At 51.3% G+C, this 134,146-nt stretch overlaps 42 protein-coding genes across 42 annotated transcripts; 18 read left to right on the forward strand and 24 right to left on the reverse strand.

The window, feature by feature from the left end:
• Window positions 1-1,294: 1,294 nt before the first annotated feature.
• Window positions 1,295-2,030, forward strand: POX_a00400 (uncharacterized protein; the record flags this gene model as incomplete). Its single annotated transcript, XM_050109342.1, has 3 exons — window positions 1,295-1,482; window positions 1,663-1,897; window positions 1,932-2,030. 3 exons carry the CDS (start codon window positions 1,295-1,297, stop codon window positions 2,028-2,030), a joined length of 522 nt encoding a protein of 173 aa, XP_049973110.1.
• A 991-nt stretch (window positions 2,031-3,021) lies between these two features.
• POX_a00401 (uncharacterized protein) lies at window positions 3,022-4,475 on the forward strand (the record flags this gene model as incomplete). Its single annotated transcript, XM_050109343.1, has 4 exons — window positions 3,022-3,346; window positions 3,409-3,836; window positions 3,899-4,068; window positions 4,163-4,475. 4 exons carry the CDS (start codon window positions 3,022-3,024, stop codon window positions 4,473-4,475), a joined length of 1,236 nt encoding a protein of 411 aa, XP_049973111.1.
• Window positions 4,476-4,705: 230 nt separating this feature from the next.
• POX_a00402 (uncharacterized protein) lies at window positions 4,706-5,977 on the reverse strand (the record flags this gene model as incomplete). The annotated part of the gene is made up of 1 exon (XM_050109344.1): window positions 4,706-5,977. One exon carries the CDS (start codon window positions 5,975-5,977, stop codon window positions 4,706-4,708), a length of 1,272 nt encoding a protein of 423 aa, XP_049973112.1.
• A 1,271-nt stretch (window positions 5,978-7,248) lies between these two features.
• POX_a00403 (putative Xaa-Pro aminopeptidase P) lies at window positions 7,249-9,687 on the forward strand (the record flags this gene model as incomplete). The annotated part of the gene is made up of 10 exons (XM_050109345.1): window positions 7,249-7,324; window positions 7,399-7,458; window positions 7,548-7,713; window positions 7,774-7,835; window positions 7,913-8,134; window positions 8,191-8,236; window positions 8,300-9,134; window positions 9,191-9,275; window positions 9,343-9,387; window positions 9,440-9,687. 10 exons carry the CDS (start codon window positions 7,249-7,251, stop codon window positions 9,685-9,687), a joined length of 1,845 nt encoding a protein of 614 aa, XP_049973113.1.
• Window positions 9,688-10,400: 713 nt separating this feature from the next.
• Window positions 10,401-14,322, forward strand: POX_a00404 (uncharacterized protein; the record flags this gene model as incomplete). Its single annotated transcript, XM_050109346.1, has 6 exons — window positions 10,401-10,863; window positions 10,958-12,672; window positions 12,738-12,873; window positions 12,946-13,094; window positions 13,148-13,255; window positions 13,354-14,322. The coding sequence occupies 6 exons, from the start codon at window positions 10,401-10,403 to the stop codon at window positions 14,320-14,322; spliced, it is 3,540 nt and encodes a 1,179-aa protein (XP_049973114.1).
• A 1,018-nt stretch (window positions 14,323-15,340) lies between these two features.
• POX_a00405 (uncharacterized protein) lies at window positions 15,341-16,435 on the forward strand (the record flags this gene model as incomplete). The annotated part of the gene is made up of 1 exon (XM_050109347.1): window positions 15,341-16,435. One exon carries the CDS (start codon window positions 15,341-15,343, stop codon window positions 16,433-16,435), a length of 1,095 nt encoding a protein of 364 aa, XP_049973115.1.
• A 1,067-nt stretch (window positions 16,436-17,502) lies between these two features.
• POX_a00406 (putative bHLH domain-containing protein) lies at window positions 17,503-18,514 on the reverse strand (the record flags this gene model as incomplete). Its single annotated transcript, XM_050109348.1, has 2 exons — window positions 17,503-17,846; window positions 17,947-18,514. The coding sequence occupies 2 exons, from the start codon at window positions 18,512-18,514 to the stop codon at window positions 17,503-17,505; spliced, it is 912 nt and encodes a 303-aa protein (XP_049973116.1).
• Window positions 18,515-18,943: 429 nt separating this feature from the next.
• On the forward strand, window positions 18,944-19,787 carry POX_a00407 (uncharacterized protein; the record flags this gene model as incomplete). Its single annotated transcript, XM_050109349.1, has 3 exons — window positions 18,944-19,062; window positions 19,147-19,562; window positions 19,618-19,787. The coding sequence occupies 3 exons, from the start codon at window positions 18,944-18,946 to the stop codon at window positions 19,785-19,787; spliced, it is 705 nt and encodes a 234-aa protein (XP_049973117.1).
• A 3,413-nt stretch (window positions 19,788-23,200) lies between these two features.
• On the reverse strand, window positions 23,201-24,548 carry POX_a00408 (uncharacterized protein; the record flags this gene model as incomplete). The annotated part of the gene is made up of 2 exons (XM_050109350.1): window positions 23,201-24,240; window positions 24,365-24,548. 2 exons carry the CDS (start codon window positions 24,546-24,548, stop codon window positions 23,201-23,203), a joined length of 1,224 nt encoding a protein of 407 aa, XP_049973118.1.
• Window positions 24,549-25,292: 744 nt separating this feature from the next.
• Window positions 25,293-29,852, reverse strand: POX_a00409 (uncharacterized protein; the record flags this gene model as incomplete). The annotated part of the gene is made up of 4 exons (XM_050109351.1): window positions 25,293-27,958; window positions 28,068-29,028; window positions 29,095-29,274; window positions 29,358-29,852. 4 exons carry the CDS (start codon window positions 29,850-29,852, stop codon window positions 25,293-25,295), a joined length of 4,302 nt encoding a protein of 1,433 aa, XP_049973119.1.
• Window positions 29,853-31,098: 1,246 nt separating this feature from the next.
• Window positions 31,099-32,900, reverse strand: POX_a00410 (uncharacterized protein; the record flags this gene model as incomplete). Its single annotated transcript, XM_050109352.1, has 5 exons — window positions 31,099-31,775; window positions 31,834-32,013; window positions 32,077-32,469; window positions 32,538-32,745; window positions 32,808-32,900. The coding sequence occupies 5 exons, from the start codon at window positions 32,898-32,900 to the stop codon at window positions 31,099-31,101; spliced, it is 1,551 nt and encodes a 516-aa protein (XP_049973120.1).
• Window positions 32,901-36,089: 3,189 nt separating this feature from the next.
• On the forward strand, window positions 36,090-36,401 carry POX_a00411 (uncharacterized protein; the record flags this gene model as incomplete). The annotated part of the gene is made up of 1 exon (XM_050109353.1): window positions 36,090-36,401. The coding sequence occupies one exon, from the start codon at window positions 36,090-36,092 to the stop codon at window positions 36,399-36,401; it is 312 nt and encodes a 103-aa protein (XP_049973121.1).
• Window positions 36,402-38,203: 1,802 nt separating this feature from the next.
• POX_a00412 (uncharacterized protein) lies at window positions 38,204-38,472 on the reverse strand (the record flags this gene model as incomplete). The annotated part of the gene is made up of 2 exons (XM_050109354.1): window positions 38,204-38,259; window positions 38,334-38,472. The coding sequence occupies 2 exons, from the start codon at window positions 38,470-38,472 to the stop codon at window positions 38,204-38,206; spliced, it is 195 nt and encodes a 64-aa protein (XP_049973122.1).
• A 5,663-nt stretch (window positions 38,473-44,135) lies between these two features.
• On the reverse strand, window positions 44,136-44,357 carry POX_a00413 (uncharacterized protein; the record flags this gene model as incomplete). The annotated part of the gene is made up of 1 exon (XM_050109355.1): window positions 44,136-44,357. The coding sequence occupies one exon, from the start codon at window positions 44,355-44,357 to the stop codon at window positions 44,136-44,138; it is 222 nt and encodes a 73-aa protein (XP_049973123.1).
• Window positions 44,358-53,686: 9,329 nt separating this feature from the next.
• Window positions 53,687-58,667, reverse strand: POX_a00414 (Metal resistance protein YCF1; the record flags this gene model as incomplete). The annotated part of the gene is made up of 6 exons (XM_050109356.1): window positions 53,687-53,953; window positions 54,027-54,118; window positions 54,182-54,250; window positions 54,327-54,481; window positions 54,551-58,302; window positions 58,374-58,667. 6 exons carry the CDS (start codon window positions 58,665-58,667, stop codon window positions 53,687-53,689), a joined length of 4,629 nt encoding a protein of 1,542 aa, XP_049973124.1.
• A 1,468-nt stretch (window positions 58,668-60,135) lies between these two features.
• On the forward strand, window positions 60,136-64,954 carry POX_a00415 (uncharacterized protein; the record flags this gene model as incomplete). The annotated part of the gene is made up of 8 exons (XM_050109357.1): window positions 60,136-60,184; window positions 60,239-62,041; window positions 62,530-62,689; window positions 62,759-63,044; window positions 63,106-63,414; window positions 63,477-63,523; window positions 63,587-63,880; window positions 63,940-64,954. The coding sequence occupies 8 exons, from the start codon at window positions 60,136-60,138 to the stop codon at window positions 64,952-64,954; spliced, it is 3,963 nt and encodes a 1,320-aa protein (XP_049973125.1).
• Window positions 64,955-69,911: 4,957 nt separating this feature from the next.
• Window positions 69,912-70,745, forward strand: POX_a00416 (uncharacterized protein; the record flags this gene model as incomplete). The annotated part of the gene is made up of 1 exon (XM_050109358.1): window positions 69,912-70,745. The coding sequence occupies one exon, from the start codon at window positions 69,912-69,914 to the stop codon at window positions 70,743-70,745; it is 834 nt and encodes a 277-aa protein (XP_049973126.1).
• Window positions 70,746-71,405: 660 nt separating this feature from the next.
• On the reverse strand, window positions 71,406-73,466 carry POX_a00417 (AP-2 complex subunit mu; the record flags this gene model as incomplete). The annotated part of the gene is made up of 3 exons (XM_050109359.1): window positions 71,406-71,577; window positions 71,990-72,980; window positions 73,043-73,466. The coding sequence occupies 3 exons, from the start codon at window positions 73,464-73,466 to the stop codon at window positions 71,406-71,408; spliced, it is 1,587 nt and encodes a 528-aa protein (XP_049973127.1).
• Window positions 73,467-74,921: 1,455 nt separating this feature from the next.
• POX_a00418 (uncharacterized protein) lies at window positions 74,922-76,839 on the reverse strand (the record flags this gene model as incomplete). Its single annotated transcript, XM_050109360.1, has 2 exons — window positions 74,922-76,142; window positions 76,795-76,839. The coding sequence occupies 2 exons, from the start codon at window positions 76,837-76,839 to the stop codon at window positions 74,922-74,924; spliced, it is 1,266 nt and encodes a 421-aa protein (XP_049973128.1).
• Window positions 76,840-78,273: 1,434 nt separating this feature from the next.
• Window positions 78,274-78,849, forward strand: POX_a00419 (uncharacterized protein; the record flags this gene model as incomplete). The annotated part of the gene is made up of 2 exons (XM_050109361.1): window positions 78,274-78,490; window positions 78,569-78,849. The coding sequence occupies 2 exons, from the start codon at window positions 78,274-78,276 to the stop codon at window positions 78,847-78,849; spliced, it is 498 nt and encodes a 165-aa protein (XP_049973129.1).
• Window positions 78,850-79,806: 957 nt separating this feature from the next.
• Window positions 79,807-83,841, reverse strand: POX_a00420 (uncharacterized protein; the record flags this gene model as incomplete). Its single annotated transcript, XM_050109362.1, has 1 exon — window positions 79,807-83,841. One exon carries the CDS (start codon window positions 83,839-83,841, stop codon window positions 79,807-79,809), a length of 4,035 nt encoding a protein of 1,344 aa, XP_049973130.1.
• A 492-nt stretch (window positions 83,842-84,333) lies between these two features.
• Window positions 84,334-85,449, forward strand: POX_a00421 (uncharacterized protein; the record flags this gene model as incomplete). The annotated part of the gene is made up of 3 exons (XM_050109363.1): window positions 84,334-84,473; window positions 84,550-84,735; window positions 84,813-85,449. The coding sequence occupies 3 exons, from the start codon at window positions 84,334-84,336 to the stop codon at window positions 85,447-85,449; spliced, it is 963 nt and encodes a 320-aa protein (XP_049973131.1).
• A 226-nt stretch (window positions 85,450-85,675) lies between these two features.
• POX_a00422 (uncharacterized protein) lies at window positions 85,676-89,218 on the reverse strand (the record flags this gene model as incomplete). Its single annotated transcript, XM_050109364.1, has 4 exons — window positions 85,676-88,113; window positions 88,182-88,569; window positions 88,627-88,675; window positions 88,725-89,218. The coding sequence occupies 4 exons, from the start codon at window positions 89,216-89,218 to the stop codon at window positions 85,676-85,678; spliced, it is 3,369 nt and encodes a 1,122-aa protein (XP_049973132.1).
• A 1,387-nt stretch (window positions 89,219-90,605) lies between these two features.
• Window positions 90,606-90,716, reverse strand: POX_a00423 (uncharacterized protein; the record flags this gene model as incomplete). The annotated part of the gene is made up of 1 exon (XM_050109365.1): window positions 90,606-90,716. One exon carries the CDS (start codon window positions 90,714-90,716, stop codon window positions 90,606-90,608), a length of 111 nt encoding a protein of 36 aa, XP_049973133.1.
• A 1,461-nt stretch (window positions 90,717-92,177) lies between these two features.
• POX_a00424 (uncharacterized protein) lies at window positions 92,178-94,943 on the forward strand (the record flags this gene model as incomplete). Its single annotated transcript, XM_050109366.1, has 2 exons — window positions 92,178-94,775; window positions 94,842-94,943. 2 exons carry the CDS (start codon window positions 92,178-92,180, stop codon window positions 94,941-94,943), a joined length of 2,700 nt encoding a protein of 899 aa, XP_049973134.1.
• Window positions 94,944-95,325: 382 nt separating this feature from the next.
• Window positions 95,326-96,789, reverse strand: POX_a00425 (tRNA (adenine(58)-N(1))-methyltransferase catalytic subunit trm61; the record flags this gene model as incomplete). The annotated part of the gene is made up of 1 exon (XM_050109367.1): window positions 95,326-96,789. One exon carries the CDS (start codon window positions 96,787-96,789, stop codon window positions 95,326-95,328), a length of 1,464 nt encoding a protein of 487 aa, XP_049973135.1.
• Window positions 96,790-97,181: 392 nt separating this feature from the next.
• Window positions 97,182-99,640, forward strand: POX_a00426 (putative cysteine--tRNA ligase; the record flags this gene model as incomplete). The annotated part of the gene is made up of 2 exons (XM_050109368.1): window positions 97,182-97,472; window positions 97,538-99,640. 2 exons carry the CDS (start codon window positions 97,182-97,184, stop codon window positions 99,638-99,640), a joined length of 2,394 nt encoding a protein of 797 aa, XP_049973136.1.
• A 579-nt stretch (window positions 99,641-100,219) lies between these two features.
• On the forward strand, window positions 100,220-101,475 carry POX_a00427 (uncharacterized protein; the record flags this gene model as incomplete). The annotated part of the gene is made up of 2 exons (XM_050109369.1): window positions 100,220-100,275; window positions 100,371-101,475. 2 exons carry the CDS (start codon window positions 100,220-100,222, stop codon window positions 101,473-101,475), a joined length of 1,161 nt encoding a protein of 386 aa, XP_049973137.1.
• A 165-nt stretch (window positions 101,476-101,640) lies between these two features.
• On the reverse strand, window positions 101,641-102,570 carry POX_a00428 (uncharacterized protein; the record flags this gene model as incomplete). Its single annotated transcript, XM_050109370.1, has 1 exon — window positions 101,641-102,570. The coding sequence occupies one exon, from the start codon at window positions 102,568-102,570 to the stop codon at window positions 101,641-101,643; it is 930 nt and encodes a 309-aa protein (XP_049973138.1).
• Window positions 102,571-103,687: 1,117 nt separating this feature from the next.
• POX_a00429 (uncharacterized protein) lies at window positions 103,688-105,123 on the reverse strand (the record flags this gene model as incomplete). Its single annotated transcript, XM_050109371.1, has 2 exons — window positions 103,688-104,248; window positions 104,308-105,123. The coding sequence occupies 2 exons, from the start codon at window positions 105,121-105,123 to the stop codon at window positions 103,688-103,690; spliced, it is 1,377 nt and encodes a 458-aa protein (XP_049973139.1).
• A 713-nt stretch (window positions 105,124-105,836) lies between these two features.
• POX_a00430 (Lanosterol synthase) lies at window positions 105,837-108,229 on the reverse strand (the record flags this gene model as incomplete). The annotated part of the gene is made up of 4 exons (XM_050109372.1): window positions 105,837-105,927; window positions 106,001-107,446; window positions 107,505-107,968; window positions 108,026-108,229. 4 exons carry the CDS (start codon window positions 108,227-108,229, stop codon window positions 105,837-105,839), a joined length of 2,205 nt encoding a protein of 734 aa, XP_049973140.1.
• Window positions 108,230-109,023: 794 nt separating this feature from the next.
• POX_a00431 (uncharacterized protein) lies at window positions 109,024-110,628 on the forward strand (the record flags this gene model as incomplete). The annotated part of the gene is made up of 7 exons (XM_050109373.1): window positions 109,024-109,303; window positions 109,376-109,442; window positions 109,523-109,631; window positions 109,703-109,786; window positions 109,850-109,930; window positions 110,016-110,087; window positions 110,161-110,628. 7 exons carry the CDS (start codon window positions 109,024-109,026, stop codon window positions 110,626-110,628), a joined length of 1,161 nt encoding a protein of 386 aa, XP_049973141.1.
• Window positions 110,629-110,933: 305 nt separating this feature from the next.
• Window positions 110,934-111,517, reverse strand: POX_a00432 (Ubiquitin-conjugating enzyme; the record flags this gene model as incomplete). The annotated part of the gene is made up of 3 exons (XM_050109374.1): window positions 110,934-111,187; window positions 111,269-111,328; window positions 111,379-111,517. The coding sequence occupies 3 exons, from the start codon at window positions 111,515-111,517 to the stop codon at window positions 110,934-110,936; spliced, it is 453 nt and encodes a 150-aa protein (XP_049973142.1).
• Window positions 111,518-112,097: 580 nt separating this feature from the next.
• On the reverse strand, window positions 112,098-113,866 carry POX_a00433 (uncharacterized protein; the record flags this gene model as incomplete). The annotated part of the gene is made up of 3 exons (XM_050109375.1): window positions 112,098-113,222; window positions 113,283-113,454; window positions 113,514-113,866. The coding sequence occupies 3 exons, from the start codon at window positions 113,864-113,866 to the stop codon at window positions 112,098-112,100; spliced, it is 1,650 nt and encodes a 549-aa protein (XP_049973143.1).
• A 766-nt stretch (window positions 113,867-114,632) lies between these two features.
• POX_a00434 (Long chronological lifespan protein 2) lies at window positions 114,633-115,027 on the reverse strand (the record flags this gene model as incomplete). Its single annotated transcript, XM_050109376.1, has 2 exons — window positions 114,633-114,826; window positions 114,901-115,027. 2 exons carry the CDS (start codon window positions 115,025-115,027, stop codon window positions 114,633-114,635), a joined length of 321 nt encoding a protein of 106 aa, XP_049973144.1.
• Window positions 115,028-115,299: 272 nt separating this feature from the next.
• Window positions 115,300-116,118, forward strand: POX_a00435 (54S ribosomal protein L27; the record flags this gene model as incomplete). Its single annotated transcript, XM_050109377.1, has 1 exon — window positions 115,300-116,118. The coding sequence occupies one exon, from the start codon at window positions 115,300-115,302 to the stop codon at window positions 116,116-116,118; it is 819 nt and encodes a 272-aa protein (XP_049973145.1).
• A 1,270-nt stretch (window positions 116,119-117,388) lies between these two features.
• POX_a00436 (uncharacterized protein) lies at window positions 117,389-121,852 on the reverse strand (the record flags this gene model as incomplete). Its single annotated transcript, XM_050109378.1, has 2 exons — window positions 117,389-121,738; window positions 121,796-121,852. The coding sequence occupies 2 exons, from the start codon at window positions 121,850-121,852 to the stop codon at window positions 117,389-117,391; spliced, it is 4,407 nt and encodes a 1,468-aa protein (XP_049973146.1).
• Window positions 121,853-122,330: 478 nt separating this feature from the next.
• On the reverse strand, window positions 122,331-123,725 carry POX_a00437 (uncharacterized protein; the record flags this gene model as incomplete). The annotated part of the gene is made up of 1 exon (XM_050109379.1): window positions 122,331-123,725. One exon carries the CDS (start codon window positions 123,723-123,725, stop codon window positions 122,331-122,333), a length of 1,395 nt encoding a protein of 464 aa, XP_049973147.1.
• A 491-nt stretch (window positions 123,726-124,216) lies between these two features.
• On the forward strand, window positions 124,217-124,852 carry POX_a00438 (H/ACA ribonucleoprotein complex subunit; the record flags this gene model as incomplete). The annotated part of the gene is made up of 5 exons (XM_050109380.1): window positions 124,217-124,236; window positions 124,428-124,440; window positions 124,544-124,617; window positions 124,673-124,764; window positions 124,833-124,852. The coding sequence occupies 5 exons, from the start codon at window positions 124,217-124,219 to the stop codon at window positions 124,850-124,852; spliced, it is 219 nt and encodes a 72-aa protein (XP_049973148.1).
• A 417-nt stretch (window positions 124,853-125,269) lies between these two features.
• POX_a00439 (20S-pre-rRNA D-site endonuclease nob1) lies at window positions 125,270-126,625 on the reverse strand (the record flags this gene model as incomplete). The annotated part of the gene is made up of 2 exons (XM_050109381.1): window positions 125,270-125,785; window positions 125,843-126,625. The coding sequence occupies 2 exons, from the start codon at window positions 126,623-126,625 to the stop codon at window positions 125,270-125,272; spliced, it is 1,299 nt and encodes a 432-aa protein (XP_049973149.1).
• Window positions 126,626-130,579: 3,954 nt separating this feature from the next.
• On the forward strand, window positions 130,580-132,052 carry POX_a00440 (uncharacterized protein; the record flags this gene model as incomplete). The annotated part of the gene is made up of 4 exons (XM_050109382.1): window positions 130,580-130,780; window positions 130,855-130,959; window positions 131,027-131,405; window positions 131,634-132,052. The coding sequence occupies 4 exons, from the start codon at window positions 130,580-130,582 to the stop codon at window positions 132,050-132,052; spliced, it is 1,104 nt and encodes a 367-aa protein (XP_049973150.1).
• Window positions 132,053-132,586: 534 nt separating this feature from the next.
• POX_a00441 (Vacuolar aminopeptidase 1) lies at window positions 132,587-134,137 on the reverse strand (the record flags this gene model as incomplete). Its single annotated transcript, XM_050109383.1, has 1 exon — window positions 132,587-134,137. One exon carries the CDS (start codon window positions 134,135-134,137, stop codon window positions 132,587-132,589), a length of 1,551 nt encoding a protein of 516 aa, XP_049973151.1.
• Window positions 134,138-134,146: the final 9 nt, after the last annotated feature.

Raw genomic sequence — 134,146 nt, forward strand, 5'->3', positions numbered from 1 at the left:
TGATCCACCGATCCGATGCCGGGACGAATCAGGCGGGTGTGAACCCCGACTGCCACCTTCTGAATTCAGACGTGAAGAGTAAAAAAAAAGGTTGTCCGCTTTACGAGCAAACGGTGTCCACCACCGGTCATTCGGTTCTCGCAAGGTGTGCCAGGTCACCCTTTTCGGTCGGAGAACATTTGACCGAGGCTGCTCTGATAGAGGCAATCGTTCCCCACTCTCCCATTCAAAGGCGGGTTGTAAATACTCGTTTCAAAAAAAAAAGCTTGGGTGGTCTATCTTTTTGTGAGTCAATTGATCCTTCAGATTGACAGGTTCGAGCAAGGATGGATGGATGGATGGATGGATGGATGGATGAATGGGAAGAGGGTCAAAGTGTCTCCCGTACAGCATCTGATAGGCTGTTGACTCCGGGCCAATGTAAACACCACGTGTGTGTGTATGTGAGTATCAAGTTTCATCTGTCCTCCTGGACATGGGCACGAGAAGACCGGGTCTGCTCCAGTACTGGTGCATGTCACGTAGTAGGAAAACTATGCGGTATGCTGGCGCCTGGCATTGTATTTTTTAAGCCAGCGTTAAAGAGAGTAGAAGCCTCCGAGACTGATCTAGTGTATGGTGTGATTCATTGGGCAGGGGGGTGTGGAGGGGGGGGGGGGGGGGGGGGGGGGGGGGGGGGGGATTAACGACGAGGTACACCTATCAAGCATCGATATTTACATCCTGTAGAGTCTTCCTCTCTGGACTCTTTCTCTCCTACACTACATGTCGTAGACCATGGCATGGCTTCCCTGCTTGAATGTTTCAAAAACATTGTAAGCACAAACACTACATCCCTGGTTAAGATTGAGGCCATTTCTTAGAGTGTCGACTGAAAAGGGCCCAGCCCATGGAAGAACCGAGGAGATGTTCCCTAGCCTCACTACGACGCTGAACAGTTTTCTCCTATGGATATCAAGTTGATTAGAGATGTCCTCAACAAGAGGGTGTCGTGTTACCGGCAAGCTTGGTTTTGACGACTGTTCGAGTACTTGATTATGCCTGAAGCCTCTCTGGTACCTACAACTCTTGATATTAGGATATCAACTTTGCCAATACATCATATAGATACCTTCGATACAGCATACTTTTGTCTTCCGAGGTGGCTCAATCACCACGGACCAGTCTAACTGCCCCCCAGGTCTGAAGATAATTGGACGCGCTCTTTGTCGACAAGCAGTTCAGGGATCCACACGAATATGTGTGCGAGATGTTTCAGTCGTAAACTTTCAGGTACTAGATTTGATGATTTCCAATGGATAAGCGGTGCGATGTCCATGTGTACGGTACTTCTTCTGTGCCTCTCGTGACTTCATCTGATCGAGATGGACCCATGCCGCATCGGCATCAACATTACGATGCCGACCTAGCAGATCGCTTACTTGGAGACTCTCGAGCCCGCCTCAGCTCTTCACTGTGTCCGAGTGTACAGTTTGGAGTTCTGTAAGTCTCCTCTTCGGTAGAGGTGGCACTAATGTTGCAATCAATTACCACGCTGCATTGTCCGATTCCAAGGTAATTCTTATTTTTCTTTTCTTTTTCTTTTTTAGGAAAAAAAAAATTCCATCACTGTTGTGTTCAGAGATGGTGGGTTGAGACTCGAATCAGTAAATGACTTGACAGGCGGCCCAGCGGCAATCTGAAGATTGTCCGTCCAGCTTTTGACCATTTCCAACCGCTGCTTTCAAAAGAGTGCCTGCCACAGCCCGAGGTGTGTGTACTTGCTCGAATTGCTGGGGATGAAGGCGGAGCGACTCAAATGGCCGACTCTATCCGTCGGGCTTGGGCATTTGGTCCACTGGAGTTTGGTACGAGGATTGGTGGACGTAACCATACACACATCCATCACACCGGGTGTGTATGTAATTATGTATTGTTTTGTTATAACACAGTTTCATCATTACACATCATCCAGCGGCAGGATGGGGTTGATGGGTAGCGGCGGGATGTTGCTGCAGATCCCGAGAGCGAAGCCCGGCCAGCTAAAATGAGGTAGGTGTATTTCGGTCTTCTGGATCTACTCCACTGTGTGCGTATGTATGTGTGTGTGTGTGATGATACTGGACGCTGTGTCTCACAGACTCGGAGAATATTTTGACGACTGTGAGTGCTTGCGGAGGGCCTTTCTCATGATCAGGTGGATCCTGATCGCGCAGTGCATATGAGAAGAGTAGGGCGTAGGGCGCTTTACATTTCCATTTAAGGAATGATGGCAGAGAGTTGCGAAAAAAAAAATAGATGAATTCATGCATGATATGAGTGATAGGCAGGATTCAATACATAATCTAAGTGCCGGAGTGTAGGTTGCGAGGGTTGTGCGCGGGATAAGTGCAATTGACATCGAACTCGACGACTGGAGATGATTGTTTTCGATGATCCTCCGAGACCAGGCCTCTGGGTATCGTCCTGTCGCATGGTGGAGTCCATTAATTTATGATCAACGCAAGTCTACGAGACAGGGGGTGAAAGGCTTCAAGTTCGTGAATACTTCGACTGTCACTGGACTATTTGCATTATCCGCACTCGCGCTCCCAAATTTGGCTTAAAAGAGCTTGTCTACATCCAAGCTTCCAGTTGCATCTGACATTTAACCTTACTGAAGCAATGGTACCCTTGTGGATCCGAAACTCTCCCTCAAGAACCCGGCTCAATGGCAATCGAAGATGAGACATGATAGGATCTCTCAATCGACGTCTGAGCAAAATGATCGGGTGCAACCAATGGACGGCGCGCCCAGATATTTTCTGTAGAATTGATCTGCCCTATGACTGTCCGAACAAAGCGGAGCTACGCTGGTACAACGCCAAAGCCGAGGCCGATCATGGATCGCGATTTCCGCTCCAACAGCCTCACCGAGTACTTACTTCTTCTATTCTCCGATCCACCTGAGCTTTGCCCCCTCCCGAAGCCGCCGGATCAAGACGGCATACTCTTCACTTCAAACAACTCGTGACATACTCTCAACGGCTTTACCGCTGAACCATGTTCAACGACATCACTCAGCCCCCACCCCCACTTCCGGCCTTACGGCGGACTGACCTGGCACCGGGAATCTCGACCTTGTTGCCCTTGTCACGTCGGGGACATGGGCCTGGGCTCATTATACTTGCTCCCGATACAGACCAGTCCTCATCGATCATTGACGGTGTCCCGTCTCATCTGATCAAGTGGGCTGAAGAGGGCTACGCTGTAGTTGAGATTCAACGGCAGGCTCTGACAGAGAGCCCAGAGCAGGCACTCGTCAAATCAGTCCAAGCGCTGGAAGCTTGCGACAAGTGCGATCCAAAGGGACAAATCGGCCTGATAGGTGGGTGGTGTAGTCTTGTGTGCTATTCGAAATTCTCGCACTGTGCTAATGAATGACGATAGCCTACGATTCCGAATTATGGAACGGCGCAGTCCCGGCTTTGGAAACGGTTCCAACAATCGTCGCGGGTGTCGTTTACGGCAATGCTTCCAGCTGCTCAATCTCACAATCTGTCAAGTTCCCGATCCTGAGACATCTAGCTGGGAAAAGACCGGACGTCCCGAGTCAGGAAGACAGTCCAAAGACCTTCTATTATCCGAATGCTAAATCGCACCTATTTGCAACGCCCTTCCAAGATGAATTTGACTACTGGGCAGAGTCTGTCTCGCATACTCGCACGTTGCAATTTCTCAAGCCTATCATGAACGGCCCCTATTTCGACCTTGAACGGATCTGGGAAGAGCACACCTATTATGAATTTGCCGACCGTTCCGTTGAGCATACCATGAGTACGATGGTGGATCAGCCTTATGTGAACCACGTCCCCACGGTACGTCGGTGTTGATGGGACCAGATCGATTCATCCTTCAAAATTGCTAATGTTGCCCTTAGTTGACTGGTGGCATTGGACGCGAACCACTGTCTCGGTTCTATTTGCATCATTTTATTTTCAACAATTCGGACGACACAGATCTCGAGCTGATCAGTCGAACAGTGGGTATCGACAGGGTGGTGGACGAATTCATTTTCAAGTTTACCCACGATAAGCGGCTCGATTGGCTGTAAGTGCCTTGTTTGATGGAGTCCCAAGCTATTTCCAAAAACATTCGCGCTTGCTCAAAATGAAACAACATCTACTGATGCTGCACCCTACAGACTGCCAGGAGTTCCTCCGACACGCAAGCATGTGGGGGTACCATTCACAGCCGTGATTAATATCCGGGGAGATAGACTCTACCACGAGCATATCTCTTGGGACCAAGGATCGGTTCTCAGACAGCTGGGCTTGATGCCCGAGTACTTGCCGTACCCTTATGCTTTACCTGACGGCGGTCAGCCGGCCGTCGGTCAGCGCTTCGAGTACCGCGTGCCAGTGGCCGGCAGCGAATCAGCAGAAAAGATGAGAGATCGCAACTCGATCCAATCAAACCAGATGTTTGAGTATGGGATTCGTGAGGTGCCTGAGTGATAGCCACTACACATTGATCCCACGCGCGTCCCCTCGCTCAGGGGTCGTCACCAAATTTGCACTGGTCACATTTTCTACCAAAAGGAATGTCTATGTAGAGTGCAGATGATTGGGATAATTTGCGTCTAGTAATATGTAATCACAGCAATGTTCAATGCAGCGATGCAGGTATTCTCTATGTGCAGGCTTCTAACACAAAAGCCACGGACTTCATCATCCGCACTCGTATATCATCGAGGCATCGACTCGGCCCAGGAAACCCATCGTCGCACGCAATCGTCGACCCGTTGCAATGCCTCCTTTGCAGCCTCGACCTCAAACCATTCCCGATGTTCTTTGCCACATTCGTCACAACGGCCCAGATCACGTAGACGCAGGTCGCCCAGCTCCAGGTGAATCAATCGTTCGACGCGATGCACATGCGGGACTTTTCTGCCCGGTTGCGGAAATCCTCCCGAGGTGGCAGAGCCTTTCCTCACGGGAGATTGGGACGCAGATGATGGTGTGTATGGATAGTATCTTATCAGGGTCAGATCATAGGAACATTGACGAGTCCATTCTGCGAGTCGACGATGCACGTTGCTGGTGCGACCGATCTTCAGACGAATGGCGCCGGGGCTTGAGTTCGACGGCTTTGCGGTCAGAGCGTCCAGATCTCTCGCCGCACTAATGGCGTCGCTGATACTGCGGGTCTGGCCCGGGGGGCGTAACCTGCCGTGGTGGTCTTCGTGGTGTGTGGGCATGATAGACGCAGCAAGTTCTCTCGGTACTGGCGATTGGCCATCTCGTGTCGACTTTTGAGGTGTTATCCAGAACATGTAAATGTAGCCTTCCTCATCGGCGTCCGAGATTGGCTTCGCCAGCTCTGCCAAGAGCACCGATGTTGTCTGTGGGGAGAGGTGTCCGGGAATCCATGATAGCAGCACCGGCGTCTGCGAAGATGACGATGAATGTCTTCCCTGCGGGGTAGTCGGTCGCTGTAGTGTTTGAGTCGGGGGCGGTCGCACGTTTTGTTGCGGGCGACTCTGCACGGGTCGAGGCTTTGGCGCTACTGACTGGTCTTCGTCGTCGACTATCTCAAAACAGCAAAACGTTCTTCTCTTCGGGCGGCGCTTTTCCCCAGGACCTTGCTGGTAGCTCGTCTTCTGACGGGGAGGCTTTGGTCGAGTGGACGGTTTGTCTTGAATCTCGAGTACGCCCAGTCTATCCATGAGCGTGTCGATGCTCGTTCGGGGTTTGATTGGAGTCCCCGGTTGATTTTGCGCGGGCACGGCACTTTCGGCTTGGTCTTTATGCTGCCAGCAATATAATTCCGACCTGTCGGTCACACCATGGTGACTGTTTTTCTTTTGAGGCGTCGCCGCCGGGGACGGTGTCGCGGATGAGGCTAAAGCGCGACGACAGGGCCGGCCTTGGGTCGTCAGGCCTCTACACGTGGTGGCCTCGCTCCTGGAGTCGGCACGCGACAGAGCAGATTCTGGAGTGTTATGAATCCGAGCCATGCGATCTTCTAGCTTGCACAGAACTGGTTGATGGAGGGTCTTGCACAATGGCCGGTAGACGCCAAGACAGCGGAGCCCCTGCGTGGTATCGATTGTACTGGGAGATTGAATTTCTGCGCGGGAATCTGATGCAATTCAGAGGCACTTGAAGTCTACGGACGTATTTGCCATGGAAATGACGCGGACGGGTTTTAAACTGGCGTCCAGGAATTGCAGCTCCACCGACTCTCAAGCACGTCCCTTCCAGTTGCAGGGCCTCGTTTCTCGAGTCCAGTTGGGCGCCGAATCGGGGAAACGGTTTATTTTTATAATTCCATGCAGTGCACCGCCACATCAGGCGGTGCTACAGAAATGCATCACTGCATACTCGCCTGGATGGTGGCCTTGATCTCAAGACCCGGAGATCAGCTCACTGAGATACCACGCAAACTCACTTGTGAGCATGTTCGATGGACGAAGATCTATCCTGAGATGAGATGAGCATTGATTCCTCGGACAACTTGTCTTAGCCCATGGGTCGGAATCGGGTTGCTTACCGCCACAAATCCCCAGGGACCTGAGTCGCATGCCATCACGTGAGAGTCTCGGACCTTTCTTCCCCGGACTCCATGCTGCAATGGCGCGGACGAGTGACGATGGTACTGAGCTCAATAGCTTCCAGTCCACCGAGGGCTGTAGTGACATAATAGCCTAAAGTGCACCTGATCAATGCCACAAAGGCTTTGTCGGGCGCCTCAAACGCCTGGCCCTGAATCAAGAGACTCTAGACCCCGTACTCCGTTCAAACACCACTGGCTTGGCGAATACAAGATGTCAAACGGTGGTCGTTATTTTCTTCAAACTACCCGCAATGTAACAACAGTACAAACGACCGCGATGGATAAACACTACTATCTGAGGCCTCGGCGAGTTCGAAAACCTGACACTTTGGCGCAATGGACCCAGGGTGAAGTCTCCGGCCGTCGTCCTATGAGCGAGTCCGCCCGCTGGTGCGGACCCTTTTAACCCACGCGACCGGGCCGATTGTAGCCACCCCCAAGCTTTCTTATCAAACGGGGACCTGAAAGTGACTGGACTATCTTGTACCCCTCGCTAGCCACGCCTCTCGATTACCCCCGCGGCAATTCGATTACCTTCTCGCTCGAGCCTGATTGCATCCGGCGCCCATGCTCTTTCTTCGCTCAACTCGCCTGCCCCGATTATCATCAGGATCACTGAGCTTTCATCCGCTTCGAGCCTTCTCTACCTCTCGGCCTCGCTGGATCATCGACATGGGGACCGTGAACACAACCGAGCGCTTGACGCAGCTGCGTCAGCTGATGAAGGAGCATCAAGTGGACCTCTACAGTAGGTGCCCGGCTGGCCAGCCCACCTGGAATCCTTGATGCGTGACGGTGTCTTTGCTAAGTATCATCTTACAGTCGTTCCATCCGAGGACAGCCACCAGTCGGAATATATTGCGCCGTGCGATGGCCGCCGAGGTCAGTTGGAAAAAAAATAACAAACCAAGAATCAGAGTATTCTATCAATTTTCTTGAACGGATGACTGAGATCTTCTCCCTGCGTGTAGAATTCATCTCGGGCTTTTCCGGCTCGGCCGGTACTGCCATCATCTCCCTGACCAAGGCTGCCCTTTCTACCGACGGTCGTTATTTCAATCAAGCCGCCAAACAACTGGACAGCAATTGGCATCTCTTGAAGCAGGGCACAGAAGGTGTGCCTACCTGGCAAGAATGGTACAGACTGCGCATTACAAGCAATGGACTTGGGAGATAGGTCGCTAATGTTCCCCCCAGGACGACGGAAGAGGCGCAAGGTGGTAAAGCTGTCGGTGTGGATCCTTCCTTGATCACTGCCTGTAAGTGCCAATTTCTTGATGATGGAGCCTTGACCTTGTTGAAAATTCCGTTTCTGACAAATTGTTGCTCGTGATAGCCGGTGCACGCAAGCTTGCGGAAACACTCGAGAAGAACGGCTCATCGTTGGTGGGAATCCAATCAAACCTGGTTGACTTGGTATGGGGAAAGGACCGTCCTTCGCGCCCCCAAGAAAAGGTTCGCGTACACCCCGTTGAATACGCCGGAAAGCCGTTCCAGGAGAAGATTGCCGAGCTCCGCAAGGAATTGGAGACGAAGAAGAAGGCTGGTTTTGTTGTCTGTATGTCGTTCTCGCGCCCCAATAGCGCTTTTCAGGAAGCTCACGATATTTTACAGCCATGCTGGATGAAATTGCCTGGCTGTTCAACTTGAGAGGAAGCGAGTAAGAATTTCATCGCCAGTCCTTGCACATTTCCCACAGATACTATTTGCTAACGATGCCTAGCATTCCCTACAACCCCGTCTTCTTTTCCTACGCGATCATCACGCCCACGACAGCCGAGCTGTACGTCGAAGCCGATAAGCTCACCCCCGAGGTGACCGCCCATTTGGGCCAGGATGTCATTGTCAAACCTTACGAGACTATCTTTGCCGATGCCAAGGCTCTCAGTACAGCCCGCAGCCAGTCCGCTGAAAAGGCACCCAACAAGTTCCTGCTTTCCAATAAAGCTTCCTGGGCTCTGAGCCTGAACCTCGGTGGGGAGGGTCAAGTGGAGGAGGCTCGCAGCCCGATCGCCGACGCCAAGGCAGTCAAGAACAAGGCAGAGTTGGAAGGAATGCGCGCGTGTCACATCCGTGATGGTGCAGCGCTGACCGAGTACTTCGCGTGGCTGGAGAATGAGCTGGTCAACAAAAAGACCGTCCTGGATGAAGTCGACGGCGCAGACAAGCTTGAACAGATTCGCACCAAGCACGACCGCTTTGCCGGTCTGTCCTTTGACACAATCTCTTCGACCGGGCCCAACGGTGCGGTGATTCACTACAAGCCGGAGAAGGGCAGCTGCTCGATCATCGACCCTGCTGCGATCTACCTCTGCGACTCCGGCTGTCAGTATCTGGATGGAACCACCGACACTACCCGCACGTTCCACTTTGGGCAGCCGACTGAGTTCGAGAAGAAAGCGTTCACTCTGGTCTTGAAGGGTATGATCGGGATCGACACTGCCGTCTTCCCCAAGGGGACCAGCGGCTTTGCTATTGACGTGCTCGCCCGTCAGTATCTTTGGAAGGAGGGCTTGGATTACCTCCATGGCACTGGGCACGGAGTTGGATCTTTCTTGGTATGCATTTCATTCTTGGTGTGGGTTGGTGGTTCTCAAATGCTGACTCTTGACAGAATGTCCATGAAGGACCCATGGGAATCGGTACCCGTGTTCAATACACCGAAGTCCCCATCGCGGTGGGACATGTGCTATCCAATGGTTTGAACCCCCACCCCCCCTTCTATGACTCTTTGGATGGGCTCCTCATACTAACTCCTACGTCCAGAACCCGGCTACTACGAAGATGGCAAGTTTGGTATTCGCATCGAGAGTGAGTGCCGATGACAGATCCGTTGAATTCAAGCAGGACTGATCCATTTTAGATATTATTATGGCCCGCGAAGCCAAGACCAACCACAAATTTGGCGACAAGCAATGGTTGGGCTTTGAGCATGTCACAATGACTCCGATCGGTCGCAATCTGATGGAGCCCTCTCTCCTGAGTGACGATGAAATCAAGTGGTTGAATGACTACCACGCGGAGGTCTGGGAGAAGACCAACCACTTCTTCAAGGACGACGAGTTGACTCTGAAGTGGCTTCAGCGCGAGACTCAGCCTATCTCTAAATAGAGACTGGGTTATTATTTGTAGACTACAGACAAAACACTCAAATCCATATATCTTAATGGAGGCCTTATGGTATCCATAAACGGTCAAAGCTACGCGATCGCCTCAAATGACTCCTGACCAGACCGAGGCCGAAATCAAGCCGGGGCTGGAGAGCGGCACGGACAATTGACAATTTGACAGTCAAAAGTAACATTCTTCACTTCTTACTGCCAGCGCAATCAAAATCTCAATAGACCTCTGGGATGGCTTATGCTTAACGTTGTTTATCTATCCCCCAAGAGGTATTTCCCTGCGTGTCAAGTAGCAGAATTGCCTTTTATCTCTCAGAACCAAGACATCTTCATCGAACTCAACCTCCGGGGTACCTGGGCCCGCGGAATGCGGTCCACGGCAAGCTTGTGTGGACCCTACAAACTCTCGGAACTTTCGCAACCTGTCCAACCCTGACCAGGTCTTTCTCTCTCTCTCTACATTGTTGCGTGTTTCGATCCTGTCCGCAATTCGACATTAGCTGAGCATTTCCCCCACTCGAGAATGAGAAGTGCTCGCCTGAACCATATACCGCGTCGAAGCCACATCCATTGAAGACCTGCGAGACCCCACCCGCCTGCCGTTCACTCGACTCCACGCCCCTTCTCGCAGCTCACGCCCGACGGTGCAACCGCAGCCCAGGCCCCATCCACTCACACATCACTGCCAAATCACCGTCTGGAATGAGTGGCGGAAACGGCTACGGCTACGGTTACGGGCAACCCGGTAGTAGCCGGTACGACGCCGGTGACGGGGCCTACAGCAATGGCAACCTTCGAGTGGACGGCTTCAATGACCGCGGCGCAGGAAGCCCCGAGGACGATCGAGGAGGGAATCGCGATCGTCGTCCAGGCGGTTACGGAGGCTTCTACCCCGAGCCACCACAGCAATCATCCTTCGCCCAACCGGCATCGTCATCGTCCCCCGAGCGCCGACATGATCGGGCGGACCGAGAACGATCCGGACCACAGCAGTCCAGCTCACGGTCTCGCACGCGGAATGGCGACGCAGACAGAAGGTTTCAGGGGGAGAGGGACACTCGGTCGAGAAATGCGCCGCGGTACGGCGAGGATAGAAGTCCTGCGAGATACACTCCTGCGACGAGGCCGGTGCAGGGCACCACCGCCGACATGAGATCCGTCGAAGGTTTGTCCAATATTGCGAGCGCGTCTTTGCTTCCCCGCCGGATGTTGACGCCCATCTGTTGTGGTCATGCTGACCGATGTTTTTTTTCTGCCAGAGATTCTCCAGGCGATTCAACGTGAATGGGATTTCATGACCGACTCTGAATGTATTCCCGTACACGTCGCACTAAGCCTGATGGATACGAGCACCCTCGGCAAGGCGGACCGGGAGCCCGATTTTCTCAACATGTACGAGCAGATCCAGAGAACTCTCAAGGCGATTGTGAACGAGCATCACCAGGGCTTCAATAGCTCGATCGGAACATACCACATGATTCAATCGAATATTTCCAGCTCCCAGAGCCGGGTGCGGAATCTGAGACATTCTCTCGAAGAAGCGAAATCTGGTCTCTTGTCGACGAAACCTGAGTTGAAAGGGCTGGCGACATCGTCGCAAAAATACGATGACATTTTGCAACTCTTTGCTCAGATAGAGGAGATCCAATCGCTACCTGAGAAACTCGAGTCTCGTATTTCGGACAAGAGGTTCATTGCGGCGGTCGAGGTGTTGCATGCTGGACTCCGCTTGCTCCGTCGCTCCGAACTAGAGGACATTGGGGCTCTCGCTGATGTCCGTGCCTATTTTAATAATCAGGAGACCTCTTTGACAGATATCTTGATTGAAGAGTTGCACGATCACCTCTACCTCAAGTCCCCATATTGTGCAGACCGGTGGAAGCCCCCGGTCAGTGAGGGAGACCTCAACTCCAGTAGCTGGGCTGGGAATCGCTCATGGGAACGACCTGTGTACAGCTTTTTGGCCAAATTTGATGGATCCAGCCCAATGGTGGAAGATGCGTCAAGAAATCCAGAAGCAGACACCTTCTCATATATCCAACTTTTGATCGAGGCCTTGAACAAGATGGGAAATCTCGACATTGCCATTGATCGTATTGCTCAGCGTCTCCCCGTGGAACTCTTTGCGGTGGTGGACAAAACGAATGCCGAGATTGACGCCCGCTACCCGGTCCCCAATCGAACGTTTTCCTCCCATGACAATCAACTCAAGTCAAGTCTGCCGACTGAAAACATTGAGGAACGTGGCTTCGTGTTGACAGAGTTCCTTACTGCACTTTATGCAAAATTCGAGTCCATTGCGGAAGGCCACAGAGTGATCCATGACGTGATTACAGCCATCATTACTCGAGAGGGTGCTGTCAAGAGCGATGCTCTCTGCGGTGGATTCAAGGAATTGTGGAAGCTCCTGCAGAGTGAAATACGTTCACTCCTACACGATTACTTGGCAACGGACGGTGAAGCATCTTTCAGAACGAAAGGCGACGAGGCCGTTGCACGACGACACCTGGGAGTCAACAGGGACAAGAATAGAAAGATGTTCAAGTTGTCTGACATTGAGCAAAGTTCGGAGATGAAAGCAGAGGAAGACGAACTGGATGAGATCCTTCAGTCATCCGTGCCGGGCCTTGTGTCCAAGACCAGACAAAAGGCGTCGGTCAGCGAGGCGTTGCCTTCAAGGCAAGCAAATTCCGGAACTGGGCATAAAATCCTCCTTGAGCCCAGTGTCTTCAATATGAGACTGTTGCTACCGCCCTCTTTGTCCTTCATTCAGCGTCTCAAAGACATCGTCCCTGTCGATTCCGACATCTCCATGACCACGCTCACGTCATTCCTGGATGACTTCATGGTCAACGTCTTCCTGCCGCAGCTGGATGAGACAGTTACCGATCTGTGTACACTCAGCTTCATCGCCGCCGACGCTTTCACAGAGGATCCGCAGTGGACGAAGGTCTCACCACGGCCGATTTTCAAGGTTGGCGAATCAAGTGGCCGGAACAATATGCTCGCAGACTAATGAACCTTTTTTTTCCTCAACAGGGCACGGTGAAGTTCATGTCTATCGTGAAAGAATTCAGCAAAATGCTCTCCAGCATTCCTCATGATCAGGCATTTACACAGCTCTTGATCGACCAAATAGTGACATACTACGACAAATGCTGTGGATGGTACAAAGGTAGGCTTTGACCAAGAGTGCCCCAGGTCCAAAGCGAGGATAGATGGATGAATACTAATGGTTTATCTCAAGCCATGGTTACGAAAGTTTCTGCCCGTAATCACGGCGGCGAAGTTCGCCTGAAAGCCGCTGCTTCTTTTGCTGAAACGGGCGATATTCATGATGTGGTCGACGAGCTTTGGAGAGGACCCGGCGCGAAGAAGCAGACCCTTATTGAAACTGTATGGCGTGACCTAGAATACATTACGGGTGGAGTTCTTGCTGACAGCATCAGGAAATCGACCTTCTCCTTAAGCGAACCGACGAGACTCCGTTGGAGCCTTATGATATCATATCGGATCCAAAGTCTGTTGTGTCTTTGTCGCTCCTGTACAACAGCATGGTATGCACATATTGCCCCCCCCCCTCTTCCTTCCTTCCCCCCATAGCCTGAGAAAAAGGTGAAGTCTTCGAGGAAGTGCTCTGACAGGCTTACTACAGCAATGGCTCGAGAGTCATTTATCGAAGATTCGGCTGGTCGTCGACTCCTCCCCAGAGCCACAGTCATCAATTGTCACTACGACTGATCGTCCATCTCGCCGCTGGACTTTGTTTGGGGCGATGAGGCCGCAGCGTGATAGCATCAACGCGCCCGTCTACCTACCTTTGAACCGGGAGACAGCGACTGCGTTCGATCATACCCTCAAATCGCTGCAAGCATTGGGGTCCACCGCCCTCTTGACTCTCCACATCGACATCCGCTGTGGTATTATCCACATGTTGACTAAATCAATGTCTGGGCCAAACCCCCCCACAATACGAAACTCGGAGCCCCTGACTCCATCGCCCAGCTCAACGGAGAACTGGTGGCACATCATCATGAATCCACCAACCGCAGCATCGCCGTCTATTCTTCAACTCAATTCTGACCTCATGAGCTTCAATACCAACATCTCGACCTACTTGGGCCCCACCGAGCACTGGTTCATTGCTTCGGGGCTGGCGAGATTCATTGATCGAGTGTTTGTGACATGCACGCGCTACGTTGGCGCGATGAATGAGAATGGCGCTCTGCGTTTACAGTTGGATGTGCTTGTTTTGCAGCAGAATCTGAAGAACATTATCATTGATCCCGCCGCCACCAGAACAAATGAGTCGGCGTCCCAAGAAGTGGTTGCTTTGCCTCGAAGTGCAAAGTTCCTGGATTGGTTCCTGGAGGGAGCTGAGAAGGCGCTGGATTACGCAAAAGATGAGAAGGAGGCGTTCGCATCGCAGGGTGACAAGGCTCTGGCCGCTGGCAATGGCGAGCCTTTTACCTATGACGAGCTCCGAGTTCTCGTGGATCTTTGCTTTTCGGAAATCTCGCGTGGACCACGAGGTGCCGAAAGCCGAGAGGACTTTATGGCAGCCAAGAAAGCTAGTGCTGATGCCTTGTTACGCCTCAACGAGATTATGTGGGATGCGCGATAGTTGTTTGTATCTTGCTAGCAGGGCCGTGGAGTCCAGTTTTGCTATCTTTGTCATGGCTCCACCCCCATCGTGTCCACGACAATTTCTCTTTTTCTATTTTAACTCGATTGCATTGAAAATGGTGCTTGAGGTCGTACCCCCTCGCAACTCGATTTAGCCATGGATCCATTTGGATCCTTTAACTGTGAGATCACAGAACGGACCGACCGAGGCTGCATCCGCAACGTCAGTAGTTCGATCGGGGTTCCGGCAAAGACCAGGAGGGTTGCAGTCCTTGTTTGGGCGTGTCATTTCCACTTTAATCAACCGTTCCAGCCTACAATTCTACACCAATCACCTTTTCGTGACCTCCATCGAACTAAACCCGGTCGGGGGCGGGTGACTCCCTTTTCGGTATCATCCGAGCATCAGCCAGGGCGCTATGGATCCGCGGGTGTTTCAAGTCAAGCAGTTTCATTTATTTCGCTGCAGGAGTGCAATTAATGGAAAAACGTCCAGACCCCGATCGAGTTCTAGATCGGGGGTCCTGTCAGTTTTCCATTGCACCCAATTTCCACGTCAATTTAAGTCAAGATGGCCGTTAATTGGAACTCCTTTCGCCTCTTCTCTCCGTCTTTCTCTCGCTATCTTTCTTTCTTCGCGAATCGCTTCAACTATCTCAACTGTCTGCGACAGTCGTCATTCTCTTACACATTGCAGATTGGGATTTGAGATCCCCTCGTCCATTCATTCAGATTACCGTGTCAATTGCACTTGAAATTACTCGGCCCAAAGACTCTTGCGATTCTTCGCTTCTTCCTTCATTCTAAACAATCCCCGATCGATCATTCGTGACCGTCGGAAAACTTTCAATCTCTTGCCAAATTGTCTTGAGAAATTCTTCCATCATGAAGTACCAAGCTCTCGCCATCCTCGTCGGCGCTGCCGCCACCGCCTCTGCGAAGCATCTCGGTGCACGCCATGGCACAGCCAGTGCCCAAAGGGCTACACTGCCGCCGTGTACACGAGCTATAGCACCATGTACCTGCCGTCTGCCACGTCCGCTGCTCCCGAATACGTCGCCACTCCTTCGTCCGTGGTGGCTGTAGAGGCCTCTGTCTCTACTTTGACCCTCGGCCCCGGAGACGAGGAAGGAGAGGTCGCCCCAACTTCGGCTCCAGCTGTTGAAGTGGTGATGCCCTCGTCTGCTGCTGAGATCAACGCCGTCACCTCCACCGAGGAGGGTCCGGAGCCAACCGTTGCTGTCGTTGCAGAGCTCTCGACTGAGAACGTGGTCATGCCGATCACCTCTTCCGTTGCCCAGGCTGCTCCTGTCTACACCTCTTCGGCTTCATCCACTTCTACTGCCCCGGCTGCTGCCGCCGCTACCACTGCTCCTTCCACTTCTTCTTCTTCTTCCTCTTCATCCCCTGCTGGATCCTCCTCGGATGAGTCCTCGTCTTCTCCCTCTTCTGGATCTTCTTCAGTCGAGTCTTCCTCGCCTGCCACCAACGCTCACCAGGTTGACACCTCCGCCTCATCCTCCGGCAAGGCCACCTTCTACGGCGGCAACCTCTCCGGTGGCACTTGCTCCTTCACCGGCTACACTCTCCCCGCCGGTCTCTTCGGAACCGCCTTCTCCGGTGCCAAGTGGGACAAGGCCGCCGAGTGCGGTGCCTGTGTCGCCGTGACCGGACCCAACGGTAAGACCATCAAGGCCATGATCGTCGACAAGTGCCCTGAATGCGAGGCCGGCCACTTCGACCTCTTCCAGGACGCCTTTGGCGAGCTCTCCGCGCTCTCCGCCGGTATCATCCCCATCAGCTGGGCCTACACCCCTTGCGACCTGTCCGGTCCCCTCTCCGTGCGAAACAAGGTTGGAACCTCCAAGTACTGGTTCTCCATGCAGGTCGTCAACGCCAACGAGCCCGTCACCAAGCTCGAGGTCAGCACCGACGGTGGAAACACCTGGCAGAGCACGACCCGCACCGACTACAACTACTTTGAGCAGTCGTCCGGCTTCGGTGCGGACTCCTTTGATATCCGTGTCACCGGCCAGTCTGGTTCCACCGTTGTCGTGAAGAATGTCGGAACTACCGCCCAGGCTTCGTACGAGGCTTTAAAGAACCTGTAAACTCTCCTCGTTGCTCTTCACTTTTTTTTTTGATCTGATTTGATTTGAATGGATGTGAATCCGTCAAGTCGTTGTGAAATGGATGTAAACAGCGAGGGCGTTTCTAGAAAGATCAATTGAATTTAATAGTCCCAGTTTGGTCTACCTCCGCATTTGCGTCGAATGTTTCGGAGAGTTGGTTTGTCGATCTGGTATACTGGGTTGATAGACACTGTAGTGCAGCTGTCGTGACCAAACCTGATGGGTGTCTCGGAGTATCCGCCACAGGCGTAGATGAGAAGGACTCCGGTGCATGGAAGAGGCTGACTTGATTCAAAGAGTATACCGGATTTCGAGGCCCCCATTGCTCCCTGCTTGTTCATTACCCACGTAGGCATGGATACCTACAATCAGGCCAATGTGCCCCCGTACGCATCAACCGAGTGCACAACGGCAGGGTTATTCTTCTGTAGCTCAGAGCAGTCCAAGGTGAACTTTCAGGTAGAGAAGTGCAGTAATGATAGAAAGTTGGTACTATTGCCCTAGTCCTATGGTCAACCCCAAAAATAAAGATAAAAAAAAGTCGAGTCCACCCAAAGACTGCGCCGAGTCGTCCTCAAACAATAAACCAAGGATCAGAATACAGAAGGCATGGTAGCAGATGTAGACCATGTAATAGAGTGGGGAAACAGAGGTCCGAAGAAAGGAGAAGTGATAAGCGCCTGTGCGTGAATCGCGATCTCATGCCCAGGCAATGATCGCGTAGAAACTGTCAAAGGTGGCCGAGGGGCGAGCTGGGACCTCAGCAGAAACGGTAAGCAGATGAGAGTGGGCGCATAATATGAGGCAATGGTTAGAGACCCGTCGCACATAGACTGCTCCATAACCATTTGATAAAGCCCGATAAAAAGAAAGGCATCCGATCTCAAGGACGGCCAGATCACAAAACGAAGATGAGGGTATGTTCAAAAATTGCAAGACCTGAGAAGATCAAGTAGAGAAGATAAAAGGAAACGCAACAAAAAAGTCATGGCGCGTCATTCACGACAGGAAAGCCCCCGCAAAGATGAAGACAGGGAAAATCAGGCTTACTCCAAGCCATCGAGAGTCTCAAGCTCCTTGGCTTCCTCATAGTCGTCGAATTCCAGGCCAGCGTCCCGGCAGCGTTGAAGCCACTTGGCAGCGATCGCGTTGCGGCGGCTGAGCTCCTGCTTCAATTTCTGGTTGGAAGCGCTGATCTCATTGATGGCGTGATTCGCTGTCAGACTGTGTTGTTCAAAACGCTCATCCATGTTCTTCTTATCCTCCTGCAGCTGGCAGATGTATTCAATTGCGCGTTGTAGGATCGCTCCCTTGTTCTTGTCGCAATTTGGAACAAGCCGAGCAATCTGATTGATGCCCTCGTTGATGGCTTCACGTCGTCGCCGCTCAACTGAAGGAGGAAGACCGGGTTAGTTCATGGGGGCGAAGACCAGAGACAGGGGAGGAGGGGGGGGGGAGAAGGGAAGCCATGAAAGGGGCATTTGACAAACCTTCTTTGTGATTGTTCTTGCGAATCTGGTGCCACTCAGGGGACCCAACAGTGGGCTTCTGGTTCATGCTTTGAGCCTCCCGGGCAGCGTAAACGGCGGCAGCAGTGGAATTGTGGTTGTGCGGGCCCGGCATGGGCCCTTGGCCCATGTCATCCCCGAAATTCAAACCTTGAGTGAGGTTATTCGCGTCGAATGCGGCGGCATCTGGGGGCGGAGGGTATTTGTGTTGGGGAGCATGCGCGGCCAGCGCGGCCTTGGCGTTGGCCGTAAGAGCATTATCATCCGACAATCCATTCTGGGGACCGACGTGCTGGAGAATCTGCTGGTCGATGTTGAGTTCAGATCCTGCGTTACCCAGACCGTGGTCATAGCCCATTGAGTGGCTGAAGGCATGCTGATTATCCGGCATGCTGCCGTTGCTTCCGTGGGACGATCGATTCAGACGCTGCGCGTCGTGGCCCAAGTCCTCAGAGCCCTCACGCTTGCGTTTGCCGCCCGCGCCGTCTGGGCTGTTCATGGTAGGGTCAGACATTGCCTCAAAAAAAGAGTCCTGAAAAGCAGCAGGCATGTCAGTCTTGAGAAGATGAGCGCGCAAATAGCGCCCAAGTTAGTGATGTGAAAGACTGAAGCACCGAGGGGGCTTGAATGCAAAAGAGAGTGCATGGGAGAGGTAAGCCACTGGCGGAGGGTTGGCTGATGGATCTGCCTCGGGGCCTGACACTGAAGCGACCGATGTGCCCCGGACGAAAATAACGCGCCCCTCTCCCTCTCCCCTCACACGGGCAAACCGCGCAAATCGTGAGCTAGCAAGCAAGACAATTTGAATAGACCAAGAATTTTGAGCAAACCGCAGTGATGCGATCAAGTGCGGGATGAACTTGGTGTGATATCCAAAAAGACCTGGAGCCGTCCACGGACGCAGCGACCGCCCCAAGAGAGGCGCGTCACCTACTGAGCGACCGTGGCGACTCTTTCGTGGAGAGGAGAGGGGGCAAGAATGTGCCTCGCCAAGCAGACAGACGATGAGAACACATCGGGGCAGAAAGCTCGCACCGAGCTCAGCGCCAGCGATGAGCACCCGAGGAGGTCATCGAGAGATGCGATAATGAAAGGGGGGTATGACGGGGGTGGTTACCTCTGGATGATCCTATCTATCACCTGACAGGAAGTCACCTGCCACGGACAATAACAGACCGGAAGTCACGTTGTTCGCGATGTCCTCGACAATCGGGAAAAGTCGCAACAAAGACCGAAATTGACAGGAGAGAGAAATTTGAACACCAGTTTGGCAGAGATGAGATCTGACCAGCTTTGGACCACAATCTCACGATTTTACATGGAAAAGAGGGATGTTCTTCTTAGGGATGTTGGACGACTCGAGTTGGAAGGACTGCTCACGTGGAAGAGGGAGGAGAGCGCGCGCGAGAAGACTATGGCACTGCACGCGGACCAAATGCGCAGTATTCCGGGGGGGGGGGGGGGGCCTGCGTCGCCTGACCCGATCGCCCATCTGGAACGCGCCGCCGGCGGGTGTGTGGATTATGTCAGCGATGCAACAGGCCCGGCCCGGATCATGGATGGACATGGAGTGTCCACTAGTATCAGTGGCCGCAGCAGTAAGCATGCGGCGACCCACTCACATCTTCGATGTGAGTGGGCTTGATCCTACAGCCGGCTTTCTCATGAATTCAACCCATCTATTCAAATTTGAATTTCGACGCACTCAAATTGAGATATATATTCCAAAACCAGCAAATTCCGATAGCACATCATCCGGTATATCCTCCTATGCCAAATTTGCATCAGATATCGTGCGGTTTTCGGTACCTGCGTGCCCCTGATCCTGCGAGGGTGGCAATTCGTTGTCTTCGAAGAGTGCTATCCTAGGGTCCTTTTTTGTAGCAAAGTGTTCGGAAACTTTTGAACGGAATTTATTGTGTCTAAGCTATCTACGTTAAATTTATCGTTTGAGGCAAACGAGACTAGCATATCTCGGAACGTTGCAATCTGTTTCTGGTCGTACATGGAACGCGAATTCTAGATGATCTCAACGGGGAGCGAATAGGAACCTTTGGCAATTGCGCGAGGTCAAGCGACTTATTTGACAGAAAATGGACTTCCATGATGAATAAATATGAATAATATTTGGTGAAGTCGGGTAGAATCGATGTCGCTCACTGGTAGTTGTTGCAAAAGTGCAAATAATTCAGACGGTAATAAGGGGGAGCTTTTTCAAACCACATCTTTGGTCACGAGATCTTCCAGTCTTTTGGATCAACCACTGACCCTATATTCATCCAGGTAGCCTCGGACCCGCCACGAGACGGGAGTACGTGTCACACATGGAGTCCAGGGATTAGATCAAACCCTACTAATAAACAGTTGCGTATTCGTGTACAGCGTACTGTGAGTCTGGACTCCTGACAGGGTTGGCCTGAGGTACATTCCTGGTGTTTCTAGAAGCTGATTATGACAAGAGTGGACGATTTTCATATCTTCCTACTGCTGATTATATGTCGCCTTCGCTTCAGTGGATGAGGATAGGTTGAATCACCATTCGCACATACCAAGTTCCGACTTGCGGGAACTTTGCAGGTCGTGGCACGGTTATCGCGTTTAAACCGAGCCCAACCACCCCATATCCACTTATTTACGTCGAAGATTCATTTTTCTCAGAAAATGGAATGCCTTCTCGCTCTAAATTCAATTGACCACTTACGACCTCTTACGGTAATCGTGGGCAAGAGAGTCAGAGGGTAGAAGAATTCTCGTGGGATGGGAGGCACAAGCATCATCTATTCCGAACACTGCATGATGGCAAACACGACCTCGAATGTGTAAGCCAGTAGGGTCATTTTTGTATCGAAAAAGCCGAGAATTGGGTACTGTATTTGGACGTGATGGGTCAAATTCTCTCCAGCAGTGTAGTATTGTACCCTACAGTCACATTACATCATCCCTACCTACTTTGACCCTCTTTAAGACACGATTGGCTAAGACGCAAGCCTAGTAGGTTCTAGTCAATGAAGGTCAGTGTTTCATTGATTTATGTCACATCACATCACTTGACTTCACTTCACTCATTCTCACCATGGTTACCAGTACGTACCATATATGGACCAGTGACTGGAAATGTGTCCGCTCTTCTACCATCACCTCTACCATCCATTCTCCCGTTCTCGCTACATCCCCACTACCAAATTCCAAATCATCCTGTTCCCATCTCCTTTTCAATTCTAATGCTGTCGCTGGCGCTCAGACAGGGACTTGACTTCTCTTCGAATAACAGTCAGATAGAACAAAGGCAAATGAATGGAAGGCGTGAGCTCGAAATCGAGTTATATTCATACAATTCTTCTGACTAGGGAATCAGAAATCCAATTCGCATTCTCAAGAGCCCCGGCCAAGTCCATACCGCCGAGAGGGCCATTCACGAACGGAGAAATCCCACAGGCATTTACCCCTCCTGCCAAAGCATTGTAGTATCAGTTGGATGTTTCTTTCACCACATGTTCCGAGAGAATGTACTAATTGACGGGTCCTTGCACGGCTATTGCCTCCCCGCCTGCTGGGATCTTGATCGCTCCTATGAAACCTCCAAGGTTGCTCTTGACCGATCGAATCACCCGTCCCTTGAATTTTCTTCTATTCCTTGTTCACACACTTCTTCCCCTTTTCGGCAACCGTGAGGTCAGGTGCTTGGAAAAGAGAGTCAGCATCCCGCCCCCCCCTCCTCTCTCTCTCTCAAAATCTCCTCATGTACAGAATTGTGCTGCACACCACTGCCACTTACTCATGTGATTAGCCCAGAGCGTATCAATCACGTGTCAACTAGGTGGAGTCCCCGTCTGCACGGACCACTGATCGACCAGCCGGAGGGCGGAGAGCGAATTCGACAAAGTCCGCGCTTGAACGCCAACATGACGGACTCGTTCTTGATTTCTCGACCACGACAACGGGATACATTCCTGACGCTGTAACAAGGACGAGGATGCTTTGGTATTTCTTGCCATCCTCTTGAGATCCGCACATCTTAATCTAGAAAAAAAAAAGAAAATCAAAAGGGCAGTCACCGGTCGCATTTGAGAAGTGCTCCGGCGAAAAGGATCAAAAAGAATCCGCGTCTGCGCCAAGTTGACATCCTCTTGTGCCTCGACATGCCGTCATCATGCAACGCGGTGATGCACGCCATCTGCCGTCCTGCGTGATCCCGAACAAGTCGCCCTAACCCAGGATGATTATTGGTAGAACTAATGGACCAGGATGAGTTACTCTTATCCTTTGAAAGTCATCGGTGGGGGGTGAGAGGTATCTTGAAGAATCATGAGAAAAGATGCAAGTTGACTCGATGCGACAGTTCTTCTTGGTAACTGAATACAGTGTATCAGTTGACTCAAGTGTGATAGATTCAGCGTAGTCCTACATGTACCACCTCATCGATATACAAGAAAACCTATCGTGTCGCAAATTTCAAGGGAAATGGCTCGCTTTCGTTTTGGGTTTGTAAAAGGATTTTTACTTCTTTGAACGCTTTCCCCCCCCCCGCCGTTTCTTTCTACCTCCTCCTCGACGCCTACCCCAAAGATTCCATTTTCAACACTTCACACCCTCCCCTTCTCTCTCCTGCGCGAAAGGTTACATCCAACCTGCTCCGCTAAACCATATTGACTCCCTTCCCCCTCCCGCGCCTCCTCCCACCCATTCGTGTGAATCTTGTCCTCACCCGAGCCACACCTGAGCCCCGACCACCCGGTCATGCGACCCATGTGAGACAGAAATTGGGTGGAGGCCAAGGAGGGGCACGGCTGCAGAAGTCGATCTTCTAACCGATGGCCGAGACGGAGTGACCGGGAGGAGAGACCCGAATGGTCAATCACGTAGGATGGGTGCTTGCCTTCAGAAGTAAACCCGCCACACTCTCGACTTCAACCTCCAACAGCTGTCTCCTATTCGATCAAGCACGATCGCCACAGCCGCCGAAAACAGATAGGATAAGGACTAGAGTCCGAGAAGATCTTTTGTGGCGGCGGACTGGACTGATACGAGGAAGAACTATATTTGGAAGATCGAGCTTCTCATGTGGTAAGTAGTAGCCTCGCGCGCATGCGAGGCAAACAGAAAAGCCTGGAGAACAGAAGAAAAAAAAAGGCAGCCGTCACTAGTCCTTTGACAGGAGACAGAACGCTACGAAATGTCACCCACACCTACATCCAGCGTCAAAGATACCTAGTCTCTCCACAAAAAAAACCAATTGTTACTCTGATTCATCTGATTCCTCGTCCGAGTCGCCTTGACCTTCTCTGCGCTTCAGCCGGAACACCATTTTGGGCTCTGCCGTGGTATCCGCAAAACAAATCCCTTCCTCCGCCGCGCCCAAGAGATCCCAGCAGACGATCTTGGTATCGACCACGCTCGCATCCTCACTGGTCTTTTCCAGGTCGATCATACCTGCAGGGTGCTTCTCTCGTGACTCCAACCCGGATGTAGTCCCGGCTGCAGCCTTCCGAGTCCGCTGCGTCACAGCAATGACCGTGCTTGTCCCCGCATACCGCGCTGCAGGCTTTGTGTCATCTGCACTGGGCTCTTCTCCAGCGCGATTCGCAAAGACGAGAACCGCCCTCTTGATCTCGGTCTCATCTGGGGTGCGCAGCGAGTCGCCATCAATGTCGCCCACGTGCCGCATCCTCTTCTCTATCAGCGGCATGAAACGGTTGAGCCAGTAGCTGAAAGTGTCCATGTCAGGCTTCCCACGCAGGTTGGTCATTTCTTGCTGACTCATATGCGTCAACCAGGCCATGGACAACACTACGAGCTGCGAACCCGCATCTCGCACTCGGTTGGCAAATTCGTAGGCTTTGTAAGGCGCCTCAAACTTGTAAGGGTTGATGTCCATACAGATACCGAAGGAAGTAGGAACTTGTCGACGAGCGGGTTCTTCTTCGCTGCTTTGATGGGAACTGTCCATCTTGGGCTCAGACGACTCATTCGACGATGAAAACGGGAGCGTACAAGTTCCCAGCTCCACATCCCCCTCGTCAGCCCAGGTCTCATCAGTCATGAACAGAAAGCTTTTGCGGTAGTTGTGAATCACCGTACCCGACTCATCAACCACAAGTAGCGAATTGTAATACTTGGTTGAGGCCGAGCCTTCGCGACAATTCTCAATCTCTGGATAGCCTATGCAAACCTTACAATGCAGCCGTTTGGCAGTTTCGCAAGCCCATCTGAAACTGACTCCATCACCAGCAGTCTCCAGAAACGGCTTGATGGCCTCCCGCGAAGGAAAATTGTATCCTGAAAACCATAGCATGTCAGCATTTCGTCCCTCGCACAATATCAAGGAGAAAACCGAAAACCGAAAACCGAAAAGAGAGAAGAAAAAAAAGCAAATAAGAAAAAAAAAAGTGAAACCACCAACCCGTCAAAGCCAATTCTGGCAAAACAAGAAGATCAGGTCGTAGACCGTCGATTCCAACCTCCATCCTTTCCGACGATCCATCACACGCGATGACTTTCCCTCGTTTCAACAATTCATTCGCACGAGTGATGTTCCCCTCAACATCACCCAGCTTCGGCGCAAATTGAAGTGTGGCGATCCTCATCCTGAAAAATCGGCTATTTGAGAACTGTCTTACAATCTCCAAAGGTCCCTTCGGATTTGAATTGTATTTGATGCCGTGTAGGGGCAAGGTCAAGACACTGGTTGTGAGGGATCCGCCGAACCTTGAATACAACTTGGCAGGTCTGGTTCTCAGCCTGAGCCGGATAGACGCCACTTCAATTGAGGCCACGATGAGAGAGGGGGGGGGGGATTGTAAGGACAATGGGACGATGATGGAGAGATACCAGAGTCACTGTAGAATTGTCACTTTACCCTGAGCTGGGGGACATCAAAGATGGTAGGCTTATGTGAAGAGTCAAGCTCGGAAGTAGCCCGTACAATGAATGGACGTTACCTGACTCTGGCCCGATGGTGGAATGAAGTTGCTGCCTCAGGACACAGGAAAAACAACCTGACTTGCGCGTGTAGAGTGCCCTGAAAGACTGAACGAATTAAATCAAAATACCAATTCTACTATCATAGACTTCGACGAATATCAAAGGAGCCTATCGAAAGGATTACCTTGATTGAAAACTCTAGATTTAATGCCTCGGAATCCTAATTGTTGTCAAAAGCGTGTCCGCTAAGTAAAATGTAACAATGCAACAGAAAACACTCAAGCACAATCGGGTATGATTCTAAAAGATGCCCATAACGCCTTGCAAGTGCATGCGAGCCCTGATTCGACCAAGGCTTTTCATAAACGCCAATATAATATATGCAACTCGCACATGAACATTAAGAACTATCCACTCATTGCAAACCGGCTTTTGCCACTCTCCTTCTCTTGGCTCTTGAGCCTCTGTCCCTCGGAAGTCCGTGAACGCGAGAAGTCCAGAGGCTTGTACGCCAACCCGTGGCCTCCGGTCATTCGAATACGGTACTCCGTGCGAGACATTGTTCTGCCAAGACCGGTGGACTTGTCAGGTGCGTACGCGACCTCATAGGGATGTCGTGGGAACTGCGGGGGTGATGCGCTCTGTGCAATCGGGGTTGCCGAGGGGCTCGCGCTGTGACTGTAGGAGAAAGGGCGCTTGCTGCGCTGCTCCCAATACGCATGATAAGCGTTATAGTCCGCCAAGCTCTGTGGTGACATCTCATCGAAAATTTTGGGCCCAGTTCGTAACTGCTCAGCGACAATGCGAGCAGAATTGAGCAGCAATTCGTCTTCATCAATCTCACGTTGACGCTTCTTAGAAAGTTCCAGCTCCGGATCAACGGACGGTTTTGACTCAAGAAGTCGCTTTGTCTTTTCGAGGCAGGGCAGGGTCGGGAGAGCTTTGATGGATGATTCGGCCAATGAAAATTTTTTCGTAGCAGACTCTTGCTCGTCGGGGCTCGCTGACTTGGACGCTTTTCGTCGTTCCTCGCGTAAGGTGTCAGCGAGTGCTTGCTCCTCCAAAACGCGCTTGCGCTTGCGCTTGTCTTCCTTGCGCAGAGCCTTCTCCTCGGCGCGCTTCATGATACGTTTGAACAACGCAACCTCCTCTTCTTTGGTTTGGGGCGGACGCCACTGACTGCCTTCAGAAGAAATGGATGATTGAGCAGATGCGAGTGAAACTGCTGAATGGTCCAGCTGAGAGACTGTGAGAGCGGGCTCTTGCGGCACTGCCATCCGAGAAGCATTTTCTGCTGCCTTCATGTGGAACATGTTCGGGTTGGGTGACAGATCTGAGTCCTTCGCGTGGCCAGCCGAGACCGTAGTAGAAACTGTACTGCTGGGTGGAAATAGGGGTTTCTGCATCTGCGACGAAACGAAAGTGGAGGCCTCTGCGGAAGGTCCAAAAAGCGTTGGCACCTTCTTAGGCTTAGACGCTTTATCAAGTCCTGGCTCGGAGACAAGTGCCGAAGACTTCGAGGACTCCTCTGGTGTCTCTTTGGTACTCTGTGAGCTTGAAATTTCAAATATAGATGTTTGGGCGACCTGCTCGGGGAAAGATGGCTTGGTGGACTCCGCGGGAGCAGATACATTGCTCGGTACGACGCCTTTGGGTGCAAACAGATGTGACGGATTGATTGGTGCGACGCCGCCTGACGATGGCTGGGGTGAAGGTACTGTCGACGGGAAAACCGGAGTACCATTCAATAACGGCGAGGGTCCGGGCTGGGATTGAGAGGTTGATGTCTGGGTAGACTCTGAGATCACGCTATCTTCCGGTCCGACCGGATGGTCTTGTGATGTAGGCACGTTGAAGCCGTTGTTGGTGTTTGATGACAACAAAGGTTGCTTCGACGAGCTAAAGGAAGACAAGGAGGCGGCAAAGGGATTAGGCAAATTGCCTGCAGTGTTCTCTTTCGGGCTCGTCACATTTGTGCTGGGAAAAGAAAAGGGAATGGTGGCCTGGGAGGCAGCACTGGGCTGGAGCGCTTGGTCTGCCTTGGGCACCGAGGGTGGAGGAAATACTGTCTGACTGGCACCACTGCCAACCATTTCAGTCGGTTTGAAGAGAGATGTGGTGCTCGTTGATCCGCTCATATCAGCCATACCCGCTGGCTTGGGGAAACTGAACGGAGAGGAAGCAGAGAGCGTCTTGTCTTTTGCTGACGTGTCAATCGCTGGATTGGAAAAGCTAAACGGAGAAGGTGCAGGCTGTGTTCCATCTTTTGCGGATGTATTAATGGTTGGCGTCGAAAAATCGACGGATGGAGCGACGGGTGTACTCAGTGGTGATTTTGTTGTTTTTGTTGGAAATGCAAATGGCGAGGGAGCGGAGGCTTTTCTGGAATTCAGGGGATCTGTCGTGACCGCTTGAGAGATCCTCTCCGTACTGTTGCCAGAAAATGCAGAGGGAAATGGATTGGGAGCAGAAATGGCTGTGAGTTCTGTGTCACTTTCCAGCTTCAAAGAATCTGACGACGTAGCAATGGCTGCGGTCTGTGTTGTTTGCGAAGGCTTTCCGAAAGAGAATGGTGAGGTTGTGGAAGGTTCTTCGGCAGGGAATGGAACCACAGAGGCTGGCTTCAGCTGATTGCCGGTGCCGGTGCCAGAGAACATGCCTGAGAAAGGATTGGGGGCAGTAGATGGGCCAGATTGGCTCGTTGTCGTAGGTACTTGAGCGGGAGTTTCAAAGGCAAGTGACGGGGGCTGCTGCTGTTGGAACGGATTCGGGTTATCTTTCATAGGGAATGTTGAGGCTACAGCGTTGCCTCCAAAAGGTGAGGGAACGGATTGTGTAGCAGGAGCGGGGATAATGTCGTCCTTGTCGCCGAGAACCATTCTCTTCTCGCCAGAAACCTGGCTCTCTTCGGCGTTGGTTTGCATACGATCAGGAATCACAGACTTGTCGATCATGCCTATTGATGCGGCTTCCCGAACAGACATTCCAAGAATGACGGAAACCAAGTTTCGCCCCGCACGCTTCGATTCTACATACGTCTCAGAGAAAGCATGCTCGGAAGACGGCGAAAATCCTGGCAAGAGATATTAATTGAGAATGCAATAGCTACTGGCATCTCTCAAGAGAAACCAGAATAAATGCACAAGCAGCCGAACATGGGAGGCAAAGTTTCAAGGACTCACCAACTGAATCAACCGGGCGACTGCCCCAGTTCAGATACTTCTCTCCATTACTGTTTTCGGAGAATTGAAGGTCTTGCTCCTCGCAAAACTTGAGGGTCTGCTCGTCATCATCAAAGTAAAGCACTTTGGTCAACTGCTCTAGTGTCCATTCTTCGTTCTTGTGCTGTTGCGATACTGGAACCCGACAGTAAGCCTTCCAAATTGCACGGATGGTTGTCTGCCGAACATGGGTGAAGTAGATCTCAGCAACACAGGCCATTAGATATGAGACACTTCGGGAGTCGATGATATGAAAGAAGCGCGAGTAGAACCCTTGCGCAATTGCATTCGGCCGGCGCGAATCCAGTGTACCTTGATATTCCCACGTATTGCAGGCCGCTGCGTACAGCTCCAAGGCCACCTGGACACGAGGGGAGTTCAGCAGCGCCGCGGGCCACTTTTGCACCCGTGCTTCAAGGTCCGGTCGCTGGTCGTGTATGGAGAAAATGATATAGTAAGCCCGGAATTCTTCTTCGTTCGGAAAGAAAACGCGGCCACGATTATCGTCATAGTAGTACATTAACGAAAGCATGGTGTTGTTGAGCTGCTCGCGTTCCTGATGACGATCAAATTGTTCCTCGTTTGCAGGGCTTGAAAGGAGATGAAGCGAGAGAATGTGAAAGCGCGCGATTCTTTCCAGACAAAGGACAGCCACCTTGACGTCAGCTTCGTGGGTAACCTGCTGAACGGAGAAGTCGTTGCGGATTGAGCGCGTTCGATCCCAAACAAACTTATGAACGATTCCGAGAGGTTCGTTGCTACCCACAATGTATCGTATGAGATAATTGGTGGCTTGAAGCAGAGTTTTTGGCGTCCGGATATCTGAGGGAAGCTGCTCGTCGTAGCCAGCTGCGGAGCGACGGAATCGTTTTAACATCTTGCCTTCTACGTTCTGCATGGCATTTGTCGCCGGATCGAATTGCTGAGGGGGAACAAGCGTTAGCGACGCGGTTCTGGCCTCAATCAATAGCGGAGTGGTTCTGCATACCTTTTCGCTGCGGTCCACCATCTTCTGCACTATGCGTTCCACACGCTCAAATTCTGGACACATGCTCTCGCAGGTGCCTACGGGCCGAATGGCCTTTTTGAGAGAGGTGGGTTGATTTGGATCGGCCATAAGACCATCTTGGATGGCTTGTTGTCTTTGTTTGGCGCGGTCGAGTTTAAGCTGCAATGGGTATTAGACTCCGGGCATTCTCTAAATGTGAAAGCCTGCATTGCATGCAACGTCGGGAGGAAAAGGTGTCTGACCTGCTCATAGCGGTCTTGAAATGAACCGGAGACGGAAGCGATCTCGGGCTTCTTCTGGTTTGCGAGCGCTCCGTGGGCATGACCATTGGGTATTTGTTTCGAGGCGCGCTGCGCCGCGCTAGGATTGAAGACATTATCCGCGGCGGCAGCAGCAGCTAATGGCGATTCCTTGCGAGGTTGACGAAGACCGGATGTGGCATTCGAAAAGGGTGACGCGGTACGAGATTGTTTGGATTGATTCAATTGTGCGAACGGAGAGCTGGAGACTCCTGAACTCGCCGAGGATATTGTAGCTGAGCGTGCTATATGGGACGCGCCTCTGGCCGAGGTGCCCGCAGCACGACCACGAGTGTTCACGAGTCCAGTATTTGCTCTGCCACGGCCACCTCTCCCACGGGTTGCCGCCGATGATGATTTGTTTCCCCGATCGGTACTGCCTCCTCTCATCCCTCCGCGCACGCCTCCCCGGCCTCGTTGCGTTGCAGCATCCGCCATCGTTTCAATGTCGGGAGGTTGAGTGTCTAGCGAGAGGTCGTCCAGTCGGACATGCCGTGATTCTTCAGACTTTCATACAGACTAGATCCAGCTAGAGGACCCCTGGGTGAGCCGGGCGTTCTGATCGAAGAGGTGATGGAGGCGACAGCAGTGAATGGAGCGTACAAAGACAAAGGGCATCGCGGGAAGCTCGAAGCCTCTCGGTCACAACTGCTCCACTCGGGATTACCGCGCGCCTGGGTCAGGTGACTGCGGCAATCCACCATACGCTATTATCGATAAGGTCGGCCTATTGCCGATGGAACTTGATCCATGCAGCTGAGGCACCTGGCACATCGAATCCATTCCGTTCCATTATTCCTTTATTAACATCAATCATTCTGTTCTTTTCTCTTTTCCTTGATAGAAAAGACCGCACTATACCCCTCTTTAGTTCTCATAAAATGTATTCATTGTCAATTTGAATGACCTTGAAGAATATTTGCATTGCCACCCTCCAAGAGTCCTCCGTTTTCGCTCATTGAACCGTCAAATGCATGTTTATGACGATCCTATGGATTGTACACCCGTCAATAGCGACCAGAGAGCACCTGTTTCAAAAAGCAGCCGTGTGATTTGTACATAGAGTCATAGAGTGAAGATTCGAGTCTTTGATTATATAATCAGAATGTTTGAATTATGTCAAGTGAAGACTGTATAAAAGCAAGCCGAAACCTAATGACAGGAGAGGCCAAAAATGTATAAGTAACAAAAACCGGAAAGCGATCGAATTCCACCACTGGTCGCAATCCATGTCAACTCCAAACAATAGATGAATTTTGACAGATGAATTGCCACGCCAACCAAGAAAAAAAAATCTCTCACGCCCATAAAAAGTGAGGTCGTCTTCGTATTGACACGGGACCTCGATTTATTCACAGAGAAAGATAAACGCAAAAGATGAAGCAGACAGCACTGGCTGAAAAGACAAGAGAAGATAAGGGGATGATCAAATGAACAAAGAAACGAACAAGAAGAGTTGAAGACACAAAGAGCCAACCAACTTTGGGAGAAAAGAATAAAGGTCAAAAAGAGAAAAGCGTCAAAACAAACACCATTCCGAGGTTGATGTCAATCGCAATTGTTTGGTATCATCGCAAACGCCTTGTCGTAAATATCATTCTAGCCATACGCCCATTTTTCTAAATCAATGCATTGCTGGGGGTTCCGTGCTGACCAGGTCCTGCCCGGTGAGATGAGCAGGAACCTAGACAGGGTGGGACAGAGTCAGCTCATTTGGGTGACCGATGGAGCCATTGCGGAATGGAAGGACCCGCTGGCCGGAGGGGTCCATGAGAGACTGTGCGTGAGGAGAGGTCATGTCATGCATTTGCGAGGCCGAGAGCATAGGCATGCTGTTGTACTGCATGGCTGGATGGGGCATACTCTGCGTCACAGTGGGGGCGCTGTAGTCCACGGGACTGAAGAGAATCTGTCGGAAGCTCGGGGTCCAAGCATCAAATTTTTGATCCGGCGAGGAGGTGCCAAAGGGTTGAGAGGTGGGAAAGTCAAAGACTGAGACATCGTGGGGACTGATCATTTCTGCCGTGACGGGGGTATTCATCATCGATTGTGAGAAGGAATCTGTGTATTGAGGCGGGGTGGCGTAGTAGTGTCGGTCTGACTGGGACATGTCGTAGCTCATAGACTGAGCCCCGGAGAAGCCGGCTGAGAGAGTTCGTGATGGGCCCATGGACATGGTGTCGATGGGGGTGGTCATGGAGGCCGCGTGGTCGACACTTGAGCTAGGGGTGAGGAGGCCCTCGTCGATCGGCTCGGGAGCCTCGACAGTAATAACAGGAGCAGTGGCATCGTGAGTTTCTTCTTCCTCGTCACCCTTGGGGCTTGGGCCGCGGTTGGTGACATAGACGACCATGTTCTCATCTGTTCGTTGTCAGTGCCGTGAACTATGCTGATGTGAGCATGATTTGGCAATACATACCGACTTCACCGCGCTCAAAGCGCTCTTCCATCTTACGGACCCGCAGAATCTCGTAGATGATTTCAATGTGAGACGGGTGCTTTAGGCTGCGCTTTGTGTCTCCGGCGACCTCCTTGAGCTTGTCTGCGTTGGAATCTCTAATGTTGGCGCGAATGAGATAGATGAGCAGTTCGATGCGATCTGTTGCAATCACCATGTTTAGCGGAGGGGTTCTTTGGAGTTGAAATCGTCGAAGGCACTCACACTCTTTGCGGAGATGATCTGGCTCCTTGTGCATCACGCCCTCAGGCCACCAATCCGGCTTGGTCTTTTCAGGGTCGCCAGTGGTGCCAGGAGGAGATCCCGCTGGGGGCTTCCCTCCGTTGTAAGGGAATCGCACCTGCTTGCGGGGCTCGATGTGCTTGATGAAAGCCTTGGCGATCATCCGGCAGTTCAATTGCTGGAAGTGCTTCAGAGCGCTTTCGTAGTAGGCAGTGACCTTTTCCGTGTCACCGATTCGAAGGGGAGCCATCTCGTAGGAGCTACTGGTGGAGAGATCTTCGTTGTCGGAGACCGGGTCCGAGAGACGGCTTCCTTGACTCTGGGCGTTTGCACCACGGCGACGAACTCGGCGAGCTGACGAGGTTTTGATTGTGCCTAAAAGAAAAATGACATAATTAGCATTGGACATACATTCTTCAGGAGGTCAAAGAGATTGAACTCACGGCGAATGGGTTGACAGTGACCAATGCGCTCCCCAAGAATTTCTAGGAAGTTTTGCTTGACCTCAGGAGTAAAGAGTGTGGCGCCTTGCTCTTTGATAGAAGCGGATTCATCCACCTTGATCTTACCCTCGTTATCAAGATAGATCATGGCGTAATGAGCAAATGGTGGGCGAGAAGGAGCAGGAGGATACGCCGGGGTCATCATGGGCTTCAAAATGTCAGACTTCGGGAACTCTCAAAGCAGGACTCATTCTTGTCGCCAGTACTCACGGGAGCAACGTCCCATCCGGGAGGACCTTCATGCAATGCAGAAGCAGATCGCTTCATGGCACCATTTGTTGGGCTGAGCTTGTTGTAAACCATTTTGTCGAGACCGAAGACCACACAGCGATAGGGCAGAATCTAGCCTGGGATGGGAGGGTATATGCTAGATTTCACGCTGTCGCTATCGGCAGCTAAGCGCAGTTGTTCAAATTGTGAACTCGAAGCAGTACAAACTCGCTGCTTCTTTGCCTGGGCTATTGAAGAAGAGGAGGTCTTTCTTTATAACTCGCGGCGGCAGTGAAAAGGAACTATAGTTGAGCCACAGTCAGCCCGGAAATTCTTGCCTCGAGTTAAAAGCAACGAAATGCCCAGCCATCATCGATTGTTTGCCATCGGAACAACGGCCACAGATCCGCGCCAGGGCAAGGCCAAGCTTATTGCAAATAGGACGGCAATGGGAACCATGAGGGGAATCGAGAACAAAAGAGCGTACCGTAACGAATGATAAATGAGTGGAAACGCTGTTCACAGCCAGCAGAGGGATGCCGATGCGGAAGAGAAGCCGTTGGTTTCAGTGAACAAGGCTAATTCCGATGATGGACTGCGGCAAACGAAACTTCAGTCGACGTTGCTACAGCTGAATTGCAATTGGAACTCCAAGAGATCGAATAGTCGGGTTGTAAATAGAATGGCCGAGCCGATCACGAATGTTGGATGCACTAGAAGTCGAGTAGGAGTATGGACGACGAGCTTAGACCAAGTGGACCAGAGTGGGTTGGAATGGTAGACGAGATGTTGTGTGCAAAGATGACTATGTTTCCACTGAGTGTATGTGTGAATGAAGCTTGCTTTGTGATGCTTTCAAGAGCAAAGCAATAGAAAGGCAATGAGGTTTGAAATTCTTGACTTGTCAATCGCAAACTTTGAGGAGGGAGACGGTGATATTTCAACTTGCGCGCCATCGAGGGTGATCAGGGCAGATCTCGCGAATGCGCTTTTTTTTCTTATTTTATTTTTATGATCACACAGTCCATCTCCCGTCCTGTAAAAGGGTAATTCATTTATTCTTTAAAACAAAAGATCTGGAATCCACAAAGTACAAAACCACTTAATGAACAACACGCTCAAGTAAAGCCGCGCCACAGTTTGAAGCTAGGATGATCCCTGAGATGTCAGAGCAGCCGGGGGATCCCCGACAAGTGACAGAGGCTAGTATGTTGGGAACGGAAAAAATGAATTTTTATTTTCACAAGAAAAACGGAAAAAGAAATAAAGAAAACGGGCCAAAGTACCCAGGTCGAGATTCGGCAATGTCCAGTAAGATCCGTAATTGGGAATCTGGCCCGAAGAGGTTAGTTCCTGGAGCCTCTTGGCTACAGTGTTTTTTTTATTTCTATAATTTCTTTTTCTAATGGGGAAAGATTTCTTTTTCTCGTTTAAGTCATGTCGAGCCATAAACGCACGGCGAGACACGGTGGAGGCGGCCATGCAGCTGTGGTGGGCATCCCCAATCAGGCAGAGGGGCACTGACCTCATCGGCCAATAGTCTAGTGACAACCCCAGCAAAAGCAACCATGAGACTGGCGAAAGGGTACCAACGACGCCTGTGAACAAAGTCCTCATTTCCCGATTTGATACTGACCCCAGTTTAGTTGGCCTCACTATCTGTAGATCTCCATCACCTTTCCCACAACTCCGTAGCGTGCGGGAGTCACCCATGGGGACAAGAGTACATCTACACTTTCTGTTCCGTCTTCCAAATCTTTCGAATCGCGCAAGTGATGACGAGCGCACAGTACTTCTGTCCCTATTTTTGTCGAACCTGTGATTGTGTAGGAAGAAAAAGCAAGCCATAGAAGCCTTTCTCTGCCTTTCCCCAAGCATATCTACAATGAGTGGACTGAAGCTCTGGACGCAATGATCGGCTTCCTCTTGCTGAATCTGTCACTCCCATGGACTCTTCACGAAGATCGGAGACTTCTCCGCCCGAAGATTCAATCACTTGCATCATCTCCTGCTATGACGATGCGCTCCCCTTTTACGAAGGATCTGTCGTCCCAAGATAATGTAGTGAATCGTGACAGATCCCGAATGACCGCCAGACAAGACCAATGCCGAGTGTCCATCCACGTGTCAAGTAAATTACTCTGTTTGTCCCAGGCGGGGGTTGGGAAGTGACAAACATTTGCTAGTGTGCATTCTTTCCGTCGGCAACCCGAGGAACAGCTAGTCTGGCCTGGTCATGGGGGGAGGAAGCAGAAGAATTCCTCATCACGTCCAGTGGTGGGGAGATTGAAGTAGCATCAAATTCACCAGTTCAAGGGCACTCGAGGCCCCCGCCGGAACATTCTTGACGGGTGCCGGACAAAGCGGGATGAAGCGCGCGGGTCCCCGTCGTCTGCGCAAACCAGGGAATGATTTCTTTGTTTGTTAGCAATCCTTGTAGACCATCCTGCAACCCTGGTTGCTGTCGTTCATACTGGAGCCAAGTTATGATCTTATTTACTTCCAACAGATCCCGGCCCTGCCCGATGGTAACTTGGTCAGGACCTGCGTCGACAAAGTACGTCTTTGCGGGCAGATCGGGGCAACGAACCCTACCAGTCACTTTTTCAAAGATCGATGAACATGGATTTGCTGCGCAGAATCGTATCAAGAACTCCGATAGATTTTCTCTTGTCTCGAGAGTGTTCCAGCATTTATCGGGAGGAACCCGGATGACCTAGGTCATGGTACTTTGAGGTCCGTATCCAAGAGTCCTGGTCGAGTGTCCCAGGAGGGCTACGGGCTTAGTGTCCTTTTCGCGATTGGTTGGTGATGAAGTATTTGAGAATTGCCGAATTTGGTATTTTTTGGTGAGATTCCAATTTTTTTTTTCTCTTTTCTGGCTATCAGAATTACATAATGTTCGAGACCACCCGTGTGATTCTCCTGTCAGATCCAAGCCCCGCCTTCATAGGAAGATTGGCGGTCCCGAAAAGCCTTTCACAGCCGTGTGAACGAGATTGTCAATTGCACGAGATCGCCGAGAGAGAGAGAGAGAAAGAGTTTTTGGTAACAGTCTGCGTCAGCACTCAATTGAAGATTACAATATGATGATGGAAGAATTGCACTGGAGGCTTATTGAGTTCAGGAGAGGAGAAGGCCGTCTTGCCCTCTTTTGCCTTGTACCCAAATCTCCAGCAATCGAGTGGCTACGGTCATGGGTATCGTCCGAGCTTCGATCGCCCGGATCTGAGCGTCCAGTGATTCCGGGCGCTAGAGCGGCTGTAGGGGCCCCGGCCTCCAATGAGCGAGCGTAATTCCAAACGAGGCTGGCGAACTGACTCGAGTCCGGATCTCCTGGGAGGCGATGATTTGGGACCAACTTCCCAAGGTACCGTTAGAGCAAGACCCAACACCCTGGACCCGGGGATGTCAAAGGATCATCCGCAGTTAGGGCTTCCCGTGAGCCGTGAAGGGCCGCTGGTGAGGTTTGAGCCAAACAGGAATCGGCCAGTTGAGGTCATCTTTGATCTCAAATCGGCGGCGCTTCTTTACTCATTGGAGTGTATTCATCGCTTATTCTTTCAACGGACTGGACTTGTCAGTGGGCTGTGAAGAGTGGGCGAGAGAGAGAGAGTGTGTGTGTGCGTGTGCGTTTTGTGTCGAGGCCTGAGAAGGTTTCCGTCTGGACTCGTATTGGGGTTCCTGCGATCCCGCTGGCCTAAAAGGGGCCTTGCAGAGAGGGCAGAGGGCAAATGTACCACGGCATGTCCGTGTAGGGATTGTGCCTATGTATGCCAATCTACAAGATGCACATCTTCAGCTGCGGTATCAAGTCAGATCTCTTCATGGAATCGTGTTCTCTCTCAAGGCAGCCCCAGGGCCGCCGGGATAAAGTTCGCAGCTCGAGTCGAGACTTCTCGGAAATGGCGAGCGCCTGCGTCAATCCCCCCTCCCCCCCCCCCCCCCCCCCCTGAGATCAGACCGGGTCACATTGCCTTTGAAGCTGCCCATATCGGGATATTCATGCCTCCTTGAGGTGCGATCGAGATGAGCTTGATGATGAGAAACGAACAAAAGCACAGCTATGGGCCTCGGATCCACGGTCTGGCCACGTAATACGGATCAATGTGAATTTCTATCAGGGAAGATTTCGGTGTCATCTCGAAGCCACTTGCGAACCAATGGCTAATATTAAACGAATCGAGAGTCTGTGGTACTCCACAGTCCCGCACACTTCAGGGGGAAGAGAGATTAGGACGGGTTACGGGAAGGCTTCCCTGATGAAGATTTCAAAAGTACAGGCACCTGATTCCCCGCTTCTGTGTAGGCTCAAGCCCTAGTACTTGTACTTTGTCCCCCGATCCGGATAGGAATATCCTCTCTTTTTTTTTCTTCTCTTTGCTTTTTATTTTCCCACCGTCATCGATCAAGGTCCAAAGGGAGATGCCGCTTGCTCAATAACCCTCCCCAGGACCGAGCTCCACATGTCTGGTCACGTCTTGCTAGTATCGGCTAGCTCCGGTACTTTATTGTGCGGCCCGAGCAATCTTGCGCCTGACCTGAAAGGATCTGGATCGGATTGCCCTGTGTGAACGAACAGAGCATAGAAGTGCCCCGTTGTCTGAGCTTGTCTCTCCCATTATAGAACTGGCGAGTGTACCTCTTGATCATGGCAGCTGAATGCAGTATAGATGACGGTCTTTATGGACCGACAGAACAGAGCTTCACCAGCTTTTTTTTTTGTTTGTTTTTCTTTTTGATGAGCTTTGTCCCTGGCTCAATTGAATTCGAAATATTTCAGCTGAACGACGGTAAATCACTGTCATCAATGCTCGTCAATTCTAAGACTACAGTCACGATCAGGCGCTGGAAGAAAGCTTCACCAAACGCAAGTGGAAGTGTTCATCAATCTGTATTTAAGAGGATCTCCAGAGACTAGTAGGATACTCCACCATAGTACTCCCGGTGGAATGCATTCTCAAGGGGGTAGATGACCAGGGTCTGTCCAATCTAAAACGCCCGCCTAGGGACATTCGCATTGCCCCGAGCAGCGGTTCATTAGAGGGTGTTTTATCATCATGGTGGAATTGCGTCCAGCAAAAGAGCACTTGGTGGCTGTAGCCTAAGATAGTCGGCCAGCTGACTGACGGATGATCTTCACGAGGTTGTTTGATATTGGTCACCTTTGCCCGATCAAGGATATGTGTCTGCAGTAGTGGTGGTGGTATGAATCGCAAAGGACAAGCTTGATATCACCAAGCTGCAGGAACAATTTGTCAGGCCCCCACTGCACGCTGAGTAGTACAGGTCACTGACTGAACTATGGGCGCAGTGCAAAGGACTCGATCCGAGTACTTCTTTCATGCACCAAGACTCGGTCGCTCTTTTGACCGCTGGCCTTTTTTCTTTTCTCGTCAAAGCTGAGTGCCCTTTTGGCCATCCCGTGCATCATGGTAAAGCAAACCATTGCCTGAGTAGTTGGAGCCGAGATGGATTTTGGGGCCTCTGGAGCCGGGAGAGGTGCTTCCATCGACTGTAACATACTGCTGGCAGGCGTCAAAAAGTTCATGGAGTATTTGGCAATCAAGAGAAATCCATCACATAGGCAGTCGGGGACTCGGGCTACAACCATCAATTCTAACGATTGTTCAAAGGCAGAGGTATCGGCCTCTTGTCCCTTCATTCCGGGGTCCAGGCCAGTCTGACTTCCGTGTGGTCAAGATCTATTTTGACAGCCGTATGAACGGATCCTTGAAATGACCGGTTTGAGGGTGAAACTGGACTTGTGATGCGGGCAACGTCAGTTTCCCACCCCTGAATGTAATCTTGGACGTGAACAGGGAGCGTGAAAAGGGTACTGCAGCACTTCAACTGGTGATCTAGAGAGAGAATAATCAACCGGTGAACTCCCGGCCACTAAACCAACTACCAGGTCACTTGCAGACACTAATTCATCGTCCGCGAGTTCCTTTGGGAGGGGCAGGCCGTTTTGTTTAGACAAGGTGACATTCAAAGTGGCGGGTGTATCCACCAGGCTAAACCAAGTGGTTCTTCCCTGTCACCCCCGATTAGTCCGAGAAAAACATGATCTACACTATACTAATGCCATGAGTCGCATCAATAGCGCTCCCGGGTCGGAGGATTCTTTCTTGACTTGATTGGCAATGGCTGGACACCTCAGGCCTTGAGTTCCCCCCACACCCCCCCCCCCCATTTCTAGTTTGTAACGTTCCTTCAAGCGAACAAGGGAGCGCTACTCACGACAATAACGACAGGTGGACCTGTGGTGGGCTCTCTCTTTGCTGAGAGGGGGGTTTTTTTCTCCTATCCGATCCACGATACGTACGTGTAGTGAGTTACTATTGCAGTGCACTATTGCTCTTGTTCCAGTCTAGGTTTCTTACTCCTTCTACCCCATCTACTAGGCTAACTGACCACTGACCAAATCCCAGTGACACCACCACCACGCTCCCTGTAGACGACCCACGTCAACGGCCGCCGGGACCCCCAATCACTCCAGATCCATCATCCCCGTCCCGTCTGGCCCAGTCGCGCGACCGGATGTACGCGCTGGCAATTCGATCACCGCCCAGTCCATCCCGTTGGCAAATTGCTTTTTGCGGGTGACTGTCGAGTCTATTCGTTTCCAGGCTGCTTAAACTACTGCACCTCTTGCAGGCAGAGAGGATGCGCGAGCTGGTCCAACCTCGAGCCGGGACAAAATCTATGCACTTTCTCGATAGTCACTGAGATGATTGACATGGACAAAGGAAAATGATCTACACATTGTGAGAGACTTTGTCGGCCGAACCGAAGCCTGATCACTAGATAAGTAGCTAGGTAAGGTACGTTAGAGGTGATCCATGACCTATTTAAGTGAATGGGGTAAAGAGGAGATGCTTTTCTAGATTATATATTTGAGGTACATTTAATTCTGCGGTGGCAATCAAACGAAAGTCCAGATTTTGTTTTTTCCCCTGCTGTTAGGCAACTGCTAACGTATGTGGGTTTCCTTCTCAGAAAAGACTTTCTCTCGATGTCGGTAGGTCCGGGATGGGCAACGCAAAACATGCAGTATCCTCCTGTGAATGCATCACGCATCTCGCGTTCTTCATGCGGTCGTGGAAGAGATGCAGGCAGCTACTACCGAGGGATACTGGACTCGATGCATTTCCAAGAAAAGGAAAAAAAGTTTTCAATCAATAGAGCCAAGCCACACGTGGCTTAGCCACTTCTCGGAAAATGACCATGGATGTTGAGCAGTCTTCAGCTGAAATGTGCTTTTGATCGTGTAGGTTTTGCACCTATTGGTGTTCATATTGACAAGACAAGCCATGCAAGTTCATCTGGTAAGTACATATGATCGGGTAGCCTGACATATTGATACTTTTATCCCATCTGAATGGGCTACCTGAATCAAATCGCCACCGTAGCTTTGGCCTGATCACAGTACAGCAATACGCGGAGAAAGAAAGATTCTATTCAAATGCGTCATACTAGTCTTCCTTTTTCCCCTTTCCATAAAGCACGTACTACGGACTACGTGTGCTTAGTATTACCACTGGTAAAAGTGTCGAGTAGTGTGCATATGTACCAAGGACTCCGCCCAACACCGCACATCCGCCACTCTCGTTCCAGTGAGAGCTGACCGCCCATGCGTGCCGATCATTGGCCGAGCGGGTGCATGAGTCTCCGGGGATGATCCCTGAAACGTTTCAGCATGACATATATGCCATTCGCCAGGATGTAGGTCATTTTCTTTTCCCCGGCGATCTGGTGGACGTGACTATTCTTGGTCCCGGGGGCGGATTGTGGGTTTGATTTGAAGGCGTGTCAGTGTGGCTGGGGGCTAGAACGTATATTCACAGCGGAGTTGGGGAGGTCTGCATTGGCCAGTTGATGGGTGAGAGTAAATTCTAGGTCCAGCGGAAAGAGAGTCGCCGACGCAAGAGCATGCACACACACACAGAGAGAGAGAGAGAGAGAGAGAGAGAGAGAGCTGAGAAATATAGAAGATTTGTGTTGTGGGTGGGGTGGCTAGTTGGAAACTTGAGAAAAGGTGGTGAGGTCGGGTTCAAAGGACAATTAGTTGCACCACTCAGTACTTACCATGTAGTAATTCACCAAGTAAGAAAATAAGTACTAAGTAGCAATGGGTCCAGCTGAAAGGACTTTGCCTCTACGGCAAATCACTACTATAATGTGGCATCAGGAAAAATAATCTGCACAACCTCGTTCGGTTAATTGATGAGAGGACCTCGAGCTCAAACTCAAGCTCGCCCTCAACCCCACCATCACTGGATGGTCCTGATTTACTCGACTCGAAACTTACAACTCACTCCCGTCACCGCAAACTGCTCTGCCGCCCGGCGTGACCCCCTCCCTCTATTCCCAAAATGGAGTTCGCAGAATGAGTACCGAAACCGGAATCGTGCCGGGCTTATTCGGCCATCCGCACATCGTGATGCAATTACCCTGAAACCCAGAAACATGATCGACTGTCTAAACTCGAAACGGTCCCGGCGATGCAAAGACGGGGGGGGGGGGGGGGGGGGGGGGGCGTGGGCGATCATGCCGGATATAAACCTGGAACGAGCAGCCTGGTGACAGCGGGCGCCGACAGAGGAACCCAGTCGTGTGGATTGTGGATTCGTAGTGGATGATGGAAGTGTGCTCGAGAATCTTGTGGGTTTGTGGGTGGTGGTGAGGGAGCAAACAGAAGAAAGAAGAGAGACTGGTTGAGTTGATGATGGGGGCTTACAGACAGGGGCGTTTGAGTGGACCACTCAGGCTTGATGGTATGATTTTAGCTTGATCTCGCTGCACTGTGAAACAAAGAACAGAACGCCGTGGCTCGACCTGGCTCGCAAGATATTGTTTGCTGTTATACTATGGCGGGACGCTTGACGCTGAAAACTCCCCCTTCCGTCACTTGATCCCATGGTCTGGTAGCGAATAGAAAGTGAAAGAGTTACCGTCCTCCGCCATTTCTGGTGCGCTTGTCTTCGCAGACCAAACAACTCGCAATTGACAGGCTCTAGATATCCTCGTAGCCCCCCTCTTCTCTCCAACTCAAGTATGAGCACCCGCAAGGCGCTAGTTCCTGGCCTGTCGGGGGTGGTTGAGAGGAGTCCTCCCAGTCGATGACTGAGTAGTGAATACTACCGTTTGATGACAGATGCTCACCGGTCTCCAGTGTCCCGGTCACTGCCAGGGAAACGTACTTCTGAGCTGCTGCTTACAGTATCTCCAAAGACCTGTCCAGTGGCTGCAAACTCTTTGATGCACATTTCAAATCATCGAGTATCCCGATTGGAAAAAAAAAGAGGGAATGCCATCACTCCTGGTCCAAGGCCAGCCCTTCCATTGCCCGACTTAGTTCACTAATGCGAAGAAAAGGAGACATGCACAGAAGTGCAGGTCCAACACGGCATTGAAAGTACGAGTTACCTATTCCGTGGCCCTCGAACACGCGCCGGCACATCGCCATGCGGACGACAGAGTAGATCTCGCGCCGAATTGGCTAAAGAAAAGAAAGGGAAAAAAAAGAGGTGAGGAGGACACAAAAGTCCTCTTCCAAGCTTTACAAGTCAGAGTTCCAGGCCCTGTCAATAGACAAGGTGACGAAACAGCCTGGTTGACCCTCATTTGGGCCTTCTCATAAAAGTTTTCATAGAGACATTAGGGCTTCTCGTCTACCGAAGGTTACGATTGGCATAAACACGGAGGGTGGCTGAGATACCCAAATCTCCCCGAGAGACAAAAAAGGCTATCGTTTGCTGGTTCTGACAATTTGACTTCTCTGAGAGATGGATGGCACCGGACTTTAATTGATTTCTCGGGACAAAATGTCAGACGGTCCAGTGAGGCACCGATGGGCCCATGCGCCGGAAGGACAGCAAGGTTACTACCGGGCACAAGATCGATGAATGAGAGCCTGCGATCCAGGCCAGATCGGCTGCGTGCTCGATCGGATGATGTCACAATATCCCACGCCTCAGGACCATCCAGATCGGTGGGTGACACAAGATTGAGTTTGAGAGTTTGAAGACTGGGTGTTTTGCGGCACTGGCAGAGGCGCTCAGCAGGGGAGGAACCTTCCGTGAAGGAGGAAGGGAGAGAGGGGAAGTGAGCAGATCAAGAGAGGGGGACGTATGAAAGGAGGTTTGAGCACGAGTTTTTTTGGAACCTTCGTGGACCTAGAACCATCCGCCATCCCACAGAGAAGGGGATCGAGCGGCTGGTCATCTGGGCAGTCCACACCGTGAGTGTCCCAGGTGGCTCTCTGGCGTGTTCCTTAGAGGGCCCGACAGCGCAGAGCCTATGAGGAACAGGTGATCGGAGGACTCTCACTGGCGGTAGTCGAAAAACCTTCAGCGGTTCTTTTGAACGGCCCACCATCCGCCGGTGGGCCTGGACTCTGGGCGAGACGCAACACCCTGACGGGGGACGGGTACGCTATTGGGGGCACTGACCAGTCCGTCCAACGCCCTGAGAAGCCACGGCGGAGCCCGGGGATGACGGACCGGGGCGACTAACGCTGTCAGAACCCGCTGCCACGACTCGCAAGCGCACCGACCACCTTTCCCACCCCACCTTCCGTGCTCGCCGCCCGCCGCTAGAGTCGAGAACGGGCAAATCATCACCAAATAGCGTGACCCTCTGGGACTTTTGACAGGACAAACCATTCAATATGGGTCCGCTCGACGGAGGTTACGTTCCTCCTCAGGGCCCCCCTCTCTCTCTTTCCCTTTTTCGCGTCCCTTGAGCGGGCCGAGTTGGTCGGACTTTGTGCTGTGAGCATTACTATGTCAAACAACGTGGACGTATCGCGATCGATCGAGGACGTTTCGTATTGCGGTGTGACTTTGAGGTCTGTTCTCAATATTCGTCTCCCAGAATTTTTAAAAAAAGGCCGAGCTGGTAGACTTGAAGTACAGACCAAAAGCCATCTTTTTACAAAAAAAAAAACCGATGGAACGATCTCCCGGGGCTGATTGACCGCGTTGTTTTCTGTTCAAGGGGGATGAACGTGACTGAAAGTAGACCGTGGGCTGGAAGTTCACAAGCCACGGTCCATGACAAATACCAAGGTACGGGACGCCCGACACTTTGGAGACTATGTTCCAAGAACGCTTGAAAGTTTGGATGAGCACCACGATATTGGAACACGGTGGAGTCACTGGTCGATCTGGCCAAAGTCAAACCCATTCTGCAAATATCCTTGAACGCAGCCGATGATGGATTTTTCTTTTCGGCAAAGCACCTTTGCACTATACTATGATCGAGTCACTAGTAGAATTGGGCATTCACATATAACACCAGAGATCGCGGCTCAGGAGCTATTCACGCTTTTTCCAGCGCCGTGAACGTCGTGTTCTCCCGAACTTGGCTACCGCCTGATTCGTCGCACCACCCGTGAGTATTCCCAAGCAAGTCCGTCAATCGAGACCAAAGTACCACCCCTTTTGGTCGTACCCCCATCCGCCTTTCCGGTCTTGCGGGCAAGATGTACAGTTTGACTCTCGCAAATGCCTCTCGGAGAAGCTGTGGGGGGACTTGTACCATGATCACATAATCGATATGCCACCCTCAGACTGTGGTCCATGAAGTATGCGATCATCTCGACAGCCCCACTGACGAGCAGGGCGGGACTTGCAGAACCAAGATTTGGAGTTTTCCACCCGGGACCGGCCCGTCATTATCCGCAGTTTTGTTTGCATTCTCGGGTAGGCGCTATTCGGACTGGAGAACATCCTCGATTAGTGTAGCCATCTCGGTCTCGGGGATTGTTCATGATGAGGTGGGAGCATCTGGCACTCGACAAGAAAAAACAAAGTGGTATCCTCTGTATGTCTTTAGAGAATGGATTTCTTCAGTGACTGATCTGCTTTGTTTTTTTTTCTTCGCGGACAGGAATGTCCTGTTGTTAGACAGAGGGTGGTTCTACCTCTTTTTCCTCGCTTACGTATGAAAGTGCACCAGATACCCGATCCGGGGACAGTTCGCTGGGTACGGACACCGACAAGCTATACCAGTCGTCATGTTGGAAACAGATCTGAAACAGAACCTTTTTATTTAGGATTCCAGAATTTTATATTGAGAATCTATATTTTCGCTGATAATGTCTCGCATCAGGGTATCAATTTTGTAAGATTCACTCTCCATATAGCGAGATTGTGGCATTGCGCTGAACACCCTCCAGCCGGGAAACATGTGCTGTGTAATATTGAGGCAAAAGCTTTACACAATCTCGTTCCCCCCCCCCTCCGCAGCAAAATTGGCAAGGATCGTCTACCATCCCCTCCAGGAGACGAAGACCATAGAAAAGAAGCTCCCGTCTTGCGTCGTGCGGTGGCCGGCAATCGACGGATCACTCAAGACAAGTCGAGTGTGTGATAAACATCCCCTCAATCCAAGTATGCCATGTATACTAGATATCTATCGAGGACGGAACAGAATCAAAATTCGCTCACGTACCCCTCTTGTGGCTCCAGTAGGTAAGTGGTTGAAGGTGTTCCAGAGGATCCCCGACGCAGTCGACGAATGTTAGACCTAGTCATCAGTGAAGATCTCCGAGTGGGTACCTGATTCATGCGCCGACGATGATCGAATTGGAAGAGTCGCCTTTGTGGGACACGAGCCTGTGCTTTCCACCTATTGTCGAGTACGATAACCTGGCCCCTGCTGACATGAGAATTGATCAGTCTCCTTGCGGTCGAGCTCGTGCCTCGACTAACGGAGGACATGGCATGAGGTGTATGCACGAAAAGGTCGTTGGTGTTCCTAGTTTAGAATATTCAAGGCTGGGAAAAGGTGAGACGGAGAGAAAATATCCCCCTCCCCCCTGGTTGAGCTGGAAGGTACGAGTGCAGCGTGTTGAGACGTCAATTATTGACATGGTCAAACCTGGTGGAATATCCGTTGATTTACCCCAAAACACCTTGTGCTGACCGATGACCTTTTTTTTTCACCTGCGCATGTCATCATTTCCTGGGGCAATCCGATCAGAATGGTACCGGGTACCTGGATACCATCTGGCAAGCTGGGCCACTGGGGTCTACAATGGTGGATGGAAGATACGGGGTAAACAAAAACAAGCATCCTAATACATCGGTTCCAAACTACTTTCTCCAAGCCATGCAAAGGAAACCCAGGTATTACTCATCCTCACTGTCCCAATGCCATTGTCTTGAATCATGTTCGCCTGGTTCTAGTGTTTTCGCGCCCGGCGCCCCGTTACATTGTCCTTGGGGTCCATCCCCCCGATCTCCAAGACCGAACAAGTGCGAACCTTCAGGGAGCGCTAACAGCCTTCCCCGACGGCTCATCCGCCCAACTTTCCATTTTTCCGGAAATCCCACCATCTCGGAGTGTGTCTTTGCTCTGTGATAGTCTCGTCGCGCTCGTGTTTGTTATCTGTCGCGGGGCTTGGGAGTGTTTTAATTTGATAGAGTTGAAGTATTAGATGGTAGACTGCAAGTGCGCTTTGATCACACCTTTTTGATCAACATCAAGACGACAAAGAGTCGGCTGGGGTCTCTTTCTTCGAGGACAAGTCAAGCGAGCTTCTCGACATTTGCTATGAGAACCCTAAAGAGCCCGCTCCCCTTCAAAAGGTCAGGTTTGAAGGGCAGGGATGAAAGGAAGGACACTTCTGCAGGATCACAGAATATACCGGCTTTTCGGACATCTTTTGTTTTTCTTGTAGTTTTCGATTCCAAAAAAAGATTCTCATCCCCCAGAGGTATTCAAGGAATCCATCCGAGGGCTGAGTACATGGCATGGTTCACCCTTCATCGCCAATGCCCGGCGGATCCTCGAGAGTCTCCCCCCCCCCCCCCCTGCAAGCACGGAGAGACTGCCCGAAAGAGGCAGACATGATTGATTCTGTGAATGGCGAAGCGGGAAGGACGAGCCCGATTGGAGACGATCGTGGCTGAAACAATCCTATTGTGCGTTCGTTCGTTCCCCTTGTCCTCTGCAGCATCTCTCCCTCTCTCCCTCTCTTCCTCTCTCTATCTCTCTTTGCCACGATCATGACCCAGATCCCGTCTGCCAAGCCAGGGATCGGAGAGAAGGCGTGCACAGACCGCATTCGTGTAAATTTAGCTTTTTTTGTTGTCTTTTTTTCTTTTTTTTTTCGCTTTTGTTTGGGGATAAGATCCTTGTACCCAACGATGGCGATCTGCCATGGGCACAGATCATCCAACGAAGACCAAAGGACCTGGACTTTGACCACTGGACAATGACGACAGAATACATGAATTTTCAGATTGTCACCGTGCCATGTTCCCTGTTCTGCATTACTATTGACTTTGGTGGAAGCATCTCCCCCTGGAGATGCCGGATCTTCTTTCCCTTCCCATGCCTTGGTCTGAAGAGAATCTTTAATGCACCATCCATGCTTGGTCGTCTTTGTAAAAAAAAAAAAAAAAAAAAAAAAAAAAAAACAAAGCAGGTCCCACGCGGACTCTTCTGGGGCATCTCTTGGCATGGAATGAAAATGGTTGGAGGAGAAAAAGACCAAACCGCCGGAACTGCTCTTCCACGATGCCGGGGCGGGTCTGATACCCACCCGGAGGAGAAATGGGGACCTCGTCGCATCGCAGCGGAAAGTCCGGGGCCACTTTTGTCAAGCGAGTGTGACAATCGTACTTTTTTTTGACAACCTCATGATGGTGAGGGGGAGAGCACGTAAGCCCAGGCCCCGAGAATCAATTTAAAGTCATGGAGGTTCGGGATTCAGTGACGATCGACCATTCGAGGGCGGGAATCGGGCTCCATATCGGGCTTTAGATCTCTCTACCGTACAGTCGGAAATGAGGGCGTCGTGATATTATCGCTCTCTCTCTCTTTTCCATGATGAACTGGTGCTACAAACTCCGCCTCAAATAAACCCCCCAGGCTACCTCCAAGAATGGCTTGCATGAACCCCACCCTTTCCATCCACTCTTCCATCCTCCCTTCCGCCCTGTGTGGTCCTGACGCCGCTGCAAGAGATGCATCCTCCAGGCCCATGCACATGAGAATTGGCGCCTCGACCTCTCCCTTTGACCCACGCTCCCCATTCACCGGAGAATTTAAAGGCACTCTGGAGATTTGATTTGCCCAAGTAGTCAACATCCAAGCCTCCTCTCCTCCTCTCATCTGGCCTCTCTGGTGTAAACCCAATCCCCCCCCCCCCCCCCTCCCCTCCCATGTGGCGCTGCTGTAACATGGCGAGCATGTTCAGGTTTCCAATGGGGGACCCCATCCCGCCATCCTGGTCGCCATCGAAGATCGCCGCATCTGCTGGGCTCCGAACCGCAAACTGCGGACCTCCTCGAGGCCAATAAATTTGGTAAATATAATCAGAATTCACACGCGGAGAAAAAAGCCTGTTGATAACAATTCATCATTTCACTCCCCATCATTATTCCCACCATCCCCGCCACTACTACCACTCCCAAAGATGTGAGTGCGCTTTTCCCGGTAGAGGAACCGGGACCGCGCTCCCGCTCTCCTCCAGCATAAGTCGTAGACTGTACTTTTTTTTTCTTTCATTCTGTGGCTGGGCATCCCCATTGGCAACAGACGGGTCTTGATGATCGTTATTCGTCATCATCATCATGGCACGGGAAAAGGCCGCTCTCTATTCGTTAGGTAGTAAAGCTCACGAATCATGATATTTTGTCGTCCCAGGGCGGGAAAGGAGGAGGAAACGATACATCTACTGCTGCACTGGGGATTTGGAATATGCAAGATTTGTCCTCGTCAATGCTGTCCTGGACACTCTAGGCAAAAGGGAAAAAAAGTACACGTTGGTTGCGATGAGCACGACACCGGGATTTGTAAGTCGGCGGTAGCGGGTCGGGTGTTTTCTTGTACGAACTGGGACTATGGCCGGTGACACGGGTTGAGAATGGGCAAGGATGATGAATCTTGTTTGACGGGGATGGGATACTTTCATCTTGATATGATAAAAATGCTCGTTTTTCGTTTTTTCTCGTGGGAAAGTCATTGGCCTTTTCACTGCTCGATGTATATACACATATGTCTACCGACCTGTTGTTGGGTCAAGGAGAGCGGCTTGTCTCTCCTGAGTACGGCACGAGCGTCCCCTCGTACTTATGTAGCTTTACCAATACATTTCGACTTGACCTCCATCGAGAAAAGAAAATCATGTCAAACCACGCCTAAAGGCCAAATATTTCTCGCAGACTACAGTAAGTCCATATCTTCTGATTGCATGGTGCTTCAGAATCTCAAGACTCTCGCATAAACGTCATGTCCCCTTCAGATCACCCGCACCCGATGGGAATAGAGATTGCGCCACCGGTTTGCCCCCTATGAACGTTTCAAGAATAAGCTCAATCACAAATGAGACGGGAATTATTCATATTTTGTTTTCAAGCCCCGGGGGGGGGGGGGGAAGAACGCTTGCATCAGTTCGGAGTTACTCGGTGCCAGCAGAAGGGCTGGCGAGTTGTCCGATGTCAAAAGATCCGATCAGAGAGGATCAGAGACATGCATCCGGCCCGTCGAAGCCGTCTCAGCCTCGAACTCACTCCCCCACTGGAAGTCGTGGGACGAAAAGTGGGTTTAACGGAGAGGAAAATAAGAATTTGGAAAAAAAAAAAGAACGAAAGAAGAATCAAATCAGTCATGCACCCAACATCTCCTCCAGATCCAATATGTCACTTGGGAGATCGGGTTAAAAATTCAACAGTCTCAACCGTGCTCTATGAACTCTCACCACCAACGGCAGATCATCGAGATGAAATTTCTGATAAGGAAAGAAGCTTGGGAAAAAGAAAGAAGAAAGAATGATTTTGGCTCGGCACGCGTCCGCGAGCGCGAGTGCCCATCCAGTGCAGTTCCGCGGACTATATTCTGCGGCTTCGAATCGCCGCGCATCAAATGAATTCCGATGAAAAGGTCCCTCCCCCATTATGGAGACGAGAAATCTAATCGATTTCTTCCTCCTCCTCCTCCTTCTCCTCCTCCCTCTGCCTCCCCCAAATCTCTGACATGCATGAGATGGCATGTCCGGGAGGATTGACGATTGGTCTATCGGTAGGCTCAGACCTTCAGGACCACAGTCTCCGGGGAGGGTGTGGAACGGGAGTATCGATTCCCCGAGGATCAAAGCGCGGACTTTCTCCCCCCCCCCCCCGGAAGATCTTCTGCTTTTTTTGGGAGGGTAGGCCTCAATCCCTTACTTTCTGCGAGCCACTAGGAGATGCTCGAATAGAAAAAGGCAAGACCAACTTCTGTTCTGGTGGTGGACAGCTGAACTCGGTGTCCCTGCAGTGATCGGAGGTGACATGCTGACCAGGCGGCTAAATGCTTCGTGGATCCGAAGGTCTACCGGGTGTCAAAGCACGGACGGGGTAAGTCGCGAGGCAGGCCGGTGTACTCTATATCTTGGGACGGATTGGGCTGAGTGTTTTTTTTTTGGGCTTTGCTTGCGAAAAGAATAGAGAAGAGAGTCCAAGGGTCATGATATGTCTTGAGTTTCGATCCGATCTATACACACGACGCAAGCTGCCTGGTCTGGATGATCGGAGAGCGGCCATGCGATACACATTTCATCAACTATCATGTACCCCCCTTTTTTTGGAAAGGAAAAAGATCGTGCATTCTACCGAGATGAAGTTGAGTCATTCAGGTACGCTGCATCTCCAATGCAAGCGCATCCACAGGGTGGCACAAGCTCCCTGATCCACGCCGGCGCCCCAGTTCGCAGTCACTAGGGGGGGGGGGGCAGAACGGTGGGCGGCGGACGAGCAGCACAACATGGACGGAGGAAAGCATCGAGAGGTTTCACACCGTTTCACACCCGCATCAAAGTACATTTGTCGTGCATCAATAATTCCATCATGAAACAGAGTGGGAGGCCCCGGGGGGCGAGCTCGGCCTCGCTCATTTGACCCTCCCCAGCTTTTGCCAGCTTGGAACTGCACCTAGAAATTTCCAGGGTTTGATCGACTCGAAGCAAGATATGGAGCCTACTGGGGTGTAAACATCCCTACGACATCATGCATTCTCAAGCTTGAAAGGAAAAGAAATGAAAAAAAAAAGGAAAATCTCCAACCTCACTACCTTCTATCAAGCAGGGCCACCCTAGGCAGTGGAATCTTCGACAGCGAACTCGCGGCCAGTCCTCAAGCCCTCCAAGCCTGATTTCCGCATGGTTGTCTTTCGGGCTGGCCCCGTGGACTGTAGGTCTTCTGCGGCCCTTCATGCAGTGACAATGTCTATCATCATCTTATTTTTTTTTGTGAATTTGCCTTTGCTGCATGCAAAATGCACTCGAGTCTCCACAAGCCATGATCCAGCCCAAATTGAGTATGTGCTGCGGTCGTCGCGTGGAACTGTTCTACCGTCTTGTATCCTTTTAGTTCCCCCGCCCCTTACTTGGGGCTACTTCATCGGCGTTGCCGCTATTGAAGTGTGCAATCTTGCTTGACAAATTGGACTCGAAAGTGGCAATGGGAACAAAGTATGTCCAAGATAGGAGATTTCGAAATGATTGATTTGACAATCGATGTAGATACTCGAACTGGAGAGTATGTTCATACAGAGAACGATCTGAATTAGATCGTATCGGGGTGAAACTCTCTCTCTCCATTTCAAAGCAATCCTCGACGCGTATCATTCTCTGAAGCAATGGACCTACTAGAACCAGAATACGTACTGGCAATGGTTTCGCAGCTATAAATTTTCTTTCTCTCCCCCCCCCCTCATAATATGTCTTATCAGGTTGTCTTGACGCATGCAGCAGCCCATGGATAGATGTTAGGTTGCTGTGAATGTCTACAGTCTGGTGTGGATAGCGCTCGAGAAATACCATATCATTACATGATGATATGATATTCTGCAGTACAGCAGTTTTCTAAGCCTGCTCTACCACAAAACGTGCAACATTTTAATCATCTTTGCAAAATCCCACATTTATCCCCCATTGAAATGAGGGAAAGAGACACAAAAAAAATCAATCTCCTTTTTCATTTCTTTCGAAAATCAAGCCTCGACCGGACCTGCCGACAGGATGCAAACCGGGTGTAGCCTGTAAGTCCCGGAACCCTCCTCATGCTCCCGATGGACAAACCTCTGCTGCCAGATGCACGACAAACTCTCTTTTTTTTTTCTTTCTTTCTCTGCGTCCTCCTCTCTCTGTCTCTTGTTTCCCACGTAGTATCTAGACTGGACAGAGGGGGGGGCGGCAAAAAAAAGAGAGAAAAAAAAACCACAACGCTCCTGTATGTCGTGCTGGGGGGTAAAAAACACGTCGAATGAGAACCAGTCTACCTCCACTATATTCACCATGAACAAGAGGTCGAGGTACCTATCGTGTCGGCAGCGGAGGCAGTACAGGCCCTCGTGGTACCTCGGAAGCTCTTCTTGTCAGCGTACCTCCGTTGCCTGCCGTGTGTTCCTCGGGGGTACCTCAGGCAGCAGCGGTGTGAACAATCCCCCCCCTGCCATCTCACTGTGCTTCGGTGAACAGGTGTACACCGCTACAATCATCCCGTCATCCATGACGGAAAAAAGGTAGAGAGAATCTCAGAGAAATGCTTCTTGACGAACGTGACGATCAGATCAACACGTTTACCGCCACGTTGGAAATGCAGCGCTAGTGCAAGTAATCCGGGCCAAGACGGACTATATCTCATAGTAATGGAGAGAGAGAGTGAGAGACGGAGAGTTGAAAGGTTGGAAAACACGATATGGATGGAACATGGAGTCTGAGAATCAGTCTACTTTCCAATTTTCCATGATTCTGAGGTACCTGTCTCTTTTTTGTTCGTTTTGTTTTCCTTTCTCACGAATTCCTGGTTCTATCTCATCATCCTTGCTGCTGCTGGTCTTGTGTGTTCGCCACTGCGTACTGCAACGTTGCTGGCTTGTGCGTGGGCGCGGCATATCGACATGAGGACCTACCCACCTATCTAAGTACATTCCTTACCTATGCAGTTAGGGGAAAGTGATCACAAAGCGAAAAATTCGCGGTCAGCATAAGATTTTTTTTTTTCGTTCGTTCAACGCTGGATGACGCAGATCAGGCTCAAGCGGTGATCAGTGCCCGAGCACGATGAATGTGACGGTGAAGTTTGAATGCAGAATGAATGTCCGTCTCGAAAGCATCAACTTGGGCGCATCCCTAGTGGTATGTAGCTAGAGAAATATTGACAGTAGGACTGAAGTTGAAATAGATCTGTTCATCTTTACCTAGACATGCCCGGTTGATCAAGAGAGGGTCTGTATGAAATGATTCCAATGTCCCTAGATCGCCACCTATACTTCTATATTTATGTGAGTAAATCTACTGAAAAGCTTGAAGTATTGTTTTGGTTTCTTGCCACACTAGGCCTATTTTTTGGAGTACTTCGGAATCAAGTCCTGCCTGGTTCTATCTATTTTGACCTGAAGGCGCCAAAGTCGATCTATATTGCGTGCGAAATTCATCCATATCCAGAAATGGAGGCCCAGACACGCCTGGCGTGCAGACTTAATTGAAGGTTGCGTGTAGACCGTGTACACATGTATACATTTCACCAGCACGGCCCAAGGACTGGAATGCCTACGGATACGGATTGGGCATACCGTGGCGTATTGATCAGGAATAACTACCTGATCAGAGAGCATGAAATACATCTTGAAAGGGAGAAATTGAACGTCTGGAGCATACAAAATTATTGCACCTAGAGCACTCTATCATGGGAGTAACCCTGAGAATCAGCAAGACTGATAAATTTCGTACAAAGACGACGGGCGAATAGATAGCCTCCCACAAGAACGCGGACCGCATATCCGTCAAAAGATGACGCTCTTGGGAGATGCCGCCTCCGCATAATATCACAGGATTTGTTTTGGAATATGTACAAGTAAACGAAACAGTTTTTTTCCCCTTACGCGGCGCCCGCAGAGGAGCTAGCGGAGCCGTCGCCATCAAGCAGGCCTGCTTCCTTAGCAAGCTCGTAGAAGCGGCCCTTGGACTTGATCAAGTTGGCGGGTGTATCAAATTCGGCCACGCGACCTTTGTCGAGCACAACGATGCGGTCCGAATCGATGATGGTGTTGATACGATGCGCAATCGTGATGATTGTGCGCTCTTGGAAGACGTTACTGCGAAGAGTGCGCTGGAGCAGCGCGTCGGTCTCTACGTCCACAGCGGCCTGAAAGGTTGAAGGATCAGAAAGACGACACTTGGAATATCTCATAAGTGGAGACAAGAAGGAATGGACTCACTGTTGCCTCGTCAAGCACCAGAATGTTGCTGGGTGTGAGAAGCGCTCGCGCCAAAGACACGAGCTGACGTTGACCTTGACTGAGATTGGAGCCTATCAAGTGGAAGAGAATTAGCACTGCATCCCATGGCCTTGGAGGAACAATCCGCTGCTTACCTCCTTCCTGAACTTGCGCATCGAGTTGACCTTCCATACTGGCTACATGATCCTTGAGTTTTGCATGATCTGCACAGATTGATCGTTAGCACCACACTGTAGAGTGGGAGAATCATCAAGACAGCGTCAAGCCGACAGCCCGTACCTAGGACACTCCACAGTTCTGTGTCGTCATGAACGTGACGCGGGTCAAGGTTATCACGGAGGGTGCCCTCAAACATGGCAGGATCCTGTGGAATAATGGCCAGGCGACCTCGAAGGTCGAACAACCCAATTGAGGTGACATCCAGTCCGTCAATACTATAGCGCATGTTCAGCGAGTGATCAAACTTCAGAGGTCAAAAAAGGGAAGGAAAACGGCATGCTTACCTGATAGTACCATTCGACGGCTCGATGATGCGGAAAAGAGCCAGTGTTAGAGAGCTCTTACCCGCGCCGGTTCTACCGACAACACCGATCTTCTCATGCGGCTTAATGTCCAGATTGATGTCCTTGAGGACCAAGTCCAGCCCCTCGCGGTATCGCGTGCTGTAATTTTGGAATGAAACGGCTCCCTGAGCGGGCCAGCCGACGGCAGGTCGGCGCTTGAAGATGACATCGGGGGCTTCACTAGGTAGGTTGGCGTACTCCAGGACACGTTCAACTGAAACGATGTTCGTTTCCACCTCGACAGTTTGACGAACAATCCAATTGAGCGACTGTGTGATTTGGAGAGCATAGGACATGGCCAGACCAACGATACCAGGCGAGAGGGGACTACCGGTTGCCACAGCTATGATGGCGAGTCCCGCCGAGGCCAGAATGATAATAGAGCCGATGAACTCGAGACGAACGGCAAGCCAGCGGTTAGCGCTGATCGATGGGAAATACGCTCGCAGATTCGCATCCATGCGCCACTCGTTCTCAAGCGCAAAGCGGTTCTCTTGACGGTATGCGCGGATGGTTGAAATACCACCCAGCGATTCTTGGAAATGCGCGTAGATGGGGCTGCGAGTGACAGAGTCAAGACGCTTCAACTCTCGAGAAGTTCGAAGATAATACTTCTGATAACTGAGGTAGATCCAGGCCAATGGAACCACGAGCAATAAGAAGGCGGGCGTGGAAGAAGAAATCACCACCATGGTGAAGATTGCGCGGGCGGAGTTGGCGAAGAGCATGTTGAATGTACGAGCGAGGACCTCGTCAACACGGTAGATGTCGCTGGAGAATCTGTTCAGGATACGTCCGGATGGGGTAGTCTCGAAGAAGTTCATCGGGGACCGGAAGATGGCGTGCGCCATGCGCTCATGCAGTTTGCGAGACGCCTCGATGGAACAGAAGATCCAGAGGATCAGATTTTGCACAATCACCAGTAAAGATGAGCCCAGACCGAAGGCCAGGTACACGCTGATAAATTTACCCACGTTTTGATTGCGGCCGTGAATCTCATTATAGTCGGTCCAGTTCTTGAGCCAGTAGTTGGCGAGCACCTGCGCTGTTTGAGCAGCCACGAGCGCCAGGAGATAGAAAGTGACTGCAATGATGTTGCTATTCTTCGCATATTCAGCATAGACTCCCCACTTGACCTTTCCTTGCTGGGAAGTCTCCTGGGTTTGTTTGCTCTTCAACACATTTTCTTCATCTTGAAGCTTGCGACGTGGGCCGTGCCAGGTCGCTGTGCTTGCTCGTCGCAATGTGACCGTGCTAGTTCTTCGGCGAGCATCGCCACGGCTTCTAATGGGGACAAGGGAGCCCGGTTGCTCCATATCTTCACTGTCAGAGCCCTCCCCAGTCTCAACCAGAGCCGTTTCCGATGAGTCTGGACTGGCAAGGCTTTCATCCGAGACACTGGGGGACTGATCGTCATCCATCTCAGCCAGGTTCGTGCGAACAAGATTTGCGATTTCGCCTTTCATGGCCATCAGCTGCTCAAAGGTGCCCTTTTCAATAATCGTCTTGTCGCGCAAAAGACCAATGAAATCAGCCTCCTTGAGAACAGTGATAGCGTTGGTTGCCAGAATCCTTGTCTTTCCACTCAGGATACCCGTGCGACCGAGAACCTTGTTGATGATATGACGACCGACGTGCTGGTCAACGGCAGAGAGGACATCGTCGAGGAGATAGATATCCGCCCGAGCATACACAGCACGAGCAAGAGTCAATCGAGCTTTCTGGCCACCAGAGAGCGAGATACCGCGCTCTCCGACCTCGGTCTGATCACCATCGGGCATGATCTTGAAGTCATCCAGCAGAGCGCACGCTTCGACCGTGAGGTCATAAAACGCGGGATCCCAACGATGGCCGAACACAATGTTCTCTCGAACACTAGCATTCATGATCCATGGTGATTGTGCGACATATGCAATCCGACCACGAACGACAACCTCGCCTTGCAGTTTCCACAATTCTCCGAGGATTGACTCGAGCAAAGAAGATTTGCCGGCGCCAACGCGACCGACGATACAGCTTAGCTCGCCCTTTCGAGCACTCAAGTCAATGTTCTTGAGAGCGGGAGTTGAGGAGTAACGGTCCCAGGTAAACGAGGCATCTCGAATACGGACAGATTCGTCGCCCACGTGTTCCACCGGATCCTCGTAGATGACGCTCTCGGTTTGCAGTTCCTCGGCGGTGAAGTATTCCACCAGGCGCTTGACAGCCACGGTTGACTCGATAACCGAGGTGATGACCATAGGCAAGATAGAAAGCGGGAATGTCAGGAGATTGAAAAGGGTCAGAGCCGGGAAGACAATATCGGTAGTCAGTGGTTTGTCGCTAGTCAATACGAAAACCGTGAAGGTGGAGCAGGATACAAGGAAAGGGGTCGACTGCCAAGTAAAGTTTGCGATACTCTGCGTTGCACCGATCTTGCGAAGGGTGTTGAGCTCCAAGTCATTTCGGATATGGCTGAGCTTGTTCATGAATGCTGTGTTCCAAGCGTAGAGCTTAATGCTCTTCATGTTGTTCAGAATTTCCGTCATCAAGCGGGTTCTAGAATCCTTGTTCTTCATCTGAGTGATTTGAAGCTTTTTCATCAATCTTGCGATGACACCGTTAAGCGGAATCATGAGGATCATGACACCCACGCCCGCGAACATGCTAAGGCCGACGAGCTGGTAGAGCGACACCATACACAAGACGATTTGAAACGGAGCCGACAGCAGCTGGGTTCCAAATTGCGTCAAGTCCGACAACCGCTGTTGGTCGACAGCCATGTGGTTGACAATATCACCGGTAGTCTTTGAAGCGCGGCCTTCGCTCGACAGTCGTAGAGCCTTGGCATAGATCAGTGCAGTGAGAGATGACTTCACCCGCATACCGGTGTCAAAGGCACGCTGGAAGTATTGATGGAGGCAGCTGGTCTGACAGACTGAGACGACGAACATTGCCAGAGCAATGGCCACGCCGCGAATGACGGGCTGCGGGGTCGGGGTCCGATACGAATCGATGAAAGTGATCAAGTATCGCAGGAGTTGTGGTTGCACAAAGGCAAGAATATCGCTTCCCGATTTGATGATGGCACCTCGCATGTAGGGGCCTCCAAAGGCTTTGAACAAAGCGAGCCATAGAGAGGGGCTTTTCTTCTCAAGCTCCTCCCTCCATGCTGTATTCAGGTCATCTAGTGTGACCCTGGTAGTGTCGCGACGCCGAAGATTCCAAAGATCATCTTGAGTCAAGTAGTTCTTGTAGCCAAATTTCATCATCGGAGTCATCCAGCCAAAAGTGAGGACCGAGAAGATGTCGGCGTAGTTGTACGGACATTCATCTTCGTCACCAAGGGCATCATACGCGCTCTGCTTCTTGGGAATAAAGTATTCCAGGACAAATTCGAGTAGCGAAAGACCCAGTGAGATGTTGACGCAGATAAAGTACGGCAGGAATTGAAGATAGGTCTTCTGCGAGACGAGAGATTGCAGCTTGATTGCGTATGCAATGATGAAGAAGAGCCAATAAAACAAGACGACACCATTGGGCTGTCGACTGCGCCAGTGCTCATAGTATTGAACCGAGAAGATCACTCCCAGCGACCCGAGCGCCGCGATTGACGACCAGAATCTGAAATCGGCGTAAAAGTTCTTGGGTTGGCTTTCGGCAAGCAAAGCAGCTTGAAGACCCGTGACGAGGATGAGACCGGCAAGAACAACCTATAAGAGTGATCAAGAACCGACAAGATTAGCGTCGGTTGATAGAGAAAGATTTCGCAGGAAAGACGTACCAATTTAGCGTAGAAATGCCAATTCTTCGCAACTGGTTGCTCGGTACGCTTCTTCAACAGCAGCCATAACGCCGCGAAACCAGCTAAGATGCCCCAAACGGCAACGATGGCAACGGTCACATCGACAAAGCACGAGGTGAGGTAGAATCCCTTCAAACTGACCGGGCCCCAACCCTCCGGGTCGCTGCAAAAAGCTTGTCGCTGAATATGGTCGTATACGGAGGGCAGTGGTGATGGTTGGGGGCTACCGGTCGGAACCGTGCCCAGCACCCTCTGCATATGACCATCCGACATGGTTGGTGATAAGCGACAGCGCGCCGAATTCTCCTTCCGCAGTCACAGGCAGATACGGTGCAATGGTAAGAGAAGAAGGCCGTCCAGATCTTGAGCGGACTTTTGACTTCTCTTGACCGACGGGTGACTGCAAGGGCTGCTTACTAAAAGCCTTAGTGGTTCCCCGGGGGCCCGAGCCAATCCGACCACTGGCCAGCCCCATCGTCGTCCAAAACCGATGCTTGCCCAGGGCGGTGGGTCGAGCTTGCTAACCCAAGGCGGAACCTCTTGCGCGTAGTCAAGATTCCCCAGATGACGTCCGCCACAACTCCAGTAGTCTTTTGGGAGATGGGCCTCTGGTGGTTCCTTGATCAAGTTGACTTTGATTCAACTCTTCTTCCAATCAGCCCACAATCAGCCAATCATCGTAAGCATCCATCTGAATTTCATCATGGAACAAAGATCTATCACTCCCTCTCCCCGGAATTCAGGGCTACAGAGTCTCGAATACGCACTGGTTTCGATCGACGATCATTCGATCACGTGGATGGACAATTTGGCACGGCGATAAGCCTCCATAAAGCCGACTGCAGGTCGGCATTTCAGATTCGCCTCAATGGCGCTTTCATCAACACATTTGTAGCTACTAGTAGTACATTCTGCTAGACGTCGCAATGACTAGCTGCCGGACATCGCAGCGTTTGCTGTCAGCACACATCTCCCGGCCAAAGTACATGTGAATAAGAGTCTCCTTGAGCTTCCAGCAGTTCACCACCCCAGTTAGACTGGATGGATGATTACTCGGATCTCCCCCGAGGCCGTGATCAGCCTAGTCCCTGCCCGCGCGCCTGCAGGTTGAATCATTCAAGATATGAGTCGGCCAACCGGGCTGGCAAATTCTACAAGCAAGATCCAGTCGGGTTCAAACCAGATTGCGTTAATGTATCCCCTTCCATCGGGTAGCCATGGAAGCAATTTTAAAATGATCGTGTTGTCACTCGCCGGTGCGCCATGTGCCGACATATCCTTCCATCTCACCTTAGCTGAGAAGCGATGGTGAGTGAAGTGTTTGGAATACGTGTATATATGACGTGAGATGGGACTCCCGTCGCAAACTAAGTCTTTGTGGGGTTTGTGGCAAGCATGAGTCAGGGCACTAGATCATTCGAACCTCGATCGGGCACCTCTTTGGTATTATGGGGCTCGGCTTGAGTTTTCCTCCCTACCGCTGTGTATTATACTTAAATTGAACGCGATATTCTTCCAGGGCGTGGATTACCTCAAAGGCCGATCTAGCTGACCAAGATAGTTGGGCCAATTATTCAAAGTCCGTCTACGTTTAAACGTTGTGACTGATCTCCGGGCAGACGATCGAACTGCTGCCCGGATTCCATCCGAGGGCGGTAAGAGCCTGTTTGCCTGCGTCATTGGAGGGGCTTCGAGATCTCTACCAACATCTTTTCAAGCGCATTTGACACACTGCGCCAAAATGGGAGATTCGCACCGGATGGAGGAACTTCTCAAACGACCTCTCTACGGTTCGTATACTTCACTGTGATCTCTGGGCTTGAAAACTCTGCTAATCCGCACAGTCTTCGATCTACCCCCGGAGCTCCTCACAACCCTACGCGCAAAGACCGCGGCGCAAGGTGATGCTGGGCAGTCCCACGAGGCAGCCAACGTCCAGATCCGCGACCCTGAAACCACCGCCCAGGAAGCGACTATCGCAACATCCACACTATGTTCGCTTTGCAAAGTGACCTACTCTAATGTGCAGGAGCAGCGGAGTCACGTTCGCTCCGACCATCATCGTTACAACCTCAAAGCACAATTGCGAGGAAATGCGCCGTTGGATGAGGATCAGTTTGCCAAGGCGGTGGGTGAGCTTGACGAGTCAATATCGGGATCGGAGTCCTCAGAAACGGAGGAGGATGAAGCTGACGAGACCGGCGACACGACGCTCGTGGCCCTACTGAAGAAGCAAGCCAAGCTTGCCGACAAAACCGAGGATGCGACCGAAATCTCAACCCCAAATACGCCCAAAAATCCTCTGTTCTGGTTCTCCAGTTCATCCCTGCCTTCCAATAAGTCTCTGGGAATCTATCGCGCGATTTTCTCAGATGTTGAGCAACAGGCACCTGCTCACCTCGTTGAATCATTGCAAAAGAAGCAACTCGAGCCTATCAGACCGCAAGCTCAACAAAAACAAAATCAGCAGAGCGTCTCGAGCAAGAGTCCACACATCTTCATGTGCATGATAGGCGGTGGGCATTTTGCGGCGATGTTGGTCTCCCTGGCGCCGGAAATTCACCGCAAACAGGGTGGCATAGAAGAGCGTCAGGCCAAGGTGATTGCGCACAAAACCTTTCATCGATACACAACACGAAGGAAGCAAGGTGGCTCGCAATCGGCGAGCGATGCTACTAGGGGGGCTGCTCACTCTGCCGGATCGAGTCTTCGTCGATACAACGAGGTTGCGCTTGAGAAGGATATCCGTGAGCTTCTTGCCGATTGGCGGGAAATGATCGACAGTGCAGAACTTCTCTTCGTGCGCGCAACGGGCAAGAATAACAGAAGGATTCTCTTCGAGAAATATGAGGGGAACGCTTTGAAGCCGAATGATCATCGTCTGCGAGGGTTCCCCTTCAATACCCGTCGGGCCACGCAAGGCGAGCTCTTGCGTTGCTTCAAGGAACTGACTCGTGTGAAGATCAGCGAGATTGACGAGGCTGCTCTGGCAGCTGCAGCGGAGGTGGCCAAGCAAAAGGAAGAAGCCAAGAGCATTGCCCCTCGCCCACAGCCTCAGAAGCCTAAGCTATCTCCAGAAGAGGAAGCGGCCCTGCTACACACATCCCAGATTCAGGCCCTCATTCGGCGGTCCAAAGTCCCGGCTTTGATGTCCTACCTCATGAATAATTCAATACCTACGTCGTTCCGATTCCATCCTGTGGAATTGCCCCAGAATTTCCGCTGCCCCACGCCTCTTCATCTCGCCGCCAATAATGATAGCCCTGCTGTCGTGACTGCCCTTCTCACCCGTGCAAATGCCGACCCAACGGCTACCAGTGGAGAGGGCCGCACGCCATTTGAGCTCTGTGGCGAACGCGCTACTCGTGATGCCTTTCGCATTGCCCGTCACGAACTCGGGGAGTCCAAGTGGGATTGGACAGCGGCTAAAGTTCCACCTGCGATTTCCAAGGCTGATTCAGCTGTGCGTCTCGAGAGGGAAAAGCAAGAAGCACTTGAGGAAGAGGCAAACCGCCGCAAAGCCAGCCTGGAACGTCTCAAGAAGGAAGAGGCCGAGAGAAATGCACAGCAGATCGCCAAATCAGGTGGTAGGCTTCTGGGGGCCGTGGAAAAGACTGCTGCGGATAAGCGCGACGAAGAGACTCGAGGTATGACTCCGGAGATGAGGATGAGACTAGAAAGGGAGCGCCGAGCACGAGCAGCGGAAGAGCGTTTCCGGAGAATGCAAGGAAATTAATATCCTCAGCTACAAGTTGTCGACAGGTCACCTTCCAAGCAAGATCCCTCTCCCGTGAATCATGTGCCATGTGATATAGAGCGATGTACTCATGAATGAATAGAGAAGCCTCATAAATCAACGAAGTACTGTTTTGCGGCTCCTCTGGTTGAAGCAGACTTGGTGCGTGCCCTATTGGGGCAGCAGGTAGTCACATGTAGTTAGATGTGGTGGTCAAAGGTTTGTTGAGGCCTTCTGTGCGCACAAACGCGTAACCCTACTTCACATTTCTTCATTTCACAACACTCATCCTTTCTCTTCAACTCGAGCACCGCGCAGCCTCTGCTGATCCATCAACTTCTTCCGCTTAGTCGCTGACATTGCTCACATTCTGCTAATTTTTAAATCTGACTCGCAAAGGAAACGAGTCTACCATGGCTTCCACAACTTGTTCGTCCCAGGATGAAGGGTTCCATGTGGGCAGTCTGACTCTGCAGGACCCTCTCACTCGGAAGACACTCACCACTGTGGAGGTTTATAGCAATCTGGAGGTCTTCATCGGACGAGATGCAAGGACTTGGTAAGCATTGTGATTCCCATTTGGTTGTTGCAGCTTGTTGATCTTGACGGCGAACTAACGCCAATGAAGCCAAATTCATATGGCAAGCCCATTTGTCTCAAACAAGCATGTGCGCATCTACACTGTAGTGTATGATCGCCAAGACCTCCAAAATGTTCCTCCACTGGTATTCGCCGAGGACCTGTCAATGAACGGCACCTACTGGAACGGCTATCTCATGGAGAGAGAGCATGGCAGCTCACTCATCAGTGATGGCGACACACTTGAGATAGCCGGCCATGGTCAGATTCACTTCAGATCTGCCTATCCCGCAACAGACAATCAGTTCACAGAGCTGCAGCAAATGGAATTCGAGGTGAGAGACAATTAGCCTACACCACGCAATCTCCAATCAAAATTGACCTGTCCTTATTCAGAAAATCCGAGACAAATATGTCATGACGCAGCGTGTGCTGGGCTCTGGTGCCTTTGGCAGGGTGCACATGGCTTATGCAGCGAAGACTGGTCGGCAATTTGCCTGCAAAGTTGTCGACCTGAACGCCATGGCAGCACAGGTGCGAGGAGACTCGGGCGGAGAAAAGAAGTCCAAGTTCTTCTCCAAAAGACCTCAGCTCTTTGCGAAGCGCAAATCCACAAAAGCGAAGCCTTGGAAGGCATATGCACCGGTTCTGAAAAGAATCGAGATGCAGAAGCGAGAGGCCATCTTTCTCGCTACACTGTCGCATGTAAGTTCCCACTTCAGTTCTTACTTCCAAGATCAAAGGAGAGGAGGCTGAATGATTCATAGCCAAACATTCTCTGCGCGGAGAGGGTGTTCCAGTCAACCGAGACGATGTAAGTTCACAGTCTGGCCAGAGTACCATGTTCACCCTCGTCTGACGCATTCGAAAAATTTAGCTTCATGCTCACCGAACTCGTCACGCAAGGCGATCTCCTTTCCTTCGTGCGCAAAAATGGTGGGAGGCTACATGAAGACACGTCCGCCCTGATCGTCCGACAAGTCCTTCTCGCCCTCGAGTATCTCCATGACCGGGGGATCGTACATCGCGATGTCAAGCCGGATAATATATTGGTCACATCGCTCGGGCATGGTGGAAGGATTGTGCTGGCTGATTTCGGATGTGCAAGATGGATCGAGCAGCCTTCGCAAAGGATGCACAGTCTTGTCGGGACCCGTGAATACTGCGCACCGTATGTTTGCCTTTGACATGGTATTATCATAGCTACATCCACTGACTCATTGAATGTAGTGAACTGCAGCCATTGACCGAGAGGGGCTACAGCAAGTCTGTTGACATGTGGGCGCTGGGCTGTACCACTGCAGTGATCTTGGTTGGGGATACTCCATTCAACCAGCACAATCGAAGCTATGAGGAGGCCTTGCGGATATTGGAAGCGGACATGGAAACCCACGGAATCAGCTCCAGGCCTCGAGACTTCCTGCGGCGGCTGCTCATTCTCGCTGAAAATCAACGGATGGATGTGAAGCAAGCCTTGCAGCACGCTTGGTTTACCGATCCTTCACAAGCTGGATGGTTCATCGAAATGTACCACGATGTGACTGCGTCCTGGACGCCGCGCGTTGCCAGAGAACCCATCACAGTTGATTTAGACAGCACCCCGGGTCCTTCCGTGTCTGAGTGTGCCTCTTCAGGTATTGGCCTGGACACGATGCCTGCAGAGCCCCGAATAGAAGATTGGCATCACTTGGGTGGAGATAGCACGAACAAAGTCCTTGAAAGCTCGTGGGAAAATCTTGGTGCCACGGGAGCCAAGCCCATGATTTCCACCTCAACCTCCATGCCAAAGATTTCCAGTCATGTGCCCTTGGTCCCGAAACAGGCGGATAGAGAGCAAGCTGTTGTTGAGTCTGAAGAGTTTGAGTTTGTAAGTCAGGTTAAGCGCGAGCAGCTTGACCGACCAAGAGTGGAGAGAAAATTCCTGTATGTTTCTTCTTGTGATCGTTTGCATGGTTCCAGAATTTTACCGAAGGTTGGGTCGACTATTCACCGCAAGAGCGCAGTCGCTAAACCCATATTCACAGTCGAGGCGGCAAATGGCTTGGAAAACTCCTTCCCTTCGCGACAGGGGCTTCTTGAAAGTGCTGCAGTTTCACGTGAGAGCCCACCCAGTTCGAAAAGACCCCGGAGAGATGACAGTGACGACCTCGACCAGGTCTATGAGGAGATTTTCAATCCAGTCACTGGAAAGCGGAAGCGGCTCGCCTACGGCAGAGGCTTTGATGTCCTGAGTTGGATGTTGTGACGTAGGCTGGCGCTTAGTCTGGAGAAGGCTACTAGGGGCGAGGCGGCGATTCTGCGGTTAGGGGAAGTGAGAAGTTTGCTAGTTTTATGATTCATCATGTAGTGTGCAGCGATGGAGTTTTGACGCCGAGATCACTTACTTTGTATGAATGAATGACCTGATATGTTAATCTGCTCAGTACAAGAGCATGGTTTTAATTTCAATGCATCCCGAGCTATCTCGGGTATAGACGGGAGCTTTCGACCGGTAAGCTATTCCACTCGTTTGCAAAAACACGATGGCAGAGGGGTGAAGCAGACACTTCAAATCAGAAAGTGGCATGGGCGATGACGGTATTTGAAATGTAATCTAGAAATGCTTAGAGATTCTGCAATGTTAAAATGCGAATTTCGTTCACAAGTATGATCAAATGGAGTACAAGGCCGGGCAAGCGCAACTGCGTGTGAGGAGGGCCCGACAACTGACAAACGACAAACGACAGACTTGTAGGCACCGCAGAGTTCCGCTTCTAATGAGTTCCGGCGCAGCCACGACCTTTTTTGCGGCAAGTGGGAAAAGAGGAGTCTTTTTATTCTGACTTGTAATTTGGACATTCTATTTAGCCTGAAGTAGTCGTTGATAATGTCGCAGAGAGTCACGTCGTTATATATAAGGTCACTAGGTTGAAATCGAAAACACTAGCCTATCGGCGAGCTGTTTCCGCTAACACATAATGTGAGGACTAGGTGTCGCATATTGATGACAGTAGATGCCAGCTCGGTATATTCATGGAATACCATATTCTCAATACTGCCACGTTTATAGATGTACTCTTGCTCCCTGAATTTCATAAATCCTCTAGGGAGAGTTGCCTGTTTGCAGAATGAAGCCGATGTTGGAATCGAACAGGTTCCAATAACCTCCGGCCTCCATAGAGGTCGGTGTTATTGACTTCAATAGACGTTGATCCAGAGGAGGTCAGTACACATATGCTTGAACAAGGCGGATTGGAGGTAACACTTGTACAGATTCTCACCGTGGTACCTACGATCTAGCCTGAGAATTTCAATCGGGTACCCAGTTCATCCAGCCCATAACCAGACAGCATATTCAACAAAGCTCTCTGAATTCAACCTAGAACTCCTCAAGACATCATATCGAGATGAAAAAGATGCTTATTCTCATACAAAGATCAGATCCTGGTTTTTTGACTGGGTCTGGAACCGAGAGACGCGTTTATTATGGTGCGGCTGGAGTCTGTCGATGAGGTGTGGCCGTTGCTGTACTCTGATTCCAATTCAGACAAGATTTAGAAGAACAGCAGGGTTAAATAAAGACAATGATACCGTAAATCAGTTGTTTCCCGCAGACCATAACACGTACTAGGGATTGCCAAAAGCAGACAGTCACTGTTGAGCGTACGTGTATACTCAGCCATTCTTCCCATTCATGACTACTGTAACTCCCTGGTCGGAATTGACAAGGCAACCGTGGGACCAAAGTGTCCTGCATGGCACAGTCCACCTGACCAGACTGAGGGCTTGACATGATTTGACCAGGGAGCGATTCCGGGGTATCGGATCTCATCCGGCGCGCCCGGGGACTGCGATTGAATCTGATCCCCTCTCTCTTCCTTTTTTTTTGTTTGCCCCTTGCATCAAGGCTGAAAAGAGGAGGGGGTGAAGAGGGCTGGGGGTAAGGGGGAGGGGGAAGGAAAAGATGTCAAGATGGGAACGATATCTCCTCGAGGGTCCTGGAGTGAAGGGCAGAGAAAGAGAGAGCGTGTGTTCCTGGCACAGGCATGAATTGCCCTTTCTGAGCTTGTCCAAGGATGTTTCAGATTTGTCCAGGGCCGACAGTGCCCTGTCCTTGTCGTGGGAGCGTGACTGAATAATGGTTCTCATTCAAGCAACCTACGGACAAGGATCGAATCGTTTCTACTTTCTACTGGCTGAGGGGAGTCTATTCTCCATGAACGGTTTGCCTGAAATGACTCGAAGAACGTGGATTGTACCGGTCAGAATCGTGGACGGGATTGATGGCCCTGCCATGAGCTGTGATGGAAGCATGAATGCTGCACGCCCGCCATTCGGCATGCTGATGGTGTGCATGATCGTCATGCGAGATAGGAACAAAGCCACGAGGACCGTGGCGGGTCGATCCCGGAGTACTGCAGTCAAAACCACGGCTCAGATTGCTGGTTCGTGATGGAAGAACGCTCGAGGGCAGTCGATGCAAGGAGGGTAGACAAAGGGAAAGGGAAAAAAAAGGGACTTTGGTCGCGCCAGACAAAGGTCTTTCTTTACTCCAAAGGATTCTTTTTGACGAACAAGGAACAAGTTGAGTTCACTCCCTGATCTGCTCGAAGATACATTGTCATGAATGGGGAAGGACAAGTGATGCGGCCTCGTAGGCCTCTGACGTCCGGCAGAGGCAGCGGACCAGGAAGTCTCTGAGATGGCCGGCCACGAGTCTTGTAATGGAACACTGGTTAGGGCTAAATTACCTTGTCAAATAGTATACTTCAGTAACATGACCTATTGTACTTCTTTACGCGCCTGATTCTGTCTGCCCGTATGCCATGAGGACAGACAAACTAACAGCAACCTTGCAGATATCCGGCTATTGAAAGACGGCTTCGGCACTCTGTAGACTGCAGTCAGCACAAAGTGCTCCCTTCACTCACACCCGAGACTTCAAGAAGCCCAGACCGCAGATCTCCAATCATTCCACGAGAACCGATTGGAATGTCAGCCATCTTCACGGTCAGGGCTGAGCAGAACGCAAGTCTGAGACATGTGACATAGGGCATCTCTGATTGGCCTGATTAAGCCCCCGGCAGACGCGCTCTGCGCGTCTGCCACGCGTGACGCACGCGATGGACACGCGACGGACACGCGACACGCGGGCGCGTTTCATTCCCGTTGGAGTCTCAAGGGGGAAGAGAAAGCAGCCTGCGACAGGAATTCCCAGCAGGAGCAAACTCATCAGAGACATTCGGACCTCGTTTGACCCTCGTCAAGGAGATTTGGAGGAATGAGAGGGTACACTCCATACTACAGAGGCGATGGATAGTGTACTCAGCGGAGGCGGTAATCTAGGACTACAGTAGCATGTTCACAGGTCTGCCTGCCAGTTCACCCTCCAGGGCCGGAGGGGAAGGTCTCTAGGGACGAAATCACCGTCAACTGGCCTCCCGTCATCTCCTGAGCAAAGATTGAGCGGTTGCAATGGATGATTAAAATGTAGCCGGTCGCCACATGATGCAATGGCCGAACGAAGATCAAGAAAAAAAAATAGCACCGATCCAGCATGATGAGGTCGTCCGCCGAGAGCCATCGCATGAGCCTGCACGTCATGGCCATTGCATCACCAGTCGCACTAGCGCCTTCAGCCTGAGATGGGTTCCAATCTGGTACCTTTGCTTTTTCTTTTTCTGTTGTGCTGAAGAAATACGGTCATAATGATGCCGATCATGGATTCACAATGAGAGCGTCGAGTCCAGCTATCTGATATGATCATACCACGAGAAATTGATGCGACTGTATACTCTGGCAATCCAACCCGCAGGCTACGCTATCTACACTGCGACTGGGAGGATGGCGGGTGGTCGGCCGAATCAGGAAATGTAATGGACCGTGAAAGATCCTCAGGGAGCATGGATCAGTGCACGATCCCGGGGAAAAAGCCACCACTGCAGAAACACGCACGAACACGCCCACACGGTCATTGGCGTCGTGAGTCGTGTTCGGGGGGGGGGGGGGGGCTCCCTCGTGCACGTCTCGTCGGCTGGATGGTGCTGTTGCCTTGCGTTCGGCATCCCTCGATCTGGCCTCCTTGAGAGGGTGTCTCACTGGGGGATCACCCACGAGCACCACCATATCCCGAGGGGTTCAGAAGGAACAGAAGGAGAAGAGTCACCCGTTGTAGGATAAAAAGGAGAGGGAATGCTCCTGGGTCAGAGGGAACGAAAGAACAAGGCGAACTACACTCGGAGAAGGAAGAGACAGACTACTCTTGCAGCAGCAAAGTTCCCTCTACCATCGTCACTCGTTGCGCACCACTCGGATTGATTACTGGATTTGTTTATTTTTATTTTTTTCTGGTAGTCTGCCTGTCAGCCTGAGGCAAAAGTCACATCACCCTCTCCTTCACTCTTACGCTCTCTCTCTCTCTCTTTCATCAAAGGCCACGATCATCATCATCATTATCATCCAGAATCCTATTTTTATCTCCAATTTGAATCGCAAACCTTGAGTGGAAAACGCTGCTTTGTCCGCTGCGCCAAGTGCCTACGCTTTGGTTTCTTTCAGATCGATTCAAACAAACTGTACTCCACAGTCGAGACTGACTACCTCTGGGGTTGTCTCCCGCATCCGTTTTGCCAATCGAGTCATTAGATTGGACGACGGGCTAGACATTGATTCTTATCCAGGATTGTTACTATTATTGATATTGATTGTCATCATTTATTTTGTTCCTGCCATCGGGTCCATCGGGTCCCCGAAAAGAGGCAAAAAGTGGAGCTCTGACATTTTCCGCTCGCTTGCCCGTTTGCGGTTTTGGGCCCATTTTTCCTTTTATCGCGCATTCTCCCTCGCCACCCCCCACTAGTCCTCCGGCCATTCTTTCCTTTCCCTCGCAACATTCTCTCCAGCCGCGCTTCTTCCATCCATTCCACCGGGTGACACTGGTCGCATTTCCATCGCATCGAACGGGATAAGAAGCGCTTCTTGATACAAACCTCATCCACTCTTTCTCGACTCTCTTATCCACTCATCGCGCCAACTTACACCCTCCGGCGCATCCTCGCGCATCAATTTCCACTTTGCGCAATCCTTTGCGACATCGCTATCTCTCAGACAAATCCATCGCTCTTCGTTTTCGCTCCCCTTCCCCATCTCTCGCGCGACGTCAATTTCGCCCTTGCGCACGTACGCGACCCGCCGTCATCAAATCACGCTTACCTTTCGCAATCATGCTGCTACCTTCCGCTCTTTCTTGCGACGTGCGCCGGTCGTCTCGCTTCACGCCCAATCGCCTCTTCTCAACCCCTCCTCCTCCTTCGTCTTCTTCCTCCGATCCAGCATACCCGGCCGGCAATGGTCTGTTGGGTACCTGTCGCGCTCTCCAAGCACTCTTGAACGGTTCTCCCGCACCCTCTCCTCGACAGACGTCGAAGTCGCAGCGCCTTCAGAGCCCGTTGGCCATCTCCCAGCCGCGTCGCTCGCCGCGGACGCGCAAAGTCGCACGACCTGCGTCACCCCGTCCCACGCCTCCACCGACGACGGCGGCCTCCACACCACCACCGCCCCCGTCGGCTCCCGCGCGCGTGCCGCGCAACTCCACCAAGCGCCGCCGCGCGGAATGGGACGATGAGGACAGCGATGCCGATTTCGGTCGTCCTTTATCCACACCCAAACGTCACCGTCACATGCCATACGAACTTCCTCTCGGACTCTCCTCAACCGACTTCTACTCCTTACATTCTCCACCCATCACTCAGTCACCCCCATCTCCACCGCGACGGCAACTTTTGCCCGGCATCGAGGAGGCCATGGCGCGCATTGACCCCGATGCCGCCCTGCCTTCGATTGAAGAGCCCGAGGAGACCACCCAACAGACCTATCCATCCTGCCAAGCCCACGAGAATCAACGCTTGGTTGAAATTGTTCTGGACCGATTCCGACTCTCCCAGCAAGAATGGGACGAGTGCGCCCGGCAAATGGGCCGCCAAAATGGTGCGGATATCCAACGTCAATGGAATAATTTGATGGGAGCAGGTCAGATCGGTCTTCGGCGCGAGGAGTAATCTCGTCCTCCTTCTGATTTTCCAATACCGCTTTTTCATACCCTTTCTTGTACATCACGACCCTCTAATGTATCTGTCATGTCTTTGGTATCGCAGTCTTTGACTCGGTACGGTGCTGTTTTGTTCAAGCACCACCCTCTTGTTGGTGCAAGCGTTCTGTATCTTGTGAATTTCGCATCTGGCTATGTGAGATTCTCCTATTCCCCCCAGTTTTTTTCTGTGTTGTTTCTACTTTTGATTCGGCCCCGTCGGCCTGTCTGTTTGCACATCCTGTCCTGCTCCTGTCGAGGCTCTGCGAGCTCTGTATTACTATTTGTCTCATCCTGGCCCGTCCATATTACTTGGGAAATTGTACCATATTCGAGGATACCACATTGAAAAGCGATTGCATTTACCACGATGCACTGTTATTACTAAACCTCCTTTTTGCCATGAATCGATCTATATATTTTGTAATATATTTTTGGTACTCACAATCAACCATTTCCCCGAATGAGAAATCTGTACTTGACCCAAAACCAAACAATAACAATAACAACGTTGTTGCCATGGGAAAGCAATTGGTCCCGTCTCGTATTCGCTTCAAAGCCTCAGGCCTCTCTCCCTCGAGGACTCACCCCCCACAATCTTCACGAGCAGTCTCCATCTACGCTCCCGTTTCTAACTCTCGACTAGACCTGATTTCGTTGTATCGATACCTCTCTCGTAGTCGAGTACTTTGGGGGGGGGGGGGGGGGGGGGGGGGACCATTCGGTTCAGAATGACTGATTCTTGGAGATCGTATAGAGTCGCGTAGATGGTGACGGTGAAGGGAGGAATGACTCGCCAGGCTCTAGCCTGTAGGTATCCTAGAGTCTGGCCTTTTCAAGCTCATTTATTGGTGGAAGTGGGCAGTGTACGAACGAGCACGCTGGCTTTTCAATTGCCCAGATGATGAGATTATGTGCCGCGTGAAAAGTGAAATAATATGTACTGTCACAGGAGGGGGAGGAAGAGGAATTCAAACTATAGCCGTTGACGCCAAAACTCCTCGTCCGATATCTTTCAAAGGGCAAAAATGGACAGACAGCAAACCGGTCTATGCAAGAATTGGTAGGATGGGGGGAAAGGGGTAGTTGAGGCCATTGTTGTTGCTTTGTTTTTTTTTGTTTAAAAGCTGCAAAACACGGAGAAAGATGGCGGGTTAGTGAATTTCTGGTATGGAGGGATTTTTCCCAAGTGACGATTGAAAGCTCTTTACGTACCGGATCTCGTAACTACCGGCTCGAGTCATGTAGCGCACCCACTTGACCGAACTGTAATTGCTCTTTTCAAAGACCTTGAGGTATCGCACCAGCAGACCTGATGAGGTGAACATCAGGATGCTAAAGGAGAGGCTGAGGGGGGGTCGACTCCAGGCCTTTTGGTGCGTCATCGCCGAGAGGGTCGCTTCCGCATTGAGAACATATTCGCTCTGGCCCGAGAAGCGTGGAATCTTCCACACGATGTTGTTCTGCTCCGGCTCGTACTTGGCGCGACCCTGACTCGTGCGCTCGGTCGTCTTGGCCGTGTTCAGAGGGGTGGGGATCCGCACCACCACGTTGGTCGCAAATAATTTCGAGCTATAGTTGGCTTTGATCGCCACGCTGTATTCAACCTTGGTGGTGCCGATTTCGCGCACAATCGGATGCACCTTGAACGGCAGATTGACATTCTCGGTGGCGCGGTAGCGCATCAACTCAAACTCCCCGTCCGGCGGCACAAACGAGATGATGCGATCCGCGTCGAAGCGGCCCAATTTCACACACTGGTGGAATTGACAATCTTCCAACGTGACCGAGCCCGCCGCCGCTCGGGTGGACTGTTTGTGTCCCGAGCTGCCGCCGCCGCTGCGACCACCGTTCGCTCCGGACGTGGTGCCCGGGTCGAGGAGGAGGCGGTCGTTCAGCCCAAACTTGCACTCGGGGGTTCCGGAGAGATAGGCTCGCATGACGATCTGCCCGTTCACGTCGGCGCGAAGCACCGTCCCCGTCGCGGACATGAGCAGGTTGACATCTTCGATCACGTCGACAAACGCTTCGTTTTTCCGGTACTTGATGTCCGACCGTCGCCAGGAGAGAGCGCCGGTAGCTTGCTGTGTAATGCGGGAGGAATCCGAGGGCGAATTGGCGATGTCGGACTTGACCCCTTCCGTTGTGATGTACATTTTTAACGTATCTGTCTCGGTATTTTGAGGATAGCCAAAGTCGAGGATCTCTGGAAAGGAAAGCAGAGAAGCAAAAAAGCAGCAACCCACTGGTCAGCCACCAGTTTCATACGAATCTGGAAAAAAGCAAAGAGAGATTGGGAGGAGAGAGGCTCAGAGGTGCTGGCCCCCTGAACGGGCCATGGATCGCATTGCTCACCATCCAGCAATTCGTAAATCAACACGAAATTATTCTTGACGGCCTCTTCGTCAAACTTGCCAAAGTAGCTCCGACCGAGCACGATGAGACGATAGAGGAATTCAAAGACCAGCGCAGCATTGGCATTACTTTTGGTCACGGCGACCAAGTAGATATTCTCGTGTTTGACATGGCTGAAGGTGGTCGAGCCCAGGGTCAAAATCGGGGAGCGGACTTGAGGATTGGCGATGACTTGGATGCGAAAGATGTCTGCCAAACGGGGACGACAGTCGCTGCGAAAGGCGCGAAAGATGAGATTCTCGCCCTTTTGATTGAACACCAGGATCCCCGACAGCATGATGACCAGGGCGATATGGGGGCTTTTTTTTCAGGGGGGAGAGAGGTTGAGGAGAGCAGAAGGAAAAATGTCCGTCTCGTTCGGCCGTCCGACAGTCGGGGGAGCTCGACCGAGGGGGGGAGAGACTTGGATGTGGGGGTGAGATCGACACCGCCTGGGCCGAGTGGATCTGCTTTGGGACTGGACCAGATGCACTCTTCCACTCTTGACTCTTAACTCTCTGCAGAGGGACTGAAACTCCATTTGACTGCGGATTTGGTGGATGGAGATGCGGTTGGCGGGATCTCTGGAGTTGGAAATGCTACTCGAAAGATCAAATGCATGCAGTGGGTTGGATCGTTTCATAAAATAAAACCCCCCCCCACCTTGATCGCCCGCGGTAATCTGGAATGGACCACCGTCACGGGAGACTTGATGGCCATCGGCTTCATCAGCTCGTGGACTACGCAATATAGCAATTGGGTGGAATAGACGAATGTGACTCGGATTTTGTTCTCAACAATATCGGTCGCAATGCCTTGTCCGGGTACAGTGGACTCTTTTACTCCTTCCAACGTTGCATATCGCTTTCAAGTGCCACCGGAAGCGCCCTCCATTGGTGGTGAATGAATTAGCCCCAGGACGCACGTGGCATTGCCAAGGCACAAACCACCAGGGGACCCACTGGAGATGGTCATCTGAGAAGACATCCAGACCTTAGAGGCGAAAAGCTCTCGTTCTGGTGCTGCGTGTCGTGGGTAAAGAGTGGGAGTCTTACAGCACGAGTCTCCTTCCGATCTCAGAGGCCGTGCGAGAGCGAGCGAGAGTGTTGGGTACGATCAAGAGCATTCACACATTACAATATTCCTCCTCAATCAGGACGTATTTTGGGAGTAACAGAATAGACCCCCAGTGTGAGCAAGTCAAGAGGGCAGGATTCGGCCGCAAGTGAGATTCTGCCCGTTGCTAGGGCGTCGCTTCGCATCGTGGCATGAAGGGCACAATTAGCACCGTTTTGGGCGAGATGAGAGTCTCGGCCGATAGCCACGTTGTCGATGAACCGAACGGAGAGAAAGAAGATAAAAAGCTGTGATGCCGCCTCGATCGACGCGCCAGTATGTGAATTGATATGAACAACGGGGAGCATGAGCTTCCCCCAGCCCGAAAAGTCAGATTAGAGAAGGGGAAAAATGAAAGATGCTCGCTGAAGATGCAATGTGGAAGAAGGTATGGCGACATGCTCAGGTCGAACAAGAAACCGTCCGCCAGCAAAGGATCAATGCAAAAAAAAGGGTCGAAAAGGAAAAGGAAGCCGCCGAGCCAGGGGCAGGGGATATCATGCAAGAAGCCCAAATTGCGAGCCAGAACAATCAACAGAGAGATTACAAAGGGGGAGATATACGGCCAATAATACAAGTATGGAACAAGAAAAAAGAAGAGAGAGAGGGAAAAAGGAGGAGATTGACGGAGGTCCCGTCAAACGCCCGGCCCTACCCCCGTGCTGGGTCTGGTATTGGGCATCGAGGGACCTTCACTCGGCGCAATGCCGACTTTGGGATCGGGGATCTGTATGTCCAAAGACATGTACGCGGTCCGTCGAAGACTCCAGATATGCACTCCGTCTTTGGCGCCGACGTCCCGATTCCAGCTCTCGATCCAGGATTCCACCTGCTGCAGCTGGCGTTTGACACCCGGGGCATTGAGATCATCCCAGATCCACCCCGTCAAGAGTCCCAGGGCCCCGTCCAACCAGTTTCGGACGCTAAACGGGTCAAAGGCCTGGATCAGGCCCTCGTTGATGGTCGCAATCACGCGGCGAAACTCTTGCTCCGGCAACAAGGGGTCCAGGATCTCCGGATAGAGGTTGGACAAGGTGGGCGCCAGGTCCCCCTTGATCATCCAGTCCCGGCGGATGCGAATGACACGGGTGGTGAGATATTCCTGCGAGCCGATAGGGACGTGGGGGTTGAAGTGCGGATAGCATGGGTGCGCAGGGCCCCATGCCAGTTCGTCGGCGACGTCGGGAGGCGGCTGGCCTGTGATGGAGGGCACCGAGGCGATCTGGGATTGGGAACGGAGAGAGGTCTGCGAGGGGGCGTGGCGGGGAGGTCGATTTTCCTCCCGGCGACGATGGCCATCTTGCCCGAGATGCACCTCCTCCGGTGGGCGCAGATTCTCTACCTCTCGGGCGGCGCTCCCTGCAAAGGCCATGTCGGTAGAGAGAAAGGAATCGTTACGCTGGACCCGCGGGGGTAAGGCGATGCTGGTGTGTCCACTCTCCGTCTCTCCTTGGCTGCGCTCGACGGTCAAGCTGGTCGGCGAGATGGGCGATGGAGTCAAGCGACTACGCCGACGTTCAGGCACGGTCAGGAGGGGGAAGGCGTCGCGCGGCAGACCTCGGGGCAGGCTCTCGTCCGAGGGGTGGGCCGCGATGGTGATTGGGGTGATGCGCGGGACGTGGTTCACCGGATTGGCGAGTCGAACGGCCGGAGGACGAAGAATGGCCGGGAACGAGGAGGGCGGTGCGAGTGGGACACACGGTCGTCGAGTGCGAGCAAACGGCGAAGTCGCCTCGACGGGGCGATGGTCACGGACTCCAAGAGACTCGGACCGCTGAGATCCAAAGGAGTCCCGCTCGACGGTGGCTTGTCGGGATAAGAGACGAAGAGAATTGGAGTCAAAGTCCCTCGATCGAGGCTGAGGGATTGCAAAGGACGCCGTTTTGAGGGGAGAAACCGAATTCCCCACACGGGAATGGGAAATCGGAAACAGCAAAAGGGAGAGGGAGAGAGAGAGAGGAGAAAAGGTGGAGAGGGAGAGTCGTGAACGAAAAAAGCTGCGCAAGGAGAAGGTGGTTGTGGTCAATGCGGCTGCAAAGTTTGGAAATGCGGGACAAATGAATGAGGAGGGAGGACTGTGCAAAAAATAAAATTCGGGAGGCAGTTGAAAGGAAAGAAAGAGAGAGAGAGAGATGATTCGCACAGGAATGAGTGTATAGTCGAGGTTAGAAAACGAGTGAAGAGAAAAGACAAGTCAAAGACGATCATAAAGGAACGCAGTTGAGAAGCTGGATGAGATGCGCTGGAAATCCAGTCGAGCCAGCGTTCAAAATGGATACGCAACGCCGCTCCGTCATCGCGGCCCCAAAATGAATGGGTCTTGCTGAATCAACCAGGCGCAATTCGCAGACCCGAGAATGATCCTGTTTGTATCCTGGAGAATGGAAAATGGGCACAAAGACAAGGCAACAATTCACCTGAAACCGAATGACAGCAATGACCATGGAAAGGGAGTCCGTTGTTCAATTGGACTTGGTCTAGACCTGGGATCGCCTCGTCTGATGATCCACGATGTGTCGCAGATCCATCGGAACTCGGGCGCGGGGATAGACCATGATGAGGAGGAGAGATCCGAGGTTGCGATTCTTCCACTCGACCAGGAAAAAAAGATAAATCCAGCTGAAGATTTGTGCAACTACACCAACGAGTTCGTTTATAGCTCCACGGGGAAAGAGTGAAACGTCCTCGTGGGACAAACAAACAGTTGGTCCATCGTCGGTTGTAATGTTTCAGGACTGGAGAAGAGCAGTTTTCGACCAAGGGAGAGAGTATATCGGCTACCGTGATGCTGCGTCAGTCATCGAACAGGCAAACATATACGTCTACTGGACCCTTCCTGGTCAATTAGTCAACAGGAGACACTGCCCTATGATGGTCTACACGCGTGGAACCAGATCGGGTCGATCATCAATAGCTATCGAGCCAGCCCATCCAGCAGTCCCTCCATCCGCATCGCATTCGTCAATCTCTGAAGGCATCCTCCAGCTTCATGCCGGTTGATCGATTGTACAATATCGAGGTGCAGCTGTGAAAATAGCCGCCAACTCGAGTGGCCAAGAGCGTGTTAGCCCCGAGTTCAGCCTCGTCAACCGGTGTGTTGGTCGCATTGCTGGCACCAGTCAACTTGACTCAGAAACGTCGGGATGAACCGTTGACGCCCCGTGGTCAACTGGTCGAATGATTTCCTTCCGTTTGTACAACGCCTCCAAGCCTTGCATGGAAGATGCAGGTATTCAAGACAAGATTCGAGCTCTCCATCTAGGCAACCGCGGAATCTGGAGAGCCAAAATTGATCGACGCTCCTGAGTTCATCCAATACTCATTCTCTGACTCTTCCCCCCGGCCAAATCAGGGATCCATGTCACTGATTCAAGTCCAGCGCAGCAAACCCTCTGCTCCGACATGACCGTGGTGCCTCAAGAACCTAGTCTCGGCGGACGCGATGTACCAATGGCCACGGGTTTTCGGTTTTGTCTTTTCGTCATAGCGCGTGGTTGAGGTTGTTGCGTGTATTGCACAGCCCCGGGCCCCTTCCTCTTCCAAAGTGACCTGAGAAGCCCTCAGGCATCCTCACAGCCAGGATCGCGGATCACAGAGAGCCAAAGAAGACAACCGAGAGAGGGTGGAGTGAACGCCTCGAATGAAATCCTCGACAGCCCCTGCCAATAGTTGGTTTGCACCGAGGACACCAAAGCGAGGATACCGTCGGTGCTGGACGCCTCACCAACACCTTCACTGGTTGCGGTTTCTCCTTTGATCTTTGGCGATCTCGGTGCAGACGTGCAGCATTCGGGGTAGATTCCCAGGGCTGATCGAGGGTCGAGGGTTTGGCTCACCAGGCACCCTGAAATAAAAAGGTAGACCTCCCCCCCTTATGAAATACCGTTCGTCTTCGTTTCTTTTCCATCATCGCAATCATACCGCTTAATTTCTTCTGGTCTCAACGTTCTCATCCATCCAATCATCTTGACCTATCTTTGGTGACAGCTATGTCTCGTCATTCTTCATTCTCTGTCCAAGAGAAAAGTGCGGTTGAGGAGATAGTCGGGTACAGATTTGAAAATGAAGGGTATCTTTTACGCGCCCTCACCGCGAAAGGATGCGAGTTCGCCCCTCATGGGACGAACGACCGACTGGCAGTGCCCGGTGCGACCGTCCTAAATCTCGTCATAGTGGACACGGCTCACGATACCGGTCTGGGGAAAGGTATGCATCTTGTCATCGCATGAGGTGGACGATCCTGTGTGTCATCCAGCCTGCCCGATACTGATGATGTTCGGATAGAGCTGATGGACCGTGAACGCCAAAAATGGGCGTCCAAGTCATTCATCGCAAGGCAGGGATTCGCCCGAGGGCTTGACAATTATTTGCGTATTTCTCAGTCTTGCCAGGGTCACTGTTCCAGTGATCAAATGGCTACCGCAGTGGAAGCGCTCATCGCAGCAATATGGCTCGACAGCGGCAAGAAGCTGGAGACTGTCTGCGCTTCGGCTCAGCGGATGGGAATTCCACTTGCTGACAGAAATCCGGATCTAACCCAGCGCTTAGACGCCCTGGAATACTAGATCGGGATTGAGTGGGACCCCAGAGCCCCAGAGGAGAGACATCAACCTAACCTTTGCGGTTATTGTTGCGGTTGTATACCTTCTAAAAAGACTCTTCAAGGCCCGACGCAGAGGCATCCAACAGTGCCATGGATGCCTTGCGTCGGGAAATGAGGAGTCTTTTTAGGCTGGTATCCAGCGGTTACTGTGGCAGGAAAGGTTTCCTCACGTTGACTGTCTTGTGGATATCGGGGGGAGGTTGTGGGAAATCTCTATTTTTCAGGCCCTCCATTCGAGGTCTTCTTAGGAGGCATCCACATGGCACATGGATCTCTCTGGCGAGAAGCTCCTCCAGTGACTGTTGCTCCACTCCAAAACTGGATTCATCTCAGTCATTTCTGTCTGCCTCATTCATCTGCTCTTTCCCCTTTGTATTTCCAGGTCCACTTCCAACAGTGCCTGGTATGCTGGCCCATGATTTAACATCGTGGCCGATTGCTTGAAGGTGCTTTTTTTTGCGGCTTTCATATTCTGTCACTCCTTATCACGCGCAAATCAAGCGCCTGTGAGAAATCGAACTCTAGTATCATTTCTTATGAATTTTCTTTCAGCCTAGTTATCCTACCTACTGCTTAGCCTATAATTCTGGGAATCTCTACCTCAATCTCCCAGGGCGATAAGCTTGTAATCACTGAACCGCTCAGCCAGTAGGCACTTCTCCCTGGATACAAGTCTCAGATGTGAAAGCGAGATGGATAACATACAAAGAGATTGCATCGTGCTACTGGTTGGACAGCTAATCGGTATCTCGCTCAGATCACCTTCATTCTTACGCCATCTTATCCCTCTTTTTCTTTTTCTCTTCAAAGGAAATACTTTATGGAACTGTAAGGTTGGCTGACGGGTCCTCTATTTGTTCGAGACAAAATACATGCATCAGAAACACTCCTCTCACCTCATCCACCTCGGTCCAGTATGTCAAAAGCTGTCCGGTTGGGAGGATCCTCGATCCTCGTGCACAAAACAAAACCCTCCATAACCCATCAACGTAAAAGGTGCCCAAAAAAAGGGACTCGTCCAATCCAGCTGGTCAAGTACCATGCGTAACGTGAGAATCAAATACTCCGCTTCGGGCACAAAGTCGGCTGCCGAAAATCCATTCTGTTCCCTTTGGGACCAATTCTCCATTATTTCGTCCAAAAGTTCACCCGCACTCCGCTCATTGAGCTTAAATACCTCGATTTGGGCCATTTGCAGAAGCTCTGCAATGGGCATATGCGGACTCGCTTTGAGATGGCGATAGAATAGTGTCATGATCAACATGGAGCCAAAGTCACTCACTTTCCAAAGTGAGCCGATATATGCCTGGCAGCCGGTACTCAAGACGACATGGGAGAATCCAAGGACTTCGCTGGTGAAGGTGGCTTTGCCGAGACCACTGAGACAGGCCGCAAAAACCAGTAGATGAACATTGCTGTGAATGGCGGACATGTCGATGACTCGGAACTGGTCTGCTTCGCCAATCGAAATGGATGATAGGAGAGGTTGACGATGATTGAGGTTTCCGTGCGTTCCAACGTGCAAGATCAAGGAGTTGCCTTGAAGATGTTTGCGAAACTCATCCCGAGTCATGTGAGATGCCTCGATTGGTGTTGTTCCGAAGATGCGCGCAATCTTCACGGCCTCGATCCCTGCCATGTAGAGGCTGTCTTCTTTGGATTCGTGGTTCTGGTTTGAATTCATATCCTCGACGGGCGACTTGGCAATTACGGAAATCGTTGGGGTTTGTGAGACTGACTTCCGCTGTGCAAGGTGATGAAGGACTGTAAGGCTTGGGATTTGCGAGACTCCTGCATGCAAGATGAGTGGTTGCTCATCGAAAGGAAGACAAGCGAATGGGAAAGCCGTCAAAGGATCGGATACGGAGAAAATAACGTGCTTTCTTGCTCGGAGAATATCTTCAAAGGGCTCCAGCAATATGGCAGAAATCTGCCTGGTCAGTTCACTGAGCCTTTCTTTTCGGCTTTCTTCTTCTGGGCCAGCATATCCAGTCAAGACTTGCAAGATCTGCATCACTTGCATGGCCAGTCGCCGCATGGCGGCCGAATTGGTGGTTCCCTGATGTGTGCGCTGAATTCCGTCGGATGTAATCGCAAATGAAACACATCCACGGGGCGTGAATGTTGTCTCGATCACGAGTTCAGTCAAGCCGATGCTCTGAAAGAGAAATTTGGGTTCCGTGAGGGAATCGGCTTTCTCGATAAAAGCCGTTGTATGGGTCAACTTCCCTCCCTGCTCGAGGTCTTCAAGGTCCTTGCGCAACTGAGTTACCTCAGCATGCTGTTCCGAACTCAGTCTAGATTCAGCAAGTAATGACCTCAACAGACGCCTCTTGTAAATCGCCTCTGAAAGGAGTGCGATATTGCCATGGCCATCGCTTTTGAACCCAAACCTGGCCTGTGTCTGTAGAGAATCAAGTAAACTCCGTGCTCGGCTCATTTCGATAAAGAGTAGTGCATGTTCAGCCCACGAAATGTTGTCAAAATGCCCATGGTCGAAGCCCAGCAGGATGTCAAGGGGTGCCTCGTTTTGCTGCCACCGGAGGCACAAGCGTGCAAGGTTCACATACACGTCAGGCACCCATCCCCTATTCGAACTACCTATTCTTGCATCAAGATCATAGGTTTGCATGCGACGGGTTTCTAATATTCGACGAGCCTCGAGCAGCTTTGCAAAGCTAATCTCGGGCTGTTCATTGCGCATGATTTGCCCGAAGCTGCTGAGCCGATGAGCATGACTCATTGCGTCATCATCCATGTCGTCGAAAAACCCCGGCTGAATTTCGATAATGATATCGATAAACCGCCTGGACCGTTCTCGGTCACCTGCGAAGACCGCAAAGGTGATAGCGTTTTGGGCCAGCGAGGCAAAGAATTCCTTCACACCAACGCCCTTTCGCAGTGCACCCAATTGGCCACCGAAAACCTCCTCGTCACTGATCGAGTCAAAAATCTCGCGAGCCTTGCTAGCGTCCCCAATAATTTGGCAGGCCAGAATACGATAAAGATCTCTGGAATAGCTTTGCTCCAAGGTCGTTGTATCGTCTATGAAACGACGAAAGCTCTTCTCGGCTTCGATGACATCCCCTTCTTCCAACAGTCGACGAAAAGTGACCTCGGCCGAAGAATATCTAACTGTGGCGGCGGTCTGAGTCAGATGCTTTTGCCACATGCCTTTGATTAGGGCTTCAGACAATGGAAGCATATCGTGAGTGATTTGAATGATATCGCCGGTCTCTAGTTGCTTGCGGAATGCAATAAAGCTTTCATCATGCTCGAGCCAATGAGAGTATTTAGCACACCATTCATCGAATCTCTCGAGATCTTCACTATATCGAAAAATGTCGACCACCTCGCTGTCAAGGGTATTCAGTATCTGGAATTTTCCTGTTGACAAGACGGTGCGGTCTATGTTGCCCACAGGAGTATCTGGAATTGATTCGAGCAGGCGATTGACCCATTCGACGACTCCATCGACTTTGGAGAGTGCCTCCTCAATGAGGATACGAGATGCATTGGCGTTGAACATGCCATGTTGTGCATGGGCTCGACACACTAGTGATTGAAGTAGCGGGACCATATCTCCGTGAGCCTCAAAAATTGTATTTGCACACTCCCATGCAAGAATAGCGTTATCCAAATTGGAGAATTTGTACCACTCTTGATAGGCGAATCTAGAGATGATCATTCCTAGGCAATGCGCCATCACCTCGTTCTGCGCTTTGACACTCCAATCTGCGATTGATAGGGACATCACCTTGGCTCTGTCCGCACTCCCTTTCGTGATACCCAAAAGGACAAGATGAGTCCTAGCCAATGCCACGTTTGCTTCGTCTTTACCGAAAAGGGCTAGAGCCTCTTGTAACTTGAGCTCGGCCTCGGTCAGAACAGCGCAACGCTTTCCGTCTTGAAGCCGCTCATGACGAGCTTGATCATGAAGGAGACAACCCTGCCGCAAAAGTACGGCAGCTTGGCCACGACGGCATCCTGATCGTTGGAAGAGCTGTTGAGCCGACTCGTAGAGATTATGAACGACTGAATCATAGGTGTGGCTTAAGCAAGACTCGACAGGGCCCCACAGGACATCACTCATGGTTGCGGTAGTGGGATCGGTAATGATCATGTTCAGCGTCAAGGGGCTGGCAAATGGAGGACTTAATCTGCTATCGGCTTCCATGATTTTGGCGTTGGCCATTCCGACAAAGTCTTCAAAGAGCTCACATCGTCGATAAAGCTCTTGCAGGAGACTCTCTGCCGCAGGGCTCTGACAGGCAAGATGTATCTCAACAATCAGTCGGAAAAGATACGTGCCTATTCCTGTCAGACCTTGCGAGTCCGCCACCTCGCGAAAGTTGCCCAAATACTGGCAATGCTGCGTGACCTCAGCACGCAAATTCTCTCTTGAGGCCTCTGTTGGACCTTTAGGACTGAGTGGGTGGTATGTGTATGCTAGGTTTCTTATCAAGAATGGAACCCCCATTACGGCGCTCAGCATCAAAGAGAATGATTGATCTTGGGGTAGACTGCATGGCGCAAAGCGAGTGGAGCTCTCCAAAAAACTGCTTGTGATTTGAGCAGGTGTCACGACGTTTCCTAGCATCGACACGTCGACTGGTTTCCCATTTTCGTGATAGAATCGAAGAAGCGGAGGGAAACGACGAGTATAATCATTGAGCGCCTTGTAGTTCGCATACCGCAGGCCCCATTCCTTGGGTAGTTGCCCAAGAAGCGCTTCCAACTTCGCAAGACTCTCATAGGCATCGGCTGGCCGACCTCTGAGTGATTCGAACACCATAGAGCATCGCAGGTACTCGGCGTATGTTTCCAGATCCGTTGGTGAGGATGCATCGGGCCGTGTTTGGCGAAGATAATCCTCGGCCGCGTCTAGGTCCCCACGATACTCTTCTGCAAAGAGCGACCGGCCGCATAGACCGAGGAAATAATTAAAGTCCATTCCTGTGCTCCTCGTAATGAAGCCGCCAGCTAGACTCGATGAGCCTCCAGTTCAGCTGTAGTCTATGTCGAAGTACTGGGGTCTCGTATCTTTCACGGCGGCACCATGTGGAGCTGTCCCACGCATCTTATAAGTGTGGTGGACCTCAGCTTGGCCCGGCAGCTCCGAGGAGAGTATAGTAGTAGTTCGTCTATCCTTACCCGTTTGGATCTTCAGCAGGCGATGACTGCAGGGGTTGTGCCCCGCTGAAGGGAGCAGAGTACGCAACCAAAACGCACGGAGAAGCCCGTAGACGGACCCCTCTCGTGGCGCACGTGTCCAGCTCGGACCCATGCTGACATTTCAAGCATCGGCTCTTCCTTTCAGCTAAGCTTCTCTTGGTGATTTCCAATCTAATAAATTCGTCAGTAAACATTTCTGGAACTCCCCGCCTTGGCAGGTCATTGCCCTTACAGCCTCTCGGATCACTAGCGTTTGTGAAAAGCAGAGAAAATGGGTGCTGGCAATGACGACTCGTCTTTCTTTCTCTATGGTGTCGGGGAGCGGCCCGAGGCATTAACCTTGGGTTCGTTGGTGTTGGAGAAATACTGGCAACCAATAATTGCTCGTCACTATACCCACGATCCGCTCAGGTATGAACCTCGCTCAGAGTTAGGGGCAGTCAGTTATGTGGTGTCACTGGCCAAGTGAGGCTAAGATTTTGAATAGCAGCGAAGAATTGCAAAAGCATGCATATACCACCAATGCGCAAAATATCGTTTTCCATGGATCGTCGCGTCTCTCGCCGGGAGTCGCTGTTGATGGTGCAGACATTGTCAACCTTGGCCTGGCATTCAACAGAGATCAGGATCGAATTGTGATCGCAGAAAAAGGGACTCGCATGATTCTCAAGGAGTATGTCAATGCCTTATCCTTTACTCGCCTTGCTTTTCAGGCAGTTTCGGAGATGATTGCTAAATTACAGTGGACAGTCCTGAGTTGTTCCTGGAATCCCAGGTATTGCCAAATCCCCAGGCACAGCATAAACTCAAACTTTGGCTGTCTGCAGCGAACAGCTCGTTCATGCTCAATTTGAAATTCGCTCGTCGGCCCAAGGTGTGGCTGCTGACCGGGGTCTATGTCCTGGAGCAGACTCGAACCATGGTGTCGAGAGCAAAATCAACAGACATCTCCGCAGGCATCTCATCTGCCTTGATTGGAGCAGCTTCTGGGGTACCCGTTGGTGGTTCGGTTAATCTCGGTAATGGATCATCATGGGAGATGGCCATGGAAGTCGCCGAGCCACACGTGTGGGCCGCTCAGTTTCGAATGCTCGACGCTCGATTTATAAAAATGGCTAAGGGGGGTCTGGAAGCGACCAAGCTACCTATGACGATTGGTCTTTATCGAGATGTCATGTCCGTGAGCATGCAACGCAGTGGGAGAACAGTACTTGAGGGTGCTGCTCTTCAGGACTCGGCACAGCTAGCATTGAAGAGCGAGCAGGGCAGCACCCATGAAGAGGCATCTGCCGAGGAGCAAGCAAGCGACGAGCTGCTGGAATACGAGAAACGGCTGGAGCAGGTAATTCGCCTTCTCGAGATTGCTCCAAAGAATCTCTTACAGTAATTGAGTCTTCCAAATTGGTTTCAAAACAATCGATTTGGGAAATTTGGGTGGCTCCACAGGGTATCTTCAATTAGTATATCTTTATAGATTATGTGCAACAATTTTTTTTTCAAAAAAAAAAGGAAAATGTATGTAGGAGGCGCTTGTGCTGAAATGAGTGTGAAATCACATAACGCGCTGACGAATAGGGGAATATAGTGACGTGAAGTGTTTGGAGAAAGTTTGGCTATAGTTTGCGATTCGCAGAAGCTTGCATCCGGCGCATTGCTTGACGGTGCAAGTCGGTCATGCTGCCGCGCTGCATTCGATCGGCGATAGTCTTGTCGATCTGTTCGGCTAATTTCTCCTGAGACTGTTGTCCAGAGCCCCAAGACGCCCGCGGTCGTTCCGGATATGCCGGAGTTGGGGGCGAAGATGGAATCGAATATGAGTCACGCCTTTGGGAGAGATCATCACGCACGGATTGACGCCAAGCGGCCATAACAGCGGCAGGGCGGCCAGATTCCACCGAGGGTTGACGAGAAGATTTCTCTGGCTCAGTGATCTTGGGGCTAGTTGCCGATGCAGATCGCTGAGTTTGTCGCTGCAAGACAGCTCGACGCTTGGACAGCGGAATCTCATCGGCGTCTTCAGCGGGGTCTATGTGGTTTTGATCAACGTTCTCCTCTGGAATGGACAAGGGTGTTGAGGCAATGAGAGATGGGTCAACGACCGATAGGCGAGACTGATTTCTTGAGCCGTACGGGTCATAGCGGAGAGATGTCGAGGATACGCGGTTTTTGACCATGTTTTCACGAACAGCAAGAAGTGGTGGCGGTCCACTCCAACGTGGCGAGGTAGATGCAGCAAGTGTGCTACTGGAATGATTCTTGGGCAGGAACGGAGTCGAAGAATTTTGAGGTGAAGCGAACTGGTCGAGAGCTTCCTGCAGTGGGCTGATGGAGGGAGAGGATAAGTTCCTACTCATGGACAAAGATGATCTGGCACCATTCGCGCTACCCACGCTATCTCGTGCTTTCAGCTTTGAGGCCCCCGAGGATCGGAGGCCGGAGATCCCATGCGGAGGGAGATGAGATAAATCGAGACTTGTTTCTGGCCTGAAGCTGCTGCGAAGTGGCGCAGGCACAGCGTTGAGCGGTGTCTGGAGTAGTCCTTCAACGTTGACCGGGGCTGGAATCTCTGTTACTTCTGTCGACTGCTCGGGCTCATCCTGATCTGATCGCATGGTTTTGATCTCTGGGATTTCGGGAGTTTCTGCATCAGCTAAGTGTTTTGCCCATTCATTTGTCCGGAATGAGTTAACAATAGACGAGGTTTGCTCGGGAATTGCTTTGATCGTGGAAGCATCAAGCCTGACACTTTCAGTTTTCTTCAGAGTTCCCGACTTAAACTCTTGCTCTGGATCACTCGACTTGGGGACCTCTTTTGTAGCTTCCAACGGCGCCAAATTCTCATCCTGTTCGGGGCCACTTGTCTCTTCGGGCTGCCCTTGAGACTGGGGAGAAACGGCTGGTTCTGCTTTGGAACTTGACTGAATCGTCAACACAATATTCTCGGGCTTGGCCACTTGGTTCTCTTGCTGAGCTCTGTCGACTTGAATGTTCTCTTTGTCATCAGAGTCACCATCTTCATGAATTTGAAAGTTCATCCCGCTCTGAGCTGGCTGTACGGCACTTGTGTCAGCTGGTTCAACCGCCATTTCGCGCGACGAGGCCGGGTCAGCCCGATATGCCTGAGTATTGATATCAGAATTCGTCGCCTCGCCGAGTATTGCCTTTGGTGCTGCCTCATTTTTGAGTTCTTTCAGAGGCTCTTGTCGTTTTTCTTCGGCGATGAGCTCGTCGGTTTGAATTTCACCAATGGAGGATACATCGTCGGCAATTGCACAGAGCGACGAAGAGTCATCTTGAGTGATGAGTGCCTCCCTGGATTGGGATTCTGCCTTGATGTTGACACTTGGTGCGACGTTTCTGGCGCTTCGAACTGAAAGTCGCTTCATGAGTGAAATTCCTGAGCGGTGCCTAGAACGAGGAGTTCCTGGCTCAGAGCCAACCACGGCGCCATGCTCCGAGCTGTCGTCTCTGTGGAGGTTAGGCGCAGAGTATACAACAGCTGGGCTTGATGCTGGTCGCCCGTCATTGGAAAGAGAGGTTGCTATTATCCCTTGGCCGTTTGCACCCAATGCCTTCCTTTCGTGCCCCTCGGCAATCTCTGATCCTGTCTCTTGGTCAATCCGAGACACTTTATCTTGCTGTGAGTGAGGGAACTCTTTCATCTCCACCACGTTGCCGTTTTCGCCTCCAACTTTCGAAGACATGCGTTCATCTAAGATCGTCTCAGAGTGACGCATCAGCTCTGTCTCCGTCATAGAAGGCGCTTTGTGAGCGGAATCACCAGCGTAAGTGTTCTCCCACTCGGCTCGCTCTTGAAGATTCTTTTCTTCCAGTTGGCGACCAACTTCTGCGTCTGTCTCCGCACTTTTAATCTCGGCCTCTTTCCGAGATGTTGCTTCCTTGGTACGGCGTGCTTTTATGACTTTCCATAGCCGTAATTGGGCGATGACACCGAATACAGTTACAATCACGGTGATAGCCAGCTCAACGCGAATACTGCGGGTAACTGGGTAAGTATCCGTATTCAAGGGAAACATGTCCATATTCAGGCCTAACAGAGGGTCAGCAAACGTAATTTAGGTTTTGACTGTCTCAAACTGTGCATGAGTGTATTCTTACCCCAGATGTAGGCCCAGAACTCTTTCAGACCGGCCCGGCTGTAGCAGTCGATGCCCAGAGCGATCGCAGTCGCCCCCGAGAAAGCAGTGCAAACCATGGATCCATGAAAGCGGGTGTAATGGCTGAAGGATAAAGACCAAAATCCCACCGTGAATGCAACCAGGAAGCCCGTGATCTGGCCACCATCGGTCAGAAGACCACCCGATTTGACAGTTAAGAGCCACATTCCGATGCAAAAACCACCTAGCAGACATCCAAGGCCCTCTGTGATTTCTTTAAAGATAAGGGCAAGTCCTCCAAAGACAGCCCCCGTAAAGAATACTGCGACCAGGTAGCCACCCTGCACGGCATTGCTTACTGGAGGGTTCATGACATACACGATCAACACCTGTACTTCGGTCAGCACTATCCAAAGCTTGGCTTGTGTGAGAGCACTCGAACTCACCGTGACACCCAAGGCCGCGCTGAAGCTTGTGGGTAAGAAAATATGGGTCCTGGCAAAGGTCAATGGCGATATTCCTCCGATTAGGTTGGGTGTCTCACAGTTTCTTGCGGATCCCGATGAACGCCTGTGCAGCCCCGAGAAGGAGAAGTAGTATTCCGCCAACACCCCAAGCTGGTGTGATCTGTGGCTGAATAGGCAAGCCACCAGCGAACGCAGGCTTTGTTGCCGTTTGACCGCCACTGTTCGAGGGTGTTGAGCCCTCCAAGGACGGGATTGACGTTGCGACAGCGGCGGAGTGATCTGTCCTGGAGGTGGTCGAGTTTGTCAAATTTGCGAAAGTCTCAGCCGCTGTTGTTGCTGGCGTTTCAGTGACTGCATCCGTTGTTGATGAGACGGAAACTATCGTGGAAGAAGCTACTGGAGCCTGTGTAGGTCTGATATCAGCAGTCAAGGCAGTCGATTCTGCCACTGCTCTTTTTTCGGCCGCAGTGATGGTGTCAACATTTGATCGCGCTATGTCTTCCACGGGAGCTGACAATGAAAGGCCAACCGCTAGGGCCAGGGCGAAGCTGCTCCAGGAACTCCACCGCATCTTGTGTCTTGCTGACTCTGTGCCCACGAGCTTCCTATATGTGTCGAGACGGCGAGGCGCGAGGCAGGCTCAAATCACGAAATTCGATTCATAAGGATACCACGATAGTTATCCTTGAGCAGAATTTCTAGGTTTTAGGCCTCGCACTTGGCGAGAGAACAATTGACGATTTCGTCACTGTGAGAGACAGGACGTTTTTGGTCGCACCACAACCCCCTGGAGGAATGCCGATGGGTGAGTTCGCTTTCTATTAGCGGGAGACGGCACTTTTGTCAGTTCACTAGGCCATTGAAAGGCAAGAATGTAAACAGTCAGGGAGAAAAGGCTCCTGCATCACAATACGGCTTCCGCCAGATCCATATACCCCCATCGACTGCCACCGCTACTTGGCCAATCGAAAGTCCAGACGGGGCTCCTGCATCTTGATGTACATTCTTCCCGCATTTTTGGGTTTCCGAGTGTCCCTCAACGATCAGAAAGCGGTATATTGAACAATGTATTCGACAGCCACGCGAGGTGAACAGGGGATCAGTCATTGAGAGGTGGGTCTCCTGCTTATACTTTGGTGAGATCCACCGATCGAAAGCAGCGATGAAGCAAGGAACAGCTGCCGGAGTGGGCATCATTTTGGTGGGTCTGGACAACAAAAACAGACCAGTCGTCGACTGCTCGCTGAAGATTAGCCGGGCGCTTGGACGGCCCCGGGCAAGCCCCTTTCTTCGTCAACCACCCGCCTTCAGGTTTTCCGACTTGGATACTTTCATCGCCTTGATCTCAGACCAGGTCTTAGTCCAGTTTCAATTTCAAGTCTGAGGAAGATCCATGGTACTGCAGGTGTTCGTACACGATCAGTAAAAACAGGATGCTACACGTATGCCGATGATCCGAGAAAAGTAGATATCAGTAAAGGTCTCTAGAGTTGTTGACCACCATTGCATGCGATAGAAGCCGAAATGCGACCAGTCAATGATAGTCGAGAACGCTGCACATGATCTATCACATTCACTCTCGGACAGCGCCCTGCGGACTTCAATAATGCCATTGAGCGCCTCACAACAATCCTGGATAGACTCAAAACTGTCGTCCCAGCCTTGAGGGGGCTGTATTGTCTTCTGTACAGTATAAATCTATCGCCTTTCAATATTGATCTATCGCCTTTGACATCTCCAAGTCTAATTTCCAATTTCTCTTTCAAATGATCAAGGGGGTTGAAGATGCCCATGCTTAGAGGCGCCAACGCCTGGCGTGGCTGGAGGGTACATAAGTACACCTTCGCATGAACAGTTAATTATCCTCGACAGACAATGGTCCAGTTCACAAAAGGCTAGCTCATGAAAGTTTTCTTTGTGCTGCAGTATCCTTGCGGTCAATGACACTCACAGGGGTCTTACACACGGTCTCGACCACCCAAGGCGCTGCTTTCTACCTCAGTCGAGGTTGAATTCAAAGAAGAGCTTCTGAACAGTGCTAGGCGAATCTCGTAGCTTGGCACCAGCATATCATGCGCCAGCCTGAAAATAAGCAAGGAATGAGGCCCATGCTCTACTTTGAGAAAGCCTGACCAGCACTCTTGGCCAGGTTCTTTCCTTTCCGCGCACAATCTTCCATGACCTCGGATGATGAAGGTCTAGTTGTGGAGACACTTCAACCTAACAACTCAGGAATTGGTTCCAGCTCTGACACCTATTAGAGGAAATCGTCTCGAACGGTAGGGTCGGGGTTTCAATGTGAGAAACATCCAGCAAGGCCTCCGATTTTGGTCGATTGCGCTCAATCTAGCATGACGGATAACCTGCTTAAAGGATGAGGCAGTGTCTGTAGGATACGGAATTGAACCAACTTTCTACGTGGATGAACAATAATTAGAAGAATCGACAGGGCTTTATAATAGGCAACCCAGGAAGATACCTTGGCTATATGGAAAAAATATATGAATATTGACTCCCGGTGAAAAAGTTCCATGCGCTTTCTAATAGAGCTACATGTAGAACGTTTGTGAAGATGAGTCGGCAAATGTATATTTCACGGGCGGGCAGGCTCCAGTACGATGTGAATAGGTCACCCTCTTGACAATAACAATACCTAATGATGGTGCGGCAGGCTAGGAGGTTTTGCCTGATGCCGAACTGGGCTTTCGTGTGCAATAAAGCCCGTCTTGAGCCGTAACCAGGTAGAGGATAACGACTCCCTACATTGGTAAAATTCCTTCTCGGGCAACCCAGATGCACCCATTCAAGAATTCTGCCTTGAGCTTTAAAGCGCTGCGGACCCCTATTCAGAATAGAGAGGGCGTGCATCCAGGTTATCAAGCATCAATTCACTTCACGGGGTGGATCGTGAGTAGGATCAAACTCGTCCATTACTTGTACCGTGCGATGCTAGCGATATAACTGCCTGGCCGCACCGTATGCCAAATTACAAGCAAACTATTACCACTATTTTGTTCCCGCTTCGGGTTCTTGATATGACATTCATCTACCCTTACTCGGGCTCAGGCATTGACGGCTTCGATCTGAAGAGTCTTGTGTTTTCTATCGCTAGTAAATTGTCAGCTAACCAGGGTGTGCAGTGACCAGCGCAAAGTATATAGGGCTCTTATGGTAGAGGATTAATAGTGCAAATAGCTGGTAGGTATAATTCAGCAAACCAAGCTTCCAACTTTGTCCTGGGGACGATGACACATCACGTGCCCCGCATCCGCCATCTCCACATGCAAAGGGGCGTGATACCGTGCTCGGGTGAGCCACATCGGCGACCACGGCTTCTTACATACAACGAGCCGGATCGAGCTAACACTCGTTTGATACAAGCCGTCGTCAAGCTAGTTGGTGAGATCATGGCAAAAATTGTGCTTTCAATGTTTGATCCCTAACCCTCCCACGAGACAAGCCACCTTCATACCTAAACATCGCTCATTTACCTCCATTGGCTGCCATTATCCTGCGGGCTGCACCTGATCATGGATGATCTCAGCGGATTGAGCTGGACTACCAGCTCCAGCACGCCCAACAGCAAACCCCCTCCTATGTCATCTGGCTCCCAGATCCTGAGCATGCGCCAAAATGGAAACTCTGGTCAAGCAACACCAATGTCCATGGCTTCAAACCGATCCAGCTCGCCTTACAAGCCATCTGCGACATCGGGAGACAGCTTCGCAAATCTAGTGTCCTTCAATACCTCAGGGACCAATAAGAATTTATCACTACTTGAGCAACAGAAGCGGTTGCAGGAAGAGAAGGCCAAGAAAGCGGCGGAGGACAGGCAGCGATATGAAGCGCAATACGGTGGTCAAAACGCACATTTCTGGGACAGCTTGGAACACGGTCGTACCCCGAGTCCTGCGGCGGCTACGAGTACCAAAATCACGTCACCGGCGCCCGATGATGATGGTGATCTGTTGGCGGCTTTCAACGCTGCAGCTCCGGTGGACAGCTCCACTCATTTTCCGATACCAAGCTCTAACCCTTCACCCGCGACGAATGCAAGCTCATGGCGAGCAACGCCAAGCGGGGGCTCCGTGGTGCAGAACACATCTGGAAATTTAGACACGATGGGTGATGACGATGATGACCCCTTTGGACTCAATCAGTTGAAACCCAAACAGGTGCCTGCCCAAATGCAAACAACAGTCGATGACGACGACGATTTCCTCGGACTGCTCGGAAAACCGGTATCAGAAGTTCCTCGTGCGCCTTCGCCTAGCCAGATGGCTCAGTCCAGGGTGGACCAGGACGTTGGTCACCAAACTTCAAAGGCGTCAAATACTCTCGACCGTGCTATTGCCGAATTAGTTGACATGGGATTCCCGACGGACAAATCACGAGAGGCTCTAATGACAACGGCATCGGGAAATGATGTCCAGGCGGCTGTCAGTTGGCTCCTCACGCAGGCACACGCAGAGGCAAGACAAAAGTCGCAAGGACGATCCCCGACAGTCCCTCAATCGCACAATCGTACCGAACGGACTGAGAGTCGAAACCGCGAGGGTCCGTCGTGGATGAGGGAGAGTAGATCCCAGCCTACTCGATCGCGGGAGGACAGTCGAAGCCCCAGTAATGGTGAAAGAGATCCTGCCCAGATAGCCTCACAGTTGGGCAACAACTTTTTGAAAACGGCAGGTTCTCTTTGGAAAACTGGTAGCAAGAAAATACAGCAGGCCGTGAACGAATTTAACGCGGATCATGATCCCAGCCAGCCGAAGTGGATGCGAGATGTATCAGTGGCCCGCGACGAGCCGTCTCCTGGGCAAGCCCGACGTGGAGACTCAAGGGATCAAGTGCAAGCGCAGCCCCAAAACTTCACGAATGAAGCCCTTCTCCTAGAATCTCGCGATTCTGGGCCACGTCGGAAACCGGCACAAACGCAAGATCGCCACCAACCAGAGCTCGCTCGCAATGCTCCACCTCGTCAGCTCTCGCCTGTTGTCCAAACCACACAACAAGCGAATTTCCTCCAGCGACCATCTCGCCCAGGCTCTACAGATCCGAAGCCGCGTCTCTCCAGATTTGCTGCAGAGGAGCAGTCAGCGCAGGCTTATGTTAGTCCGGCGAGACGACGACGGCCTCAGCCGCCAGCCCAGCCGTCGGCGCCGGAAGTTGACCTCTTTTCCTCCCCTGTGCCCTCAGCAAAACCATCAAATAGCAGCTCCCGGCCCCCAGCACCAGCACCTTCGACGCCCTCGGCTGCCCTCCCAGTACGAGTGAAAGCCCCGTCTCGATCGATTCCATCCGTATCCGCAGAGGCACTTCAATCAACTCATCGCCATCGAGAGCAGGCTGCGGCTGCTTACAAGCGTGGGGATTATGCGACTGCGCACCAAAGCTTCTCGACCGCCCTCGACATGCTCCCTGACAAGCATCCCATAACAATTATTATCCGGAGTAATCGAGCAATGACCGGTCTAAAGATTGGTGAGCCCAAGGGCGCCATTGACGATGCTGACGTGATTTTGAACTTAATTGGACCATCGAAAGGCGAGGATGAGACGATCGATCTTGGAAATGGAGAGGCCCCTAAGCCCATGAAAGAATTCTTTGGCAAGGCGCTCATGCGTAAGGCTGAAGCCTTAGAACAGCTTGAACGATGGGCAGATGCTGCACAGACCTGGAAGTCGGCGGTCGAATCAGGGCATGGTGGAGGCACCAGTATCCAGGGTAGAAACCGATGCGAAAAGGCTGCTGGCATCAGCAAAGCGCCCTCGACGCCTTCAGCTCCAGTTCGGAAGCGACCGGTTCCTGCACCTAAGCGCACCTCTGCGCTCTCTGATTTGACTGGCAGCACAAGTCAAAATTCAGAGGCCGTAAGACGGTTACGACAAGCCAACGAAGCAGCCGAGCGTGCGGATGAGGAAAGGTTCGCGCTCACTGAAAGCGTCGACGCGAGGATCGCCGCCTGGAGAAACGGAAAACAGGATAACTTGAGGGCTTTACTTGGAAGCTTGGACATGGTGCTTTGGCCCGAGTCGGGATGGAAAAAGATAAACTTGTCGGAACTCGTCCTGCCAAATAAGGTCAAGATTCAGTACATGAAAGGAATTGGAAAAGTTCATCCTGACAAGGTACGTCCGATCTTTCAACCGTCTTCATAGATACACGGCAGCAGCTGATTCATCAATATTATCCAGATTTCGACAACTGCCACTACGGAGCAACGCATGATCGCAGGCGCTGTATTTGGTACCCTCAATGAGGCCTGGGACAAGTTCCGAGCCGAGAATAACCTGTGATCTGGGCGCAGAGCTCTTTGTCGCACAAGTTCGGCGGCAGCTCTGAGATTACGCATCAAGGCATCTGATGGTGCATTTCCCCGTGTCCACGCCTTTCTAGTTGGAGCCATTCACCCATACAGAGGTCTAGGCATAGCCTCATATTTGGCGAGCTTTCATGAATATCCGTTTAATGGCAAAGCCGGTTTCCACGTAAAGTAGTCACCTTCTATCTTCATTGGCGAATCGACTATGTTCTACGCCGTTCAAGAGTTTCATTTCATCAGGACATATGTTGTTCGAAAGGCGCTCACGATTGCGCTCGCGGAAATTTGTCCACGCCAAACGTCTAAAATTTGGATTTTTTTTTGAAATAAATGTCTTTGTGCAAAGCACAAAGACGTCAAACGTCGCCGGTTCCTTCTGTGGGTTGCTTTTCTTGCTCCTCCTCCCGTTGCCTTCCCTCATTCTCCTCTTTCTGCTCCTGAAGACGCAACTCCTTAAATTCTTTCTTCTGCTGTTTCCTGCTTTTCGGTGCCGGCTTGGGTTCTGCATCAATCTTGTTTGACGGCCACTTTTGCCGGCACTTCAAGTCATCCTCTTCGGACCAGTCTCGAGGAAGAATGGCGAATACCAGGTACGAGGTATGGGTCTTAATCTCTGACTCGGTCCGGTGCACGAGACGACCCATGTCATATGTGGCCTGCTGTTGGTCCTTTGGCATAGTGGAATCTTCCTCTGGCGAATAGGCCACCCTCGTGCCGTCGCTATGAGCGAGACGAAGTCTCTTCGCCCGTTCATCGTCTGTCCGCAGCTTCAACATGGCCTCGTCGACTGACTTTGGGAAGACAGTAGCTCCACGTATCCCTTCGCAATCCAGACCAATGCGCTCTCTTTTGACATCGATTCGTCGGTGATTTACCTCGACCATGGAAATGTTCAGCCACCCAAGCTGACGCATCACGCGGATGGTGCGTTCAACTTGTTCCAAGCAAGGCGAAAACGTGCAGAGATAGGTAGTGGTGTTCGGATCGAGTGGGGATTCGGCCCCGGATGGTGGCTTACGGACCAGATGCTTCAACGCAAGCCAGGGAGCCGGTAAGTCCAAGAAAATCGCGCTAGCCTTGGGCGAGCGGCCAGTGTCGGGGTCACCCAACAAGAACCCGCCTTCGTAGACATCGCGATGTGTCACTTCAACAAGACCATCTAGCCCGTGTTCTGTAATCTCCTCCTTGACGCGGGTTGCTCTTTGCTCGTGAAATTCAAAGCTGCACACCTTTCCAAGCCTCCGCTTCTTTCCCGTGGTCTCTTCGGTGGGATAACCATTGAAAACAGCGCGAACCGCTGCATGTGTGAAGGAACCACTTCCTGCTCCTGCTTCAATGACAGTACCGCCTGGGCGCGCGCGAAGTCGGTGGAGAATGTAACTGTAATCGGGCGTGTAGACAACTTGCGTTCGATGCGGGAGCGAAAGGGTCCATGACTCGGGCGTTGGATACATAAGATGCAAAAATCCACTTGACGCAGCCTCAGGCTTCTTCAAGTTAGAGCTCTCCTCTTCAGCAGGTGTCGTGGTACCCGAAGCATCCAGTTCCTCGGCTTTGCGCTTGTTTCCAGGTCCTCTGCGCCCCCGAGAGCCGGTGTCGACCTTTGAGGCGACAATTTGGGAGCCCCAAGCCTGATTGATTAAGGTGCTGTGTGGGAACGATCCGAATCGAGTGTTTGACACCTTGCCTTCCTTGTAGCCCAGGTTTTGGTCGTCTGTAGCTCGCAGAATGGTCGGAATGGTCTGATCGCGGCGCAAATGCAGAAGCGCGACATTGTCGGCTTGCGCCACGGTCCCGGGCGTCAGAAATGGAGAGGGCATAGTTAGTGACCTGGCGGACTGGTATGAACTATTGGCAGGTCTTTGTTTTCGCGTCCTGTTTCTCAAGAGATCTGCCTGTCGAGGTTCACCAGGCCAAAAAAATTGGAGATCGACGTAGCTTGACGCGGAGAAAAAGCTGGGCCCGGCTTACTTTTCTTGGAAAATAGGGCTCAGGGTTCCGCACCGTCCAAATCGTAGGCCAATCACGGCTTACTTGGCGCGGTGGGCCGCTGCTGCAGAGCGCGGCGATGACTCGAAGGTGTCTTTTTGAGCTAAACTTACCCCTCGTGTTTATACAGTCCGCTCTCTTTATGCCCCTCTTCCCTCGTTCACCTCTCCTGCCCCGGCCGCGGTCTCTCTTTACCTTCACGTCAGTCAGCTTCGCTCGACCCATGTCCTCACGTCAACAGCCGCCATGGCGGCAACCGCCCACCCCAACGGGCGTAGAGCTTCCCCCGTTGCAAGTATGGAACTCGCTCACCAAGTCCAAGACGCCCTTTGTTCCCTTGGACCCATCTGGGAAGAAGGTATCTTGGTATGCGTGCGGACCGACCGTCTACGATGATGCGCATTTGGGGCACGCGCGGAACTATGTCAGCACGGATATCATTCGGCGCATTATGCGCGACTATTTCAAGTTCGATGTCAAATTTGTGATGAACATTACAGATGTCGACGATAAGGTAGGGCGATCCAGCCCTTGCCAATATTCTGCATTTTCATGGGCGACATCTAATTCAAATCACAGATCATCCTCCGCGCTCGTCAACAATATCTTTTCAACGAATACATCGCTGCGAATGCCACCATTACACCAGAAGTCCTCGATACCGCCCAGAAAGCATATAGCGCATACATCAAGAAAAATCTCGCTCTTCTGGACCCCGCGCTGCCTGCAGCGCAATATCAAAAGGAGGTCGGAAAGACCTATGCGACAGTACTGAATGGCGGCGCTCTCCCGGGCAACGAGAAGGCCGGTGACGATGAAGCCAAAGTGAAGATGCACATCAAAACCGCCGCTTCGGCCGCTAGTGCCCTGGAAATGGCAGAGAATGGAAGCGAGGGTGACGCCGCCGCTTTCGCCAAGCTGTTCTTTACCCAGGCGCAGGATGTTCTCCTGCCCTACTTGGATGCCTTGAAGGGCTCTTCGATCGACGCGGACGACCACGGTATCTTTACCAAGCTGACAAAGAAATACGAAGATCGCTTTTTGAAGGACATGCGAGATCTGAATGTCCTCGATCCCGATGAGTTGACTCGCGTGACGGAGTATGGTGCGGAGATTGCGGATTTCGTCGAGCGCATTGTCAAAAACAAGTTCGGTTATGTGACCGAGGACGGCTCTGTCTACTTCGATATCCGTGCATTCGAGGCGGCAGGCCATCCCTACGCCCGACTTGAGCCCTGGAGCCGATCCGACAACAAACTGGCCGCGGAGGGTGAGGGCTCTCTGATTGCCAAGACCACAGAGAAGCGGAGTGCGTCCGACTTTGCGTTGTGGAAGTCATCAAAGCCCGGTGAGCCAAGCTGGACAAGTGCATGGGGCAAGGGTCGTCCAGGCTGGCACATTGAATGCTCGGCCATGGCCTCAGCCCGACTGGGCAAACAGATGGACATTCATTCCGGTGGTATTGACCTCGCGTTCCCGCATCATGACAACGAGCTTGCTCAGAGTGAGGCGTACTGGGACGATGGTCATAAATGCGAACAGTGGGTCAACTACTTCTTGCATATGGGTCACTTGTCTATTCAGGGTTCGAAGATGTCCAAATCTCTCAAGAATTTCACAACTATCCGAGAGGCTCTTGACCGCAAGGACTGGACACCCCGCAGTCTGCGTATTGTCTTCCTTCTTGGTGGCTGGAAGGAAGGCTGTGAGATCACTGATGAATTGGTGAGCTCTGGAAACGCTTGGGAAGACAAGCTCAACAACTTCTTTTTGAAGGTCAAGGATGCCTCTGCCCTTCAAGGCTCAGGCAGTGATACCAGCTTCGCGGATGATCTGGAAGCTGCCAAGGCTGCTGTTCACAAGCACCTGTGCGACTCATTTAACACGCCGGGTGCAATGCAAGCCGTTTCTGAGCTCATCACCAAGTACAACACCGCCGACAAGGCGACGCTTGACCCCAAGGTCGTCGAAGCTGCTGCTGTCTGGGTGACATCATTTGTTAACATGCTCGGCCTGAATGGCACTGAGTCGGTTGAGAGCACCACAGTTGGCTGGTCAGGCATCGATGTCCCCGACGAGGCCAAGCCTTTTGTCTACCCGCTCGCCTCGATGCGAGACACGCTTCGCCAGGCAGCTCGCTCGAAGGACGGTATTTCATCGCAACAGATTGAGGAGACACTCAACACGACCTTGCCGGCTGAAGTCTCGGATGCCACGAAACCATATGCGAATGCAGTCGCCAACTTCCGGGACAGAGTTTCCTCTTTGAAGTCCTCAGCCTCAATTGAGAAGGACATTCTCGCCCTCTGCGACCGCGTTCGAGACGTTGATCTTTTCGACCTGGGGATCTATCTCGAAGATCGGGACAATCTCCCGGCTCTTGTTCGTCCAGTCACTCGCGAGATGATCCAAGCGCGAGAGGAAAAGGAAGCGCGTGCGAAACAAAAGCAGCTGGAAAAACAAAAGCGCGAGCAGGAGGCACTGAAGCAATTAGAAAAAGGCAAGTTGAGCCACCTGGAGATGTTCCGGACGAACGAATACAGCGCCTGGGATGAGGATGGCCTGCCGACGCGGGATGCCGCTGGCGAGGAGCTCACGAAGAGCAGAACGAAGAAGCTCCGCAAGGACTGGGAGCGCCAGAAGAAGGCGCACGAGGCTTGGCAAGCGAGTCAAGCTAAATAATCGCATTCCCCAAGACAAGCTATTTGAAAGTACAAAATAAAACGCAAGACAGCTTGGGTGGTTCCTCTAGTGATATAAAACATGCATTGCGGGCGTTCAATTAATCTTCATTCGCCTAACTATACACACGTAATCATGCAACCAGAACATTTACAGTAGGTACATGATATTGCGCGAGAGAGGGGAAGGAACTGGATACCACCAATGCGCTGAGATATCTCTCTAATGGGAAATCCAGACTGGACGAGTAGATCTCATTCCTCGGCCCCGTGGACGAAAGGTGTGGCCCTCGCCCGTTGTTAAGCTTCTTGGCGATATCCCGCCAGAGTCATACTTTTTGACAGGGCACGTGACATTTCGACGTCATCCACTTTGGACCCATGGATTCCACCTTCTTTCTAATTTCACGGGAAAATTGCTCGATTTTACAAGAGAACACGGGGATGCGTTTCAATTGATAACTCGCTGTATAGACTGCGCGCATTTTCTTCAGTGAAATTACCGCTTCTGCACCAACACGGACGGGTGTGCAGAATTCAAGGTTATTTCAGTGGTCTCAATTTTCTTTCGCACACAATCATGCTTCCCCCACAAGCGGCCAATCTCAGTATTGAGGCCCTGAGTGGAATCTGTGGGTAAGTGGACTCTGAAGAGACAGGATTGTCAATTTGAAATCTCAGCAGGAATTACTTGAGTTGAGAGATTTGACCCGATGCTGACTTGAGTGTAGCTCAATTTCCATTGCTTGCTGGGTCGTGGTATTTTCGCCACAGATCATTGAAAATTTTCGACGTGGCTCAGCCGATGGACTGTCTCTTCTTTTCCTGATCGTTTGGCTCGCCGGTGATGTGTTCAACATCCTTGGTGCAGTCTTACAGGGTGTACTTCCCACAATGATCATTCTGGCAGTGTATTACACTCTGGCAGACATTGTCCTTTTAGGGCAATGTTTCTACTATCGAGGATTCAATATACGCGATGAGCTCTCCTCATCGTCGTCATCAGATTCTCATTCAGTTGTTGAAGGTTCGCGTGATGGCAATGAAGAAAGCGGTTCAGAAGCCAATGCGTCGCCGACGGAACGATCATCGTTGCTACCTAAGTCGAATGGGCACGCTCATGGCGAGGAGACAGCTGGGGAAGCCGGTCCAACAGGGGCTTCGACTGCACAGCGCCAACGCTCGTCTGCCTCTCTGGGCAAAGATATCGCCCATCACCACGTAGATGGCACGCACTTGTCCCCCGCCACCCCTTTCATTGACCCGAATTCGGAACGGGCGCGTTATCAACGCCGGCGTCGTCGCATTTCGACCATTCAATCGATTTTGTTCAACACAACTGCTATTGCTCTTGTGTGCGCTGCTGGTATTCTCGGGTGGTATGTCAGCCCCGGGTCGAAGAAGTCCAAAGCAGAGCCCGAGCCCTTGACTCTTGATCCCTTGGGCCAGGCATTTGGGTACCTCTGCGCAGTCTTCTACTTGGGCTACTGCTCGCGTGTCCCCCAATTACTGCTCAACTACCGACGCAAGTCAACGGATGGAGTATCGCTCCTGTTTTTCCTCTTTGCTTGTATCGGCAACTTGACCTATGTTTTGTCCATTATGGCATACTCGCCCGTTTGTCGGGGAACCACGTCCGCTAGCAGTGAGCTTGGTGAGATGTCCCATCGCCATCGCCCGCATTGCCGCCCAGGAGAGGCGGCAGCACTCTACGGACAGTATGTCCTTGTAAACTTGTCCTGGTTGGTGGGCAGTTTCGGGACGCTGGTTTTGGACATGGCCATCTTTGTGCAATTCTTTTTGTACAGAGATGCGAAGATCTTGGACGAGGCATAAAAATGTACATGTACTACTAACACGCTTGATGTATATACGATGAGACAGAATGTGGAATGAACAAAGCCTAAATGGAACGACGTCAATTGAGTTTTCTTGCACGAATTCCCGCGCAAAGCAATGTCGCCATCGCGTCTTCATGGTCTCGCGATACCCTTTGGAGAGTCATCTTGCAATATCGGCCAAGAAAAAAATCACTGCAGTTGCAAAAGCTCTCGCATCATCCCGCCGCTCCTTGGTGTCTGGTCCAACTTGCTCCAGGAAGAGCGCCAATTTGGACTCTTTCCAACCCATGACGGGTGCGCTTTCAATACACATCTTGGACGTGGCAAATGCGTCCATCTCATAATGGCCCTGCACCGTCAGGACTCTGCCTGGGTTATACAGTCCTTGAATAGGACAAATGGGCGTACTGCCAATATTGATCCACGGCGCAGGCAAAGACACTGGCGGCGTATCAGACAACGTCGCCATCTGCCCCTTCTCAACTGCCATGACACGATCACCGTGGAACATTTGAATGCGCAGCTGACCTTGCGGCAGATGCCCCAATGCTGACGAAAAATGCTTGATGAATTGGTCTTCCAATTGAACGGTATAAATGCCCACTTCCCGGCCCAGTGGACATTTTTCGACATACACGTCTCGAACGGGATCCTCGGGATCACGCACCAACGCATGAGAGATCAATTGGTGACCGAAACAGGTGCCCATCAACCGGACCTCCGGGTAATCTTGATAGACGGTCTTGATGAATTTCTCCAAGATCTGCATCCAGGGAGACTGGGGCATCTCGTAGACCCCCGGCGAACCTCCTGTGATCAGGACTGCATCGATCGGTCTGTAAACGGGGAACTCCTGCTGAGTCGGATCGCCGCGGAGTAAGTGGAAGTCTGGATAATGTCCGCCGCGAATGTCATATGGAGTGATGGTGATCTCGATTGGGTCTTTGATGGCAGGGTCGGATTTGTTCAAATGAGCGGTGGTCTCCTTGAGAATGTCGCGAAAGTGAGCACTGCAGAGTCCTCGTGCCTCGTAGAGGCGGCGCGCTGGGATATCGACATCCAGAACTGCAATGTGAATGTTGTGCACCATATTGGACGATGATTGGATACTCGAGGAGTGAAATTGACCGAGTCGTGATTTGGGCAAGCCGAAGTGCAACAAATGAGCAGGGGAAAAGAACCTCTCTTCAAAATAGGTGGTAACTTCTTGTAAGACAGACTCATCGATGGCGAAGCCCTAGAAATCCCTTATGTCGCCATGTCCGATCCTTCATCCAGAAAATCTCCTCCCCCTCCAGACATGGGCGCTCAGCGCTCCGACCTCGCATCCAATCCACCCAAGTGGGAAAAAAAGAAAACAATGGACGTGTGAAATATCACACGACCCATTCGAAGGAACCTGTCTCGTAATAAAAGTTACCCTAGAGGAATTGCCATGACTCCAACTCAAGCGAAATTCGGAATCATTATGTAAAAAATTCCGTAGTCTGGGGATGTTGCCCGACGAGCTTATTTAATAGCCCCACGAGGTTGGAGGCGCATCGAGCCACTGACTGGCCGAACAAGATTTGGTCCGAAGAAGCCTAATTTGAATTAGGGAACGCGATCCACACATTACGATTCTTGTTTGGTCAAAACACTTCGGCAGTAAGAAAGATGTGCACCCAAATTCGAGAATGGGATCTGAGTGGTCAGGTTTGACCGATCCTTTTCCAAGCTTGCCCAGCATGCTTACCCCGGAGTTCCGGGATTTCCCATGGCGGATCAACATTCTTCACGATGCTCTCGATACCAGTTCAAGGCTGGAAAATTGGTGGTAGATAGAGCGAGTGATGGGTGAAAGCAGAGATTTGATGGGGAAAGGAGGTGCACTCAAAAGGTCAGATGACCAGGTGACGCGGTTGCAAGGCACCAGTTCCAGTTGTGGGGATAAAAGGAAAAATTTTTTCTCTTAATTTAGTGCATGGGCGTTGTGTGTGGTTACGCTTGCGGAGCAACTGATTTGAATAAACGGAAGAGAAAAGAAAGAAACAGTGAGGTCAGCTTGGCGGCATCGTTACCATTGATGAGCAGGAATGAATGTGGAAAAATAGAGCCCTAGGTATCATCACAACGGTGAATCATAATGATTGCAAAACAAAAAAGAAAGGAAAGTACCAGGGAGATCTTTCGAACTAGATGATTTGCCCGCGACTGTCTAGACGCATTCAACTGGGAGGATGAGGCTCCATTTTTTTGTTGCCAACTTCTGACCAGTTAGTGCTCAAAGATGTGCCTTGACTTTCAATGTAGCTCTTCATCATGGCCCGTCGCGTGTCCGGGTCAGCACCAGCATAGAGCTTTTTGAAGAAACCATCCACGGCGTCACCACCGAATTCCGAATCTACTGATTCTGCGTCGGACACATCATCATCCCCTTCTTTTTTCTCGGTCGTGCTATCGCGTTTCTTCCCCTTTGGCTTCTTGGCCGTCAGATTTGACGCAAGTTTGTCCCAATCCTTGGCACCCTTTCGGGATGAGGTCGGGTAGGCTGGAGCTGAGGGTACTGGTGCTGGAGGAGCAGCAGGACGGTCTGTTAGTTGAGTGGTGGCAGATGGCGTACCCTCCAGCGCACTCCACTTCTGCCCAGGCGTCATTTTCTTGAGAATCAATTCGATCTTAGTGCCCATAACGGAGACTGTCGATGCAGCTTTGTCGATAGGGGCGTAGAATGGATCCAGAGTGAAGTCATAGGTTGGGCCCGAAGCCAGGAGAAACTGCAGCGTCACCTGTGTCGATGGGTCAGTGAGATGAGCGGATAATCATCAATTTACAGGATCTAACGAACCGAGCTTTCCTGCAGATCCAGCTCAACGCTGTCCTTCGAGACCCCCTTCACGTAAAGAGACACCACAACAGAGTCATGTGACTGATACCATTCATGGCGAACTTTTTGTACCGGAGCAGCTGATGCGGGCTTAGTTGTGACTTCACTGGCAGATTCTTTGAGATCTGCAGCAGCCGCAGCGGAGACATCCTTCTGACCGCTTCCTTGAGCTGTCTGACTTTGAGCAGCAAATGATTGTCCGGATTTGAGAGCTTGCCATTCGGCCTTGAGTTCGGCCTCGGTGGGAATGCGTGTATCAGAAGGGAACTCGGGAATCGAAGCTGACAGTTTTTCATCGTCGGCTTGCAACTCCGCTAACTTGCGGCGGGCTTTGGCAATCCAAATCGGCAGTTCTGCGCTGACACCGTTCTTCTTGCCTGCGGCCGATAAGCCAGCCATGGCAGCCTTGGCCTCGTCCTCTTTGCTTCGCGAGCCCTGTTCCGTGGCAGTTTTAGATTCGACAATGCCAAAAATGAACGAGGCGTCGGCATAACGCTCCAGTTGGTACAGTGCCACTCCGCGCCGCATCTGCGCTTGCAGGATCAGCTCTCGCTTTCCACGTTCCCGAGCCAGCGCGAGAGCAATTTCGGCATCTCGAAGGGCCTCTAGGGATTGCGGCCCACCATCGACTGGTTTCACACGCGAGCGCGCGACTGCGCGCTGAATGTAATAGGACGGGGCGCGAGGCAGCTCAGTCAAAGCACGGGTATAGTGCTGGATTGCAAGAAGCGCATTAGAGGCCGCGAGAGCCTTTTCACCTTCTGCGGCAGCATTCATAGTTCCGGCAGAGGATTAAAGCTTGTTTAAGGCCTATGGCTAGCGTGAAGAAATCGCGGTCTTATGGCCAACGCAGGAACGGATTCTTTTTGACAAGATTCTGAGGGTCTTTGAAGGTTAAAGTGTTTGGATACTGGAGATCCCAGATCAGTGTGGATATTCCTTGTTTCAGTCGGTCGAGATGGAATAAATCCCAACTCTTGGGAAATAAAGATCGATGAAGGAGTAAGTTTGATAGAGTTCTACCGCTTTCTATGGCCAGAGCTCCGGTTGCCGCCCCACTTGAGTTCCAGCTCACCTCCCGTCAGGCGCTGGAGAGTGAGATTATGTAATATGGAAATCGCCCCGACGGTGGCCCTGCAGGTCACGGCTACATGCTAAAGTACAACAATTCATCACCTGGAGGAAGCTTCTACTTGAGGCGAGGGGAATCTGACTAAGTATTAGAGAGGTATTCCTTCAAAGGTCATTCTTCTATTGATAGACGGGCACGGCGTTACCCGCACTCAAAGTAGTAGATCGGGCCGACAGCTTGTGATTGTCCAAACAAGTACCTCATTGCTAACTGGCAGCACTACAGCGCGCACGAAACATGAACGAATGACGGAAAGTGCAAAGTTCAGAAATAATAGCTATGGATTTCAGGTAAGACACTAAATGGTTCATTAAAAAGGTGTAAGATATTATACAATGCCGGATAAGGCCCCCATCCACTACTGGAGCTGCTCATCGCCAAACTTCTTGCTGTAAAGTCCGAGGGCTCGAATCGGCCAGTAGAACTTGTAATTAGGGTAGGAGATCATGCTTGGAAAAAAAAATAAGAGTCAGATTTCAAGCTCATCAGACATCAAAAAGGGAAACCTCAAGGGAGACATACCAGGATTGATTGAAAACTCCTTCGATAGACTCTTGCAACCACTCGCCGTTGCGTTGTTGACGTGACATGAGCAATTTTATGCCGCGTTGCAACGGCTCCTTGTGCGGGTAGTCAGCCTCCATGAGAGCAAGACACGCCCAAGCTGTTTGCACCACCTGGGATTTCTCATGTTGGACGTAGACATGCTTCTCGCTACTGAGGTAAGACTCGCCCCACCCGCCATCCTCCTTCTGCTTGGAGATCAGGAATTCACAGCCCCGACGAGAGTTATCGCTGGTCGCGTAAGTCTCGCCGATACTCGCCAGACTCTCCAAAGCGAACATGGCAGCATAGGTGAAGCAGATGCCCCATGACCCATACCAACTGCCGTCGACACGCTGAGCACGCTTGATGTAGGCAACGGCCTTCTTCTTGGCAGCCCGAATCTCATCCGCGCGGTAATCCGGGTAGAACTTGCTGAAGAGGGAAAAAGCAGTGACGGATGCAGTGGTGCACTCTGGGTAGTCATAGCCGATCATGATACCACCAAACACCTCGGCCGCATTCAGCCACTCGATTTTAGACGAGCCCCGGGTCGTCTCGTACTCGGTGAAGCCACCGGTTGGGTTCTGCATCAAGAGGAGGCAGTCGACGCTGTCCTTCAAACGATCCAGAGAAATCAACTCGGGGAAATTGTGCATCCTCTGGAGCTGGATCGTGGATCGTAGGCCCTCGGCGGTGCAATCGCTGACGGTATAGCCTTGGGTCTTGTTGCTAAAGGGCCAGGCACCCTTTCGGTGTTGGCGATAGCACTTCTCTTGGTCCGGCACATTCTCTCGCAGTTGGTGGTCGTCGATGAATTCCAGTGCTTTGAGCAACATCGGCCGCCACTTGGGATCGTCGGCGAACCCAGCCACTGAAATAGCTTGCGTGGCAAAAGTGGTATCCCAGACCTGAACTCCGTTAGTGCCGTTAGCCAGCATACCCTCATCCTTCATCCACATGTAATCATTCAACCGCTCCCGGTGTCGACGGACTGAGTAGCTGTCGGGACCTTCATGAATGAAGCATGCAATCATGTTTAGAGGATTGCTGACGGGTCCCAATCCCGCATAGTCAGTGTTCTCGTCTTCCATCCGGATCAGTTCCCAGGTCCAGTCCTCCGCACGCTTGCTGATGGCGTTGATACGGAGGAACGGATTCCACACGCGGACAAGCAGTTCATTGAGACCGTTCAGAAGCATGGTTTTGGGGTAGTAGTTGTCCGCGGCGTGAATAGAATTGCGGTGCTGTGCGAAATTGATCGAGTCATACGGCTGAGTGTACAATTCCTCTCGAATTTGCCTGGTCAGATCATCCAGGGGATGGGACCATTTCTTGGACCAGATGTAGGAGAGCGGGAGAAAGACCTGGCGAATGTGAATCCACCATCGCCAAGGGGCAAAAGGAACCCAGTCAGGGAGGAGCCTAGGTGGGTAGATTCATTAGAGCATGTTACCGGTCCGGCAATTACAGACGGACGTACCAGATCTCAGGAGGCACAGGGTTCACTCCCTCCCAGCTCATCACGCCCAAAATGCTTAGCCAAGCCTTGGCCCAGTGCGGACCGTATATGGCACCTCCAAACTTGTGCAGAAGGCCACGGGCTTTGATCATTCGAGGATCATCTTCACCCACACCGACCAGACGCAGAGCCACGTAGTTCATGGCGGTGCCAAAAACCGAGCTGTGGGCTTCGATATGCAATCCCCACCCGCCATCTTCCGGGTTCTGACGGGCAAATAGATACCGCTTGATCTCGGTCGCATACTCGGGAAGAATAGGGGTCTTGGTCACATACCAGGTGATCAAGATACCTGGCAGGAGGAACATCGGACCGCCATACTCACAGCCCCAGTTCCCTGGCCCGAGTTGCAGATGTGAGAAAAAGGAAAGACCGTTCTCAGCAGCTTGGCGCGGTGTTTTGGCCTCTGGTAGCTCTGGAAGACCCTGGACAATGAACCCTTAGTCGAGAGTCATATTGATCCATGATTGTATGAGACTCACAGTTGGTAATCCAAGATTGTACTTGTCTGCAATTGTCTGTGGCCAAGCCTCATTTTCCTCATCTGATTCTAAATACTGCCATGTCTGGCGACCAGCATCATTGACCAATCGCCAACGAGAGTAGTCAGTCTTGAGATCTCCATTGCTGTCTGGTTTGAGATGGCCCTGAGCAGAGCTTCTCCAAGGTCCAATGTGTGAAGCCATTGTAAGATGTATAGCTCCCTTTGACTGCGAGCTTGCAAAGGGTCTAGCAAAGGGTCTAACCTCGCCTCTATCGATTGGCGATAAAGTGGATAAACATCTCGGGGGCCGCGGGCACAGGAACTGGGGGACGGTGTGACGGGTCGGAGGTGCCTGGAACAGCTGACTCAGCATTCTCAGGGCTGCCGTGTATAACGAAGAACCGGAAGCTTGAGATGCAATCCAGCACTGCCTCGTGGATGTGCCTTTTCAGTAACACTGATGATGATCACTTCCGTCGCATGAAAAACCCCGACTCTTTATTATTGAGATTGATCAATTGGGGCTCCTTGTGTCCGACAAGGTACTGTGGCCTTTTGACATGGCCACAAGTGCGAATTGTGAATCTTTCAAGCTTCGAGTCTTGGATTGGGCGGCCTCGCTATGACGAGATCTGTTCTCCTATATGAGGCCCCTGATGGAATGTGGATCTTTCAATTGCTGTCTTTCTTAGGCGATTCTGCGGTAGCATGATGGGCGACTTTTAACTATGCGGGTGCTCAGGCACTGTCGTACTATTGATCGTCAATTGATGGTAGTTCATACATGTAGAGGAGCCTCACACCTAGGGCCGGCATGCTCATCCTCTATTCGTCCAGTGAGGCTGTAGAATAGAGCAGCAGTAGCAACATACTAGGTCAGTCTCGAGGTCACGTTTCCAGTAGTCACGTTTCTCCATCACGTCTTCAGGTGACAGCCAACTTGTCAGTAAAGTCTGATGCGTGATTGAGACTAGCTCATGTTCCTCGATATCAAATATGTCTCTGCCGCTTGTTCGATTGCCCTCAGATGGCCTCACCCCGGACGAAAGCCAGAATCTCGTGCGCAGGTTCATTGACAACGTCCTCGTTGATCTACTTGACCAACTCTCTCTCTGCCCATCTGAAGGAAGACCATCGATTACCCTCCGTCGCAGATCCGGCCAAACACGATGCACAATCAATCCAAAGACCGGAGCCCTTGAGTCGAGTATCCACGCTGACACCTGTCTCTCCTATTCATGGCCCGGAAGAACAGCCTTTGAATCGTGGAAGTTCAGTAAGAACAAAGTTGCATTCCTGCCACCTCTGGATCTCCTCCAGAAATAAGCTCATCTTTCCTCCTCCGTAGCCGTGATTCTCCGGATATTGTCCATTATTGATGAGATACTTCACACGGGCCAATTGGTCTCGAAGAGGTAAGCAGGGCCAGTGCTGATCCCTGGTATTTCTCAATACAGGCGTATAGACCCAATGGTAGCTAAGCTGCTGCTGCCAGGGATATTTACTATATCGACCCGGCATATTTCAAGTCGCAGCAGACCGTCAACACTATAATCGACGATCTCGCTTTCACAATTGGTGTGGACAGGACATTCTTGAATGTTGTGAGTCAATATGCGATTCCGCGACGTATTATTTGGTTCAAAGTTGCCTGTAAGCACTAATATCAAGCTAGGAAGCAGCCAGTAAAGGTCTCGTCGCCGGACGCTTCAGACTCGAGCGTGAGGGTACTATCATTGTGGATGCGAATAGCGGCGAAGTAAGGCACATCTTTTTTGATCCTGGGGGGTTCTAGACAAGTCGTCGATCTGACACCGGCTAGGACACGACAATCCCTCGGGTGCAAGATTCCGATGTCATCGAGATTGAGAGGGCTCGATGGATCTTCATAATCGAGAAGGAGGTATGCCTCTGGCCCCGCGTTATTGATTCCTCCCAAAGAGTGGTGGGGGGAAGAGACGAGTCCAATAACCTCTGATTAATCATAGGCAGTCTTCCACCGGCTGGCCCGAAGCAATTACCCTAATCGAGCGATTTCAGGCGATGGAATATTGTTGACAGTAAGCAGAGATAGTCCTCCCAGAACGCGTTTCCGACTACCAAGACGTTGCTCACACATTGACGCTCAAACAGGGCAAAGGCTATCCAGATATTAGTACGCGCGAGTTTGCGCATCGACTCTATCTCATTTCCAGAAAATACGAGCGGCCGCCACGTTTTTATGCCTTGGTGGACGGCGATCCGCATGGGATGGCCATTATGTCCACGTACAAGTATGGGTCCATGGCACATCTTCACGAGAATGCCAAATTGAGTCTTCCGGGTCTAGCGTGGCTGGGTATTAGGGTTGCCGATGCAATCCTGGTGTCTGAATCTCCTGGTGCTGGTCAAATCCTCTCTCTGACGGCCAGTGACCGGAGAAAGATTCTCGCCATGCTTCGTAACAACCCAGTGTGGGCAAGTGACGGGCCAGAGCGGGAATGGGTGGCTGAATTACAGCGCATGTTATTGTTGAACGTCAAGTCGGAGATTGAGATGTTATATGATCAAAATGGTGGTCTTGAGGCTTGGATTGATCGTAAGTTGTTTCGTCAAGCGTGACTCCACCTTTCCAGATCAGCCTGTTATCTGTAGTGTTCACATGTTACTCGTTCTGGTGACTGCCCATGTCGGCTTCTACCGATGTCAGTCAGCTTGACAGCAACTTAGAAAAACCATCTCCTGAATGACACGATACATTGTTTGTCCACGAGAACGCTACATATACACCGAAGCTGCGCACGTCTCAAACGCAATCTTCCACATAAGCCATGCAACCTCTTCAAAAAAAAAGCATGATGACCGGACACCATACATCAAAGCATAATCCCTATTTTTCGCATAAAGAATGTCCAAGCAAGCCCGTCTCAAAGGCCCAGACCCTTGCGCACCTCATCCCGCACCTTTTGCTCATATTCACTGCGATGCTCGCGCCACATTTTAGCAGCCTCGACATTGGCAGGGCTTTCATCATTCGGTTCCGCAAGCATACTCATGACTGAAATGAGAATCTTCTCCACACTCTGGATGGGGGACCAACGTTCAGATGCATGTTCGTAGTGATTCGGATCATCACCGGGTGGGTGAAGGATGGAGATGCACACGGTACCATTCGGATACACTGAAAAAAATCCCAAGAAATCATTAGCAAATCTCAACTCCCGTCTAAATACCTGGTGTCTCAAAGGACTGCAGAACTTACCATTTGGGTGCCACACTCCACCACCGATAAACTTCATAGTAGGAGGGCTCAGAGGGTAGTCTCTCGGGAACTTCAGCTCAGCTGCGAATACTCCTCCTTCAAAGGGGTACCACCAGGCCCCTCAATCAGAGCTTCCCAGTAGAACAAGTCATCTTCAGAAACTGGGCCAGCCATAATACCCTCGGGCGGGTTGGTCGAAAGGTTCTTGTATTCATGGATGAGGCGCTTCTGGGCAACTGAGGTGGCCATGATCACTGATCGAAGGGAGGAGAGGAGCGGAGAGGTTATTGATGAGACGGTCAAGAGCTGGAATTGGGCTGTGTCACGATAAGGTTGATGGGGCGTGTCGATGGGTGGCAACTCGGGATGTTTCCGCGCACTTCTTTCAGTTGTTGGCTCACGAGGATACAATGCGGGGAAGCCAAATGACAGAGTGGAAGCGGGTTCGCAGGAACTGACAACAACCACTGTGATCGAGAGAGTAATCAGTCGGTGCAGAGAGATTCAAATTGAGGGCATAGACTGCCGCAAGAGGTTGAAAAGATGAGATAAGACGGGAAAACCGCGGGGGTGGAAGATCTTCAGCTAAATGGACTCGACGTGGTGCCCCACAAGCCCAATCCCGACGTAATGAAGCTCTTCCCTCGCACGTGCACATCCACCCAACAAGAAGGCTCTGTACAGCGTATAAACTGGCCCAGAAACAAATTGGCCCCAAGAGGTCTCCTGAATGGAGATGATTATTGTACATGAGATAGCGATGTCATTTGTGTGGGAAGGTATCGTTTTGGTAATATTATATTATACACATCAATGGTGGCTCTATCAATTAGAACCAGTCAAAGTCGTCCCCACCACCTTCGTCCGATCCGTCATTTCCCCAGGGATCCTGGAATTCATCTTCACCCCAGGGATGTTGAGGAGATTCTTCTGCCCAGATGTCTTCAGGCCGGCTGGGTTGTTCTGACATTTGCTGGTCGGATGGTGGCACATTAGCCTGACCAGGGGCAGAGGATGCGGGCGACTCGGGAGCTTGCCCTCCAGACATGCCCCGATGCATCGCGTCGTATCCAGCCATGGCGCCAGCACCTGCAACGCCAGCTGCGACATCACCAGCAACACCCGCCCCTCGACCCAGTGCACCAGAGGCAACCTCGCCAAGTGCACCTGCCTCGCCTGCCGCGGCACCACCAGCTGCGGCACCACCGGCTGCGCCTGCCGCTTCCCCGGCGGCTGCGCCCCCAGCCGCCGCCTCTCCTCCAAATCCAGGGAACCAGAGAGGCATGAAGCCAAACCCACCCGACCCACTATGCCGACTAAAGTAGTCAAAGTCAATGCTGACCGCAGTCGCGAGCATCACTGCTCGCTGATCAAGCGTCATCCCAGGAGTATGATGAGCCTGTCCCGCCGAGGTCTCACTGCCTTGTCCCGCGGCATCCATGCGTAGAGCATACATTCCGGTATCTGTGAAGATTTCTCGAGCGAATCCGGCAAAATTTCGGTTCACAGATCCAATCATTCGATTCTCGGCGCTTAAAAGTGAAAAGTCCCACGAAAGAAACGGTTCATTCACATAGGCAAATTGATTAAACTCGCCTTGGCCGTCGGGTGAACCCTGAGCAACCTGCAACTGCTGCTGTTGCGATAGTCCTGATTCCGCCAGGGGGAATTTGTAGGTACCCATATCTGTGTCAACGTTGGGGGATGGATGAAAAGTGAATAGATTGTATTTCCGTCGCAGAGGCGCCCACTGCTGCTGGGCCTCACCGATCACTCGCATCTGGGCAAAGTCTAGCGGAGACACGCGAGCGTCACTTGGTGGCGGGAAGATGGGTTGGATGGCCACAGGAGAGGCTGTAGAGGATGAAGCGGAAGAATTGGAGAAGCTGGACCCTTGACCTAGAGGATCGTAGACTTTGATGCGAGAATTGATCCAGGAGAATGGGCGATGGAACTGTATGTGTTTTTCTCCCCTCAGTAAACGGAACGACCCATTGCGGGGAGGACAACTTACTCGGAGAACCTCATTCATTTGCCTGTCAAAGACATGAGTGACAAAGCTCCGATGCGTACGGAACCACTGCCGTGCCATTGTGTTTGCCATGCCTTTTTCTTGCTCCGCCATGTATCCGACATGTGCTCCTCCGGCATCCATGATGACGTATTTGTTCGCTTGTTCGAATCCACTGCACAGAGCATGTCAGAAGAGCACAATCTGATGGAAACATGATGAATTTCAACGTACATCATGAAATTTAACATCTCCAGCTGTCGCTGCACGACCAGCCCCGAGTTGGCCAAGATGTTTGTCGCCGGGTGGTTCTCTTTCAATACCCCATTTGGATCTTCGGGTAGATGCACCGGAGACAGCAACGTATTCTGCGCTGGATCATAATTGCTTGCCATCGTGTCAATGCTCTCTTGCGTCGGTATCCCGATCGATGCCTTTTCATCTGCTTTTCGCGGCTGCGGAACCTGTCTCGACCAACCCGCATTCTTACGGGGGCCGAGACGAGAACCTCTACCGCGCAGGGACGACAGTGGTCTGCGTTGCAGGCCTCCTCCCTGCAAAGGGCACCAGAGCCTTCTGCTCAACATGATGGATGTTTGGCCCGGTATTTTGTGAAATATTGATGGCGACAGACACGGTAGTCCGGAAGGGAAAAAAAAAGTGACAAAAAGGATAATTAAGCTTGGTATCATGACGGAGGATCGCCCGCGGGCGGGGTTAACCGGATTTAATCCGCCGGATCTTCACATGCGCCTTCGTGCCTCTCAGCCTCCTCTTGTGTGGGAGCCATCATTTTGAGCGATCGGAAAGCACATCTGAACTGACTGGCTATAGCTGTGGTCGAAACTACCCTCTCAAAATTCTTTGGTCTTGGAAATACTCGATCACTACTCGAAGGAGATCTGGCGTGCCAAATACGGTCCCGATGCATGCGGCAAGTTGAAGGCTGTAGCCCCAATACCTCAGGTCTACCAATAACTCTAGAGACATACGGGACTTTTCCGAAAGCACATATGTAATCACCGGGCACTAATTACAGTGCCCATATTCCTATGCTTTCCTGGAGCTCCGACTGGAGACCGAACGCACATCACACGCAGCAGTCATATGCGAAATTGAGCCCAACTACTAACCCTTTTTGAGGATCTTCCTGATTCCATGTGGAATGGAGGAGTACTTGAAAGTACTCAACGACAAATAAGCCAGAAGAAAAAAGCTCGATGAAGTAAAGCCTGACGCTGAGCCCAAGACACTGCCAGATTTTTGGAGAACGGCGAAGCAGGAATGCAGGCTTATGTATATACATCGTGTAGGGACTCGGCGTAGCTGGACGGACACCATGCGTCTGAAACATTAGAGGAGACCCTTGCGAGCCAGCTCAATCTTTCGAGTCGCCTCGCCGGCTTTAAATCCACCCCTGGAGACGCAGATTGCGCTCCCTTCGCCCAACTCAACTTTCTCTTCGACATCGGGGTGGGCGCATGGGCAATGATGAGGGACGGCCACGCAGGCGAGTGTGCCAGGGCAGAGGTAGTTGCTGCATTGCGCTGTACATGGTTCAGAACATCAGTGCGCTGTCTCAGAAAAAGAAATCCTGCAACGACTAGCTGTCAGTGCTTACCTTGTGCCCACATTTGCTGATAGCGACCGCTATCACTCGGGACATTCTGAGAGCCCTGGCGATGACCTGGATGTTGCTGCCCGCCGCCGAACATTTGTTCGAAGAATTGAAACTGAGCTTGAGCCATGGTGGCCAGCAATAGGAGGGACCAGAGACTCGAAATGAAGTTGCGCATCATTTTTTTATTTTCCAGCTGTATTCATGCAATGCGAAAATGAGAAAAACGAATGGACTCTCGTTCACATTGGAGTTATGTATCTCGTTGGCCATTATTTAGATGATGCCAGCTTACGGCACAGGCACGTGACGCCAAGCCCTGCACCTCCGAGAAAAAGTTCCCCTTGTAGCTTTCATCTCCGCATCGTGACTTGGCCGTCAATTGCCAAAAAATAAACAACAATGTTGCAGCCCAGACTTCTAGCGCCCATGAGGGCGCTGGAGCGAGCCATTGTCCCATCCGTCCGATCATATTCGACTGCCACCCGTCCGCAGTCCATCTTCCCGCGCTCCTTCACGGCGCCGGTCTCGATCCCGAAGACAACACCCGCCATTCCGCGTACCCTCCTCCCATTCTCACAAGTTCGTTTCGCCTCGCACGCTTCTCAAGGAACAGCCAATCGACACTCTCGTGATCCCGCTGGAAAGCGTCTTGGTGCCAAGCGCACGGGTGGTGAATATGTCGTCCCCGGATGTATCATCTTCCGCCAACGAGGATCGTTATGGTTCCCCGGCGATAACTGCGCTATGGGTCGGGATCACACAATCTACGCGACTCAGGCCGGCTACGTTCGATACTACTTGGACCCGGAACGTCACCCCGATCGTCGATACATTGGTGTGGTCTTTGAAAAGGACGGAAAGCTTCCACATCCCCGAAACGCGCCCAGTCGACGCAAGTTGAACATGACCACGATTCCCCGAGCCGAGCCTGTCGAATTCCAATCTGACTTGGTCGCTTCCATCGACGAGAGCGGCACCCAGGTGGGCAGTGTCGAGGCTGTCAAGGCGGATTCTGGCCCCCAGTTGCGACCTGGGTACATGTATCGCGAAGCCAACTGGGTGATTGGTCGTGCTGCCGAGAAGGCTGGCATCATCGCTCCCTCATACAATCGCAAGGACCGATGGCTTGCGTGGAGGAAGCGACAGGCGCGTGCTGAGCGGGCCGCCCAGATGAAGAGTCTGAAGGGCAAGAAGAAGTCTTCAAAGAAGGCCAAATAAGGTTGCAGCATGTCGTTATAAGCCATGACTTTGATTGTTGTTGATGTTTTTTTTTACCAAGCGATTCCGGGGAAATGCGTTTTGCTCTTCTCTTCAATTGTACAATAGAAAGAGTATTATTTACAATATTTCTCAATATGTATGTGACACCACTGCATTCCAATCTAGATTTACTGCCGCCATGAGTTTGGCATGAGTCTTTATTGCTCTGAGACAGACGCCCCATGGTTCACTCTATTCTATCATGGGATCGTGCTGAGGGACGACTTGGCCGTCCAATGCGTGGGCGGCTCGCATCTGGGTCCAATTACGATCAAGTTTGATCTCCCGTGTCCAAAGGCAAAGAGTCTTTCAAAAGATGACAATTTTCGATGGTCATCGTTTTCGACCATCGTCATGCGAGTGAATGAAGCCCTTAAACCTGGATACGCTTCAGGGCAGGTGCTAACAATTCAAGGCACCCGGCCAGTTTATTCCATGGACCATTCAGGCGGTAAATCACCGACAGCGATGCTCCTCGTCCAGACATTGATACCTTGCTGCTTTGAAGCATTGCGGTACGACGCGGGTGCAGCGGAACCCGGTGATGAGAAGCTTTCAGGCTGAAAACCCTTCAATTACGGGATCGCACCTTGAATGGTCATGATTGATGTAGGATTCTTTACACAAGTAGCTCAGCAGGCCTGGGACATGCATACTTCGAGGTTGTCACGTTTCGTCAACCGTGTCTGATAGGAAGAACACATCACTTGCACTGGGGAATGGGATTTCAAAGGCGAGACCGGACTGGTTGAGGGTGAACTGGCGGTATCCTGGAGATATTGTCTGGCCCCTAAATGCCAGATGAGACACCATTTGGGATGGCGACGGACCTATTCGGGGCAGGAACAATTGGGATGTGCTAGCGCGGACCAGAAGTGTTCAATGGAAACTTGGAGGGCCATAGGTAGAGGCTTAAACAATTACTTCGCTCTACGCAAGATCTGGGAAATGAAGTTCTATTAAGATGGGCCATAACTCTGCAGTTGATAGATGACAACCTACATAGGGGTTATTTTAACAGTTTTCATGCAGTATCTACCATGCAAGTAGGTAAAAAGCCACGGGATCCTATAGAGAAATTGTATTGGACAATCTAATAACACAGCAACAACCAAGCAGCTACCCGAGAATGTCATAGCTGAGATATCAAATTGGACTGGGGCAGGGACAGGAAGCTATGTTCGAGCCGATAAATGTATATAATATGGATATGAGATGGACGCGTTCCTCAATCTTCGAAAATTTGACCCAAAATCAAGCTTTGGCAGATAAATTCACTGCTGACGACCTTGGGACCGAGTAAGGAAGCCAGCGTAGGTCTTCCTGCAAGCATGGTCGATCGTCTTCGCTTTCTTCCTCGTGATACACTCGAACTCGAGGTGTCAGAGAACATAGATTTGGCAGTGGTTTGGTCTGCGTCATCCACGTAGACAAAGTCCCAACTCAAGGGGGCCGGGGTGCTATCAGGCTTGAATTCAACCATCTTTTTAGCGGTGTCGAGATCTGAGACTTGCTCTACCCGAGACGCACCCAAGGCAAATGTGAGAAAAACGTAGGCCTTGCGTCGTCCCTCTGCCGTACTGCGCCCCATCACCACCAGCACTGATTTCCCTTCGAGCAATCGGGGCCGTGAAGCGATGGTGTCCGAGAGACGGGCCTCCAGAGGCGGAATTGGGGCCATCACTCGAGATCTCGTTGCTCCGTTGAGATACTGAGATTCGCCAGCTGGCAAGAGGTAGGTGTCCCAGTCGAGGACTCGGCCTTTTGTGATACAGTCCTCTACCCATCGCCCAGAGAGACACGGAATGTTAAGCGCTAACGCTTGCATGTACTTTTCACGTCGAGAATGGGTGTCAGCAATCAGACACGTGAAGCCAAGCTCCACGGCGTCCTGGGTGAGACAAAGTCCACTGGCTTTGCTCGCTCCACGCTGGTCGCTGTTCTTCTTGGGAGTCTCGGGACAGGTCGGGTCAAACAGTTCCGTAAATCCTTCATTCAACAAAAGCCCGCCATGCTCTCGAATCAACCTTGTAACCCGATTCTTCGAGACTTCGTCGTCTTTATATGAAATTGCAAAAGCCATGTTCGCAAAGAGAGGAGAAGTGTCCGGCAGGTTGCGTACGGAGCGAGTGTTTGGCGAAAGTGGCAAGGAAGAAAGCAACGACGAGGCACGAAAGGTCGTTTCTTGCAAGATATGCTCTGGAAAATGTAAGGACTCTCGGTCCTTCAATCGGTTCCACAAAATGTTATCCAGATAGATCCGCGAGATTGGCACCTTGGTCAAAGTCTCCGGCGGAATGACTCCACCTTGCGGCAAGGTCTTGCGTTGCTTCGATGCCAGAATCAAAGTGCTGTGACCGTGGACATCCGTCTGTGGATAGAGCCCCGTCGCTGCAGAGCGTAGAATCTCTTCCCGAGTGAGCTGATCACCAAATCCTCGGATAACATGCGCGACCTTGGGGAAATTTGGCATGTCGACCTTCACCTCATCACCGATGCTTAGGTCAAACCGCTTCACAGCACCTTTTACCACCTCCACTGGAGCACTGCCGTCGAATTGCACCAAAAACTTACCCTGAGTCACTCCAGAAGGAGCCCCAAAACATGTTCCTGGGTAGTAAGCGCGTTTTTGTCCTTGCCATACAGCAATGACTTGATTTGGGGCAGCGAGTCCCGTTATATCATTCTCGATCGCTGCCATGACCCTCTGCAGCTGTGGTATTGTTGAAGGGCTTTCCGAAATTCTGCTTCTAGGTTGCAAGGGCATATTTATCGGCGACTCAACGTCGGTAATGTCAGACGACAGGACCTGCTGCCTGCGTGGGACGACTTGCTTGACGGGTGACACCTCGTCAGGGAATTTCACAGGAATCCGCTGAGGTGGTGGATCTGGGGATGCAGCAAGCCGGGTAATTCTAGACCTAGATCTTCGTCGAGCGCTTTGCTCCGGACTTTCAATATCCCACACGGACCCATTTCTGCGAGAGGGTGGCCGGGATGGGGCCCGAGATGGAGCCCGGGAACGAGCCCTTGAAGCAGGTCTTGATGGCGCTCGTGAATTAGCTCGTGAAGCGGACCGATTTGCCGGTCTTGAGCGAGATCGCGAAACCGCCCGTGAAGTAGATCGCGAGCTTGGCCGAGAGACAAGGCGTGATACGTAACCCGGTTGTTGCTCAATTGTGGTGGCGGGGACCTGAACAGCTAGCATCTCTTGTGAACTTGGTGGGGGCTTTTCAACCCTTGGTTGTACTTGGCTTGGGACAGCACTCTTCGCTGGATAAGTGCGCGGAGTGGAGGGAAGGGTCATGTTCAAAGGCCTGATGCTTTGGCCCAACTGAATTCGACGTCTCTTTCTCGGACGCGAGGGTGAACCATCGATCAAGGCGTTGAATTCCGCATCCTCGGTAGTGAAAAAGTCGAGACCCCAGTCTAACTTAGCGTCGATTTGAGGGGAATCACTGGCCGCTATGGCCGTTAATGCTCGCCGCTGTCGTCCGCTGGGACTTGACAAAATTTGGGACGGTGCCTCTTGCGCTTGCAGTTGCTTGATGGGCGAAGATTGAGTATAAGATGGCCGAGGTCGCGAGCGTTGGCTCGCGCTTTCAGCTCGGAACATTGGAGGAAGATCATCATCTTCGTTACTGATAGCATGGCCATTCGATCCAGCTTCCCATTCACCTGGCCGATTTTGATTAGGGCTGGTCTCGGGAACGCTAGTGATACGGGTTATATCACTGATCTGTGGACGCAAGTGCACAGGTGTCTGTGTCACCTGTGAGGGTAGCGACGAAGATTTCGGTTCCATGCCCATTTCCCTCCCATTGTTCGCGGAGGTTGGAGCTTCCCGGTCCAAGGTCTGGTTGGAGTCAATCTGCCTGGTTCCGTAGAAAGAGGCGACTGGCTCCCGTGGTGCTTGTATGGCCGAATTGGAGCTGTCCTCGAGGAAAGCAGTCGACCCAGGGCGAGGTGTAGGAGGTGAGGAATGGACACGGGCATGAAGAGGGGAGTCGTGCTCAACACCGGACATGGCATTCGCGTCATTTACCTCGGTGAGTGCGTAAGGGACCGCTGATGTTTCATCATCAGGCTTAGGTGACTGGTATGGAGTCTGCTGAGAATTTTGGACCATCACCTGCGACGAACGGCCAGAGTGGTGATCATTCACGGGCACAGCTATGGATGCAGAATCATGAATTGGATTAGGGCCGATATGATTAGCCATACTTTCGTGGCCATCGGTTGCAAGAACCTGGGAAAGGCGGTCGTGTGCAGTGTTTGTGGCATCCATATGAAGCGGTGGTCCATGGTAATTTTCCTTGTCTTCTTCCTGGGAAAGCATCGTGTCTTGCGATTGGGGAACTTGCGGACCAAGATCTTCCTCTTGCTCTGTCTCTTCTTCGCTCCCAGCCTCCTCGACAGCAACATCCTCCGGAAGATCAGTCGCTGGATGCATTGGCGATGTATCCGACCGGCTAGTGGATCTGGAAGGAGCTTTTAGAGCTGCAAATTGGGCAGCAGTTTCCTCGTCGATTCGGCGCATGCGTCGTGCATTCTCGACAAAGGCAGGCTCTTTGTAGAATTCATGGTCAAGCTCGTCGCTTGTCTGCATGTTATCTGCTGAACGAGTGAGCCTTTCTCCCAGGGACTTATCACGCCTAGACTGTGAATCCTTGAGCGAGATATAATGCAGATTGGGCTCTGAAGACTCTCGAGAAAACCGAATCGGTCGCTCGGTCAGTGGCGAGGACACGGCATTAGTGATTCGACGATGCTGAATGGGAAGATTCGGGGAAGGACGGTCGGATATCAGCTCCAGTTGCTCCGTATGTACCAAAGGCGACGATGGGGCCTGTGTCGCTTTAAATATCTGGCTCAGGGCCAACATTCCCCCACTTGACGGAATTTCTCCGGCCAACGGATTTCGTGGAAGTGTGGGAGTTCGTGAAGATGTGCTCGGCGTTCGATGTGTCTTCACTGCGGTGCCAGGAGTTCTCGATAGAAATCGCTGAGATTCGGGGAAGAAGTCGGGGTTGTATGCCGTCGGAGAAGAGGCAGTATCATCGAAGTTGCTGTCCTCATCCTGTTCTGGAGACGTCATAATATCTCGCCGAGTAGTATCAAATTGTGATAATAGGTCGATATGCCCGCTGTCTCCCTCGTACAGGGTTCGAAGAGTTGCTTCATCGGCGCCGGTTTGAGAGACTCGATGACATATCGATTCTCCATTCTGTCGGATAATGCTATCGTAGACGGACTGTGACACGACTTGCGTGTCCCCGGGCGCAGCCTCCGGGGAATCCATTTTGCCTGAAACTCTTGCCTGTTTCACGAATGTCTCTTTTCCGGCTGCCGCTCTGTGATAGCTTTTTATAAGTTGCGACGCATTTCGCCGAGGTTGTGACAAGGAAGAAGATCTTTTGGCGACGGAATTGGTTGGGTTTAGTGGGTCGATTGAAGACGGCGACACGTCACGAGGGAAAATGTGGGAAGAGTGAAGATGGACAGGATCGGATCGCCCTGATGAAGCAACAGCAATGTCCGCTGGGTCAGAAGAGAATGATCGGGGTAGTTCGGGCTCCTGAAGATGTCAAGATCAGTCCAATGAGAGCCTGCCGAGCCGCAGGTCGTGACATACTAATCCCAACGCGACGCGTTGTAGCTTGGCAATATCAAGGCTGTCCTGCGTCTCCATTTGATCGCCAGAAGCGACACCTTAACACGTATGCCTCGTTATGACTGTTATCGTTTGAGCAAATTTGAAATGAAATAGAAAATGACTGGTCTTACTTGGAAGTCAACGTTTGTCAACCTGGATACTGTACTGTAGAACACGATTACCGGACACGAGACGCGTCAATCACGTGCGGTCATTGCTCACTAATTTAGCCTAATTAGGGATAGCGCATCCATAGAAGGGCCCGGGCCGCGCCCGCAAATGATGCTGTGTGAGCGTCTCAGCCCTGGCATAGGCTAATGTCCATATCTATTCGAGTGCTTAGGTATCAGGGCATTCTCATTTTCAACAAAGATCCACGAAAGTTTCCGAGTTTTGAGGGTATTTAGATTTGGTCAGCTGAATTATAATACACTAAGGTACATGAACACGTGGAAATGCTCGTGAAGCACTGTCCTGAACATGGTCCAAATGACACTGTCTGAACGATTGCAGCTTAATCCCGCGTGCGATTTGGAACCCATCGTCGAAGAAGGAATTCACGAATCCGATACCGATTGAGATCCGCACCAACGTCTGCAGGCCTTCCGGCAGGAGGGGGAACGTCAACGTAGCAGATGACCAGACTCTTTTTCACTTGAGCCTGTACGCGATTCACACAGTGTAGCCACCACCAGCTTCGAGATTGCTTTTCAGTCGCGTGTTTCTTGAGATCTTCCGTTGAAGACCAGAACTCGTGACTGTAAGATGGAATAATGATGACTGCGAACTCGGCGTGAGAGAAAACCGGCCCACGGTTGTAGAGAAGATAATCGGTTCCGAATTTCACTCCGGAGCGTACGACCCATCCGAGGGAGCGGAAGTGATGGTACACCGCGTATGATATCATGAACGGGTCATCAACCTTTAGAGGACCACCCTCGGGACGGGGAGGGTAGTAAGAGTGACGGCGAAGGGTGTTCAGGAGAGACGGAGTCGGAATGGCGACATTGGTTGTGCGGTCGACGATGCGCAAAGCGCCCAGGGCGTAAACCAAGAAGAAAGCTTCTTCGTTGGAAAGTTGGAGATGCTCTTCGTTGTCAAAAATGTCCAAATCCAACTCGTCATCGAGGTTTTGAATCGGAGTCGTGGAGATCGGCAGAGGCCCCTGATTCTCGAAGGGCGAGGACAACGAATTTGTCGAGTCAACCAACTGGGCGGTCTCTCTGTTTTGCATTGCTTGTTGCCGTCTCTCGAGGAACTTGGCTTCCATGGCTCTCTTCACGGAGAACTTCTCCACAGAGATGGCGGGTGCGTCTGCAGCCTCATCCACCAGGAGTCCATGAGAAGCGCCGTTTTCACGGGCGGCAGCCTCAGCCCTCAACCTCTCTTCCACAGCAAGCTTCTCATGTCTTGCTCGCTCAAGCTTGAGCTGCCTTCGTTCAGCCCGACGTTTCCTTGTAGCCTCTTCAACCGTGCTTCCGCCCATCAAACCCCTCCTCTTTTTTTCCTGCTCCAGCCAAGTAGGCTCACTTCGACTCAGACTACCTTTACCGAAGAACCCCATCTCCCACAGAGCTCGGATCGTCTTCTCATCGCTAACATGGACGGATGAGGTAGCCGAGTCGAAGTATGCAGAGAGAATTTCCTGACGAGGAGGGGAGACAAGAAAGGTGAGGTACGAGAGGGCAACGCTTATGATAGACAGAGGGTTATGAGGAATTACTGAAGGAACGTGATGCACATTGACTGGAAGAGGAAAGCGATGAATGTGCCTGTAATTTGGTCTAGGAGGCCGGGAAGCCCGAGGTGGATGAACCTTCTCCGACACATCTGGTTTTGCAGCAGTCGACTCTATCGTCGACGCGGCTGCTTTCACCCCCGACAAAGGAGGGGCCACGGGCTCGGCCATGACAGACAAGCAACTACAATGTGATAGAGGATCCTATTCTGATACTTTCGTCAGCATTCTCGTTCAATAACGAAGATGAGTGATGAACAAGTGTAAGATGACGGTTTTCTCAGATACCGTTGTAGTCAATTTAAGCAGATCACTGACAGGCAGCTAGAAATCAAGGTGCCACCTGCCTGGGCTTAGGTGTAAAGGTCATCATCGAATGGAGGGCTGGGGATAGGCAAAAAGGAGGAAATAGCTCGCGAGAAGCTGAGCTACCATCCACCTCGGCTGAGCTTACCTGGTGACTGCGAGCTCTGAGCGAATGTGCGGGAACCTTGCTCAAGATGATCGCTCGGACAAGGCCGAGCAGGCTTTAGCTGTTTAGTCAGTCGCTGGAGTTCTCATTGCTGCCTTTGCATTATCGGCTTGAGATTTTCCATGTACAAGAGAAAAAGGAAAAAAGTTGCAGTTTGGCGGGCGTGGCATTTCAATTTAAGCGGGCTGCGATGACTAAGCTCCCGGTGCGGTGAGTTGCCAACCGTCGACGGACCTACTCCACTCGGCGGCATCAAAAAATTCCTCCGCTTCACGATTGACGACTCAAGGACGACCACCAAACCGTAATCACCCTCAAATTCCGACAAGTAAGTCAACTCCCGAGTCTCTGTACTTGATTTTTGTCTTTCATTGATCTTTAAACTGATCTTTCTCATCTAGAATGCATTTGATGGTATGTCTAACCTGTGCTCGCCGTCACACCGAATGAAACCTCGCTTCCGCAGAACGAAACGATCGCGTCAGGTCCACACGATTACTGACATACTTTCAAAAAGTACACTCTGGGTGCCGATGGCAAGCGTGTCTACACGCTGAAGAAGGTCGTCGATGGCAAGGTGTCCAAGTCTGCGTAAGCGCTCGGAGTATGATCCTTCAAGATGGGCTCCATGGCTAATTCTTAACAGTCACCCTGCTCGCTTCTCTCCCGACGACAAGTACTCCCGCCACCGTGTCACCCTGAAGCGCCGCTATGGTCTTCTCCTCACCCAGCAGCCTGGTACGTGACATCTTTGCGCCCCTCACTTCCTCGAACTTCCGCCCATACTAAGACTTTCATTATTGCAGAGGAGGTTCCTTCATCTTGAATTATTAAATAAAAAACTGGGATACTGGATTTTGGGGGGTAAAACCCCTGAATATTGGCGCTAGGTGTTAATTGTACAGGTTGTGGATGGCTGTGATCTGCATTGCGTTGGCTGAGCTTTACGATAGCCAAATCTCATTCGATAAACCCCCTCCGGCCTCGAATACTCTGCCCTTCAATGATAACCGTATATTGGGATTCATGGTTTTACCAAGAATTCAATTGCACCATCTTCTAAGAGAGTCTCTCTTCTTGATCTGTAGCACAAGTCGCAACCGATCTCTCGACGCGGTGGATCAGTGGCACCCACGATCAGGTCGTCATTGGAAAAATGAAAATGAAGTAAAAGACTTTTGAAAAGTGCCAATGAAACTCCTGTCTAATAATCCGTAATGCAAAATGCACCGTGTACAGTACTTTAGCGCTTCCTTGAGTTGACATTGCGGCCAGCGCCAACTCGAATGCGTCCACCGGATTTGTTACGCTCACCGGTCAAGATACCGGGGAGATAATCCTCATCCATTAGATCACGCTCACGGCGTTGACGCCGCTCCTCTTCAACTGTGGATCGGACGTACTCCTTCTGATCCTCGGCGAAGATCAACTCAGTACCCCAGCCTCCCTTTCCACCACCACCTTTCCACTTGCCGTTGGCACTACCGGCAATAGGCTTGGGGACGCTGAACCGATTTCCACGATTGTTCCATTGCATGTTCTTCTTCAAGTGCATCGTAAACTGGCCATTCGCGGTAGTGGTGCATGAAACACGGGTGAGAGTGTCCTTGCCGCAGCGAGGACAGAACTGCTTGTTCATTTCCTTGGTTGTCAAGAAACAGCCATGGCAGCGCTTGATAAACGACTTCAGGTGTTGGACTCGTTGAAGCGTCGTGGTAGAGAGCAAGTTGAGGTTCATCTGCAACAAGACATTTTGGCACTACAACCGGGGGTCAGGTCAAGTCATCGACGAGAACACATTGGGGTGGGATCTTACAGCAAAATCGGTTGTCATGGTTGCAACCTGCATGGTCTTTGGTTCAGCACCATTGCCTGACGCTCCACTCTCGTCGCGGGCCAGCCGCTTCTTGTAGTTGGTGGGAGTGATCCATTCACCACCATCCGAGTCGGCTGCATCATCTTCTTCCTCATCCTCCTCGTTCTCTTCGTCGAGGTATTCCTCGGCGATGGTTGACTCCGCCTCAATGTTTTCTGCAACGATCTCGGCATTGGAAGAGGGCGTTGTTTCCTCCTCTGGCTGCTGCTGCTGCTCCTCTTCTCCCTTTTTGTCCGTCACTGATGCTTCTGCCTCCTCGTTGGTTGCTTCCTTCTCGGTGGGCGCAGACTCTTCCTCCTTGCCCTCCTCCTTCTTATCTTCCTCCTTCACTGGCGGTCTCCCGTTCACGCGCTTCTGGCCTGGAACGCTTCGCAGACGCCAGTCGCCACCATTGCGCTCGCACTCAATTTCGTAGGCGAGCGCCAGTACTTCGATATCGACTCGACTCAGGACGGATCGATCACCTGTCTTGCGGGCGAATTCGCTGATGACGTTGAAGCTTTTAGGCGTAGGGGTGCGTTGCTTCAAGAAAGGCAGATAAAGGGTTTCCACTCGAGCACGGGCGTCGGGGTCGCGAATCTCGTTGACCACAGCGGGAGTGGTAATGATCTCGTCGCATTGAGCCAGCAAGGTTGAAAGTGGCGGGGTATTTTTGATGATAGGACCGGCATCCAGCACGATCGTGTGCACAGGTTTCCCTGAAGGCGCTGTTGCATCCGCCATGGTGTGCTTGATCCTTCGAATTCAGAAAATTCGAGTATGCGCCAAAAAGCAACTCAAATATCGAACGTGTAACTTTTTTCTTCGAGGCGGGGAAAATGTCGCTTCCCGAAATGGTGCGAAAAGGGAAATTTCTCACGGGCGATGGTCAGTGCGCTTATCGTTATCTTATCGTCTTCCGCCCTCCGAAAGGCCCAGCTCACCTGAGGTTGGGCTTGCACGCCTATCATTGTCATGCAACCTTTTTTTTGCTTCAAGTAGGAAATGTTAAGAATGGATTAGTGATTCATCTGATTGTCGGTTAATGTACAAGGTGCCTAGTCTTACATTCAGGATCTGTCATTCGATCCCTGGTCTTTTTCCACATTACCGGTCCTCGCCCGGGCTCGAGAGCAATATTTGAGCCGCATCAATACATCTACATATTCTGTACATAGCACTTCCAGCTGCCCTCAGGTAGTCCCTAGAAATCTCATAATTCAGTGCCTTGGTCGCCGATGCACGTTAAGCTTGAATGGAAAAACGCACTCCATTTATTATGCCATTACCTATATTAATTATTCATTCTTGAAGCCGGGGGGGGGGGGGGGGGGAAGTGCACAGAGGCCTATAGGTTCCATCGTGATCAATATTCTCGCCGGGCCCGGCTCATGGGGGAACATCCATTATAATTGATCTCGGGCACTTTTGGGCTTTATTTGAATTCACAGCTACTAGGTCCCGATAGACCTTTTCCACATGTTCATCAGGCTCTATGCAGCTGCAGCAATGGCATATTTCATTCTGAGTGATTTGATCTCTCCGGTCATGGCAACCAGCAACGAATGACACACCTCTCGATTAAAACAGTACATTAGGTACACTTCCATATATAATGGCATGCTACGGGGCGAGTACAACCTTGAATTATCGCACCCTCATATATACTCACGGGAATTTCGCATACCTAGCACTAGTGCCTACTTGGGAACCTTGAATGTTCGCCCATTGGAATCCGGGGGACAGAATTCGAATTGAAGGAACAATGACCACCTTGAAATGATTGGGAATGTGATATCCAGGGGACTACTACTTTGTTACAAATATAATCATTACACTTGGTAGCTCCTGGACTCTCTACCTTCATTGACGTACTTGTGAACCTGGACGTCGATCAATCCACCTACCCCGAGCTATTTTCTATCTTCGCATTTCTAACTTGAAATTGATTCTCCTTCTCTTCTAACCTAGTCTATGTATGTTTCATCCATCATTCCTCTGTCTGTGGAAGCGGTAAAAACGGAGGTATTTCTTTAAGGGATGAATAAGGTGAAGTAACCCCCGGGACCTCGAGATAACTTAGCGCTTAGGCTTGTGTCAATGGCCAGGCTCTGTCGATTGGCCAGAACTAACAAAAAAATTGATGCTGGAAACCGTGCTCAGCAGGTAGATGAAAAGGACGTCCCCAATCTAAAATTGGCCTGGAATATTCATGTACGTGTCAGATCAGTGCGTTCTGCCTTGCCGGCATCTTGCAGATTTGACAGGTGGAGGAGGGTCTCCCCTACGTCAAGTTGGAAACAGATTGCTGTAGCCAAAAGCGGCCTCTGCGAGCCATGTGCTCCCCAGTCTTTCATCCCAGAAAATTGGGCTTGCCCCAGATGATCTCTCCGCATTGAAGTCACTCATGAAGGATTGTACCCTGTAAGTCTTGCGCCCGGGCGGTTTCCATCTTGCGAAGGGTCGTTGTAGGACCGAGAGCGCAGGTATGATGTATGGGCACCCTAAGCCGAGGCGAAAGAAGCCGCCATTGCCCCTTGGCGCATCCCATTTTAGTTCTGTGAAATGAAATTCTCTCTCATCCAAGAAATAGATTGGCAAAGGCTATATTAGGAAGCACTGTAGCTTTGAAAGGCATCATGAATTTCACCCTCCGATTTATTTACACACTTGTGTTCAAGATCATGTGTCCTGCGACCGTACGCCCCATGCCAAAACAAGAAGGTATTCAGCACGTACAACACATCAGACATACTTTACAAACGAGTCCTCAATGCTATGAAATGACCAACAGGGAGTTTTGACACAATTGAGCCAGGCTTCTAGAAGGTCCAGTCCTGGCCTTAATGGATTTAATATCAGATTGAGTTGTTACCACAGGGATGTTATGTATTCGCAATAGGACTTCGGTACTTGCAAGGGTGAAATTCCCCTTGCCGGATGGATCCGTCAATGAATTGACTTTTTCGACCTCCGTTGAGGTGACTACGGGACAATATTGAAATTTGCCATGTTCAAGGCTGGGGGAGCGAGTTTTGATCTACCATTCAATTTTTGAATCTCTTACCAATTTGTGACCCGCTCAAGAATTGATTCGCCCAGCAGCAGGTTTTTTTTCTAACTGGATCAGATGGTTTCTACCAAAATTGGGTCATCATGCGAACGGACTGTCACCTTACTCAGTCGAATGGAAGACCCAAATTGAAATGTTTGCTGCCCAGGACGGGAATGCACCCGCTAGGCCTTTTGACAGTGAGTGAGCTCCTGAATCCAGAGCGATTTAGTCTGGTTCTTACCGAAGTGATTCCATTTCAAATGCTGAATTTGTATAATAATCCCCTGATTTTCATCCATCGCATCTTTCAATTATTGTAATGACCTACAGATGAGGTAAATTCGAATGAATCTATTTCAATTGATTCGAAATGGCTATTTACAGTATGCCGCTTGTACACTCCACACAGCTGCTGCCCCAGATCGGAACACACGTCTGACATCAGCCTATTTGTCACCGTTTCGTGTCGCTACTAATAAACAGATATAGACTTGAAATTCGATTTAAAATGATTGAGAAACACGTGGAAGACGTGTGCAAACGTCCCATCATCGTTCAGACTATAGTCGAGCCAAGCTGTGTGACATCTTCGAGGAAAGAATGGAAAGTTTCAGGGGATTCAGAAGGAGGCCGATTTGCTTCGTCAGCTTATATCTAGAGAACAAGATACTCCAGCATGAATGATGAAGATAATGTAGTAGTATGTTCAGTGGAGATCACGTTGAATCTGTGGACTGAGGTAGAATAATGCGGCCGAGTGCGATACGATGTTTCTATCTTGTGAGACTCTTCTCAGACCCTCAGATCTGATTGACACCATCCAAGACCACACACAAAGAGGTATTTTCACTTAATTTATCACTAGAGCTTTGTCTTTAGCTCCATGATTAATCATCAAGTAGACGATGCCTGAATTTTAATGTGTTAAAGCCTACTTCGATGCCTTCAGTAGCCAGCAGCACTGATCGTACCTGACCAAACTCAAATTTAGCTTTGTTTCACCGAAACTCAAGCCGAGTGTCTTTTGACAGATGACTCATTACCTGCGCAATTGAATATTCTGAAGAGCTTTGTTCATATTGAGGCAGGTTGAAAGGCTCGGACGGCTTTGCTCATCCGAGAACACGGCCCCTTGCGCTTTTGGTTTTTACTCTATCCCACTCGTAACCTAGGGATCAAAATGAGACGCATGAACGCAGTGGCAAACCTTTTAAATTGGAGACTTCGGCTGTCATCATGCAGGGAGTCCGTCTTGAACACACTTTTTTCCAGAGAGGGGCGATTAGCGAACTCAGTTCTTGATCGCAGTTCTGCCCAGTCCAAGGTGGTTCGATTCTCGATTGAATCGTCTAGGTGTTTGCGATCAAAGCTTCAGGTAGAGTCTGATCTGAGTTTCGGCAGTGTTCACTCTCATTAACACACTGTCAAAGGCTAATTCATCATTAGCTTTGTTTCTCTTTCGACTGGGCTTGGTACCTGATTCTATCATTCAATTCCAGGCAAACCACCCTCTCAGTTGAGCCCTTCCTTTGGTGGCCCTTTCACAAAGTTGAATTCTTCTGATTTCGCAGCTTCTATTCTGACAGTTATCTCTTAACCATCTCAAAGCGAGGGTTGAGAAAAATCCGAGTCGGGTGTTGAAGATGGACTACCTTGAAATTCGCGATTCAAATCTCTCACACGAGAATGGCAACCCCTATGTATCGTCTCGTGGGATGCAAGGTCTTGTCATGAGCGTGGTTTTTACCTCGCTGGCGGCGTCTTTTGTGGTGGTCCGTCTCTACACTCGGATCAAGTTTTTACGACGCCTAGAAGCGAATGACTGGATGATTGTTGTCGCACTGGTGAGCTCTCCCCCTCCCCAAAGTCTTGGAGGTCTGACAGCTTTTGAAAAGGGCAAAGCTTATACATCGAGTAGGTCAATTCATTCATCTTCATGGGTCTGGACATTGTCGAGGCTACAAGCGGAATGGGGATGCATCTTGCAGACATACCACCAGAAATCCTTGAAAGACAGATGAAGGTACTTCAAGTTGACTCAAGGAAACAACAATAAATCTGGCGTGTAATTGACTCTTATTCAATTTCAGGCATTTTGGCTCACGATACCATTCTATAATGCAGCCGTACTATGCGCAAAGGCGTCTATCCTGATGCAGTATTTCCGTGTCTTTCCAACACGACGCATGCGCATCGTCTGCTGGGTATTGATCTCCATGTTAGCCATCTATGGTACCTGGTGCATCATCAGTGCTTTTTTAACTTGCATCCCTGTCGCCAAGTTCTGGAACCCTACCCTCCCAGGGTACTGCCTGAGTCGTCCGGGGCTGTGGTTTTCAAATGCCAGCATGCATATCACTACCGACCTCGCCATCTTGATCATTCCAATTCCGGCATTGATTGCAATTGATATACCCAAGAAGCAAAAAAATTATCCTTATGATCATGTTCGCGCTTGGAGGATTGTAAGTACTCACCCCCTCTCAACTCGACATCAACCTCAATCACACTCCAGAACTCGAACTAAACGGTCAATCTAGCGTCTGCATTACAAGTATCATTCGTCTAATCAGCTTGAAAAAAATCTCCGACTCGACTGATCCAACCTGTACGTTTAAATCGCAATCCCCCCCCCCCCCCCCCCCCCCCCCTTGTTCTTTCTACCCTGCTGGACTCTCACTAATATTCAACATCCAGATGACAACGTCGGCGCTGCTTCATGGTCCGCCATCGAATGCAACACCGGAATAATCTGCGCCTGCCTCCCAACTCTCAAACCACTACTATCCAAGATCCTCCCCGGACTCGTGTCCACCTTCGCAGGCAGCAAGCCCACACGCACAAGTATCGGTCCCATCAAAAGAGCGCCGCCCACCTGGGCCGACGTTTCCACACTCGGAGCCCCCCACGAAGACCCAGAGTATGCCTCCAGAGATCCAGAGACGATTGGCGGAACGCGCTTTTCAATGCGGAGTGATATGCCGGGTAATCGCGAATCGTTGGCTGAGAAGGGCTATCCGGCGGATTCCGCCTATCTTTCAGAATTGATAGATCGTCCAGATCATCATCGACATCAAAACAGCGTCTCGACTTGCTCTTTTGTGTCGCGCGTATAAAAATCCCTACGGTCTACCTCAACATCAAACGGTTCTCATGAGAGCAGGACGGCTTCACACGAGCCTCTGGCCCAGGGACATTTTCTGTCTGTGCTGTCATATACACTTGTTAATTTCTTTCTTATGTCAAAGATCTCTTTTGTTTAGACCGATACCCTCGTTTGCCCTGTTTTTTTCCTACGACATGGTGGCTACACGCGGTCCGCTCGCGCTCTCCGGCATTCCCTAGACAGTATTTAGTTCATCATTTTTGTCATTTTTCAGAGTCATTTGAATCTCTGAGAAGGCTCTTAGCCGACATGACTGGTGCCTATCTCCAATATCGAATCACAGAAGACGAGCCCAAAATAAAATTAGAGTCAATATGAATCAGATGTGAGTGAATGAGCAAATAGTCATTGGTATAGGTACGCTTCTACTACCACCGGGTCTCGAAGGTCTTCTACAAAATCAAACTACATGATGCTGCCGCCTGGAAAGAGCAAACTCGAGTCTAACAAATTCGGCATTGTGTAAGTACGTTCACTCATCTCTCTAAAATTCCGCAAACTCCTTGTCAACCTCCTCAAAGTGGTCAAAGACACCCTTGAAGAGCTTGACACCCAGACCCGGATCCAAGCTTCCCGTTGTAGCACGGATGCTATGCATGCTGAGTTGGGGAATGCCGCAGTCGATCGCGCGCATGCCGATCTGGGCGCTGGTCATAGGCCCGATGGTACCGCCGCTACGGGAGTCATTTCGAATCTGGAAAAGCTGCAGGGTTGAACCGCAGCGGACGGCAACCCTCTTCAAGATGCTGTGGCTGACGCTGTCGGTTGTCATGTGACCATTGGAGTCGGTCGACACGGTAACACCCACATTCAGTCGGGGAGCGTGGTTCTCGAGGTAAACGTGGAGGAAGTTAGGGTTGACCGCGTGGATGACATCGGACGAGACCAGGAAGCTGTTGGCAACGGTCTGTGAGAGCAGGTTGGGACCATAGTTCTGCTCAGCAAAGGCTTCGGTGATGCGTTCCATGACACTCCCCATGAAGTTGGAGCGTGCACCTTGGCGCAATAAACTGCCGATCTCTTCGTCATCAAACATGCCGACCATCTTGACAATGCCGGTGGAGGTTTCGTCGCTCGAGGCCAACAGTGCTTCGTGGGCAGCATAGCAGCAGAGCTTGTCGTCAATGCGACCGGCAAAGATCATATCCTTTTCTAGGCCTCCGAGACGAGCTGGTTGGGTATCAAACAGCTCCAGTTCCCAGTCAATGATGTTGCTGTAATCGGTGATACCGAGCTCGCTCGAAATGACTTTGACGAGCTTCTCGGGTTGCGTTGCGGCGAATGTTCCGGCCTTGATGTTGCTCGACTCGGTCGTTGACGACTCAAACAGGTCTGAGTTATCAACACCAATGACGGGGACCATGTTGGTCTCAGGATTGAATGGTCCATTGGCCGGAGAGCCAAAGTGAGGAGCCAACGTCGGAATGCGGGCGATTGGCCAGTCCAGCTTCACCAGTTTGGACTCGACCTTGCCAGTGGCTGGATCCCGGACGATCACACGACCACCGATGCCCAGGTCACGATCCCACCAAGTTGGCCCCAGGCCGCCCGCATAGGGGGCCACTGCCAGCTGCTTGAAACCAGCCTTTGTCGGAAGCTTCGACACAGGCTTGAGTTTAGCTGTGAGGGCATCAACGTGCCCCGCAATGATGGCCATGCCATTACCACTCTTGTAGTCCCTTCCGATGTTGAAGGCCAGGAGCGCGCTCCCGTTACGAGTCACGTAGAACTTTCCACCGCGCTTGAGTTCTGAGGTCCACACCGCTCGTTCGGATAGCTGCTTGTATCCATGCTTTTCGAGGTCTTGGGAGAAGGACTTGACCGCATGGAAGATCGTGGGGTTGGCGGTCATAAAATCGCAATACGGTTTCGAATAGTCCTCGGGGCGAACAGGCGCCTCGGTCACGGTTGATGCCGTGGTCAGCTGTGGTGCTGCTGGAGCTGGGGCTGGACGGACATTCCCGGATTCTGGCAGTTGTGCGTAGATCTGCGAGGCCCAAGGGCGATCGAGACCGGCAGGATGTCTTCTAGTCATGATTGGACC

This window comes from Penicillium oxalicum, chromosome I (genome assembly GCF_001723175.1).
Source record: "Penicillium oxalicum strain HP7-1 chromosome I, whole genome shotgun sequence".
NCBI classification, from domain to species: domain Eukaryota; kingdom Fungi; phylum Ascomycota; class Eurotiomycetes; order Eurotiales; family Aspergillaceae; genus Penicillium; species Penicillium oxalicum.